Raw genomic sequence first — 144,179 nt, 5'->3', positions numbered from 1 at the left:
AAGTGCTGACAGACCAAGCAAGTAACATGCATAACAGTCTTGCAGGAGAAGGACATTACTGTTAAGTAAAAGAAGCATGTGGAAATAAACTTGATTTGAAAGTTTATTAAATATAGTATTCTTCAGTAAAATGTACCATTTACCTTTACAAATATTTCAGATTCTTGTTTCTTTTTAACCTTCCATAATGACTCTGCTGCACTAAAACTAATGCTACCTAAAACATTACTGTTTAATTTTATATAGTAGGTCCAGATCGAGTCATTCTTTGATAATGAAAATAGTTGTGTTCAAGTTTTCATGTAAATATGTTAAATGATGGAAATTTTCAGTTTTCTAGATCTTTGGTCAATTTTGAGCAAGGCAGAATCTCTTAACTGTCTTTGAAATGAATGTTACAGATTTTTATTACATCTTGCTGATAGAACGGGAGGTGTTATTGTGACTAATGATAACTTCAGAGAATTTGTGACAGAATCGCTTGCCTGGAGAGAAATTATTCAGAAAAGGTAACTGCTTGGGTTTCTAAGAAAGCTTAAAGGATGCCTGTCTGTATAGTTATAGGCACTATAATTGAGGGGGAGGCGGCAAAAACTACATAAAGGCAGTCTGTCATGGGACTCTGTTTATAGAGTCTAAAAGAAATGACTCTCTGAGTTCCATCACCTTAATTCATAGCCTTATAATTATGCCTTGAATGGGCTAATATCTCTAGGTACTGTGTCCACTTTGGCAGACCTTCTTGGTTTACCTACCACTTCTTCAAGAAGATTTGGGAGTTAAGAAACATCCAGGTCCACTGCTAAGGTTTCAGAATCATTCCTTTCTGTAGCACAACAAATAGACATATCTAAATAAAATAATGAACATGTATAACACCTATCCACAGCTGTTTCTTGCAATTTTAAGTATGTTTTGGGTGTAGATGAGTTGACTTAATATCCCAGAACTCACACCTGCATTCTCTGTTATTCAAAGTTTTCAGGACAGTTTCTCATGTGCAGACTGTTTCTTTATTTTCTTTCTGGTTAAACCAGATCTTCTCACTGTGAAAATTTCACCTACTGTTAATCTCCTTTGCCCAATTTTTCCATTAATCCCTCAGAGTGCTTACCTTCTAGATTTCATCTGAGGTATGTCCACATTGCAGTGATTACAGTCTTTATAGGTTTACTTGAAATAAATAGTTGAAAACTGAGTTGGGTTCTCATAATATAGTTGAGGAACATGGAACTTATGTTGGCCTGTTACATAGCTGTTTACCTTATTTTCTGAGTGAATTTTACCCAAGCTGGGTTCTGTTCTTCTATAGTACTTCAGCATATACACTAAGTGCGTCATTCAGAGTCTGTGGTTTTTCAAGACTTCATGTTAACATCTGTTATCAGTTTTACTTCTGGGGAAATTCCACTGTACCAAATCCTGTCCTCACAGAAAATTTTGGTTAAACGTTTTTTTTTCTTGAGTGCACATTTTCCACTGTCCCAGAATGATTCCAGGAAAAACACTCCTGTGTCTCTTATCAATAAACATCTAATTCCATGTCTACTAGTCATTTTGGTTTCTGGTATTGTATGCATTTTAGCTAGCTATTTGAACATCCTGGCAAGGAAGGAGAGCTTAAACTACCAGGAGATATTCTGTAATCATCTAGAAGATTCCACCCTGATCTCTTAAAAAAATAAAATAATAATAATAATGCCATCACCCTGCATTTTCTGTCAGAGAACTAGGCTTTCTGTGGTGCAATGGCAACAGTTCACATAATTGCCCATTACATTGTCTTGACAGCAAATGTTTGTTAACTAAAATAGGAGTTCACTAATTAGGCTTCAGTGACTGCTAGTATTGTATGAAGCTTCTGCTCTAAGGCAATTTATGCTAAAGCGGTGAAGGAGAATATTGGAGAAGGGAATACTGGAGAAAAAACAAGACAACTCTCTTACAGGTTGCTACAGTACACTTTTGCTGGGGACATATTTATGGTTCCTGATGATCCTTTGGGAAGAAATGGACCTGAATTAGACGACTTCCTTCGCAGTGAAGGCTCTTCTAGGTATAAGCACTGTTTTCACTTTTTCTTTGAAAGAACAATGATTTTAAATGTGAAATGAACTGTTTTCACGTTTTGCTTAAAAACACTTCCTTTAGAGCTACACAGTACAGGTATTAAGCAAGAACACGATTTATTAGGATGTCATAGCTTAACAAAAATATGTTTTTTCCTGTTACATCAGTCTGTCAAGAAACTGCTTGTGCCATTTGCATCTAATCAAGATCTCTATCAAATCTAAGAAAAGTAAGACAAATGCCTCAGTGGTGTTCTGTGAGTTTTGATTGTGGTGGCTTTCTCACAAAGGTGGTCTAAGTAGTGTGTTAATATTGCACAAAGTTACCAGTAGTTTGGACATGTGGTAGTCTGGGATCTTGCAAATCAGAATGATGCTAAGTAATCATTAAGGTTAATCATTTATTACCCAGAGTGGGACAATAGGCACTACAAAAGAAGGATTCTAATTTCATATCCTGGGTCACAGGAGAGGTGTTTCACTCTACAAGGTATCTTATGGGTACTGCACTGGGCTATTAGCAATACTTCTTAAAATTAGTTTTATTACTAAGTGCATTTTTATCTTTCTAATTTTTAAAATTAATAGATACATAGATTTTATTTCTAAGAACATTCTATTTTTAAATATATGTATTCAAAAGTAAGAACTTGCTGTGCATTACCTGCCAAGACTTGAGAATGGATTTACTCTTTTGCATGAAATAATAAGCTTCTTTCACTAGCTTAGGAGTTATAAATGCTAACGATAATGAAGAGTTCAGAGAGCTTTTCTAAACAAGTGTTGAAGTAATAAAAAACAGTTATACAAAAGACAAACCTATGCATTTAAAGATTAGTAAAAAGTATAAGCATTAAGCTAATCTATTGGAAACTATTGAAGAAAGATATGTGTATACCAGCTATCTTAGGTTGATTAAAAAGAGCCATATAATGTCTGCATGAAAAAAGAAAATGCAGTTCTAGAACTGCAACAGGAAAAGTTAAAGAACTATTCAACGTCTAATGTAAAGCTCTTATGAGATGTCTTTTGGAACATTATATTTTGGTCACCTATGTTCAAGAAAAATTTATTAAAAAGGAGCATGTCCTGAGAAATGGAGATGATAAGTATGGAAAAGGAGAGCACTTTCAAACAGTTAAAAACTTGTCACTTTGAACTGTCAGTACTACGAAATAGGACTGCTTCTACTTCTGATGCTACTAGATAGCAAAGAAATATGAACTAGAACTCATGTAGCAAACAAACAGTACATAAAATACCTTCTCTCTTCAAAACAAACAAACAACACACAGTTAGGAAGCCAAGCTCTTCTAGACTTCTCAAAGTGACAAGTTTTTAACTGTTTGAAATGAAATCATATTTAAGCAATCCTGACATTGCAGAACTGCAAGGATAAAGATATCAAATGAGACAGATTATGGCCTGGATTTATGACTGAGAGCTGTTAAATATGCCTGAGCAAAAGTAGATGAGGAGTGGTTCTGTGGAGCAGGCGAAACCTTTTCTAGTCTGTCTGTATTTTCACATGTTCTGAGTCACTGTCCATGTGTTCAGCATATTTTTTAATCTATTTATCTCTGTAGTTCTTAAGTTGATACTTTTGTAAAATAAGCGGTTGAATATTTTTACTGTATTCTGCCAAGTAAATGTCACAATATTCTAAAAGCACATTGGAACTTGTCCTAGATAATGTTAATTAGATGTTGTTGGTCACTTCAAATTCAAATCAAAAATTGTTATACCTATCATTTTTTTCACTTTGGAATTGAATGACTGAGTATTTAATCAATAATTAGATGAGCAGCAGTAAAGTGTGGGAGTTAGTCTTTTCTGTGGTTCTACAGAGACAGTAGCATCTTCATTTCCTTATTTAATCAAAGATTTTCATTTTGTTCCATAGAGATTTTCTGTCAGCACAGAAGACTTTACAGAGTGGTGGACAATATTCTTCTGAGAAATCTTTCATCATGCCTGTCCCCAAACAAACTAGTAGCAATCGACAGCCTAAAATCCAAATACGTGGAGATCATTCACCAACCTGGCTTCCTCTGGAACCAAACATACAGGCTTGTCTAGCGAATCCCCCACAGAGATCTGCCTCAGAAACAATACACCTAAGAGAAGCCCTTACAAAAATATTTCCTGATTATGAGCAAAGACAGAAGATAGATCAAATACTAGCTGAACATCCGTTTATGAGAGATCTTAATGCACTGTCTGCCATGGTGCTTGACTGAGTATTTTGAAAGGTTTTTATACCATGACTGATCTATCTAACTTTGAATGTCAATGTGAAGAAAAATGTTGCTCTCTTATGTTACTTTGTGAATATTCAGAACCTAATTTTATTTGTATAAACAAAGATATTTTTTGTGTATGTTTCTATTGCTAATAGATGCCATTTTTTGGTAAATTAAAAACTGCTGCTACTACAGATTTGTTTTAATATTTTCTATGAAAAAAAATCTTCTGGTTCACTTGAATCGAACTTACTAAAGAAGTTCTGAAGAACTGTTATTTCTTCAGAATAGTGTTAGCACTTCTTAACTCTTCTCCTCAAAGAGGAAAAATCATATCAGAAGATGGAAAAATTACTCTTACATCTTCATACATATTTTCCAGATCTGTGCACAATGTAGGGTTTTGCGTGTAGAGTATACACATTCTTAGAAAACCTATGTTCTAATAGTACCTCCTTCAATTTATGGTCTCCTAATCATATACCTCCATGGAAGTACAACAAATCCTTTTTTTATTTTCAGATATGAATACTACTGTGTTATATGACAACCTGCTTTCATTAGGCCTGCTCTGTGGATTTTGGAAACCATCTCTATATTCCAGAGTTCTGGGAACTGCAATTTGGAGATCACCATACGGGAGTAGTGAATGTTTGGTGTGTTCTTGAAGTACTGTCACAAGGTGGCATTGTGCATCTGCTAGTTTGTCATGATCAGGAAGGAGATTCTGACTCACATTCAGAAGCCTTAGAGGAAAATTAAGTTCAAGACCGATAACAGCACTTGTAAGAGTGTATGTATAACTTACTAGCTGCATACTGAAATACTAAACTATACTAAAATAACATAATTGCTTGACTGCATTTGAGAGTGAGCAACTTAAAAATGCATTAAGTATAGTAAAATTGCTATGATTGCTGTGCAGTCTACACCTCCCTCTTAAACGGTGGTATTGTTGCTGTGTGGTAACTAAAGTGCATCTGCTTGTGTTATTTAGATACCAAAAGCTCCCTGGATTAATCAGTTTGGGATCAGCACAAGTTAATATTACAGTGCTCTACTCTTGTTTTCATAATGCGCCAGAATCTTGGGCAACTCACATTTCAGATATATTTCAGATACATTATCTGGTTCTGTGCTGTCAAGAGAGGCATACAGTAAGTGAGGTAGTTTTGCAAAGAAGTGTTTTGTTGTTGTTTTTATTTTTAATGATCTGATAATGAGCCTGAAGTTATAGCGCCTGCTGGTCCTCCATGCAGTTGCTCCATAATGTGGATACAGTGTGCCCTATAACTTGCTATTTGAGCTTTTTTTTTGCTTAGGTTCTAGGCACCTTTCCTATCATCTTGGAAAACACATATATGTATATATTTCCTAATGCTAACTTACATGTGGGGGTAAAATACAAAAAAAAAGTTTTTAAAATACTATGATTTGTGGGGAAATTGTTGTTCAATTTAGAAACAAAAAATCAAAAAATGTAGGGAAAGTCTAATGGCAGTAGGTAAAAATCTCTAGGGAAAGACTATCTCAGGACAGAACAGAGCAACACCAAGCGTTTTCCATTTACTGTCACATGGGGGCACTGCCCAGATCCAGGAACAAGCTTTTTGGAGACAGAGAGGACAGTCTCATCTGGTGTACAACAAGCACCTTTTGTACTTTTGCCTGTTTAAAAAAAAGATGAAATGGTTGACGATAACAAAATCAGTGGAAAATATCTTGCTGCAGTGAGTGAACCTGCACAGGGACAATCTGTAGTGCAGATATTACCACATAATTACCTATGTTCCTGTCCTTTTTATAGGAAAACATGGAAAAAGCAGACTTGGATGTGAGAAATTACAGAATTACCAGGGAGAATATTAATCATTAAGTTTGTTTCTTATGTTTTTTTCACCTACCAAAACGTTCCACGCAGGTGACGAGCATTCCCATTTCTCAGAGACGCAGAGGCCTGAGAACTGACTTGCCTAAGACTCCCGGATGCAGCAGACAGGGAGGACGGCCGAGCCCTGGGCACCCATATCCTGTGGTGGGTAGGGGTCCCTGGCAGCTCCCTCCTCCATGCCCAGCAGCTCCTCTCCCCTGAAGCAGATGCCCAGGGCAAGGCAATGGCTGCTCTCCATGGGGCGCCGTGGTGGCCATCTTGTTTTACCTCAGGTGAGCTGCGATGCCAGAGGGAAATGGGCGCTGCGAGGCGGGAAGGCCACGATGGTGCTGGAAATGATGAAGGCTTTGGATTGCATGAAGACAGCTGAGGGCAGCCATGTGCATGTATTTTGGGTAAGCTCTAACCTCCCTGCTCTGTTGGTGCCATTAGGCCTAGCAGGATGCATTGCCCTCAACGTTAAAGCGAGCCGCAGACAGCGCTGGATAGTGCAGCGTGAGGTGGGGGAGGAGGGGTGCTTGTGCGCTCAAATACCTGCTTAAGGATAGAGTCACCTCTTTTTCTACTTTGGCTATATTTTCATAATAAAAATGTTGTGAAAGCTCTGTAGTTATCTACAGTAAAGGAGCTGGGATTCAATCTTTTTACCCCAGGCTATCCAATGAGATCCTCTGCTTGTATAAATGGTCTTGGTGCAACTGAAGTTAATGTTCTTGTTTAAAAATAAATGTTCAGACTTGGAATCAGGCATAGATGAATCCCTTCGAAATCACACAATTGCTTAATCCAGTGTGAACTACATTTCTTGAAGAATTGGTCACATGAAATACATGTATGTCTGCTTTCAATAACGTGGGTTCTGGCTTCCCTTTTGTTCTTCCTGGTTGCCCACTTCCTTGTCTATTGAAAGCAGGGCTTTGAATGAGAATAGCAGGGGCCATCTGCTAGGAGGAAGAGTGCTTGAAAAGTTACTCCTTTTAGGATTTTACTGAATGCCCAGCTCCATGACAAAGTCTTTTAACTCTGATTTTTGGTGTGAGGATGATTGGAAGATATTTGTGACAAATTCAGTAGATCAATGGATATTTTTATCTGATTTTTAGAATAACAGCTACTTAATGTAAGAAATTCAGTTTGTAAATAAACAAAGCTATAAATGATTACCTCTATTTGGCACTGGTACTGCTATTTTTCTTTTCAGTCTCCATGCCTTATTAGGCCAGTTTGTTTTCTGGAAAAGCTTTTCTAAACTACTTGTTGCAATAGCAGAAAAAGTGCCTGCGCAAGTTCCCTAAAAGTGCCTCCCCGTGCCAGACCGCGTTTCCTCCTGCTTCGCAAGCTGGCAGTCTGCGTTTGACATGGAAGCTTTTCTTGCTGCAGCACTTTTTGTAGCTGCATCCAGTGCTATTTTCAGGGCATGATTTATGTCCTTTATGGTTCATCTTATTGGGAAGCTTGTAGCCCTGGTACAGATCATGTATACAACATGTAATTTTTGTAAATGTTATTTAAAATAATAATTACTTTACAAATCCAAAAATGCCCTAATCTGCTAGGGGCTGGCTGATTTACTATAAAATATAGTGCAGGATTCTGAACAATGCTAGGTGTGCTTCTATCATATCCAGTTATCTCTTTTAGTGCAGAAGGCTTTACAGTAGTTCAACTAATCATGCTTAAAGTATTTTTAGTGTCTCAGAACGTTTTTCACCTGTCTATGTACCTACTGTTGAAACATTGTGGCTCTGTAGTGACTTTCCAGATGAACCCACAAATTCATGCTAGATAAATTCTGCAATATATCTTTTAAAGTAGTTAATTCAGAGGAAGTATTTCTGAAAAGGAAGCTGTTTCAGGGTATGTTGGTTCTGCTTCTGTTGGTTCCCTCTCCACTGGAGTACATTTGTTTTTAACAGTTGCAGGAATGTTACTTTCAATGTTTTGAGAAAACTATTTTTTTATCAGAAATGACAATCTATATTCTAATGACATCAGCTCACATATACCTGATACAAATCAGGTATATAAAGTGGTATACTAAATATACCACTTTAAGTTTTATGTTATTACCATTTGTCAATAAGTAAAGGAATCACTGTCATTCAAATCCAAAGCAAGCTATAATCTTTCTATCTAGCTTTTAACCATATTGAATATATTGAGTGTTATTATTATTTTTAAGTGAAAAAAATATTCAGAGGCTGTTACTAAAACCAATGGCTGGCTTGTAGATGTGTTGGTATAGCCCCCCCCCTCCACTTTTCTTTTTAATAAAAGAATATTAAATAGTAAAGATAAATTCAAAATGTGGGTACTTCAGTGCCTTAATTTTATGTAATGATTTTGAGAATAATTGTCCCTTTTTTAATAGTAATTTTAAAAAAGGATAGTCATAAAACTATTTAGAACATTTTCTGAAAAAAATAACCAGTGCTGATGACATTCTTGTAACTGTAGAGGGAGCCAGTTGTTATTTTTTCTGTTTAGAGTTACACAGTTGCATTCTTTGCCTCTAAAGAAAATGTAGAGCACTGTGGGAAGAATTCTGCTGTTTGGACAATTCCTATTGATTTCTTATATAATGATATCTTCATTTTTAGAAAAAAAGACTTTCAGAAAAGTATGGTAAATCAGAGAAGACATCACTGATTTGCATAACAGGAACAGAGCAGAACTGGCTGCCTAGTTTTACCTAGTGAGAAGTAAGTCAGAATACTAAAACTGGAGCAGAAAGAGGCTAGCCCTTCTACTGGGGTACATGCACACAAAACAAATTATACCGAAATCAGTGAGCCTAACTTCTTTGTGTAAGAAGCATTTCTATAATTTGAATCCAAGTAGCCCAATTCAGTTTTGACTATTTCAAAAACCAAAAAAAAAAAAGGAATATCTAAAAAGCGAGGCATGAAAGTCTTATTTCTTAGAGGAGGAGGAAATATGCTGTGATTAATAAATACTTTTTTGCAGGTCTTTGCAGTGCAGGGCTGTGAATTAAAAAGAGCACATCAGAGACCTTTGCCAGATCTCATAGTGGCAAAACGGCAAAACACTAAGAATATGCAAAATGGCATTCCTGAAATTCTAAAGTGAGGAAGGGGCCTTAAGTTAGTAATATTTGACTTTCTTTGGAAACAAATCAATGTTTTCTCCCAAGTATTCTTTATACTTAGGAAATAGTACTTGTTGAATTTTAACCTTTTAGTCTACTTTTATTCTTTTGACACAGATACAGGAAAATCTAGCAGCTACTGTCAGCTAACATAAAGAGAAATTCTTAGGACTGAATATAACCTAGTCTGAAACATTTAACATCAGCATGAACTCAATTTCACAGTGCTTTAACTCATTTTCCTTCCATAGTGCTGAGACAGAAACTGACTTTTGGATATATGAATAAGCAAGTAGCACTGAAAATTAAATGATTTAAAACAATACATGAAATAAGCTTTCAGAGTTTGTACCAATTCAGTGTGTGTACACAATTGTTTTGTTTAAAACTGTTCAGTCCACTAAAAAGAGACTAAAAATTATTTAGGGCTCCGATTCATGTGTGATATGTGTTTTAATGGTTTAAAATGTTACCAATGTTATTTGCTAGAGATTCACTTAAGCTATCCTTGCTACTGGATGAGTACTAGGTGCTGGTTTCTCAGTTGTCACAGCTGGCATATTGGTTTAAACTGCCAAAGGTCATGAGTCAGAGCCCTCAGTCCGTCCCTGTCAACAAAAAAGCTCAGAAGATAAAGATACAGAAGCTAGATGATTAGGCTTTGTTTTATAGCATCCATCGAAGTTCAGCTTTATATACAGAAATCAAATTAAGCTTTGTAGCAGTAGTAGAGGAGCTATGAGTCTTCCAAATTATGATGGATTGAAATAATTCATGCAGAAGCCCAGAATATCTCATCTATCCCATCTGGTTGGTTTAGTCTTGGAGCCTTTTAGGGACATTATTTAAACGTTTCTGGTAGGAGGTGAGTGTAATTGCTACTTCAGGAACAATTTTGTGGGACAGGTTATGATTCTTCTTAATATAGTATTTAATTATATACAAATAATAAAACAGCTTATATGAGTTTGTAATGTTCCTGTAAAGATGTCATGACCCTTTATTTCTCCCATCACTGATGGGCTCTGACTTTATTTTAGTTTGTATCATAACTCACTAATAGTAAGTGATACATAGTAAAAAGGATGGAATAGGAATATGTCTCTACTTGTATGTACCTGAGTTCATAAGCCTATTGGGTTTATGGGGAGGATGTGAAGGAGAGGCACAGAGTTAGCAGAGTGCTGTACCAATGGCACAATTGAATTGTCCCTCCGCTCTAAAGATGTTGAAAATATGTGCACATTTTCTGTTGTGCACACATTTCAGGAGAAAAACTGCTACAAATCAATTAGTAGAATAGGCAATTTTCAGATAGGGCACCTAAGTCAGATAAAATGTTAGGAAGTGTACAATTTTAAGGCAGTTAAACTTGTGTTCTTCAGTGGGATATGACTTTAATTAATATATTATTCAATAGAAAATGAAAATGCAAACTATCATATCCTAGTGTGGTGAGGGTGGGAAATTACAGATAGAGCAAAGCTAACAACATATGCTATAAAGATACGTGGATGCTATAGCCAGTAGCATTTTACTTTGCATAGATGGTGATCACAGTATGCACAGTAGTTACTCAAAATACTCTGAAAACCCATCACAGTTTTATGGAGATTGTATTCTTCCACTTTGTGATTACAGGGTATGAAAATGTGTAGTTGGAGAAACTGTTGTGATGAAGGACATTCATACTAAATAATACAGTTGTGTCCCAAAATGCAGACTTACTAAGAGAAAATTCATACTATAGATAGCAAATATTAAAGGAGTATCCTTTGTTCTTGGGGGGGCAGGTAGAGAACTATTTTTGTGTCAAAATATGAAGGTTAACACCTGTCCTGCCATCATGGATAATGGTAGAAAATGAATAGGAGAAATATGTATTTTTTTAATAAACCAAACAAATGTAATCCAGGATTTATGGATGTGAATTATATGACAAAACATCCTCCAGTACTGCAGAACAGAAGATCAAAATAGAAGGACAGTTGAAAATATATTAACTCAATTTAAACTCTCTTGAAGTACTGTATTCTTTTAAGTGGCTTGTGTCACCAAAATATATTGCATAGTTAGTATGTTATGTGGATATTGGCTTTAGAGTTTTCGAAGGCCTAATTCAGGGCTTGTCATTATGCATCTAATGCTGGGCAAGATTCATAGTCCCTTGCACTTGCAAAAAGACAAAGCTGCTTTCAAGAAAAAAAAAGGCAGGAAAGATTTCACTGTCTCCTCTTAACAGAGTTGTGGGGAAGGAGATGTGGTACATGCTGTGACAGGTTGCAGTCTTGCCTGTCTTCCCTCCTGAACTAGGTTGTTCCCTGAAGCTTTCTGCCCACATGATATTGAAAACTCCCCTGGTAAACCCAGAAAGGCTCCTGAAGCAAGGTAGTGCATTGAGCATGTAATTTAGCTCACAGGTGAACAGGATATGTACTGGAATGAGTGGTAATTGGTATTGTGGAAACACCTAACAGATCCAGCTGAATTAAGTTCTACTACTGTGCCAGGTGATCTGCAATTTCAGAGTAAAAGATGGGCCATGGCTCTGAGACCACACTGAATTGAAGATCTGAAGAACTGGAATGAGATGCAGATATATGAAGAGTTTGATGGCTGTTATTCACATAAGGTTTGTTTTGTTTTCCTTTCGTTTTAGTGATCTAATAGTTTGATTTGTTGTTTTGTTAATCTTCGTAACAGCCAATGTTTTGGAGTAAGCTTCCAATGTTTTGTACTTAATTCTGATATGTTGATAGCTAATTTAAAAAAAAAAAAAAGCTAGAAATTTGCGCTTGGAAAATTGTATTGTGATATTCTGCTACGCTTATGCTAGTCTCTCTTCAAGTTGGCTTTAATCATTTTTTTTGCCACAAGTTAAATAGCAAGATACAAATCTCTGGTAATATTGTAATGAAAGAAAACATATATGTAGCTGTCTGTCTCATTTGTAAATAAGCAACTAGGTGTTTGGATAGACCAGTTATTCAATTATGCTAATTTAATTCTCCATGAAGGAATTAGTGTATTTTAGACAAAAATAGTTTAGAAATAACTTGTGAAAACCTTGCTGTGGTGCTCTTCCATATCTCTGGGACTTAGATATCTTTAAAAATTTGGGCTGGTATATAGTAGTTTTCTCTACTGATTGATAAAGATGGATGCAGCGTCTGTGGCGATAGGCCCTGATATAGATAGACACACTTCAATGAACTTCTGTCTGTCTGTATTTGTCCCAAGGACTTAAGCAGACTGCCTTCAAGGAGCCTGGCAGTCGCTCCCCCATGAAAATCTTGGAGCTGTAACCTACAATGTTGACTTAGCTGTTAGGTGAAAATCTGAGGCAAAAATCTATATAAAAATCCTATGGATCAATATGTTAAGGGAATGATTGTTATTCTTGGATATAAAAAGAGGTCTTCTCCTGTGGTCTTTAATAGTAAGGCTTAAAACACTGTGTATCATTATTCTCATTGGCAGAGTGAAAAGTAAAGTTCAAGAAAGTGAAGGATTAGAGATCTGTGCAGGCAATTTTGAAAAACTTGTAGTTTGAATCAGTAATAAAATAATAGAAACAAATTTTGAGAAAATTCAGAAAGGAATGTTTGCATCATTATATGTATTTAGCTGTTGCCTGTAAATTTAAGACACTTTCTAAGTAATGGTAATGTTCTGTGTGTTTTCTTTTCCTGCTTTCATTTAGCTTTTAATATAATAAACTTATTTAATAATCATAAGAAGGAATATTATGGCTATTTGAAGAAACAAGTTGAAATTAATATTCTTATCCTTCTATGGTTTCCAGTATGCATGATATTTACCTAGCTGTCACTTCTTTTAATTAAAATTCTAGTTTGTTTAAATACTTCTCTGGACAACACAAACACAAATATCTTCTTCCCTTTAAGTCATTCTGTGGTAATGAATAGTGCTCCCAGAGCTGTGTCTTGCAGAAGTGTCTAGGTACCTGAATATCTCTCAAAGCCCATGGTGCCTAAGGGACTTTGGAAAGTGTGACCTTAACACCTAAGCACTTACATCTTTGAAAATCACTTATTTTTTTTTTTCGTTCACATAATGCCACCAAGAAGTGACTACTCTGGGATAGGAAGATCAGATGTGGATTTACAGTGGGAGGTAACTGTGTTTTAGGTCCCATTCTGATAGCACCATCTGGAGCACTACATGCTGTCACCCAGGAATGTACAAGTGCAGCCACATGGCTGTGCAACACATCTGTGTAAAGCAGGGCTGTCTTGCCTCTAAATGCTGCTGCAGGTCATCACATGATACCCTGTGCTCAGAGGACAAAAATAGGACTGATCTTATAGTAGAGAAACAGTGGACTTGCTGAGCTTATGGGAATGTAGTGCCAAAACTTGCTTTCATGAAAAGGAAAGGGATATAAGAAGAGAGACTCATAGCTGGAGGCATAAACCTGAAGCAAATAGTTCCTGTGCAGCTGCCACAGTACAACAGTCAAAATATGTGAGGAATGCTACACTGGCTCACTGCAGTTGGTGGTGGTGGGGAGGGGACTAGATTGCTTCTAGGGTTCCTCTTGTGTTTGGTCTTTTCCTTATGTGTTCATTCATTTGCAAGATATTCAGCAGTGCAGTCAGTTTTTATCTAAATCTGGCACAGGATGGTGCTTCCCCAAAGCAGAGAGAATTTCCAGTATGAGGTTTGCCATAAAGCCATTCCAAATGCCTTTAGCCCATTACATGTGTGATGCTTTGATTCTAAATTGATATGAAATCAGTACCTCTTGCCCTAAGTGTTGACAAACTCCCAATCTGTCTCATGGGCTTTCGTTTTGCTGATAATATTCCTGGCCCCTAGTTCATCCCCTGCCAGGAACCCTTGTGATTGCTGTTTAATACAGCAGTAAGCATAAAGTTTACTTGAAAACTTTATTCATAAGCTATCTTTTTAGAAAAATAAGTTGTTGTGATTTTAAAATACAGCAAGCAACAGAAGGCTGCCATAAAAGTGTACTGGTGGTCATGGTGATTTTGTATGACTGACATTGCCATTAATCTGCCTGTACTGACAGTTGTAAGGTAAGCTGCTTACAAGTGTTTGTCTCCTTAGGTATTCCCTTGCCTTAAACTAGTGAAAAGGAGATGACGGTCCATTTAACTGTAAAGGCTTTTACCAGCTGCCTCTATATTTATTAGCGGAGTTCTTATTGCACAAAAATAATTTATAGTTCAATGGCATTGAATCTGATGACAGAAGTGTTTCGTGATATTTTCTGTCTTATGAGTCGTTTAATATGAAGCAACCATGTAGAAACACTTGGATGTGTGAAGTTAGTGAGCCAGTTAATTAAGCTGCAAGAGCCAGTGCACTTGCAAATGGAATATTGAACACAGCAATTCACTCATGGGGGAAAAAAATGTTGTGGCTCAAAAAGGAAAAAAAAAAATGTGAGGGAATCCTTCTGTATTTTAGAGTTGGGAAAAATATGCAGATTCTTATCAGTTACATCTGGGTTTAAATTGGAAGTGCTCTTTGAGAAGTGGGGAGAGGTTAATGTTTTAACCTATTTAATAATGGGTTGACATACTAACAAGATTTGGTTTATTTTAGTGCAACTAGTAAAACCAAAAACGTAAAAATTCTCAATTGTACCTCTGTCTTCTCTGCCAGTTCTCTCAACTGTCTTCTCTGATGGAAAGTCTAGTATTTCAAAACTATGTTTTGTGTGCGTGTGTTTGTTTTTTGTGAGGCACGTTCATTTTCATCTGTTTTTGAGAGGCGCTGTGGTATTCCCATGGTCTGCAAAGGTGCCTTGAGTGGGTCTTGAGTTCACACAAACTGGGTTAATCTGTGACTTTCACAAAGGGCATATGGTCTTTGAAAGAGCATATGGTCTGGGAAAAGGCATTTATCAGAGCACTGCAGAACCTTCCCAGATGGTTTATCTATAGGGTAAATTTGGGAGTTCACTTGGGAAGGCTGCATGTGTGCCTGGGGGATCAGTATAAGGTTTCATTATGTGAGCCTGGATGCTCAGCTCACATTGTCATCTATTCACTGGAGTTGTTTTCTTTTAAAAATATGTCAAAAATTAAGAGGAGGAGAGAGAAGGGGAAAAAAAAGCAAAACCCTAGACCACAAAGGCAATTTTTGAAAATGCTCCACATAACAGTGAAATTACTATTTTGGAAGCTCATAGCTTTCTGAGTTTCATTAACAATGTCTAATGAATATTCTAAAAATTGACTTTAATGACATAGATCAGCAGCTAAATTCTGCATTTTTTTATTTGTTTAACCTTAATGAGACTATGCACTTGTTTAAAAGTTTGTAAAAGCTAGTCCTGGTGACTGATTTTTTTTTTTCCCCCCTCTCAAGTAATCACAGTACTGAACTGCTTGATGTTTGTAAGGATTCTGTATGGTGGTTTTCCTTAGCACCAATTTCAGTCAGCATTAAGTAACCATTAAATTCTTAAGATGGGGCACAATTGTGAAAAAGAAATATATATTTTAAACAGTAGAAGAGGGAAGAAGATTGGAAGATATTTTAAATCAGATAATGTAAGTGGAAAAACTCTTTTTTATTGTGTAGTCATATTTTTCATTTCATCTAAAATTTATCTTGGAAACTATGATAAAGAGGTATTACACTTTCTATTTATTTCTTTTGAGGAAGAATGATTTCCAACACTTTGTTTCACTTACCCTCCTTAGTGAGATAAAGAGAAAGGGAATGAATGACAGGTCATCAAGGAAGCTAAGAAGGTCATGACTACTCTGTGGCAAAATGATATTAAAATAGAAATGAAAAATGGTAGGGGAAACAGAAAAGTACATGTTTGGTTCCAGCACTGAATTCTGATATTTTGAAGCAATTATCCTATGATCTGTTCTTGAAAAAATGACAATCTTTCTTTACCCTTAAAAGTGGGAGTAAAATTTCAATGCCTTTGAATTAGGTTTTGGAGTGAGAGGGGTTGTTTTGTGTTGTTGAGGTGCAGTTGTATTACTAAAACAATAATCCTCACATACTTCTTCAATAATAGTTACTTGAATGAAAATATAATCTGTACTTTTTTTTTATAATTGTACTTTTAATAATCTGTACTTTAAGGTCATTATTTATAGCTAATAGTTTTACAATTTTATTACATTTTGGGATATACTGGCTGCACAGAGCCTGGTGCAAACAAAACTGCTTGTATAATTAATAGTAATGCCAGTTATTAGGTTTGTCTGACATCTCTTTAAAATCTTGTTATAAGTTTTAATTTAGCTAAATCTTATTTGTTTGTGCTGATATTTTATGTTTTGGCTGTCTGAATCAGGCATAATTTTATTTTTGAAAATTTCAGGCAAAATGTTTGAAGATTTGTTAAGAATGAGGCTTTTCTAAGAAAGAAAAGTCAAAATATGAATTAAATGGAGTGGTTAATAGGAGATTTTTGTATTGAGAACATGTGTTTTACTATCTCAGGGGAAATGCACTCTATTTTGGACAAGTCACAAGGCTGTGGGCAGTGACAGGCCTGACTGAGCTGTGGGATGGAGCCCAGCATAAATTTCTGTGCCTGTGCAGAAGCAATGCGAGGTGAGAGCCTAAGCAGCCCTCTGAAGTTTCAGGATAGCATCAGGTCTTAAAGCTAACTGGAGCTTAAAGCTAACTGTTCGGTCCATACTTATCAAACCAGCTCTCCAATCTTTCTCATAGAAAAAAATCCCATCAAAACCTTATCTAGAGATCTTTTCATATATTCCTATTCCCAGAGTCCTGGCAGTTTCTTGTTTTGAGGTAACCTTAATTTTGTGTGCCCAGTTTTCAGAGTACTGTAGTTTTTCTGTTTCAAGCACAGTTTGAGTTACATCTGTAAACAGTCACATATTCTATAAATAGTTTTCTACCCCTTTCCCACCAGCTTGATCTTTTGTTCCTCCCCTAAAATGTTCTCTGTTCTAATTCTTTCTATCCTGCCTTTGACTCGGCCACTATTTCTTAGTATAGTTATAATCAGTTCATCAGGTTACTGATTTTAGTCCCAGTCTTCTTGCCCAGCACTTACACAAATTATTTGTGTATTTGGAAAAAGAATGTATCTTTTCAATTTATATTCCCTGTTTGTCTACTCGGTGGCAAACAAGGTCTTGAATTAAAAAACAAAACAAAACTTGAAGGTCAATAGGATTTCATAAGTAGAATCAAGGAATCCTGCAAGAGATGCATGTTTTTTTTGTTTTTTTTTTTTTTCTCCACCACTTAAAATTAAGAGTAAAAAAATGACATTTTTCAGCTTATGAAACTTAGTACTTCAAATGCTTATGCTGAGAGCTTGGATATAGGTATATTTGAGTAAACAGAACATGATGTTCTCTTTGGGTTGCCTCAGTACTGGTGAATTTTACAATCCTCTCTGTGCAAATCAGGATTTAAGATTCCCTGTAAGCCTGGTGACTAAAAAGTCTTACTGAGGCAAAAATAAGCCTCCAAGGTTGTGTACCACACACCAAGATTGCATTAAAAAACCTGCAGTAAATGTGAGGGCTGGCAGAAACAAGCTTTTTTTTCATGTATACATAGGAAAATTTTGAGATGGAAGCTGTTGTTTCCCTGAAATCTCTCAATGTCATGTCCAAATAGCTGCTCTTTTCAGAGGAGCAAAGCCAGCATCTAGCTCATACTTTTTACTCTCTTTTAATGAAAGGGTAATTCTGCTTTAATTTACTTGGGATTTATCAGTACTCATCTTTACCTTTTCTGTAGTGATTGTATTTTGTGGTGTGTAAGTATATTTGGGAAAAGATCGTAACTGCTCTGTGCAAGTGCTGTCATCTGCCAATTTCTTGAGGGTGCTAGTTGTAATTTTTGAAGCTTACAAAAAAGCTGAAAATATTGAATAGCCTCATCATTGAGTGTCTTCTCTGGTAGGGTCAGGGTATTGACAGGGTCATCTTTGCATGTTGGTTTTAGGTAAATATGTTAATTATGTACACAGGTTGATTAGGATGCAAACAACAATTACCTGTTACATGTTTTATGGAAGGGAAATCATTTTCATCTACAACATTTCAGTTTGATTTGGCATTTTCAGGACAGTCATGGCACATAAATCAGAGAGATTAGACACTCAGAAAATCTGAGCGTCAATGTAAAAGCTTCAACATTCTGGTCCTTCAGAAACAGTAAATCCTGCCAATGAAAACTAGCTAGATACCTAAGTAGAACAAATCAACAGGAAATAGCCCATGAAAAAGTTTCCACCAGAAAACCCTTTTAATTATTTCTTTGTTTTAGTAGAGCGAGTATAAATTTCTCAGAATATATGCTCATTTAAGGTAAATCTGAGGAAGATGAGATCTTCTTAATGGTAACACAATTACAAGCAAATGGTTTTGGCCTGATGAATATTCCATGTATTACGATTTCACTTTTAACTCTGACTTTTTCAGATATTCTTTGCCTGCCTGGTATGCTCCATTTGCTAATTAACTCCATCTGCTAAATGACTGCTCTGGTAGTTTAACAATACAAACAGTTGTATTGTTGGTTGGTTGCACCAAGTGAAGTTGAGGCAAATTTACCTAGCAAAGTATCCACATTCTGCTGGTAATGTTTTTACTGATTGTTTTTATTGTTTTTCACAAGTGAGCATTACAGAAAACAATATGCTATGCATTTCACTGTGCAAAATATTAGTTTTAGCAAAGTAATACTTTAGCTGTGCTAAACTTGGCAACATTTTTCTTGGTGATTTGTGTTCAAACATGAAATAGAGAGATGCTGTTCTATTTATTAGAATAGGGTTATTCAGTATAGGAGATTTGCCAGGCAGGCTCATGGAGCATATTGTGACGTTCTTAAATATGGGGAAGAAAGGAATACGTGAATAGGTACATTTACCTGAGTAGGGGAGAGCAAAAAAAGGTTTTAATTTGCTGAGCTCGGTTCAATCAAATGTGCGTTACTCATTTTCTTAGTGTTTACAATGACTTTTAGGATGCTACAGAAACAAGTATGGCCTGGACATTCTTTCAGGGGGATTTTGACACCTCAAAGCAAAGCTGCTGGGTGGTTAAGTAATCGGCAAGAAACGTGAGTAAAGCAATCATGTTAAAGCAGCAAAGCGACTCTCCTGTATGTCCACTGTAACATCAGGCTCTTAGTGAAATAGATTTTGAAGGGGAAAGGTTATCTGCCCAGAGCTAGCTTGCCTGTAGTGTCCATTAATGATATTTGATATTCCTTGTCTAGCTCATGCCTTGGATATCCTATGGACCAATGTGCTGGTTAATATACCTCGGAATTTCTGTCTCTGCAGTTGCCTGTCTAATCCTTTATAATAAAATAAAGGATATGTTGAGCATGGCCAGGCTAACTGAATGTGTTTTAAAGGTAGCTGGGATGTCATGTGATTGTGTGTGTGTTGTGAACTGGAGGAGGGGCAGAGAGGAGGTGTGGACTGGAATTTCATCCCTTTATTCTTGTGAATCATATTTAAGGAATCTTATAATATTTAAGGAATCTGGGAGCTTAAAGGCCTTTCTTCAAGTGTTTCCTGTTAGTGCACGTATCTTCAGTTGTTGGGTTCTGTAATACAAACTGCAAAGTTCGTTTGCTTTCTACAGCTGTTTGCTTTTCTAGTCTCTAAAAATGCTGGGTTTAGATTCATTAGCATTATAGCATAGAGGCAGATGTGCCACTAGTGTAAGAACGGTGAGTGCATTTTCCTGTTGGGTGACTATATGTTTAGCTGCTTTCTTCAGTCCTTGGTGGTGGTGGTGGTGGTGTTGTGTTTTTTTTTTTTTTTTTTTTTTTTTTAATGAAGAAAATATAGCACAATCAGATATTGGTCATCATCAATAAAAGTACTGCAAAATTTTTCAGATCTTTAAATTTTGCTTAAGTGTTCTGCAGAAAAAAAAAATACAGGCATCTATTTCATGATAGATACAAAAACCTTCCAGGAGACAATGCTTGAAAACTGCTGCTATAGGTACAGTATCTGTGTGAATTTGCATATTGCTATACAAAAATTCTTTGTTTTAACAAGTAACTGTATCTAAATAGCCAGTTGCAGTATGTCCCAGTATTTTCCATGCTTAATTCCAGACTAGTTCCTCAGTAAAATCTCCATCATCCTTTTCAATTTGAGAGAGACTGAAGGGAAGAGAGAAGAGGAGGGAGCAGGGAGTGTGTTCATAAATAACAACAGACTTACCAGCCCTTCGTACCAGCCCTACCAGACCACTTTTGATTATCTAAACTCAGGTGGACTTTGGATCTTTTCCTTTTGTTTGTCCTTTGTATTTTATTTTTTTTTCTCCCACCTGATGAAAGTGAAATAAGTGAAATAATGCAGTGTTCTGTGTGTTTAAGCTCATCACAGAAGCCAGTAAAGATAAGAGCCTAAGTATGCAGAAGGTGTTTTTAATACAAGCTAACAGTACTCGGGCAGAGGAAGAATATTAATAGCGATCTGGGTTGTTCAGTGGCTGTATACTTGGGAAATGAAAGTTGTGCTGTTATTCCCAGCTGTAAAACTTTGTAAGCTCTTACAAGTACCAAGTTGTCAAAAGCGTTTGGGAAGTCCTGTAACAGTAGCGTAAGCTGCAATATTGAGTTGAGGATCTTAAAAGAAAAATATAGCAAAAACACTATGCTGAGTGATTATTGTGTTTCTTGATCCATGGTGAAGCATGAGTTTTTCTTTAACGTATATACAAATTGGCTGGTTTCTTGTTTGTATGTTTGTTTTCTTTTGTATTGTTTCAGTTGTTAGGAGGAGATCTGTAGGTCTTGTTCTGCACTTGAGGAATTCAAATAGTTTAAAATGTTTGGTTTTCTTTAGCGCATTCCATTGTGGAGCATCTTGTTTTGCTTTTGCCTCTCCTGCTTACTTCCAGCATTGTACCAGCAGCCCACAGGCTTGTCCAGTATTTCAAAGGGACAATATGTTTCCTGAACCAGAATGGTGTCAACAGGAGACAGTCTGCCTAGTGTCATTTTTTGTAAGTTGTTTCTTTGTTTATTCTGTGAAACAAGAAGGAGGAAAAATCAAATTGCTCACAATTGGCTCCAGTAAATAGCAAGTGACAGTAAAGACCTTGTTTCTTGCATGGGGCAGGCTGGTAGCTTGCTGAATTTCCATCCATGCTTCTGCTGAAAGAAGCCAGGGCCCAGCTCTCCCTTGTAGCTTGTTATGCAATGCCGGGGCAGGGCTTTGGCGTCTGGACCAGCAGGCTTACATAACATGGCTCCTAATCCAGTGCTCCCTTCCCAGCTTGAAAGGATCTTTTTCATAAGGCATTTTCTGTAATAAAACTGCTTCCAGATTTCTACACAATTGTTTGCTAAAATAATGGAGCCTTAAAGGAGTCATACAAGCGTTCTTCTGGTTTCTCATCCGATCTTTCTGTATATAGGTCACTTCCTTTTCCTTTGAATAATTAATTACCTATAAGCTAAAATAGGATTTTTTTTTTTTTTCTTTCATACCATGGAGACACCTTTGCTTTTACTAGCAGACTTCTTTCAGTTGAATTAACATAGACGAACTTGAGGCCTTGTGCAAATAAACTAATTGGGGAGAGTTTCATTTTTCTTATGTAGCATATATTTGAAAACACAGGTGACTAAACCCACAGCTAGCATGTGTGTGCTTGGAAGAGGAAAGAACTGAATAATAGCACAATATTAATGCGACAAAGCTGTTCTCTGCTGAGATGGCTGCAGTGGTTACTTAAGGACAGTGGGAATTGGGATGTCTTGTTCTTTATTGCAGCCTAGGGGCATGCATTCTTCTTGCTTTAACAAGGAACTTCCATCTATTATTCTTCAACTCCCTTCATAACATACGCTACCCATCTCCAGATGCTCAGCTATTCTCTGTGTGTTTCTATCCTTACAGAAATGTGCGTGTCTCCCTGTTTAAGTTAGCAGAAACTTCTAGAGCAGGTAAAAGCTGGTATTTCTGTGCTGCAGGCCAGATAGCATTTGTCTGTTTTGTGGCAAATTTCTGTCTAAGATCAATATGAGGAATGAATCATCCCACATAAGGTGGCATAAATATATTAGTACTTGATCTTCCAATTGACAAAGGACAGAAATAAAGCAAAAATAGTGTAGATGAAGTCTACTGGGGAACAAAGTGGACAATCTAATCTTCCCTCCCCGTCCCTCAACTGGCCAGCTCAGTTGTCATGTGCAGTAAGAAAAATACCTACAACTTGTTCCAAATTTGGTGCGTCTCTGCATACTCAGCAGTTAGGATCTGGTGACTTAGAAAGAGCTGAAGTTACTTATGCATCTCTCAGTGTTGTCAGCTGTAATTGCAGATGATCGGCCCTTCTAAAAATAACCTTGGGAGTGAGACAGTAACACCTTCTACTATTTCAGAAGGCAACAATTCAATATGGCTTATTTATGAGATTGCATAAAATCTGCTATTATGAATGAAGTCTATAGCAGTCATTATCCACTTTAATGAAAGCATGTATGAAAGCTGAAATAGAAATGTGTTTCTTTAAAATATTCTTAAAATTATTAGTGTTCTCCATCAATTTAAAAAGTGGTCATCAAAATCCCCTTCTCATTCACAAAAAAGCAGCAAAATGGACAGTAGTACTAAAAGTTCAAAAGTGACGGACAACCAAGATGTCATACACTTACGCAGTGTTAACTCGTTGCTTTCAGGAGCCGGACAGACCTGCGATGTTAGCATGGAGAGTTTTATACAGGAAAATTCTTTCCTAAGTCATCTTTCCTCTTTTAATCTCTTCTCTGCTGCCACTGCCTTTATTGCCATTACCTGTTCCACTACACAAACTATGGATCTTAACTCCTTTCTTCTCGAAGTCTGGATTGTGCTCGAACCCTGAGATAGTAATCAGAGGAATTGTTGTTTTTTATCTAGTGGATTCTCTGACAGCCAGAGAGACAATTACTGTCTTAAATACTGTTTCTTAATTATTTAATCTGATGTGTTTCTCAGATTGGCCCTTTTGTTTTCTGAGGTGGCATTTAGTGGTGACACTTGATTTGGATTTAAATGACCAGAAAATGACTTGTCTCCCTAAATCAAATCCTTCTAGTTCCCTAAGGGACAAAAATAACATTAAACTTTGACAGGAATTTTTCAGATTGATATTTTGAAAAGTTGTAATTAAACTACCAGCAAATGAAATCTGAGGTGTGGGATCAGCCAGTCCAATTCATCGATTATTTTGGATTTTATTAAGTTAGATTTGAAGTAAAAGTAACATGTTGAGATCGCTGAAATGAATACCTATTCTTAATATAAGTTGTATATAAACCAGAAAGTATATTTAGAGCTTATTAGCAACAATTAAATATCTCTTATGAGAAACTGCACATCCTTAATTCGTGCCTACTTCAGAGACAAAATATATATTATTGCACAAGATTTTGCTTACCTTCGCTAGGCAGTCCTAGCATTTCATCTTTGAGAAACTGCAAGCCAATTAAAAGTTATGTTTAAACAGTCTATGTTATTAAATAAACTATAGAATTTAGAGGGTTTATTTGTTCTTTAATATCTGGGGTGAGAAGGCGAGGTTTGATTCTCACCATTAAAACCCCCATTAATCTCACAGTTTTTTAACTGTAAAAGCTGTGGAGGATCAAGTCATTTGTATAGCAACATAGCCACTAAATTGTGTATGATTTCCAATTCAGCTTTTACAGGAGAGGGGGGGAAAAAAAACAGACAGTTATAAGTCAGGTTATATGAATTCAGTTTTAACTTGAGCCTTGATAGGGCAGAATGGGCATCAGTCTAGCGTTATCCTAAAGTTGGGACTTAAGCTAGGAGTGTATGCTCTGCTAGCAGACAGTTTTATTATGCACAAAGTTATACTGAAAACATTTACCAATATCCCTGGGATGCAGGAAATATTCCTCTCAGACCAGGCAAATACACCAATAAAAGTACTGTTGATCTAGAACAAGTCTGTCTGCACAGGGAACTTCCATCAATGTGGCCTTGAGGACTTAGCTGCCTAACTACCACTTTGCCATGTCTGTGCTGTAGATTTGTGCTAGCACATCCCCCTGAGCATGTAGACCTCTGATTCTGATACATGAGATATATTACTGTCATATAAATCAGCCAAAAGTATAAGGTGTGTTTATTAAAAAATCATTAGATAGTCACTTTGCATCCATCATAGCATGTAGAGATGCTTTGAAGGAAAGATATTTGGCACAAACAAAATTTGTTTTACTGGATTATCTAGTTATGTGGCAATCTGGGATAATTCATTGCAAGCAGAAAAGCTACATAATGGGCGAAGGTTTCTGTTTATTGGAAAAAATTAAGTTAGCAGATTCAGAAATAGCCCTGAGTCAGACTGCTGGCTCTATTATTATGTTACTTAGAAGCCAATGTATTATGAACAAGTGCCAAATATTTCTGTGTAATGCAGAAGAGATTAAATGGAAGCTTCTATTTTTGAGATCTGCTTTGTAGCATACATATACAACAAAACACTCTAGATAACAACTAGTGCCCAGATAGCCCTGCTAATTCTGAATAGTTATGTAAATGGCTATAATCTGACCATTACACTTATTGGAAGGATTAAAAATACATACAGGTAAACAGGCAAGTTTTGAAAAGGAACTTAAAATAAGGCAGAAGTTTATTTGTGAGTGTTAGTATGGGAACATTACTTGAGGATGTTGTTAAAGCCACTTTCTTAGTATCATACAGGAGGTGAAAAGCCCATGGTAGGGCTGCACAAAAACTGCATGAGTGTTTGTGGTTTTGAGTCTGGTCACAGGACTTGGTTGCTAGAGATAACAACAGAAATTGGGAGCTTTCTGAGTATGTCTGTGTGCAATTCTTGACTAATACAGTATAGCTTTGTACTTTTTGTATTAGTTCTTGCCTGGAAAGGCTGGTTTGTAAGATTGCAGAGCTAAGCATGGTCAAAAAAAATGCAATGAGAGATCTAAATTTATGCCAAAGATCTTTGTATTCTAGTAAAGTGCATTGAAAGGTATATTCATATTTTCTTCACTTGAGACCTAATTATTTACTGTTCACTATTTATTGTCTTTGTAATGTGACCACTTGGGTTTTACATACTGTTTACCATTTAAGACTAGGTTCTTCAAGGAAAATACTTACTAAACGTACCATTTTTTTTCCACTCCTTTCAATCGGAAAGGAGTGAATACTTGCTAATTAATACTTAGAACATTTGCTATTTTGTTTCTGCAGACATTCAGAAAGTGGAACGAGAAATCAATTGTTTTCTATTCTGTTTTTTTCGCTCAATTTTTAAGGACACTTTTTTAAAAAAATAAAAAATAAAATAAAACTTCTAGCCCAATAACAAACTGTCTTTACAGCAGACACTTGTTGCTAATTATTAAAAGGTAAAACTTTCCCATTGGCTTTACAATGTCTATATCCTATTGAAAATTGATTTTTGAACCTACACAAGTCCAGTAATGGAACCTTTTGAAAGAATTTTCCCAACATGTGTTTAATTTATTGAGAATATTTTTTCCTTCTATTTCCAAATAATTATGCTTCACAAAGAAGCAGTTTTCATTCATAAACATAGTTGTCTATGGACTAAGTCTTTAAACTTTCACTTGGGCAAATTGAGTTTTGATTTGAGTAACAAAATAGCTTTAATTTAGCTTTTTAAGTTTTGAAATTCAAAGCACAACATATTAAATGATGAGGTAATGGCAAGTTCAAGAAGATCACTCTTCTGTTTTTGCGCATTTTAATTTTGAAAGATGAAATTCTGGAATTTTTCCTTCTCATATCACTTAATATTACCTCTTACTGGCTCCCATTCAATAAAGAAAGCAACATAAGTGTATAAGCAGTATTCACTGGAGTAATCAATAGCTCATTTCTGTTATTAATGATATCTAAGCATTATGTCCATAATTGACTCCTTATGACATCTTTTAATAGCCAATCTTCATTTAATTTGGCTCAAAAATTCTTACCAGATGGCTGAATAAAGCTAATATTTATTAAAGTTGGTATTTATTACCAGTCCCTCCATGACTAGGCTTTATGCACGTGATCACTGTGTAGGGAGATACTGATGCGATTCTGAAGCATGCCAGAACTTATCCATAGCATCCTGCCGGGAGCTAAATCCCGTGTGGCATGAACAGAAATCCACCAAAGATGCCTTGGAGCTTATGAGCTAACACTAAATTAATGCAATGGTTACAGGCAGAAGAGGAGAACCTGAAAGAAGTCAGGGGTCACTATCAGGCAGGAAAGCAGGAAATCTAGCATTCATTCCTTGAGCTCTCCTGATTGGGCATGGGTCTTAGTTTCTGGTGACAAGGCTCTATTTATAATGGGCCATTATTCCAATACTTCATATTCCAAAATTGAGGCTATATTTATAGCCAACTCCTACTCACTTGTCTGGGGTTCCTGAAGAGCCAGAGTCCTATTCCTGCTCTCTCCCAGAAAGTGTCCCCATTGCTGTCTCGGCACATCATAAGCGGGATGCTGCTCTTCTTTAGACAGTGATAGTATCTGACACTTAGCTGGCTCACTGAAATTCTCCAGGGAGTTTCCAAATGGTGATGTGCTCTCTTAGCTGCCTAGTTATCTTAACACAATGACTGAGTTTTATCACTCTTGTCACTGAGGCAGCTACTGTGGTGTCAAGCCAAGAAGGACCATCTGGGATAACTTTGCAAATAAATTCCAGTGATTTGCTTAGAGACTTGTATCTACTATAAAGCAACACTCTTTGTATAGGTTGTAAGACATTCTACAAAAGTATTTGTATCTGAACCTGTTATTTTCTCCTCTGCTTAACATACTTCCTAAGTTCAAACTGTGACATCGATTCCTCCTTTGTGACAGCTATGCTATTATAAACAGGAAGTTTGCCTCTTGTGTGGTTCCTCTTAACCAGTATCATTTCGTTCTCAGGAGAACTATACATACTAGGCATTTTCTGTAGATGTGTCTCCTGTCATCAGTCCTGTGCTTGAGTTGTTCATTATCATGTCTCTAACTCTCTTATATAATGTATGTGGCTGTTCAGATTGTTTCTAAATAAAGTTCAGGATGTCTGTTGTCAGTCACACTTAGTGAAATATGGAGTATGGATTTCTCCAGTGGTAATGTTTGGCTACAAATGCTGCTGTTACAGATTTAAATTTACATAATATATTTCCTTCCAAGTTTCCTTCATTAATTTGTTTGCAAGATGCAGTAGTTAATAATCAAACCACAGCTACAGTGAAGATGGAATTTCAGTGTCTGCAATGCTAAGACAACAGCTGTAGTCCCCTGGGACATTGTAGATCACAAAGCCTTGGATAAAGTATTTTCATTTAAGCGGTTCTGGCTTTGAAGTGTGCTTCCAGAGCAGATTAAACCCAGACATGGAACATCTCTGTGAACTTTTGCAAGTATTCCTCATGGAAGGGTCTTTTTGCTGTTAGAACTTCATTTATAATATGGAAACCAGCTTCAGACTCAGAAATCCCAAATCATTCTGCTGAAAAATCGGATAAACCTTTTTCAAACAATTGATTTCAGAAGCTGGTGCTTGCCAGAGATTTTGTTAAATACACCTTAGACTTTCCTGACTTATATATAGAAAGTATGCAGATAGTCTAATGTGTATGAAAGCATTGGCAGACATATTGATAGGTCCTGAACAAGTCGCAGTTGTCTGGCTGTTGCTTCAGGATTTGGCCTAACAGAGCTTGCAGACTGTATTGTGGAAATAAGAATTCCTCAGAGCTTTATAGCCAAATCAGTTTGATATCAGTTACTTTCATCCAAAGTTATGAATATCTGTGGTTTTCTGGTAGTATCAGCACATTTTATTTCATTTCTGTGAAGCTGTATGTACAAATCTGCCATTTGATTTTTGATGACTTCTTTGCTATCCTTTATTCGGTTTCTATGTAGTAATGAAAACATTATTAGATGGTCAAATCTCCAGATAGGGCTTAGTGACAGCCGGAAAATATGTTTGCCAAGAAGTACCAAGCAAAGCTATAATCTCATAAGAGCTTCAGGTAAACAGGAATGCAGAATGTTGCAGCTACAAGTGATTTTCAAAAGTAACCTAAGCATTCAGGCTACAACTGTTAGGTTTTTGAGTGCTGCTGTGACTCTTCCCAGATATTTCACAGAAGTGCCCCTTTCAGACAATTCCATCTCAAGAGGATGATGTCTGGTCTGAATAAAATTTCCCTAGTACGTGGAAAGGAAAAGAGAGAGAGGATATAGGGGGGAAGAAATGGACCCGTTTTCCAGTCTGTACTAACAATCTAGGAGCATCAAGACTGTTTCCAGAATAAAATGTAGACTCAAATGTTGTATTCTAAATTGCGTAAATTTGGACTATTTCCAGTAAATCCATCCAATTAATCCAATGTAAATGAGGGAAAAATACACTCTGTGATATGTCTACTATATGTCAGTATAACATTGGATTATGTTTTTTGTTTTCCTCCATTGGTATGATTGGTATCTCATTTCAGTAACTAATATGAAACTCAAAGTAGAAGAGAAGGTAGTAAAAAACATATATCTTCAAGGAAACAAGTCCCACTTGGTAGCCCATTAACCTGATAGAGTTCTAAAATAAACCAGATAAGGTCCAAATAAAGCTTCCCTATTTTATTTATGTTAGCTTCCTCTTAGTGCATCTAGCTGGTTAAGTCCCATAAGTGCTTTTTTCTGAATAGTCTCAGCTGATGCTTTTTTTTTTTTTTTTGCATGTTCCATTGTCTTGCTACATGACAAATTCACTGAAAGCTTTTAGCATGTCCCAGATATTTCCATCTCCTGGTCTAGAGAGATGTTAAATAAGACAAGTAGACTCTCCAGGGTATCTGACACTGTTGATCATTCTTTGAACTTAAACAAATGCTGTGAGGAATTGTTGTTATAAAGGTGTTCTTAGAAATATTAATACTTTTTGTAGACTTGTAGTTTTCATATCCATATACAGCATTTTAACAGACTTGTAAGTTTTTCTGGTCACAAAATACTTTCTCCAAGTTTCTCACCCAGACTTTTATGCATGATACAGTCACTTTTTTTTTTTTTAAAACTTCTGGTATATACTTCTGGTAGATTGGAGAACAAAGGAATCCTTGCATGTAAAACATTTGCTGGAGTTGGGATGAGAAAGAGGATATCGTTAGGATATCGTTTTGAGACAGAAAAATATATGTCTTAGTAGCTCACGACTTTTTCTAACTAAAGCCTTAGTGGCAGGTCAGAAAAGAGTCTGTATACGAGAGGTGTGGGCATGAATCATTCTATGAGCCCTAAGGGTAGGAAGTTGCCTTATATTTGGACTGGGGGGAATGCAGGTGGGTGAGTGCACTTAAAGTGAAAGAAAAATAAATTAATAGAAAACATAGTATGCTTTTTTTAATCTTCAATACTTTTAGTAATAAAATGTGCTATAACTTCCCTTCTTAAGTAATGCAAGTTCCTATTAAATCAAAAAGAACAAAGTAGTAAGTTGAAATGCAAATGAGACTCACAAGCTACCTCACTGTATGTTTGAACATATTGTAAAAGCTTTTTTAAATTTATTTTTCTTGACCTGCTGTTCAGTCCTTACAGTTAGCTTCAGACTGACTTCTATTAAATCTGGAATTTAGATCTGTAAGCTTACAAGCTGTAAATACAAACAAGCTATGTTTGTTTTGGGGAAAACTACCTGACTCTCTAAAGTGTATGGATGAAATATGTTTCCAGGAAAATCCTATTAAATAATAGCCTCTCTATGAATTTAATCTTCAAGAAGTGAAAAACTGTTAAATAATACTGTGTTGTTACAAGGACAAAATGTTGTGCTATTGAAGCCAAGCTTTAAAACATAAATATAGATTTTTCGTTTATGTCTAGATCTCTCCCTCTCCCGATTTGTGATATTAAAAAAAAAAAAAAAAAAAAAAAACTACAAGTAACTTATGTTTACAGGGGAAAAAAAGAGAAATTGGAAGCATGTGCTTAGAACTAAGTTACTGCTGCTTTCACAAATGTCTTGTTGTATAGCTTTTTCAGAATTATCCCAGGTAAGTATTTTGATGATGACAAGCTGAAATTAAATTAGGTTAATACACCCTGAATTATTAAAAACATAAAATAAACCAAGGTATCTTTCCAGCTAATGGCTAGTTGTCACCTTAAAGAATTTTTGATTTAGGTTATTAAAGCACTCAATAATGACTGGCTGCCCTTGGGAGACATTTGTTAATGTTTTATTCCATGTAAACATCTGGATTCAATTTAGTGAAAGAACATTGTGAGCGAGAACTGGCCTCTCTCCATTGCCCTGCAATAGGTGTCTGGATGTTTAAATACTTCATTTGCATTACTATTCTGAGATAAAGTTACCATCATTTTAACTAGCTAAGATTCAACAGAGGCCTTTTAATACTAATTATCCTAAGAAAAAATAGGAAAACTCTATTCAAATTCCCATGCAGAATGCTGCTTTCATGTAATAATAATTGGATTTATAATCCAGATGTACAAAAACATTCAGGAAACACACTGAATAATTATAAAAGTGCCTTAAAAAAATCCAAGACAGTGGAAGTTTTCACACTGAATTAATTTTTGTTGTTTGTCATTTGATGTAAGACAAGTATGACAAGCAGCATTTTTTTTACCTAATGTAAACTTTCAATTTAGTTCTTTCAAGAGGAAATTTGGTACTTTATGGACAAATAAACAGGAAGCTGTTCCTTTAGGTAATAAAAAACTTTCTTGGGAGTAAGGAAGAGAGGAGAAGTCTACTTGTACATATGCACTTCAGCTTGTATTCAACTGACTTTGAGCCTAAACTGCCATAACCTACTTTCTATCATGATTCCTTGCACTTCTATAATCCTTTTTGTGCAGGAAATCAAGTAATTGTTTTTTAAATTTGTAAAATTACGAAATGCAAATATCTCACAGGTTAAAAGACTAATTTTGTAAAACTTTATAACTGTGGAAATTGTTATTTAAGGTTTAAATAACCCACTGCTATGTCCTTATAAGGTACAAAGTATTCTGCACTTGCTTAAACTTAGACACAGAGCAGGTTTGGCACAAAGCTTGCGTGCTCATTCTTGTTTCCTCTGCTATTGGGACTTGATTATGGGGTATATGTTTCTGTTGGCACTGAACTTTTAAGTTTAGGCATCTGAGATGCTCTAAGGTATTTAACTCTTACTCCAAATGCCCCTATGTAAAGCAATAGATCTCAGTTATGTTCATGTTTTGTTTAAATCTTAAAAATTGTATGATACAGCAGCAGGGATGTTCAGGCTTTGGGCTCAGCATCTATTCATCGCACATGACCTATGTGAATGTCGCTTTTTATTGACCTTATTTAGAGGTTTTCTTTGAGATTTTGCTTGCACAAATAATTGGTCCAGACTTCTGGAGCATAAAAATACATGTACTTTTTGAGTATCCCTCTGTAATATTCCTTGGCTTGATAGAAAACAGCTATCAAAGGCCAGTGGAAATGTTGTTCTTGGCCTTCTTCCCAGGTTGTTGTAGGTAAAAGTCCATGTGGGATTAGTATCCAAATCCCATGAGGGGGAAGTTGGTGCATACTTGGACTCTATATAAGCTATAATAAATCACGTGTTTCAAACACAGTTGATCCTTTTTCTTGGCTTCTAAATGATTGAAATTATGTTGTGTTTACTTTGTCTCTTCCTAAACAACCAGACTCTTCCATTCCCTTCTGTGATTCCTTTTCATTTACTTCATTTTTTTTTTTTTTAGGTTATCCAGGGGTGCAATGGACTTCCAAGCCAGATTTAAGAAAAATAAAAATAATAATAAAAAATCTTGGGTAGGACAGTTGAAAATAGTACATTCTTTCCCTACTATTAGGGTTTGTTTGGTGGTTTGGTTTTTCCCTTCTTACCCTCCTGTGTTATTTTGATTGTTTTTATTAGTTGGGTTATTATGGAGTTTCAAGTATTGTATTATACTTCAGAAAACTACTCATAGCATTGGGGGTGCTGTTGGCAAAATTTCAGAGAAATCAATTTCCTCTTCAAGCTTCCTGCATAGATATTTTTTTTTCCCCTAAGGCACCCTAAAATGCCTGAGATGAAGCATTGTATAAGAGCTTCATCTGTTTATATTGATTAATATTCATGGCAAAAGTTCAAAACACTGGGATTATCACTAACACCTTTTTTATTGTCCCCAAAATTAAAGGTAGAAAATGAACTGCAAATAATAGCAGAAGGAAACAACACTAACTCCAGCCTGTTCCAATGAGTAATATTTAAATATGATAGGCTAAAATTGGCAGTAGGATGGTCCAAAAAAAAAGCCTCTTTTGGTGAGGAGGGGGAAAAGAGGTTGTGTGAGATTCTTGAATCACTGCACATAATATTCAGAAAACTTACCATTTTCACAATATCGTCGAATACCAATGAAAGCAGAAAGAATAGACACAGCTTCTTCATGAGCTAGGCCATTTCTAGCTATGGTCTTGTTTCTCTGTATTTTATGCAAGGGCTTCAATTCACCTGTTTGGTGGATTTGCACTAGTTGTGCAAGTCCTTGTTGTGGAAAGACAGTGCTCCTGTTCACACCAGTTTGGCTTTTAGCAAAGATCAGATGCTTCCACGCAACTGTAGCTTTTTATGCAAGGATCTGCAGCAGGTCTGCTCGGTTTTTGTCACCATCGATCAGGAGCCTTAGCTAGCTGCTAATGGCTGGACGTGTTCACAATTTCAGTTTGTAAAATCATATGTAAAGAATATAAGAAATTTTGCTGCTTGTAGGCAGACTGAGGAGATAGCCAGATTAGTTCTCACTTCCTTTTTGCTACTCAAACCACTGTTGTTTTCAGCTTTTATGGAGCTTCCTGATTCCAGCCCTCCTCTTCTGACAGTGAATAAAACAGTATTTAACACATGCTGTCTGAATACCTCATTTTCTAATTTTAGCTATGTTTTTCGCTGCCATTTTTGTGTGTCTGTTTTTGCAGTAGCTTAAATGAGGTCAAAGATTTTGTGCCTACAGCGCAGGCTAATGTATCTGCAATGTAAATATCTCTGGACTCTAGTCAGCAATTCAATATGACATTTAGGGGTGTTGAATCCCCATTTTGCTGCCAGGTGTCCATTGGTAAAAAGCTGTTTGAAATCTACGTTAATAGGCTGAGGGCACATTTTAGTAGGCTCCTGATTTATTTATTGCCCGTGACCTGGCTCTCTCTTGGGGCTATGGTGATCCGCTGAGTGCTTCAGAAACCATCCAGAGAAAATGTGAGACATTCTGTTAGTATTAGACAGATGCAGGTGCAGTATTATGCAGAGATATTTGCAGTGTTTTCTTAGAAAGAAGCAGTATTTGCTCCAGCACAGTAGCTGGCATGAGGCCATTGCCTCGCTTCTCTGCGTTTGCGCATGCCCCATTGAAACCACGTTTTCCAAGGTAAAGCATGAGCAAGGGAGGGTTGTTTTGTTTGGCTCTTGTCGATATCAACCAAAGCAAGACTGCACCTTTCTGGTTTTATTTTTAAAGCGCAAAAACTGTGAACTTTTATGTATTTTTGAAATTACATAATCCTTCTGCTGTTGCTTTTCTATGTATGAATAGCACTTAAAAATACTTGTTTCTAAAAGTAGGCTATGGTATCATTTAAAATCTTTGTGAGATCTTTTCATTTGGAGGTTTAAATTTAGAATCCTGTGCTGTCATTTAAAAAACGTTGCTTTTCATCTGCTTTCCTTCAGGCTCCCAGGAGTCAGTCTCAACCTAGCAGACACGGCATTGCTATTTCCTTTTTAAATCTAGGACAGCAAAGCTATGACACTTTTCAAAGTCCTCATGTCCTTGTTAATATTTCTTATTACTGTGAGCAAAGGTAAGGCTTACACAGCAAGTGTCCTAGTTTTGAGTTCCCAATTCTATCAGAAAAGCTTTAGAAACAGGAGTTTGACAGCTTCTTGTATTGATACATATTAAATCATGTATATTGTAGCTTGTAAGAGCTTTGTCTGAGATGGAGAAGATAAAATGCAAAAGTATGACAGTTTAGGACCCTCTTATAAAGTTGTGACTGCATTAAAATGTCCTACTCTAGCCTAAATGCCATAGTTTAAAAAGTTAATTTAAGGAGAATTCTGAGTGGCTTGTAAGAGAAAGTTTGTTTATACATGGCACAGATACATTTGTTATGGGGCAAATGCTGTATTTCTATATATTCACTGGTCTCCATGGGTCTGCACGAATGCTCCTGAATTTTTTAGGACATAATTTTACTGTTACCTATTTTACATTACCTATAATATGCAAATCATACATATTTGGCTATATGTAAATGTATGTTTCTAGTGTTCATACTCTGATAATACTCTCTTCTTATCTATGTAACTTGAGGAAGTCAGTATATGGCAGTGGAAATGCAGAATGAAAGTGTCATTATTTCAGAATATAGCAGTTATTTGGAAGACCTGCTGAAGAACATGGCTATTACAAATGAGTGCAAAAAGCGCTGAACAGAATGCTGGTCTCTGAGGGAATAATATCATCATGTCATGCTGAAGTTTTTCAATTTTTAAAACTAACATCTGTCAAAGTAGCAGCAGTCGGAAAAACAGAAATTGAGATAATCAGGCAGTCTGATTTTTGCCTTTCTCTGTTACACTTTCAAAACAGAGATGAAAACATTGCTGAGTTCCATAAATCAAAATACACCCCTATGCAATCCTACTAAATCAGCAGAATTGCATCATGCTATATTCATCCCTGCTATCCGGACTACATAACATTCAGTTCAAGGTGCTCATATGTCATAGGAATAAATATGTCACTTTGGGAAGATCCTGGCATGTCAGCTAGCTTTCTTCAGGGTCATAAGTTGACATGGGGCGCTATTTGTAAGCCTTTCCTTTGGGAAACCCCCTCCTGAGGATAGGAGTTCAAAAGGAAATATTTAGAAACACTAGAGAGACAGGGAATATTTCACTATTCTGCAAAAATGAGAAATAAAGGCAGCTCTATCAATTTCTGAGCAGGGCATGTTTGGGAGAGACTTCATGTTTTACAGTTTTGTTTCTGTGTGTACTAGGATATCAAAAATAATTCCAGATCCCTTGTAAAAGGTACATACATGTCCCTCAAAAATGTATAGCACGGAGGCTAATCATAATGGATTGCTCTATACAAAGCTATATACCACTTACTGGGCATCATATTAAATAACCCATCTGTTAAACAAACTTTACTGATGTTCTTTGAAGCACAAGCCAAGGAGGAGTGTGGCTGAAGTAAAAATTACGAGATTCTGAAGGTAAAATACATATACAGGAATCTGCTTGGACCAGAGGGAAGTGCCATAGCTTTAGGCTGGGACTCAGGCTAGGCCTATCCTGGGGTAGATGGACTCAAAGTGGGGTGCAGTGTGTGGCCTGGGGACTGAGCTTGCAGAAGGGCAATCCTGCCATCCACAGCACCTCCATGTTACTGCTTAGTGCTCAGCCCGCTCTTGGAAGTAGCGTAGAAGAAGAAAGTAGAAAGCGTTTCACCAACTTCTAATCAGCTCCTTCTCCAGGTTTAGCTGAACCAGTCGCAGGGACTTCTGCTGTGTGTCATCTTCCTCGGATACATAAACCAGCATAGAAATTTCCTGTGTGAGCTTCCATCCTTGTGCACCTAAGTCACGTTGCCATCTGTGTCAATGGGCTTTGACCCACTCCTCTGTGTAGTGACCTTTCTCACAAGCTGACTATAAAGAAATTAAAATAGAGTATGTATTCACTTCTCCTGACCCCAGGCATGGGTCAAGAGAAGTTTAATGCCTGCAGCATGCTGAGCTCCAGACCTAGGAGTGGAGCACAATGCCAGCAGAGAAGGGTAGCAGGCATCCAGCAGTTGAAGGAGAGCTGGCCTACACATTTCAAGTTAAATTAAAGGAGTTCTGACAACATCTGGAGAACTTTTTAGGACCTCCTGCAATCTCTGAAAAATAAATCTAAGTAAATTTTAGGGGTTAAAATTTCTCTGCAGTGGACTGTAGGAGTAAAGCATGCTAAAGGTAGAGTAGGCATTTTAATAGATCTCCTATTTTTATTCTGTGTGAATCACATTTTACACAGGTGTCTGCAGTTGGTTTTATGACCAGAATATATTGAAGGTATTTGAGAAGCATTTTGTGTGTCAATAAAATACAGCAGGTATTTCAGAATACTGAAAAAGTTAATGTATTCTATCAACATGTTGATATTTCTAACAATATTGTGCTCATACTTGTTAAATTACTATTAAATATTTTTAGCATGCATTTTTACAAATACGGTTGCTCTTTTTAAATCCTGACTCCCATATTTTGATGGTGCAATAGTGTAGATGAGGATTTGCTGTGTTTTCTAGAGAAATCAGATGTGACAGATTGTACCCTCATTTGGTTCATTTACAAGTTATACCTCTAAACTTTCATACCAATGTCCACTTTCTAACAGAGTGGTGGAGGCTTTGATGGTATTTTTTTTTTCTTTACTGTATCTATGAGAGTAAGTGATTGGATGCTCAAATTCCAGTCAGGAAGCCAGACTTGATTGGTTTCACTGCTCTTAGAGTGAGTGCCTGTTAATTACACTTTCTTTTAATGCTGACAAAATATGTAATATAAACACAGCTGTAGTAGTATGGAAGTACTCTGGGTGATGTAGCTAAGACCACTTGTGAAATTACTACATGGTACAACAGCTCAGTCTTTCTTTCCTATAGACTAAATCTTTCCAGGACTAAATCTTTCACTAATGGCATTAAATGTGGCTTCAAATATATCAAGCCAAATAATGCAGGATCTTACACTGCAAGGCTTTATTAACTGATGAATAGGCCACAGTAGCTAGCAGGTCATTATGGTGTGGGGGAAGCTTGGCAGAGAACTACAAATGGGTAGCAAAAAGGCAGACTGTTCCCAGAAAATGTGAAGTGATGGTATTGCTTTCTATTGTGGATTTTGCTCGAAAGATTGGAACTTGACTTCTGGCCTTTGTAGCCAACACTTGTCGGCAGTGTATCACTGTGTAAATAAAAGTATTTAGTTCTTTTGGTTGGTTTCCCAGATCGTCTCAAGATTAAAATACGCATTAAAAGGAAAATATCTTTTTTTAAAAAAAAAAAAAAAAAAGTTGCTTTAAATATTTCTCAGTTCAACATATCTCAAGTGAAGAAATATGCATTTGATACCGTTACTTTTCGTTTAAACCATCACTCATACTTTTTGTTAGTAACAGCAGGGGAAAACTTATCTGTTTTTTAGCATAGGCAGATATGTCTGCTTTGCTTGATGCTGATAGATTAGGTGCTTTTAACTGGTATGATTAAATCTATACTGGTTTACATTTTTGAACCCTTAGCATCCCCTCCCTTCAAAATATTAGGGAAAAATATTGAAATAAAGCAAGGAGTATTTTAGAGGAAAATCAGAATTATGAGATGTGATTCAGAGATTTGGGTGACAGTTGGGCTGATAATGTTCACTTGTAGACATTTTCCTCTAGTATAAATCATTGTTCTAAATTTGGCAATCTCATAAATTTCCACAATATAGCATTAATTACAGAATGAATTTCCACTGTATAACCTGACTGATGACAAAGTTAGAGAGTGATGATTATAGCAAATCAATACAGGATGTTAAAATAGGACAATAGTGAGTAGTAATATAATGTTCAAGAAGTGGTTTGTCCTTTTTGATACTGCATCCAGGTTCCCTAGTGGGTTTATCTTTTCGTTCTTTTGCATTCAAAATTGACTTACCCAATGGCCATACATCTTCAAATGTGTAGGAAGAATTTATTAGTGTGACGAACAAGTTCATTCTATCATCGCTAAGCTGTTACTGAAGAAGTTAGTAATTGGTATTGCGAGCTGTTCATTTGCAGGGGCTAGAAGTGCTGTAGCCAGAAAAACCCCAGCTCTGTTAAGCTGGAGAGCCCTATTCATTACAGTGGTAATGACTGTATTTATCATAAGCCCGTTCTTCCTGTGTGAGCTGCATGAAACCCTTCCCTCCTTCCATCCCGCGCGTCCTCAAGATTGATCTACAGATGTGCAGTATATTTTATATCTCCAGTAATGCAATTATTTCTGATCTTATCGTGGGTGAAATTAGACTGTGGTGCCTGGAAAGAAGGCCATGTTCAGGTTATATGAAATCCAAAACTTTGTTATTTAATTGTGTATAGGTTCTTCAGTTGTGTTTTGAGTTAAAAAAAATCATCTTTCTGTTCTAAATTATGCTCTGAGCAAGTGCAAGAAATGCAGATGCTAGCGCTGTTTTCCATTTCTCCATTTAAGAATCTAATATGGATTTGCAGCCTCTTGGATTAGAATATGGAGGAGAATATATGTGATCTTTTCTGTACCATGTCTCTTTTGAACATAGAAGGTCCCTTCTCGTTGTGTCGACTCTTACATTCTATTCAATAAAGTGGCTCTTTCCTGCAAAATCTCCATATAAAGGTCAGCAAAATAAAGTGGGAACCTGGAGGACAGTGGTGATTTTAACTTCCTACTATGCGTACCCAGATATATGCAATGGATATATGGATCCGTGGTCCTAGCTCTTCTCACAAGTTCTCTTGGCTTGCCTTTTATCTAGGTAGGCTTCTTGGTAGTATGTAGGGGATCAGAGAAACAAAATATGATGGATTATGCAGTAACCGTGGGTGCTAATTCCTAGCTGCTTAAATTCCTTTGCTTAATTCCTACAGACAACTAAAGTTGTGTGCACAGCTGATGCATTAAATTACAGGTTGTGATCTCTTTCCAACTGAGCATTTCAAAAACTCGAGCAATTAGTCTGTCCATTAGGCTGAAATCACTAAAGATCTGGAGTTTCTAATACTGGCCTTCCTAGAAACTTCTCCTGAAAATGCAGAAGATTGAAGGCAATTCTCCTGCATGTGTTTCAGTAGAGGAATATAATAAAACAGAAATTTTTATTAGGACTATCAATTAGTGCCTGGGGAGCTTCCTGAAGATCTGATCAAATTACATTGGTATTGATGGAGATCAAACAGAATTGATGCACCAAACTAGTGATGAAAACTGTCAAACACCTTAACAGTTTAGACTGCCTCCACAAACTACTGAAATCCAGGGGAGTTTTGTCTGAATTACAGCTCAGAACATTGGCACGTATGTACAGAAGAATTATGACAGTGATTTCTGTTCTCTCCATTTAACTTGATGCAGAGTATCCACAGAGTTTCTCCTTCGCTCCTGCAGCGTTTTCAGGTGGACAGAAATGCCTACCGTTCTTAAATGTAACAAGTGAATTAGCCTGAGGGGTCATTTGCCTATAGATCATGCTTGACCCCCAAATCTATCTGCAAATTTGCTGCAGATACTGTAGAGGGCTGTGTTCCTCCAACGTTGATGGGGTATAAATGTTGCTTCATGAGGGTGGATATCTAGCAAAATAAATTACCTAACTTTTTACTCGAACCAGAGAGATGTTCTACCTGGAATGGGTCTCTTCTAGTGAAAGTCCCACGCACCGAGCATGAAAATTACTCCTTACAGCCAGCAGAGGAATATAAGGAAAGGCAGCAGCTGCTCTGCTGTGCCTTGGGACTTGCAGAGGAAACGGTATACCCCCGGGGAAACCGAAGCCTTGTCTCGCTAAAAGCCAGCGCAGAAAAAAATCAGCAAAGCTCCTCTGGTAAGTAATGTTATATGGCTGATGTGGGCACCTCATGAAAAATGGAGTGTGTATAAGTGGATCTGTGTGTAAGTCAGCGATGATGCCAGGAGATTCTTCCGTTTAAACATGTAGCTAGTGAATGTGAAATGCTTTCCAAACCGCACTGTGAGGGTTAGTTCTCAGTACTGTAACTCACCATAGAATGGTAAGCCATAACGTCAGCCATAAAAAATGCTGTATTTTTAAGATCATGTATCCATGTTTCATAGCAAATGAGCAAATTCTGGTACTTACTTCTCGTGGCTTTCCTGTTCAGAAGGTTTTTGTTTGTTTGTTTGTGGTTTTTTTTTTTTTTTTTTTCTTGGAGTATATGAGTAACCTGTCTTAGAACCATTAGAGAGGTTACTCTGATTTGTGCACTGTACTGTCTCAAACCAACCATCTTCCTCTCTAATTCCACTCATAGTCTCAGAAGAGGTTTTGCACATTTAAACAAATGCAAAATTCCCCATAATTTTCATTTGTATCTCAGTAAACTTTTTTTTTCCATGCCTACAAAATAGAGGATAAATATCAGGATGTCACTGCATGATAACTACTTCCTACATGGCTAACTTTTATTGTCTTGCCACTTTCTTTTATCCGTGTTCTCCTTTCTCTCTCCTATCTTATATAATAAGCTCTGTAGGGCAGGGACTGTCCTTTCAGGTTTATATGCATGCAGCAGCTGGCATACAACAGTCCTGGCACATGACTACAATCTCTAGGCATGAGTGTGAAGAATAAAAGAACTACCTGGGTAACTTAGCCTACTGTAAAAACGGACAAATGATCAAATATAAATACAGACCAAATCTTTGAATGTCCAGTTCATGTAGATGTTTTTAACCCATATACTTCCATGTCATATAGTTTGAAGAGATCGTCATCTGCAAATTGTATGGGGGAAAGAATTAGATTCGGTCTCCCATCACAGAAACTGAGCCATCTGCACCTGGACTGTGTAAGTATGGCTTAGCCACAGAGCTTGCTTGTGGCTAATGTCACGGCTCTTCCCTGTATGTTGTCTGAAATGTGGTGTCAGAAAGATGAGAAATGGTTTATCATCATACAAAGAGAAGGAAAAACTGCAGTGCAGCAACTATTCCATTTTCCCCAAGACATACAGAACCTGCTGAGAACAGAAACCCAGGAGTCAGGTCCTGTTCTGCTTTTCTTGTAAGTTCAGTGAGCTCAGAGCATTCTAGAATATTGCGGTTTCGTACGCAATATTCTAGAATATTGCGGTGTCTGTTAGATAAGTTCAAAAGGAGACTTATTAGAAAGGATACTCTAAAATTATGCCTGTTTGAATAACCTTTAGCAGTGTAATACATGCATTACTCATCATTTCTGCTGTAGATAAGGTATCCTTTTGATGTAGGAAATGACAAAGGTCATATCTCCAAAATTTAAATGACACTTTCACGTTTGCCTTGTAATTTGCAGGAGATTTTGCCTGTATGTTGCATTTTCAATATTGTTACAGGCTTGATGCATGCAAACTAATATAGGTTGTTGAGAGGATGTATACTGAGGTATCCTGTATAAAATGTAACTAAAAAAGCTTTGCATGTTATAAGAATTTTTGTAGTGGTTAAGTTCCATGTTATGATGAAGTTGTGAAACTAGAAAGCTGCAAAGATATATGGAATCTAAAATAATTCGTGAGGATTTAGGTATACATTTTAAAAGGCCTGTGGCACTAATAACCCCAGTGTCCATCCTGTAGCTAGACTAAATTAATTTCCCTTAGAATTCAGCAGATGCAGCAGCCATGGGTTGTTTTTCATTCCCAGGGGGTACTTTCGCCTTGGTAGCAACCCCAGATACCCTTTTGCTTTTCAGTGTCTAATTGTTATTCAGTAATTAGAAAGCAATAAAATCAGAAGAGAGCTTATAGTAAACATCATTTAAGGTGGCAGAAAAAGTTAGAAGTGACCATCTATTAAAATAGTTTCTTTAATGGACTTACCAGCAAAGGAGGAGAAAGACCTGAAAAATAAAATACACAGTTTTAGAAGTTGAACCTGAATAGTGGAATAAAGCTTTCAAGAGAGAAATACACTTCCAAGGGAAGCTCACTGATGAAAAGTATTAATTGTGAATAATATTGTCTATAATGTGTCTAAAATAATGTGTCTATAATCAGTGCTCCCTTCATAAATTGTAAGGGAAGCATGATTAAATATAATAGGAAAGAGCAATACTGAAACTATTCAATGGATTTTTCCTGTATGTCGTCAGCTGCGTCTATTGAGAAGGACATCGTGGTGGTTCTGTAGGTGCCCCTGACGTGGCCCGTGGTGCCGGGCTCGCAGCGTGTTGCTGTGCCGGGAGCGCCGGGCCGGGCCTGCTGCAGCCCGGGGCAGCTGCACCGTCCAGCGCTGCTGCTCTTCCCCACTGGGCCACACAGAGCAGCAATTGCTCCATGATTGTTAGCAGGACACGTATTTCCCTGGGCAGATGTTGGAACGACATGCTTGCTTTCTTTCATTTAGGGAGAAATTAACTTTTCAGCAAAATAACAGTGAACACAGGCAGAGCTTCCAAAGGATTTCTGTTTAATGTCTTACTGAATGTTGTTACCATGTCACCCAAAAATACATTGGAAGATGATATCTTTAGGCAGCTGACAAGCTATAAATTTTCTCTCAGGCAGTTCTGCAAATGCATGATCTTCTTAGGAGTATTTAATTTAAAGCAAATGGGCAAAATAAAACAAACAAATACAGATTTATTTATAACTGCCTAAGAGATTTAATATTTAATTTTAGGATTACTTTGGTGTATGCACTTAATCTTTTATGAATTAAGTCTAATCATTAAAGAAGGAGTCTTCTGCTTTAGTCAAGGAGCTGTTCACTCCACACAGCTGAGACAAAACAAAAAACAGCAGGGAAAAAAAAAAAAAAAAAAAAAAGGAATAAAGAGAAGAATTCTGAATAGGGAAAATTATAGTGACATTATTGATGCTCAGTGTCACCATACCAAATGGGATGGCTAACCTATTCTTGTCATATTACATTATTAGAATTATCTTGTTGCAAACCAGACTGTGTTTTCAAAAATATTTCTCTTGAGACCAGGGATAACACTGTTATAATGACCTTGCTGAATAAAAGGAAGCCTATGACTTAAAAGCTTTCCTGTGCGGCACTGACAGCCTAGGGGAGGGCTGGAAACAAGAGGTGCTGCAGTGGTAAATGATGTTACAGTAGCATGAAAAAAGACTTTTGCAATATAGAATAGGCATATGTATCAAAGAATATTATAATGCCTCAGGCTTTCTCTGTATTCAGGTGTGAAAAACAGAATGTTGTCTTTTGTGATTTTCCCTCTTCTCTGGTAAATCAGAAGTGTCAGGGATAATGCACATAATCAGATTTCTTTGTGGTCAAGTGCTGCTTCAGTGAGGCACCCCCTTCGATTTTATAATCCTCATTACACTCTCTATGGTGTCTGCTCGGGCAGAACTTGTAGCAAAATTAAAAGGAATGTTGCATGGCAAAGGATACCTGATAAGTACCCTTATTTTGCTGGGTTTTCAGTAAGGTGTTATATTTATCCAATGTATGATTTGCAGATGTTTCTAGTGACAACGCATCTGTGGGAATGTGGGAATCGTTAAAAAACAATTTTTAAATACATCTTAAATGGATACATGAGAAAAGAGGTCTTTTTCTGCACTATATGACCTTGCTGCATTCATGTCTTGCTGATCACCAGTACTCTGTTGAAAAAAAATTACTAGCAAGAGAAAAAAAATAAACATCCCACTAATCTCTTTTCATTTAAAGCTGCACACAAACCTTCCTTGTTCATCCAAGCTTCCCGCAGTAGGATACACATTCTTATTGACTCATTCAGAAAATGAAAACGAAGACATGTTTTGTCCATTTTATATGTCTAGAGAAAGAACAAAGGGGAAACAAAATTAGTGAAAGCATAATAATTTTCTTTGGAGGTGTTCTCAAAATGCTGTTATGCTCGCAAATATTAGCCAGCTTGGTCTTGGGCCTGGGTAGAGTGGAGAAGTGAAGGCTAAAGAGAAGATAGAGCGAAACAGTCATGGGTATTGGAGAGCTGGAACAGAAGGAACCAGCTGCCGTGGCAGGATATGAGTGAGCGGTCAATCATGTGCCTCATGGAGGCCTCATGGTGGATTGGTTGCAAGTGTAGAAAATGGGGAATAATGGGCGTTTTCTCATCATAAAACTTGACAAGCAGCCTGTGTCAGGTATTTAACAAAAAGAGTAGAGGGAATTGAAAGCAAGGAAACTGATGTCTCTCTTTTTCTGTTGTTTTTTTTCTTTTTTTTTCTTTTCTTCCAATATGCTCAAGGTTATTATTTCATAATACCTCTAGAAAAATTTATTGAAAAGGTGAGTGTCTTGCTGCTGGTGTAGTTGCGCCAGCTAAAGCTGTTTGCATATGATATTTGTTGTTTCTTTCTGGATTAAAGGCATTGAGCTCAATTCAGAAATCTTTATAGAAAATTGAGGCTCTGGTTATTGTATCATTAGCTGTGTGTAGAGATTATCTGTCATACTAATTGAGATGTGATAATAGTCCCTCATTTAAAAAAATAATAAAATGCATTATTTAATTGATTTATTACTTGGTACTTTCTCTTATTGCCTTACAGTGCCCAGTAGTGCATTTCTTCAGAGCATGGTGTTTGCTCTAGCTAGGCATAACCTCCCCAAAACCTTTCCAAACCCTCAAAGCCCTTTTGGTTGCTAGTTCAACCATACAGCCATTCAAGTTTCAAAATGGACAGAAGTTGTTATATATATTTCTCATAATTTTCAAATCAGTTTATAATGTTGTAATTTGTTTACTGAATAGCCAAATAGTTAAAACTTTATTCTGATATTGTATTGTGTTACATATCCACAGAAATTATCCAATATTATAGTATTTTAAATGTTATATAATTACACATTTCATTTTTGACTCAGGTGGAGTCAAAGAAGACTGGATATTTATGTATGTAAGACCTGGGTGATTCAGGAGATCTGAATTGGTTTTAACGGCTTTAAAATTTATATAGGCAATTGAAATCCAAATCAGGTCAGTGCTGACTGGAATTATATTTCATGTAATGACTAGTTATGGACTCTTGTGAAATAACTTGATGGTCTTAAGCCTTTGCCAGGATCTGTACTGATCCTCAGGAAGGCACGGTTTGTGTGACTCTTCGTGTTGCTAATAGTTTTGTCTTGAAAACCAGACTTTTTTGTTGTACCACACCAGAATTTAGATGGATTATTTTATCTACTTTGTCAGACTCTTTCCTTCTTCCTAAAACCGCAAGGTAAGAATTGTCTAGAGATGTGATGACCATCAGTATTTCTGTGGAGCTCCATGAACTCATGGAATTGCTAGATAGATAGCCTGTAATCAATTGATTATATACCTTTTTTTTTCCTCATGTCAGTGGTATATAAACAATATGTACAACCAAATCTTCTGATTCCTGTATTCTAGGATATCCAGGATATCTCAAGATGGTGGCCTAGATATCAGAAGGGATGAAACTGAGGAAGAAGGTAAGTCTAACACAAGCTATACAGTGCTTCTGAAAAGTTAATCGATCTGGTATCGCATGAAATCTCCATTTGTGAAAATGGTTCTGTAAAATACATTAGTGTGTGTGTGTATGTGCATGTGAATTAAAAGTAACAAGGCACCTCTCTGCCCAAAGTAACTTTTTCTTCACTTTAAAAAGATTAATTTTTTGTTCCCTAACACTCCCTCCATTGATAAACTGAAAACCTTCCATCTTCCCTTAATCTTTCTATAAAAACTGTCTTCTGCCTCTTCTTTCAAATTCAGCCTTTTGGAAATTCTGAAAAAGTTATAAATAAGTCAAATGCATGAAATTTGGACAAAAACAGTAAAGAAAAATATTTCTCTGTAAAATAACCGAGATCGGTTATATTAGTTGATTATTAAAGATTCAGTCTTTTTTTTTTTCTTTTTTTCTCAAGTGGATTCTTGTAAATGTTTGAAGACTTAGCACATAGTCTATTATTATTTATAGTGCAGCTATAACATACGTTTTCTATGAGTACATCCAGTGAAGTCAGCTGGGTCATCAGGACCGTCAAATCCAACCAGTCTAGTGTAACATCAGCTTTAGAATGAAATATTCATTATTTTAAATGCCAAGTTTTAGATTCTATTTATTGCCTTTTGAAACTTTAGCTTTTGCATTTTGAGGGTTGTTTGTTGCCTTTTGTTGTGGAAAATGAACTTGAGGGAATTGCCCCAAGTGCCACAAATAGAGGTAGGCCCTCGGGGGGGAAAAGGATGCTTTCTGTCATGCAAAGTATTTATCAATGAAATTATGGAGTCTGAAATACTGTATAAGATTTTTACCACTCAAAAGTAGAATATCATGTATATTTCAGAGAATCTCTGTATACCCTTACAAAGAAGGCTGAATTCAACAGTCTATATATGTAGGTCTTAAGGGTAGCCCAAAATGGTGTTTAATCTTTTGATTATTATCTTAGATTATTTCTTTGTAATTATTGCAAATAATAATTTGTAATTGGCATACTATGTTATCTTCATGTTCTTTTAAGCAAGTCTCAAAATAAGTGTATGTTTTGGGACATTATGTTCTCAATTTTCTTAACAGCTGAATGTTCTTCTTTCAATCCAATAAAGTAGTTAGAACAGGCTTCTCCAAAATGCATAAAAATTCATTATTGCTTTTATAAACTCTTAAAAAATCTGGAAGTAGAAAATTCACTTAATGTGCTTTTTTTTTTTTTAGCTTCAGTGACACTACTTGAAAGCTTAAAACTTATTTCATGTTGTGATGCTTTTCTTAGGACTAAAGCATGTAGCTATCAGGATCAAGTGTTACTATGAATGCTCAGAGTCAGCACTTCTCCCCAAGAAACTAGATGCACTCACAGAATGTCAATATCCAGTTTAGCAACTATTGGTAATTGTCTTCATAAATCTTAAGCGGTAAAAACACCATAAGAGAAAGCTGCTGCATCTTGCTAATACACTGTTGTCTGGAAAACTTTGTTCTTTCAACAAAAATTTCTCAGTGTTTTTCAAAAATATATAAAGTATCACTATTAACTTTATAGGTATCATATTACAATAATATTATGAGCCTTGTAGAATACTGTAGTAACTAACAAATAGTGTGAGCAAGTTTATCCCTCTTAATAAATACAAAATCTAAGTACTTTTAAGAAACAGCATAGTGTCTAAAACATCATATAATATAGTCTCAGCATACTTTGAATGAGCTCTCTCTGCACTAATTTACTGATTTGTAAGATAAAAATGGTGAACGTCCTAGGTGCAATGTTTTGTAAGCTGATCAGTGCTTACAAAAGGGGTTTTAATTTGATTGGATATATTCTATGAGAAGAGCTATCAACAACAAAATATCAAAAATATCAACAACAAAAAAGTCCTGGGAGAATGAGCTTCACAATTTTTTATATCATCTCCTCTATTCAGATATTTTCCTTTTAATTTTTTTCTTCTTACTGTTGTAAACTGACTGTTGAACCTGTTTGCAATTGCATGAGCTGCTACTGCTAATTTAACAATATCCCTGTAGAGTCCTGTGAGTTACTGAGCACTGAGAAAGGTCTCAGCTGGAGTTTGTGTCCAGTTCCAGAATTAATAGCTGACAAAGAAGTGAGGACAGAGGAACGATAGAATAGGCTTAAGAGGAAAGTTGCAGACTTTCTACCAGAGCAGGCTTTTATGAGCTGTTTAGACAAACACCTATGAGGAGGAAGGCAGAGCTGGTTCTGCCCTGGAGCACGGGATGGATCCAAAGGTGATCTCCTAAGGTATCTGTGACGTTTTTGTTCTGATTTCCCAAGGCAATAAGGCCTATGTGACCTTGTTATGGTAGTGATTGCTATGATTGCTGTCAGTCCTCTCTAACAGCTTTTGAACCTGAGGTCTTAAAATTGTCTTGGAAGGTGTTGTAATGAACAGAGGAGAGAGACTAAAAGTAACATGTGGTGAGGAGTAACCTCTGTGCGGGGTAATCTCGAGTGAGGAGAGGGGTAGGAAAAAAATCCATCAGAAACAAAGCTGAATTCGTTTCTCTAATAGAGATGACTGGGAGGCCCTGCAGTTCTCATTTTTTAAGCTAAAACTTAGCGTGTGTTTTCAAGACGAAAGTCTTAACCACAGAGATGCTTTGTAATAAACCACACAGATTGTGGAATTGATAAGGGTTCTGGTTCTCCTATTGACTACCTTCTTTGAAGTTTTGACTATTGAACAGGCTTCTGTATGTTCAAAAAGTACATCAGGTGGCTTGGCCCTATTTTGTACTAAGGCAAGGTAGGGAAAAAAGCTCATATTAATAGCATGATGCTTCAGGAATATGCCCCTTTCTATCCAGAACAAAAAATAATACTTTGCTTAACCATCACCTTTTTACTTAAGAACTCAAGTAAGTCAAGAACTATGATGGGAGCTGTTTGCAGCCTAACCTATGGTTTTGTCATCATTTCTGAGGGGATTGCTACCCACAGGAAAAGGCTCATTAACCAGTGCATAGCTACAAGATTTGCAGGGGAAAAATAGCTGAAAAGAGGTGTTGTGCTCCTATAGTTGTCTTCCTTTGGCAACTACGTTGTTTACAGTAAGGAGAATTCCTTAATAGTGGGATTTAAAAGTGCTGCCTTGCATTACTACAGTAGGATACTCACAGGGAAGCGCCTCTCGGAGGAGTGAGGCTTGGTGGGTTGGAGGCAGGAAGGTTGCACAGAACGAAGCACTTGCTGGTCAGGAAAGGGACGGAGAGCCCCTCCTTAGCCACCTGCATAATCAGCTAAACTAGCCAAGAAAGTGCTGCAGCTATTCGGGTAGTAGAAAACTGGCATGAATCCATCTTTTGCCGTATTTTACTGGAAAGCAAATAAACAGGAGCTGATCTCTGGCAAAAGAGCGGGTGTGGGGTGCCCGGCTGCCGCGCGCCGGCCGCGCGCGTGTGGGAGCGCACACGCGTGTGCGTGAGCAGGCCCGGCCCGGCGCGTGCAAAGTTTGGCGGAGCAGGAGGAGGGGTTTGTCGCAGCCGTCCCGCAGGAGCGAGGCGCGCTCGCCGCCCGGGCCCGCCTGCGCTCGCGAGGAGCAGGCGCCGCCGAGGCCGCTTCGTCCTCTCGCCCCTCCTCGAGGCCCGCAGCCGCGGGACGCGCCGGGTAAGCGGCGGGGCGGCCCTTTGTGCGCGGCGCGGGCGGCTCCGCGGGCTCGGGGCGGCGGGGCCTGAGCGGCGGCGCGTGCGCGTGCGCGGCGGCCGCCCGCGCGCCCCCGCCCGCGTCGGGAGCGCGCCTCGCAGGCAGGATCGCTCCGCCGCAGCTGGCGCGCCCCCGCGGCGGAGTCTGCTGGGCCGGCAGGCGGGAGCCAGGCACGGAGCGCGCTCTCGCTTCGGGCGGTTGGGCCGGCACCGAGCGCCTGGGCCAGCGCCGCGCAGCCCGTTGCCCCGCAGCGCCGCCGATCGCCGAGCCCCGCCGCCCGCAGCGCGGCCCCCGCCCGGCCCGGCGCCCACAGGTGAGTGTGCGAGCGAGCGGCGCGGCCGGGCCCGCGGGGGCGCCGCGGCACCGGGCCCCGGCGCGGCCTAAGCGCAGCCGGGGCGGCCGCTCTCCTGGCGGGCAGCGCGGCGCCCCTTCCCGCGGTGCGGCCGGGGCGGCGGCGGCGGCCGGGTCATTGTGAGGAGGCGGCGGCGGCGCCGCGGCCCGGCCCGGCGCAGGCCGCGCGCAGGCCCGCGCGGGGAGGCCGCGCGCCGCCCCCGCCCGCCCGCGGCGCTGCCCCTTTGTGGGCTCCGCCTCGGCCTCGCCGGCCCGGCCGCTTTGTGCTCGCCGGGCCCCGGCGCGCAGCGCGGCCCCTCGCGGCGGCCTCCCCGCGGCGCGGCCCTTGGCCTCCTCCGTGCCGCGGCAGCGAGCGCTGCTCGGCCCGCCGGTCTGGAGGCCTGGGGACAGCCAGGTCCTCGGGCTCGCCCCAGGCCCTGCACCTCCCAATCATCACCATTTTAAGGAGCTTTTGGGCTTGAGTAGTGTTTGCAGTTAAAGGGGGAGCACCCCAAGTATTTCATGAGGAGAACCGACTTTCTCTGTCAGCGAGGAGCTGATGGAGCTCTTGGGTGTTCTAATCCCACCTTTTGTCTCAGTTCGTAAACATAGTGCACTTCTCCCATGTTCCCTCATCTTCCTTTCTTTCCACCCACCTTAGCGAAGGCTTTTCCTTTGCCCTGTGCCGCTTCCTCGTGCAGCAGATAAATAACATGACCACGTTTGTCAAAGGTGGTGGGAGGCTTGGAGCTCTCTGTGTAGGTCATGGAGGACGTGGGACATTCCACACACAGGACATAGTTTCAGTTGTCTGTTTATCTCCTTCCTGAGCTCCGAAGCTAGCACCACACATTCCAGGGTGGGAGGAAGAGGGAAAGGACTTCTTCAGCCCTGAGCTCTCTGAGCTGGCCTTTAGGAAGACTGGAGGAGCCGGAACGTGGCTGGATTATTACTGAGGCTTTGAGCATAAAATCTGCATTTCTGGACTTGTTACTGGTTCCAGAAAGTAACCTAAAAAATAATTCAGATTAGTCATAGGTTTAATGCTTGTTTTATGCTGCAACACTGGTGTTGAAATCAAGTGCTAGAAATAGTATTGCGTTAATGGAAACATGTTCGAAAATCATACAACGCTTTTCACAGCAGCGAAAAACTAAGCAAAAAGAACAGAGGCTACCAACTGTAGACTTTTTAGAGTTTGTTGTTTCCCAAGAATGCTGACACTGGTGAGATGATGAGCAGTTTGCTCTTGAAAACCTGTCATGACAAAGTATCTTGTCCATTAATCTATCATTTGTCTTGGAAAGGTTTTAATGCTATAGTGTAATTAGACCATACTAGAGGAGTTAGCTCAGAAATCTGGTGGCTCCAGCTAAGTAGGTGTGAACTAAGGAAAGCAAATATTTTAAATAGCAGGAGTACTTATTGCTGCTTGAGACCTTATCTGTACTTAGATTTGAGCGTTGCTGCTGTGGTTAGCCTGAGTTGAGAAGGAAGTACTGCTCAAAGACACCTGCGCCCAGTGAAGAAAAGAGAGGGAAGGATGAATGTGTTCATGTCAGGAGCAACTGTTACTGGTCTCAAAGCCTAGAGAAATTAAGTAGGACAGTTCATGAACTCCATTCTTCAGCTAAGATATAGTGGAAGACTGCAATTTCTGCAAGAAACACTGTGTTCTTAAGTTTAAGCTAAAATAGCTTTGTTTTATTTTTCCCTTCATAACATTGTTTCCAATCTTGTAACTCTTGGCTTTACAAGTTGGACTGCAAGTCCTGCCAAATAGATTATCAGTGTGTTTAGCTTTAATGGTTGTCTGATTTTCCGGGAGTTAAGCTGAACCAGAACAATCAAGGTAAATCAATGGTATCTGAAACTCCAGGCACAATATAGAAAACGCAGAATTTTGCAGCTGTGGTGCATGTTTCCAGTCTGCAGAAAGCCAAGGTGAAAACTGCAAGGTGAAATTGCGTTAGCAGCTGCCGACTGTGGAGTCACCTGGGTGCCTGGTGTGCGCGTTGCTGGCTACGGGGCTGCAGCAGACGGGCTGCAGGGAAGTGCTCTGGGAGGGCACCACAAGCTCTAGGGCATCTGGACTGTCACTCAGTTAAGACCCAAACATTAGTGTTTCCCCCCCAAATATGTACTATGTTAAACATCATGGTTGTAGATGGAAAGTATCCTTTTTTCTGGAGGGGCTGCTTTTTTGGTTGGAGGAAAATTTTGAAGGAAAATTGGTATTAAGAAAAGTGAAAAACAGTAGTAGGGGAAAAAAATATATAGTTGATATCCCTTTTGGCTCTAACAAAAAATATTTATGTAGTAGTGCATTTTTATCTTAAACATTAAGTATATAAGTAATAAAAGTACTGGGTGGTTACCAGAAGACTTTCTTGCATGTGTACCTGACTTTTTTTTTCTTTTGTTCTCTCCCTGCAAGCACTTAATTATATGTAACAAAAGTCTTCCCAAATCAGTGACTTGGGGTTGATTTGTGCTTCTAGCATGTTTAGCTGTTGACTATGCTTAGTGTAGAAAGGAGACAAAACCTAGTATTAATGCCACATTAATACTTCTAGGTTTTATCAGTACTTTGTTTTAATCCAAACTATGTTTCTGTAATGTCCTGGACAATTAATTTAAATATATACCTATTTGTCATCATCTGTAAAATGGTGATTCTGTCTGTTATCGCAGGAATAATGAGAGATTTGGTTACTAATTCCACAGTGCTTTAATCAGATAAAGTGCTAGATAATTACAGTTAGCCAAATGGTGCACGCCTGATTGTGACTGGTTTCCCTGTGAGGAAACCTGGTGCTGAGAACTGGCAACTGAAGCTGAGGTTGACCATGTTTTCAGTGGGAAAAGAGAGAATTATTTGAATGGTGAAGACAGTATTTGTCCTTTTGCATCTGGAAATGTATTAAAAGGAATTACTGCACATATATTCAGGCAGGGAAAATGGTTTAAAAAGTGCAGCAAAAACATCTTTAGACAGTTGTTGACCATTTCCTTTTCTGTTTGCATTATCTAAAAACAATCTTGCATCTTTTCTGGTAACAATTGATGACCTTGCTGAGATGTGTAAAAAAGCAAGGATAGTGTAATAATAACTATTGCCTAAAGATTAGTCATCAGCTCCTTTTAAAGTTCTTTGAACTTTGGTTTGTATGGCATAAGGTATTCAAGTTCACATTTTAAATTTTTTTCCTGTATTTCTCATGTATAACACTAAACAGGACTACAATAACTTAGTTTTGATAAAAGACCAAGGTGTTTTTTCAGAGTCTGTGTTTGTATTTCAGACTCTCAAGGAAGAGCTTGTAGAATGCCATATTTTTTAGGATCTATTTTTACAAACACATGTGTTCAGATGAAACATGTGAAAGGAAAAATATACATATATATAATGTATATATGTATGAAAAATATACATTAAATTTGACTAATCTACATGCTGTCAAGAAATTGAAAAGGTTTTAACTGGAAGAGGAATATTTTTAAAACAAGTTAGTGTCAAAGTGGTGGAGGGCATACCTGAAAATAAGTTCTTCAGTGTAAAAGTCATAAAGCTGGTGTCTAGCTTAGAAATGTAGGTGTTTTTAAAGGCTTATTTTCATTACATTTCTTTATTATGTATCACGTCTTTCATGGAGAATGTTCTGTGTCATCTGTATTTTACAAGGACATAATACTCAAATACTAAATTTATAAGCTGTTTTGCAGATCTTACTGCAGGCTGAAATGTGTGATGCAGGTACTGCTTTGAAGAATTTATAAATTAGTTTTTCTCTGATTTTAGGATATCTGCCTTTTGATATCATACCATTTGGGAAGAAGAAATAAAAGAAGCTGTAACCCTGAGCAAGGTGTAGCACATGGAGAGTGCAGTTCTGCAGCAGCCAAAGACAGTTTTTGTCCAGAGTGTCACAATCCTGTTCCTGACAGGGCTGCCACTCTCCTTGTCGATGATGCTGGCACTGACGTGCCCAGGATCAGTCCCAAGTTTAGTCGAAAACTAATCGCTTGTGAGGGATGGGGAGCCATGCCCTGGTTCGCCCCCCAGAATAGCTGGCTGCCCTGTCACGGAAGAGCCAGCGCCGCTGCGAGCGGAGCCACCCTCTGATGTCACTGCAGGGGCCCGGTGGTCCCGCTGAGCACAGAGCCCTGGCTCGGACGAGGCCCCCGTGCTCTCGGCGGCATCGCTGGTGCCAGCATGAGTGCCCAGGCACTGCTGAAAACGTTACTTCAAAGGGAAGAAGAAAATCAGTGGCAGGCAGCACAACCATCCCCTGTGGTGGGAATTCGCTTCTGCTCCTTACAGAAAGAGTTGCCTTGTGCCCCGGCACGCTGTGCGTGGCTGCCCGCAGTTGAGAGGCCTGCACCACATGGATTTTCTTTCCATTGTGGATAAACCACTTTTTCAAATGTTTGTAATGGCATTTGAAAGCTGTTAAGAAATACATAACTCAGCAGATTTGAAAGTGCTACTGAAGTATTCAGATGCTCTTGGACCATCTACCACTTCTATTTTCTCTTTGAAAAATAGTATTATTTTTCTAGACTGCTTATAACTTGATATATTGACTTAACATCAAGACCTTAATGTTGTCCTCGGCTCTGTGAAAATGAACACTATGACTTTATTTATTTGATACCTCATTAACTTCTGACAGTTTTTTGACGAAACATAGGACACAATGTTTTGAGCTTTATGATGGAGTATCTTAATTTTCTTAATATTGTTTTGAAAGTGATATTTGAAATGAAATTCTATGTACATTTGTGTGCGTAATAGATGCAGATTTGTTTAATTTTTGAGCCTTAAATTTTGTTCTTCCCTCTTGTTGCATGTACATGCAGTTGTCTTTTAAAAAGGCTCTGTTTAACAAATCTTTTTATTTTTGAGTGACTTTTGAGGGGAAAAATATACATATATCCCTATAATAATTACGATTGAAAATCATAAAAAATTATTCTTATTTACAGGATTCCTCCCCCCCCCCTTTTTTTTCGAGCGTGAAGGTGTCAACACAGTTAAGAGAGTTATGTATGGCTCATTGCTACACGGCTGATATCGGTGCTTATGCAAGGATGTAATTTGAAGACTGGTTGCACTGGTGTGACTAGGGGATAATTTGGTTGGCGGAATAGTTATTGTTGATGGTGCATTGTAATATTTTACCTTGGCATTCTGCTAGGTCAAGTAAAATCATTGGAAAATGCATTTTACAAAAAAAAAATGCATTCCATAATGGAAGTTGAGACAGGTACCTTCTTTAACAGCTCATGTGAAGGGTGATTCTAAGGAAACTCTTAAGCATATTAAAGAAACAACTGCTGACCTGGATGGCTTTAGATCAGGTGTTTACCAGTTGAAGTTATGGTTCAAGCATAGTTCTTCCCTTAGTGCACAGGGGCTTCTCTCCTGAATAGAGCAGGGATTCAGCGGAGATAATGCCACAGAGCTGCCCCTGGGCATGTGTAGGAGGAGGCTTAGGGCTGCCTCGGAAACTTCAAATTTATTATTTCCTAGTTGAGAGTGCTTGATCATAATATACTTTGTAACACTTCTGTAAAAGGAAAAGGTTGAAAAATAACATAGTTTACAATTGAGCTCCAGATAGGAATTGATGCTGTAGGTTCAGCACTGATTTAACTACCTAACAGAAGAAGGGATGATAGTGTAGAGAAAATGACATGTTGAATTTAGTTCTAAGAAAGAGAGCATGAGGTAGGGGAAAGATGCATTTGCTCCTGTGATTTCTAAAGCATTTTTATTATCTTTTTTTTTTTTGATTTTTTTTTGATGGTGAACCAGGCCTGAGTTCAGAGTAATTACAGTTGGATTTTAACTTTGAATTCCATGTAACATTTATTAGGTGATACAAGTAAATGAAATAATGTTACTGTTTGCATTTTATGTATGCCCGGATAGAATATAATGGAAGTAAAAGAAAATATAACTCCCTAGCCTGAGAGCTCCCTCCCTGCTGTGTTGGGATCCCCTGCTTCTATTGCCAGGCCACTGGATGCTCACAGAGGCAGTGATGAGCACTTTTTGGTCATACAAGGGTTTCTCTAAAGAGAGGTTACTCTTGCAGGCTTTCTGTAGAAAATCAATATCAAGCTCATGCATCAGAAGGAGGAAGCTTTCAAACTAGATAAAATACAGTTAGTGAGAAGATATTACAAGTTTCTTTTGTCTCCCCAGTTTGCCTCCTTTAGATAAAGAATAGAAGCCAGTTATCCCTCTGTTTTCAGGACTTGGATCCTTTCTCTGGAAAGTAAATAGCAATTTGAATTGAATAATTGAATATTATTGATTTTAGTATGAAGATTGAGATGTTAGTGTAATTTAACATAGTGTCCTTTAAAGTATAGTGAATCGTAGTTACTACAAAAGAGAAATAAATTTAAATAGGGTCTATAAAATTAATTTAGTATCCTTACCAACTAATTAATTTTCTGTTGCATTAACATTTGAGATTTGCAGCTGGTTAAGGTATTTTAAAGCCTCTGTAGGGCAGGGAAGTACTTGCCTGTGATGACTCAGAAAGCTTGTGACAGAGCAGGAACTGCAGGCAGCTCTCCCATGCATCTGCTGTGCCACAGGCTGCTGCTGTAGCACAACTAATCCTTTTTTGTTAGGTTTCAAGGAATGCTGAATCCTGTCGTGCCATGCAGGAGTCTGTGGAACAGGCAGTCCACCCTATTTCTGTTTGCCTTGTCTCAGGATGATAGTCCTGGCTAAAGAGTGCTCTGACTTCTTCTGAGATAAAAACACATTTTCTAAAATAATGCTGGTGTAGAAAGCATGTTCTGTGGAGACGAACTTGCTAAAACTGTTGGTTGAGCACAGAAATATGGCCATGGTAAACATAGCAGTGGCTAAGTTTGAATATTCAAGTAACATTATAGGAGTGGTTTTTTTTCTCTCTCTCAAACTCTCCCTCAACATAACTGAGGTAACTAGAGTTTTGCCATTGATTACTGCTGGAAGGCCTGATCAGTAACCAGTAACTTCAGGTGATGTGAAAGTTGCAATCATTGCAGGAATGCCTAGAAGAGGGACCATGAAGATGCTGGAGTCCTGCTCTCTGGAGGGGTGTTTGTTTTATGTGAGGGAATGGAGCTGTGGGTTGCAGTGCTGGGTGTCTAGGGCCGCTGCTCTGGTGTAGACGTCATGTCTGACGTACCTGGTGGCACAGTAATTGGGGTGTCTGTTCTCTGCAGTTGCTACCTCGGTTCCCCACAATCACCCATGCACTCGGCTGCTCTCATCAGGACTGCACGCAGCAATGGCAGGCAAAGTAAGGATGACAGGAGCAAGACAGCGTGTAAGATTGAAGTATGTGTGTATTTAAGCAATACACAAAATACAGATATCTTTATAAAAATAGTCAGTGTCATAATCCTGCCCTTCTGGCTCTTCCTTTTACAGAGCAGCTCTCTGTGTTGTGATCAGAGTCTGTTATGGGCCAGGTCTCAGTGATGAGATCTGGCTATTTTGATCGAGTCTGCTCCCTGGTACTGCTTAGATATACCAAAAAGTTACCCAGCATAAAACAGGGCTTGCATTTGGATTGGAATAGTTACTGCTGCGTCTTCACACACAAAGGTTTTCCGCACGGTTGGGGCTTTCTTGTCCAGCTGCTCTTTCCTTGCGGAGGTAGGTGCTGTCCCAGCACAGCCTGCGGCGGCGGTGATGCAATCCCGGCGCGGGTTACAGCACGCGGAGCCGAGCGCTGCGCGCAGCCGCCCTGCCCCGCGCGCCTCAGCGTCGCTTACCGGCACGCACAGAGCTCCCCTTGGATTTTTAACCAGGAGAGTGTGATTGCAGCAGGTTGCAATCATGAAGCAGAATTGAGTACTTCCTGAACGGTAGTATGTTACAGTGTGAAAAACAGCATTTTTTTGCTGGCACTAGTCATTTATTTTTCAGTTGTTCTTCCTATATGTATCCATCAGTTTTATGGCAACATGCAATAAAACTGGAACTTCTAAAGAGGATCTGCTTGGGCTTATAAAAATTACTGGGATGAGTTTCTGTTGGAAGATGATCCTGATGAATCTTGTTGTTGTGCCCTGTGTACAGGGAAAGGAAGTGAGGCATTACTTAAAAAAAAAAAAAAAAAAAAAAAAGCCTAAAACTTTTCCCCCTGTTACATTTTGTTTTAATAGTTATCTATATTTCCATATGCAGTCTGTCTTTATTTTCTTAAACTCTGTGGTTTCTGCCCTGCTATTTATTCTGAAATCTGTACTTCTGCTTTATCTTGGGCCTATTGTGCTCAAACTAAAGCAAACTTCACAAAGGCACTTTCAGTTTACAGCAGAAGTGTCTAGAGGAAGCTCATGTGGGACAGCTGCGGTTTTAAATTCAGCGTGTATTATTCTGTGTTTGCCACGTGCATGCACGTGGTTCAGGTCTGCTCCGTGGGGAGGGCTCTGACGGAGCTGGACACGTTGTCACTGGGGCACAGAGGTGGCTGGCTGAGAAGGGAGTTGGTTACAGCAACCAACTAAAGTGCCAGAATATGCAGGACTCGTCATCCAGCAGGATTTCCCTATCACCATCCTCACATCTCAGCAGGAAGGAGTTCTGCCATAGTAGCAAGATGAAATTATTTGCTTATTTCTGAAAAGGAATATGCTAAAGTCCCATTTGGAGGTTATCCACAATGCTCTGTACCACTAGAGTAGCACTAATTTTGATTTGTGTTTAAAGAATTATTCTTTTTTTCTCCGTATTTTTGTTCTAAGTAAGTATATTTCAAAAGATTGTTTTGCTATTTCCTTCACATCTTTTTTTTTTTAAATAATTATTGCAATAGATTACCAAGTGTCAATAATCTTTATTATTCTTACTTGTATTGGTTAACTTGATGTATTACTGTTTTTAGGATAGCATGAATCTTCAGGACTTTCCCTTACAGTTTGCCCAGCTCTTTCCTTCTATCCTACTTCTCCTTCCAAGCTTAAAAAAAGGGAAAGACAAACTTGCTAGTTTGTTTTTTAATAATCTGTTGATGGTCTGAATTTAAAAAGAAGGCTGCTTTCTTATTTAACACCAGGTATAATTGCAAGATGTATGAAGGTTGGGATGTTTTCTTCTTTGTGCAGTACAGGGGGTCTGAACTGGGTTCTCTGCTGTTGGTAGGATGTTTCTATAGTTTTCATTCTAGAATGACTTTTTTCCGTTAGCGAGAACATTTTTTTTTTCACTGAACGTTGTTCCGGAGCAAATCTTTCCTTGCAAGACTAGAGTATCCTGGCTATGTAGTCTCTGAAAGGTCTTGAGAACCTGGATTTTGATTATCTGGAATCCAGCGCTGAGAAGAGTATGGATTACTCACATTTCTCAATTTGCCAAGTTCTTCGTTCTGTTTTGAAATGACTGCTAGACTCCAGCTGGTAGTTACTGTGCCTAAACATTTGGTAGCGAGAATGAAGTGGGTGAATGTTTAAAATGCCAGCATAGATATACTGGAGAAATAGTTAATGATGGTGGTTAAAGTCACATAGCACTAGTCAAGGCTCAACATTTTGTTTAGGATTAGAAACACATCATTATAATTCGGTGGGCATAATAATAAGTTGTTTATGTTTGCGTAGCGCTGCTTGTGTCTACATCTGCCACACAGCCTGTGCTGAATTTGGAGATCTGGATCTAGCAATGACTCAACTGGTGACAGTCTTACGCAGGAGAGAACACACGTGATAGCATGAGACACCTGCTGAGCGGTGGGCTCTGGTGATTCGCTGCAGAGGATGCCGCAAAGATCGTGATGGGTCGCGCAGTTATGTGAACGTGCTGGGGTTTCCTTTGCTTGTGGTTGACAGAAGGAGCTGGTGCAGGGGGGGACTTCCCTCCTAGAGGTGCAAGAAGAAAACTGCTCAGGCAGGCTGGGTCACTGCAAAGTAAGGGGTGGCCAAAAGAGTTTATACCTTTGGTTTTCATTATAATGAAATTTGCAGTTTGTAGGACCTTATGACTGTGTCTGCGGCTGAGCTGTGGTAGTTTGAATGTATCTGACTTCTGATGAAAAAAATGACAGTGCCCTTGAAAGGGTTGTAGTTTGGTATGAAAAGGAGATGAACGGGACAGATGGTATTTTGGGAAAGGAAATAATCTCAACCTATCTCTATTCTTTATTTTTACCCTGGGATAAAATATTCTGTTACATTAGATGCCTCTGGCTTTTGGTTATCATGCAGGAAAAGAAAAGCCCTGAGGTGTCTGAAATAACCAATATTAAGGGCACTAAAGAAAATGGTGTTTGGAAGGCTTGGAAAAAATTATAATTCATAAATAAAACACAAAATATATGGGGCTGAAATTGTGATGTAGTTGGTTAATAATTTATGTCATGAACTGTAGGTATTTCTGAAAGACTTGAGTGGGGCCAGTGCCGATACTGTTGGTCAGCGATGTAAAACCCTGCGCCAAATGTAGTGAGGTTTGCAGAAGTACCCATACATTTTATCTTAAACTCGTCAGGCCTTTTGTAATCTAAGATCTTTCAAAGTTGCGGGGGAGAAATTTGATAGACTTCAAGATGGTAAAAGCTGATGTGCAAAAACGAGGGTTTTCTTATAGAATTGAAATTCACCAGCTTGTTATTGCTTGAAAAATATTTACAAGCTCCTCCAGATATATTCACATTTAATAAGCTTCATGTTACATGTGTTTGATGACTGAAGTGTGGATTTGGTGGTAGCTGCAGTACCGCCTGCCAGAACCTCTTCCCCTTCCATTTTGCTGTACACCGACTTTCGGGAGTGCAAGAGGGGAGAGTGGGAAAAGAGATTCCTTGGAAAATTGTTCTTGGTAGAGCTGGCACAGAGCTAAAGAGCTGGCTGCTCTGTGCAGGCGTGTTGTCCTCAGCAGCTTAAGACTGTACCATGAGCAGATGTGGTACCAAAATACAGTGTGCAACAGGATTTTTAAAACAAAATTAACTTAATGGTACTTCAAAGATACTGAGAAAGTTTCCCATTGAAAATTCACTGCTACTTCTTTTTAATGGGAATAGAGTTTTTTTTTTTTTTTTTTTTTTTTTTAAGTACCTTCGTTCTCAGTAACATACTCACTTGGGGCTTCGGCATCAGTAACACTTGTTACACTAGTCTGTATTTTCAGCAGTTCACTTAGATTTTATATTTTGACATTTTATAGCTTATAGAGCATCCTGAAGAAATGAACCAGATTTTCACAGTTTTGCATGCTGGCTCATGGAAAGTTCCGATTTCCAGTTCTTCGTGAGTCCTTTTTTTTTTTTTTTTTTTCCCCCGTTTCCAAATGTGATTAGGTGGTTGAAAAAAAGTTAATTTTTTTATTACTTTTTTCATGGCTCCAAGTCATCAAGAGTTTATAAATTTTGAATGGAAAGTCTCTGAATTAAATTAGTTCTGAAATGTGAACTGAAAAAAGATTTTATTGCATCACATATAGAAATTTATAATAAGGCACCTTTTTTCTGACCTTGAATAATTCTTTAGTATTGTGCAATGAGATCTTTTCCCTCGAGCTATTAAGATGATTGTGCCAAATTTGGGGAAGTTCTGTGGACTTATTATTATTTTTCTTTTTCTAATGCTAACATTCATTTGCCCTCTCAAAAGCAAATTAAGATATTAAATGCAAGTTTAACCAGTTTGATACGAGTGAAGATAATGGTGGCTGCTGTTAGCTCACATCTGCCGAGGGTGCCATGGGCAGGGCTGGTTCCTGGAAGGGCACCAGCGTTGGGTCACGGCGCTGGGGCTCGCTCCCTGGCACCTGGGATGCGTGACCTTCCCAAACCCTCCTGAAACAACCTTCCTTATGTCTGTATTTCTGCCGCTTCCTCCAAGTATTTTGCCGGGGTAGGGTTTCCCCTCATCGGGCACGGTGTGCGTCGCAGCCCAGCGTAGCAAAGGGCTGCAGAGCCTTCCCCTCACCGGGAGCAGAGCTGTGGCCGCTCCGGGGCGGGAGCTGCTTTGCTGTGGGGAGGAAGTCCGGGTTTTTCAGGCACGGCAGCGGGTGCTTTCAGGAACCTCCATTTCTAGAAAGCCATTTCCGTGCTTGTTAGTTTAGGCTTTTTTTGTGGTCGGGAGCAGTCTTGACGCTTAACTGGTGGGATGTTTGCGTTCTGCACATATGGTGCATCTTGAGCACATGCTGTATTGAGTCAATGGTTGTTACTGTGGTGGTAAGTGCAGTTTCTTGTACCTGGCTCTATTTGCACATGCTGTAAGGCTGCTCTGAGCTTCCTTGGACTTTCAGGAAGAGCAGTGTGGGCAGGACTGGAACTTCAAATGGTCAGAAAGCACTTTCCAAGACAATTTTCTTGACTCCGATACTGTATCTTGGTGCTGGGGCCCTGATTTCATGAGGGGCATAGTTTTTCCTTAATAGAGAATTAAAGATTCTTAAAACATACTTTTTCCTTTAATTAAACTGCTTTTCAAATTTGTACAATACTGTGAACAGTTTGTGCTGCAAAAACTAATATTTTTGACTAAGACATCTATAGGATCTTATTTCGGTATTGCTCAGGAACTTGTTCTTGCTGGGAGGGAATGAAGTAGAAAGTGTCCTAATAGAAAGTGTCATAATTTGGATTTATTTGATCGATACAAGTCCAGAACATCGTATTGTTTTTGTAGTAAGGCTTTTATAACAAAAAATATCTTATAAAATTTTATTTCCTGTTGTGTACTAGTTCTTTCTTGTTCTGTAATTGTATCTTCATGATAGTATTTGTCAACGCCAAACTATATTATGTTGTTAACACTTGTGATCAACTTGTTGTCTATAATACAGCTTTAAAAAATTAACTTCCCTGATTTTTCCATCACGAAGTGCCTTTTTTTTTTTTTTTTTTTTTTTTTTTTTTTTTTTCAGGTTAGCCAGAGTGGTGAAATGCAGGCTTTGGGCAGGTTTAGGCTTGGTCCATTCCAGTTTCTAATATCCAGTTTCTTCCTTGCCTGTGGAACTTGGCAGTCTAGCTCGCAGGTTCCTGGCGCACATGTTGGGCTGGGTCTGGCCTTGGAAGCATGTGGGAAGACTGGCCACATACAGAAATGGCAATAAAACAGGCCTGGATGGTGCTTTGCCTCTTCAGTACTTCTGTAGCTTTGAAAGCTCAAGTGGAAAGGACACCTGAGTACAAGCAGGTCTTTTGCAAAGTCTGTAGGCTGCCTAATTTAACTGCTGTGTGGCTCTGTGAGCTGTAGCTGGAGAAGCCGAGTGTCGCCCAGCTCGTCAGGCTGCCCGGGGAACTGGTCCGAGCCCGGGATTTCCAGCCGTTCTCTCTGCAGCTCGCTGGGGATCCATGCATTGTGGTGGATAGTTACAAGCAAGGTGAAGCACACGCAGACTTGCTTTTCCTACCAAAATGTGTATTTGCAGGCTTTGAGGGGAAGTGTTTGTAGACTTTTACCTATGAATGTGTGTGTGCAATTTCCAAGCTCTTTCCAAGCAAGTGGCGAGATCAGCAGGGCTGGTACTCGGCTCTCCATAGCTGTTCTCTTAGCCCGTGGTACAGTAGTGTGTCGTCATGATGTTGTATGGTTTGGTTTGCAAAGAAGAAAAATGGTATTTCTAGTCAAGAAAGCTCAAGATGGAAGTGACAGGTGAAGCTGGACCTAAGACCCCCGTAAAACCAGTGACTGAATACAGTCCTACACATGGGGACTCAGAGCTGGGGAGAGAGGCTTTTGCAGAAGAATTTGGAATTGCCTATGATTAGGTTGAGTATCAAAGGAAAAGTTTATCAAGCTTTTAAGATGAGTTGTTTTACGTGTTTGATTCTCTTCGTTCCTTCCCTTGGTGCCCTGCCAGTGCATGTCTTGCTGAAGCATGTGCAGTGCGCTGCCTGAGGTATCCAATCCAAGTATGAGTAAGTTGTGGGTGAAGTGATGATAAATATGGGAAGCTCGCCTATTGCCTAATATTCCCATGTCGAATATAAAAGAAGATTAAGGATGAGATTTATTCTGAGAGCTGTTACATCATCAAAAGATACAGAAGTAGGGTACTTGCAAAGAAGCACATCAGGTGGTTGAGAAGTCTATTGTGCAATGGAATCCACTTCTGGGTAGCATTTTACCTTCTGGTAGCATTCCTTCGTCTAACAAGGTAGCGTTTACTTTTTCAAGATTGAGTTTTTTTTAGTTGTGTTTTTGGTGTATTGTTACTCGTCTTCCCTGCACGTTCCAATAAGCAACTTCTGCTTCAGGGTAACTATCAGGATTTCTTCACTTGTTAAACTCCATGCTGTGTGTCTGGCATTCTGTGCAGCAGAATTGGTACTCTGAGTGTCAGGTACCTACAGTTTGCAATGCTACCATTTGCATCTAATTTCTTTTGAAGTTTCTTTGTAAATGAAGAAATACTGCATGCAAAAGAAAACAAATGTGGTTGCATGTGGTATCTGCTGTGTACTCATTTTTTTTCTCTCCTTTATTACAGAAATGAGCCGTCAGACTGCTACAGCACTACCGACAGGTACTTCCAAGTGTACGCCATCCCAGAGGGTGCCTGCGCTGACTGGCACGACTGCCTCCAATAATGACTTGGCTAGTCTTTTTGAGTGTCCTGTGTGTTTTGACTATGTGCTGCCACCCATTCTTCAGTGTCAGAGTGGCCACCTCGTTTGCAGCAACTGTCGCCCCAAACTTACGTGCTGTCCAACTTGCCGAGGTCCCCTGGGCTCCATTCGCAACTTGGCTATGGAAAAAGTGGCCAATTCTGTACTATTCCCATGTAAATATGCCTCTTCTGGATGTGAAATAACTCTGCCACACACAGAAAAAGCAGACCACGAGGAGCTGTGTGAGTTTAGGCCTTATTCATGTCCATGTCCTGGTGCTTCATGTAAGTGGCAAGGTTCTCTGGATGCCGTGATGCCCCACCTGATGCATCAGCACAAGTCAATTACCACACTTCAGGGAGAAGATATAGTGTTCCTTGCTACAGACATTAATCTTCCTGGTGCTGTTGACTGGGTTATGATGCAGTCTTGTTTTGGCTTTCATTTCATGTTAGTGTTGGAGAAACAGGAAAAATATGATGGTCACCAGCAGTTCTTTGCAATTGTACAGCTGATAGGAACACGCAAGCAAGCAGAAAACTTTGCTTATCGACTTGAGTTAAATGGCCATAGGCGGCGATTGACTTGGGAAGCAACTCCGCGCTCTATCCATGAGGGAATTGCAACAGCCATTATGAATAGTGACTGTCTAGTCTTTGACACCAGCATTGCACAGCTCTTTGCAGAAAATGGCAATTTAGGCATCAATGTAACTATATCAATGTGTTGAAATGGCAATCAAACCTCTTCAGGCCAGTGTTTAAAACCATTGCATTTAATTTAGCAGAAACTTGGGTAACCATCTTTGACTGTCAGACAAATTATTTGGTAGACGGAGGATAGACGTATATGAAGGTAAATAAAAGGAAAGGCTGTTAAATCGCAGGAAGCAGTTGCATGTAGTAACACTAATATATTTAAAATAAGTCAACAGTAAACCACTGAAATATATATACACCCAAAATGGGCATCTTTTGTATTAAGAATTGATTCTACGGGAAATGTTGTAAAATAATTCTAAAAACTTGTTTGTAGATTGATTGTACTGTTGAAAAGGATACTGTTTCGTGTTTTTGTTTGTGTTTTTTTCCTCCCCCTTTGACTGACAAGCCATGTTGAGCGGTCTGATCTCTGGCCGCTGCTTTTTCCCCCACCTTTGTAAGTCACTACATAGTATTGCTGCTGTTTGTGTATATTTTTGTGTATTTGCTAATTTTTATTAACTTCTAGTTTTTCATTAAATAAATATGACTTTCTTTTCTGTAATTCAGGTTTTCTCTTTTTTGTATCTTTTTAAAATTAATTACAGGTGTCATCTTTTGATATGCATTATTGCTATGGTAAAACTTATATTTCTGTATGTTTGGTAAATTTTGTCTCTTTCCAGTAGTCAATTCATTGGTGATACTGTTCTTAATTGAGCTATTTTGTGAATGTATTGAACTTGAAAGGAGCAATTATGTTCAAAGCTGTGTTGGGAAAGAAGGCTCCTTTAAAAACAGTTTAGATGTTGTTGTACTTTGAGTTATATCTTCTAAAAAAATGAAGAATTGTTGAGATCTTTTCCAAATTAAAAAACAAATTCACATTTCAAATTTAGAGATGCTTAGAAATTCGGTTGCATCCTTGTATTTGTTGTTTTTTCAGTACAAAGAAGGTATTGTATTACACAGTATTTGTAACTATAAAAACAGAGCATTTGTTTAAAAAGAAAAAAAGAAAAAGAAAAGGCAGTCACAATGAAATGTTTTCAGTCTTTTTATATTTGTCATTAAAAGAATACCTGGCAAATTTAAAAAAGAATTTTGTTTTTCGCTTTAGCTCAAAGTTTGACACATTAATACTATTGCTCAGTTTCTTGTCCTCATGTCTTTTGGTTGTTACTAACAAAAGTAATTTTCTTGAACTGATCTTGTATATCATTGTAGTGATATGATATACAGTAAAATGCAAATAATTTCTTACAGGTATAAGTCACCAGCCATACAGGCTTTTTGTAGGATATTGGGCTTTATGCAGGTTGCCTATATGTGAAAAGTTTACCATGAATGTATATGGTATGTGTGTTATAAAACATGGAGGCAGAAAAAGGAGTAAGTTGGAAAAAATGTTAAATCTCACGCTATTTGAAAGAAATCTTTGTCGAACCTAGTAATTATGGACATCTGTTTGGAGAGGTAGTCTGGCTATTAACTACTTTTGTAACACATTAAAATACAGTTTATTTACTGTGCACTGTCTTTAAATTTCTTATCAGAAATCAATCTATTAAGACAACTCTTGTTTGAATTATTTTGATGCAGGATGAGGTAAGTAGTTTTCCAGGTAAGGAAAATGAAAAAGGGCAGCGCGGATGCATAAAATAGCATAGAACCAGGTGGCTTTGTTTAGTAGAATTGGGAAGTTTTGGGATTTAGAAGTTGATACAGATTTCATCTACAAAACGTACTGGTGTCTTGTGAAAGCAGGTGGTAGATGCTTCACAGGAGTCTGCAATCCAGCATTATTTTCCTCATTAACATACAATAATTGTTTGCCAATCTTCTGAATCCCACAGTTACTCTCACTTGAATATGCTTGCGTACCTTCCTTCAGTTTTGTCTTTTGCCTGTTGACAGAAACTTGGCCAAACGTTACATTATTTTTATATACAGATATGCACCCTCTCACGTGCTCTTTTGTGAGTGGCTGGCTGGCACTGATGTTGGCTCCTATCTGCCAATGTGATCTGATTTTAACACTCAAGTTTTGTTAAGAAATCCTAGCTAAGTACCTGCTAGGACGGCCCTGAGCGGGCTCGTACTTACACCCAAGTGTAACAGGGCCGTGGAGGCACAGGGTTCACTTAGGAGTGTTCAGTGGTACTGCTTATACTTTAAATGGCTCCGTGTCTGTCACCGGCCCCAAAAGAAACCATGGCTTTTAAATTCTTAAACCACTAACTTGCAGTGATTTAATTTAGGCCAGAAGGAGCTAGTTCTCAAAAGTGTATTATTGAAGCAGACCTTAAAAATTGTGGTGGTAGTAATTTTTAGAAGCTACTGGCATAGTCAGGTTGTTTTTCATTGTGTTTTATAGGTGAGAAATACTATAGCATAACTAATGTGTGCTGAACTATTACATTGTAAACTAGTATTACTCTATTTGATATAAAAATCTGTATAAAACATTTGATGTCCACTTGTAGATGGAACAATTAAACACATAAGTGTTTATTAGGCCCTAATCCTCAAAAGTATTAGAAGTAAAATTCACTAGACCTCCTCTAAGTAGTTTGAGGATCTGGTAAGTAAACAGCATTCTGTTATATTAGTGAGAAGGAAATCACATCCTTAAAAAAAAAAAAAAAAAAAAAAGTAATAAACTGTACTTTTTTTTCCTTTATCTAAAAATAAATAGTGTATTGAAGCCTGGCACTGTCTTAGCATTAGCTATTTATTTTATAAAGTATTATCTCTGTGTAAATGGGAATTGGAACTGTAAAGACTCAGATTTGTCTTTAAATGAAATGCAGCAGAGCTTCCCTTTGTCCCAATAAATTTTAGTGCTGTTGCCATTGCTTTCTCCTTGCCTTTAAAGAAAAAAACTTTGATAAAGTTGGATGTGAATTTGGGGTTTTGTCTTGACATATCTTGCTAGTTCTTGTTTACAGTATTGCTTCAAAATTAAAGTAGGTTAACATTTTTCGTATTGTTGCCTATGCCATTGTATTACTTATTGCTGTTTCTTTTCAAATCTACTATGATTAAGAGTATGAATATCACTGGCCAGCTAGTTCTGTTTGTAACTCTTTACCGTTTGTGTAGAGGAAAGGCAATAACATTGGATTCTTGAGCTTTGTTATTGTAGGTAAATGTTATGAGAGGCACAGGAGACACACTTGTGTTTAATGGCAGCTTCACTTACGGACCCTGCCAGTGAACTGGAATTACTTCAGAAGCTCTCAGCTGTTCTAGCTTGCTCAGGCACTTGATTTTTACTTTTGTCTGCGTTCAGTAAAAGGATAAGGTATAATAACAGGACTAATTCAGCTCTGTAAGAACACAAAAACCTGTAAATCTGTGTAAGGCTACTTGAGTGGCACAAAGTAGTTTACATTTCAGTCCACAGAGGCAAGACATACAGCTAGGAATGGTGTGGCAGGGGAACAGCTGTTCTTTGACTCTTAGATTAGAAGCAGCTCCCTGGTTCATCTGAAGTAAAATTGCTGTAGATTTATTTATTTATTTTCTCCAGTACTTGGCATCTTTAAAAAGAGAGGGCTTTGCTACATGTCTGAGCAGACTGCGCTGGGATCCCCTGCGTGTCTGTCTGGGCTCTGTCACAGCGCACAAAATTGGTACTGGAGCTCCAGTAAGTTGGGTAAGAACTGAATGTTTTTTCCTGCTGGTTTAGATTAAAGGCAATCAGCATATTGGCTATCGTATCTTTCTGGTGGCTTACAGATTGTCAAGTTTCTTTGTTTGTTTTGTATTTGAGTAAGAAAATATTCTGGGACTCCCTGCATTGCATCCTGATTATTCACTAGCTAAGGTCTGGACTACGTTATTGGTAAGAATAGAATTGTTAAAATAATTAAACCAAAATATTTATATTTTTCACTTTATTAGATTTCATCTAATAGTCTTCTGTGAATGCTTTAAAAGCTTTTATAAATTGGGTACAGAAATAACCATTCTTGTATCATTCATAACAGTATTACTATATTCCAAGAAAATTCTTTTTCTTTGTATACATAAATTAAAACAAACAATTTTAATTTACAGGCTGCTTATACATAGTTCTTTTTCACTGATGTAATTTGTGTTTTATAAACTCACCTCCATTTGTTTCGAATTAATGAGCAATAGACTAGCAAGCTGGTTCTTTTTTTTTGCAGTTGACTCTAGTACAAAGCAAAGAAAAACTTAAGCACCTTAGATTACAGAAATTTAAATTTCTATCTTCACTAACATCTAGGGAAAATGAGGATAGCTTTGTCTCTAAGATAGCCATCTTGAGATGGGATACTGACAGACTTTCTTAAACCTTAAATAATTCACAGCCCCTAATTCAGTATTAATGATCCACTTTTCTTAGCACTGTTAATTAAATAAACCAATTTAATTTTTAGAGGCAAAACTTGAAGCATAAACATCCCAGAATCACCAGTGTTCCCAGTTTAGGGTCAGGTAATATTTAAGAAGGACAATATACTCTGTACCTCCAAAACATTATCAGGCTCAATCTTTTTCATTAAGTTTTCAGCTAGGCTCAACCTACTTCAGTACTGTAAGTACAACTTTGCGTATATAAACTTTAATGCACTCCTTTCTTAACCAAGAACTAGTACATTTAAATTCCTCCTTAGTTGTTTCCTATATGTAAGTGTGAAAAATGACATCTACATTGGCATTACAAAAATAGAGTTACTGTGAGGTGCCAAAAGGGCTTGATGATTCAGACAAAATTGCTTCTGTTTAAAACCTTTAAGCAATTTTTACATCTCCAAAATTTGCATTTTTTCTATGATGCTATTTACTATATTACTTGTCTGTATTTAGGAAATTAACATTCAGTATTTTACTCTTTTTGCACTAAGTTAGTTGGCTTTTGGAATAACCTCCTCACTAGCTTCACTTGCTGCAGGGGTGCTTTTGTCTGAACACCCCATAGAATTTTGTTACCTCCTATTTGTGGGTTTGTTCTCTTTAAAGATGTTACCACCAATTGACATTTATATAAAATTATACCAAATAAACTAAGGAATACGATTTTTCTCGTAGCTTCAGCTCTCATGTTTGAACCTCTCAGTATGAAGCTCTCAATATCAATAAATTAGTTTTTTTTTCCATGTTTTTTTGCCAACAGTAGTAAAAAGCAGGAAACCTCCATAAAATATTGTTACAGAATGTTAACTGCTGAAGTAATAGTTTTAATTGCATTCACATCTGCATTTAAATAAATCATCTAAATTTGATAGTTACAGTTGCTATATGGTTGCTAATTATTGATCAGTATTAAATTTGATGCAAAAATAATCTTAGCCTGTCTACTTAAAGTTTACTATTCAAATGCTCAACAATGGGCTTAACTGAAAATCCTCCATCAAAGGCTGCATTAAGAACTTCATCCAGACAGCTTGCCATAACAAAAGTCAAGTCTTGCCGCACATTCACTGCAATTTCTTCAAGATCTTTTTCATTTCTTTGAGGAATAATAATTCTCTTCAGTCCAGCTCTGTGTGCAGCCAGGACTTTGTCTTTAATTCCCCCAACCTAATAAAAAGGAAAAAAAAAACATAACAAAATAATACTAATCTAATAAAGTAATTATTGCAGTAAATTTAGAAATCACACCAGGAGTTTTTAATGTTAATAAAAAGTTTTCCCTCAATCATTTAGATTATTTAAACTGCATCAATAGTTCTACCTCATAATATACTTAAGAGAAATAGAGTGGTAAGGTGCTACAGTAGCCTTTCAGTAACAGTTAATGGAAAAAAAAACAGCCTTCTGGATTAAAAATTAATCTGGGAATGCAAATGCAAGAGTATCAACCATGGAAAAAATTACTTGCAGGAAAAAAACAAATTCTAAAGAAAGACTGCTTTAACACTTACTTCTTTTTACTATGGCACACTGACATCTTGCAACTGCATTCTAAGAGGCCTTCAAGATAAAGGCATTGCTAGGTGCTGCTGTCAGTCCAACCTGATAAAAACTTTAACTGTACAAGGGAAAACACACAGAAAAACAAGTGTGTACCCCAAAACTGCCACACTGGCTTTGGTCTAGGAAAACAGGCTTCCTTTCAGAAAGGCACCTGCTTGAGTTTGTAAGTCCTTCAGAGAGGACTTGAAAATAGTTTTTGTTCTAGTCACAGCTTCTGCCCTTCATCTTTTTTTCTAAACCTATTTAAAGACTATGTTAGAGAAAAACTTGCAATTTTAAAATGTTTTAGCGTCAGACCTAAGTTTTAATAGTCAAAAATGAAAACTTTACACTTCTGTAAAACATAGTGAATCACAAATGCTCATGGTTCTGAGTCTACTCTGGACACTGCTGCATCCTGTTACCTTGCTTGTCTTCAGGTATCTGCTAGTCTCCTTATATGCAGCAAAACTAAGTTACTAATAACAGTAAGATTTTAGACAACAATCAGAAATAAGGGCTAGATCATTTATAAAATCTGATTCAGGATTTACAGATCCCTAATTTCTGCACCTATCTTAAAACATATGCAAAATTTAGTCATTCTTGGAATAAAGGCACTTGATTTGGGAAGCTAAGCACTTAGACCATGTCACAGTGAACACTGGGTTCACGTTTCACTCCAGTTTTTAACAGTGGGGAGCCTTGTCACACCAACCGCCACCTGACTGTTCTTTTGGAGAGCCTTCTAGTCCACACTAGTTAACTCCCACATCTGCTTAATCAGCAATGTCAGGCTCCATTTGCTGCTAATGTTTTTCAAGCAGAGTTTGGGTCTTTTCTTTTGCCATCATTGTAAGGAAAAGCTTTATAGGAACTTTAATTAATCTGAACTGCATATATTGAACAGTATCTAGAAACCCCTATATAAAAATGTCAAACATGACAATTTCAGGAGTAATTTATATAAAATTACTATAAAAGTTCTTAGTAAAATAGGATCTCTAGTTTCACTGTAAAGTTTTCTAGTAGTTTGAGAAAATAAATTTGAAGTTGCAATACATATGTGGAACTGTTTTGAATATTCAGATCTCTAGGTCTGCTTTTCCCATTAGGCATTTTAATATGCTTGCCCTGAAGGCAGCATGGCGAGCCCCTGGGCATGACCAGCAAGGCTCTGCTTTTGTAAGGAGGTGTGAACAGTTTTTAAACCTAGAAGAATTAATACAACTTAGCTCTTTTCTCAAATGCTACTTACTGGAAGAACAAGGCCTCTTAGTGTAATTTCTCCTGTCATGGCTACATCGGAACACACCAGCCGCCCACTGAAGAGTGAAGCAAGGCAGGTTACTATGGTAACACCAGCAGATGGTCCATCTTTTGTGACAGCTCCAGCTGGGAAGTGCAGATGGATGTCAGTGTTGTCAAGGAGATCAAAACTTCCAGAAGCTTAAAGAAAAAAGAATGGTTTGGATGTGAAAAATCTGAACCTGTTTTGTTTTCCTGGCCTTTATTCTAAAAGGGCACCAGAGAACTACAAGTCTTAGCGCCGTTTTTTAATGCCATGCTGAAAAAGCATCATTGTACTCTTAAAAAAAAAAAACAACCTCCCTACCCCAAAACCAACAACCTTGCTTAAATTCATTCCCAGACAAAACCCTAACACATTAACCCATCTGCTGGTGTTGGGAAATTCAATAGAGGGATTAAATATAGGAATTCCTTGATCTCTATATTAATTTTTGTTTTTATTATGTCCCAAACATTAAATGTCAGCTTTAAGATGTCAACAGCAGGAAAGCAGTGCTATATTTATTTAAAAGGTAGTATCTTCCTGTTATCTGTGTGACATTGCTATATATATATACACACATGCATACACACACACACACTTACCTTTCTGGTTTAAAATACTGCTGACATCAGTATTTCTTATGCATTCATTCAGTCTTTTAGTTTATTAAAGGAATCTAAACTACCCTAGGTAATTTAGGAGTACCAAGTAATAACAAATGCTCAACAAATTAGGCTATCAGTTTGGCTATTAACCAAATTACAAAGCAGCCTCTGGGACTCTGGAGTGGTTTAGCCAAGTAATCACTGATGGCTGAAGAAGCCTTACTGTGTTGATATTTCTACCATGAAAAAGCCTAACCGCTCATGTTATTCTGCAATGCCACAATCTGTGATGGAAGAATATGAGGCATTAGGACACGTTAACCCCAAGCAATATTAACGCTTCCTTCACATGCATCTTTGCCATGATGCAAGCAGGGGTGCCGGGGAGCAGCACAGAGCACGCAGTGCGGGTCGCACCGTTGGTCAGCTGGTATCTCTTGGCGTTGCTGCGCAGCCAGCTGATGGCCAGATGCGCCGACTCCTTCATGACGTCCCCGAGCTGGCCCGTGAGCGTGAGCTGCCCCTCCCCGTCCATGCGACTGGCTTCCACGAACATGATCTCCCCACCCAGCGGGGTCCAGGCCAAGCCTATGGCCACCCCGGGCTGACTCAGCCGTTCCGACACCTGAAGGAAGAGAAAACATGTTGGGCAACAATCATAGCTTAAACCACTGCAAAACACTTTGATAGTCGCCTTCTAAACAACCGTATTGATTAAAACCTCAAAGATTAATACATTACTGCTGGGTTAAATGCAATCATATACTATATATATTTAATCCAATAATTTAATCATTTTTCTCTGCTGTCCACTTGCCACGATGTTTGCTTTTTGGGCTCCAAATCCTGTCAGTGATTCTCTCATCTAGGAGAGATGAATCTTCAAAGAAAATTCCTTAAAGGTGTGAATTTCATCCTCTTAGTAGTTTTCCCTTCCCTTCTGTTTTCTATGCAACTTCATGGTTTAGTTATCTTTTTTTTTTTTTTTTCCAGAACAAAGACAGCACAACCTGGCATTCCAGCAGAGCTTTACAGGGTGCACTGCTTTACAGATACACACTGCTTATACTCTGTCAGTTCAGCTGGACCTAAAGCAAAGCACTGCAAAGGGTAAAAAGAGAATCCCAAAGTAATAACTGCATTCACGGATGGCATTTTCATTAAATGCAACAAAATACAAAAGCGAGAAAGAAACTCAAGGTTCTAGAAATAAGCCTACCAAGGAGCAGAGCTGCCTGATCACCACACCTTTTTTTTTTTTTTTTTTCAGAGTTGCATTAATTTAATTTTTTGCATTAATTTAATTTTTTCAGAGTTGCATTCAGAGTTGCACTCAGTCCAGAGTTGCATTAATTTAAAGACAATCTGAGAACTTCTGGTGTAAAGTGAAGTGGTATTAATACCTAAAAATGCTGACTGGCTTTAGTGGGTATGTGGGAGAGTCCTTAACACAGCTACCTCCAAGGCAGGATTCCTGGGTTCCGCTCTTGGCTTCCTTCCCAACACCACAAACCATTCCCCAGACAAAAGCAAAGTTGTTATAAACTGGAAAAAAACACCAGTACATCTTAAGCACTGCTGCAGGCATCTTTGCTTACACAAAGTCTGTCATTACATTACTTATCCTCTGAAATAAGTAAATAAACAAAAATTTCTTTAGGTGAAAAGATGTCTACTGGAATAAAAAGAACTTTTTTTTTCAGATAATATTGCGTGAACTCATCAACAGCAGAACAAAACAGAGACAGCGGCAGCAGTCAAGCAGAAACAAATAAGGCTGTTACCTCCATTTCATACATAGGTGGCCCCAGGATATCTTTTAAAGCATGGAAATCAATTAAAATCGGCATTTCAGGTGGCAGAGCCAGGTCAGCAGTGTCACTGATGGAGTCTGTTTTTGCATCTTCTGTGATATGCTCTTTGCAATCTAAGAAAAGAAAAGATACTTAGTCAAATTAAAGATAATGCCATCAAATTTCATGATTATTAAGCCCAAACATGTTCTAAATTGTCCAGCAAGGATAATATTAAATCTGGAGCACTGATGGAGAAACAACTCACTTAAAGTAGGTCATGCAGCAAAACACATGAAATTCATTTAAGATTTTGCTCTTTTCACTAGATATGTACAAAAAAAATTTGCTAATGATTATGTTTTACACAGTATAATATTAAATATGAAGTTGAATGTGGAAATATTACAAAAGCACTATAATTAACTGTCATCTTTTTTTTTTTTTTAATGTACTGTGGTCTCCTGCAAGGGTTTCAATGCTTAACTTCTGAAATTCAGAATCGAGCTCTGTCAAATCCAGAAGTGGCACTTTGGCCATGTTTACCCATGTTGTTTTGCCACAGGACTGTGGTAATTACTGCTACTCTGCATCACATTCAGTAACATCGTGCTTCCAAAACAAGCAGCCTTTTAGGCCAGGAGGCCATGACCTGGCCTTTTTGGAAATGACCACCAGTGCGATCCAAAAGGGCTATAAAACCCCAAAAGCCTAACGCATTCAAACACAAACTACTCAAGTCATGAAGAAGGAAGGGCTCACACAAAGCAGTAGTTACGTATTCAAAATGTGTTTCTTTCTTACTCCATTTTAAGTATCACTGTATTTCTTAGCAGTACAGCTGTTTCCTTAGTGATAACATTTCAGTTTTCTATACAAATGTTAAAATGAAAAATGTTAACGGAGACCTTGTAAATATTAAAGCTTCAAAATTATTTTAACCCGAGTGCATAGCTGGTCGTTTGCACAAAGAAGCTGGAGAATTAACACCACTTGTAGCAGCCCTACACTGTGGACATGCCCAAGAGCACCGATACAGAGCGGAAAACTGACACTCACTTGCCCACTGCATTTGATCCATGTGCAAAAGGCTCATTTACTGTTTTCTTGAAAGTATAAAGCAGTATTTTAGTGAAACGTTTATTGGAAACATAAAAAATACCTGAATTATTCCAATATGTCTAAGACTCTGGCAGTCTCACAGCTGTGCCTCCCTGCCCTGAGGCTGCCATTAAGGAAAGCACCGCGCGCGCGCACACACACACACACGCGCACACACACACACGCGCACACACACAAGATGCTTCATTCCAGCTCGCTAACACCCGTCGGGGAACCCACTGAAGGCGGCAGGCCGCACTGCAGGGCCGTGTGCTGAGCCTCAAGCCTCCCGCACCAGCGTGCGGAAATCGCCTACGTTGTCCCAGGCAAACGCTGAGAACGGCTTCCTCTGCACTCTGATATAGGCACAACAACTGAAGGTTCTGAAATTTAAATGTTATGGAAAGACACAAATCACTGATCTAATCTACTTAGTGTAATACTGAAAGCGCGTGTACAGTGCTGCAAAAGTAATTTTCAGAATGGATGAAGCGGGAACGTCTCATTTCACAAGATACAAACTACCCTTTTATTAATCCCGATGTATAAAAGCCTGTTTTACAGTTAATACTGTAACAGTACAATTCTCACTAATGCTTTCATACAGTACCAGGGAAAATACTCGACATCGCTATTATAATAATAGCATCAATTCCGCTTTCATGCGGCACTCAAATCAGGTAGTTATTATCTAACTGCCACTAATCTTTCCGGCCTACAACTCATTGCTCAACACACAATTCAATTCCCTTCCCAGGAACACTGCTTTTTTCGGACAGCCCTCCTCTTGTTTCAGCCCATCTCCGTGTTTTTGTTGAACTACCATTTCTTGTACACAATATATTCAAATACATAAATAACAGCAAGTATAGGAAATAGATAACTCTTCATGCTATTCCTGCAAATCAGGTTGCAATTCTGACAGTAGGGACTTTAAAATTTGAGCAAGCTGATGTGACAATTCCTATTTTAAAACAAAATCGAGTTTAATTACAGCTGCTCTTGTGTGATACTAAGGTACTTCACCACCTCGTGCACACAATGATTCGCTATTTCTGCTTATTTTTATTTATTTCACTCAATTCTCTGTCAACAGCTGAAGCAGACAGAGACTTCTCGTAAACAACTGGCTAGTTAATCTTTGAGACCACCTGCCCTATAAAAAGAATAAGCAGCCCTTTGTGCATACATAATCTAATTACTAGACCCTGTTTTATAATCTTTAGTGGTAATGAACTCCAGACTTCCCTGTTTTCAAAAATGTTAACCTAAACTCTGACCTTTTCTAAGCTGTTTTAAGAGCATACAGCCATGTTCCCAAATGTAATAACAAAAACTAACTTTGCGAGAAAAATTCTTATCACCTTATTAGATGTGCTGACTATAAGGAATTTATTCATTTTTCCATTAATGTCACATACTTGTTCCCTTCCCATCCTAGAAGAATAGCCATAATTTTTTTATATATATATATATACACACACACACACACACATATATATATATATATATATATATATATAAAACCCTGAAATGACACCTCCACCCAAAAAGACAGTTTCCAGGAAATCAGGATTTATTCCAAAAAGTAAATTCATGGCACAAAGATAAACACTAAGAATTTAAGACTCCTGCTTTCTTCTAGAGATTCAATTTAAGTGAGTAAATGGAAGAGCTGAAATCTTTCTCATCGGGTAGCAATTTCTCACTGCTTCATAAAACATATTTAAATTAAGCATTAGTAATACAATGCTTTTAAAAGCAAAGCTTTCTTGCTATGCTGACTAACACAGAATAATAAACTGGAAACTTGAAAATATGAAATAGCTTTCGAATTGAACTTTTCATGCAAGAATATTTAGATATATGTTACAAATAGCCTACATATAGAACAAACTTCTGATATAATTTATGCCTCTGGCCTAAATAGAAAAATAACTCCAAGCAATTTGGAGAAAGAACCATGAATTACACTTCTGCAGATTTGCTAAGTATATTTAAGTAGTAAGTACTAAATTTATTTACTGTTGCTAAGTAGTAACTGTGCTAATGTCAGCACAGTTAAACTCGAACTTGAGCATCTAAAGAGGCCCCACCCTGGGAATCCCGCTGCTCAGATTTTGCGAACCGGTTCTGCAGTGCTAAGGAAGACCCTGTGTTCTAAGTGCCAAATTTTCAAAAGATTACAGAAAATGACACTTTCTGGAAGAGCAGGAATGCTACCCGAGGCATACTAGTACCAAAAAGAAAGTAGTTCATAATCTCATATTTTGTAAGTAAAATGCATTATATTCAAGTTGGGATAGGGGGAATAAAGTTTACATGTTTTTGTTCAAGTTGATCACTTTGATCAAATTTTAAACTCAAAAAAGGGTGCAGATTAATTCCCAAGCATTAGAACAAACTGTATTGCTGGGTTACAGAAATATTTACATATTTTTGAAGCCTCGGTTTCAATGTAGATAGGATTCGTTTGCTCAGTTTTAGTAGATAAATATTACCTTTCCTAAACTTCCTTTCGTGTCTGAATCCCATAAATCACTTTTTGCTTCTGTGTTCCAACTGTTGTATCATGCTATGCTGCCCGGGTACACAGCTGCTGCACCACACACTTGAGGCAGATGCACTAAAATAGGTAGGAGAGTCTCACATATTTCTGTAACTACTAGAATCTCCTCCAGTGTCGAAGACTAGATGAGTGTCTCATAAATCTCAGATAGAATTTCAGTAAAATATCAGATAGTGTTACTGTACACAAGAATGACTCCCTGGAGATGTGTGAAAAATGACCCCATTTGCTTTTGCTGAAGTTCACTGTATAAACTCAATGACTGATGCAAACTAACACTCCTCCACTTGTCATCCTTGTCATAAAGCTCAGGAGCCAGAAGAGGGAGGAAGGCAATACAAAGCTGCCCATTTACTCCAACCATACATTTTGGAAAGTGCTGAGCAGCTTGACAGCACATTCCCCCCATGAGTTCTGCTATGGCAGGTGTCCTCCATCCTCACATGAAACAGTGTCAAAACCTCAAAAAACCTCAAAAACCATTGCTCAGCTTGGGGTTACTAATCTGATTCATCAATATAGTGACAGAAACTTAGTGGTTTATCACCTCATTTCCTTCAACTTTTATTACAAAAGTTTAAAGGAGAGGGCACTCAGCCGAACACATGCAAGAGGCACTGTGCCACTCTTCTGATATGCCAAAAAGGATGTGCAAAAAGCCTGTACTTTCCCAAATTCAGAACTCCTGACAACGGAAAGTGTTAATGAAGACTCTAGAGTCCACATGAGTAACTGACAAGTATTTAAAGCAAAAATGAACTACAGGTCTTTAAAAAACGATAGAGAAAGAAAAAGCCACACAGTACTTTAAAATTAACCTATTAAGAAGGGACTTGACTACCTATTATTCAAGAGCCACTAATGATATAAAATGAAAAATTACCAGCACTATGCACATTGGCATGCACATTCATACACCAAGAAGATTAAAAAACCTACTACAGTCAAAGAAATAAATTTAGGCTATTGGAAACATTATTTCCATAAATTTGTAAATTTGGGGATATATATTTCTGGATTTTGTTTTATATATTTGGTGCTTCAGATCGAATGAAAGCGAAACAAAACCTAAAATAAACAAAAGCAACATAAAATCCCACTTCCAACAAGTGACATATTCTGCTAAAAATACAGCTGTACATAAACACATTGTTAACACAAAATAAACCATCCCTTTTGCAGACTGCACCATTTTGCACATGTCTTAGTAATACCAAAGATTAACCAGAGATCCACATGTCCCCTGGAATCCCTTGTGTTAGTGCAGTGCTTTCCTAGAGACAGTTTTGAGGCCAGAAGCTCAAAGAAAACTGTTCCCAGCTCGGTGCTTTTGGGCCTGCTCCAAACAGTGTGCCAACCAAAAGTGCTAACATTTTGCCCTCTTTTGAAGAGCTTTGCTTGCAATTACTGTTTTTGCTAGGTAAGCTGCAAGCCCAGTGATAACTTTAACATTGTTAAAAGCACTCTCACTGGACTGAGTTGCATCTGCTTTAAAAGTAAAAAGATTCTTTCCAATCTACTTTTCTCCTGTTTCATCAAGAGTCTTGAAGAGGAGAATGACACTTTTTTTAATCCATTAATCATATTAGGCCCTTGAAAACATTTTTGATATATTTATCCTTTCACAGAACAAAATTACACTTTAAAAGTATGAGTTATCTGAAAATTACCAGCACAAAAGGGACAGAAGCACAGGGTAAGGATACCTAACCTTGCCAGACTGTACCTCAAAGCCCAGAGGCTCAGTGTTCTGGTTCAAAAGACAGCTCAGGGGTAATTCAGAAAAATCCAGCACTAAGCAGCAAAGGTGTACCAAATGCAGCATGCAACATAAACAGAAAGCATTAATAAAGACATCTTAAAAGCTCTTCCTTCCAATGTATGTGGGATAATTTAAAATTTTACAGTCTCTTCTCCACATAAAGTCACAGCTACTGTGAGAGTTCATTTTGTTAAGCTAAACATTCAGAGAGAACTGAGCTGAATGCACTTATGCAAACTAACTTGCAGGCCAAACTCAATCTTCTGAGATTACAGGTATCTTGCAAAGGCTATTATGATGATTGTAAATAAATAAAGTCTGAATTTGCACAGAAGAAATACTGAGTGAATGATAAAGCTGAATGTCAATAAATGGGTTTCCAGAGACAAGCTAGAAAATCTTTTACTGTGGGTAGAAAACCTCTTGGTATATTTTTCTACTTAATAGCTCTGCATTTCTACAAACAATAAACATATTACCACTCCCAGATTTTATTCCCTGAAATGACAGACAGTCACTATTCAGACTTACAAGCTGGTTTAACTTAAAGAAGTGGAAAAAAAAGTCTCTCTATTTGTCCTCTTGTAAATCAGTCAGGATTCCGAGGTGACTGCATTACACTCCTTTGCAACCAAAACTGTAAACTTCCTATGCAATGTCCTACTAAAATCCTACTAAAAGTGAAGTGCTCATGTAAAGTTACTCATGGAAAACAAAGTGCTCATGGAAAACTACATTCTGGTAAATTGTAAAATATGTTTCCGAATACCGGGGAAAGGTTGGACCAAGACGGAACAAAAGATGCAAGAAGTAGATCTATATTATTTTAACAGAATAACAAATTCTACTTGCAGTAGAAAGAGGTTAACTACCATGAACCTATAAACATCTAATTCCATAATTTTTCACAAAAGTGTAGTACCGCAGCATTACATGCTGGTGAAAGGCTTATAGATGTCTGGATCACTGGGAATGCTAAATAGTTATCTTCTAAAAACATGGGAGAGAAGAAAAGACTTACTACAGATGATGAAAGTTACCAGAGCTCCAAGAGACTTTGAACGAGTGCTATTTCATTCCAGGATCAAAATAAATTGTGGTACTTGCAAAGCGCAAAAAAACCACATTTTTATCCTGCAGACTCCAGAGAAAAACCTAAGCTTCTCTGTCTTCAAAGAAGTTAATGAAGTACAAGACTATCACTAAAGACCACTGAAGCATCACTTCTTAGGTTACTATGTGAGCTAATGAGTTTCATGAACGGCCATAAATCCTTAAGTGACATATGCTGCCTTCTTAAAGGACCATAAAGAGAGCCCCCAAACGTTCCCAATCACATTAGGAGCTTCCTTTTTAACAAAGCGTGCAAAAGATACAAACCTTCTTCTTCAGCCATTTCAGCACGATCTGGCTTTGCTTCTTTGTGCTGTCCTTCTGCCACTTTCACTGCCACTGCTCTGCAAATCGCTCCCAGTTTCCGATCCAGAGAGCGGACTCCTGCCTCCCTAGTGTACCTAGCACAAACACAATCATTTTACCGAGAAACAGACAGTGGTGTTATTTTTAATAAAGAGATGTCTTTTGAATCTAATATCCTTTCTTTCTAAAAAAATACATCCAAATAAAATGAAATGTCAGAACAGTAAGGCCTTGGACTGCTCTAATAAATGGGGACAAAATCATGTTCTAATATCAAACTAATTGTTGCTTGTTGATTAAACTGTGAAGGAAAATCAAACCACTGAGTCAGGAAATGACAGTACTGACATCTGGATCCAAAACTTAGGGAAAAAAAAAAAAAAAGGGAAAAAAAAACTAAACAATGCTCCAATGACACTGAGCATATGCATATGGAAAAAAAAAAAAAGGGATTTTTTTAAGTTCAAAATTCAATTCATTGAAAATAGAGGAACTGACTGGAAAAATACATTACCCTTCAATCTATGAGTTAAAAATAAATACTAGCTTATTGAAACTTAATTTCAATTTTTAGACAAATTAGGCCCACCAAGTCCAAATATTCAAAATTATGTTCTCCATTTTTTCTAAGAAGAAAACATAAATAAAGCTTGATTAAGATCAATATTGTGTTATGCCAAAACCATGCATTTACACACTGAAGGCAGTAAAGAAATACTAGCTTGAAATGTTTCTGCCCATTCATACTGCTTTGTCAACTGTGCCCACACAATCGCTTATGACCCATTCTAAAAACTAGATCAAGGAAATCTCAAGAGAAGGAAGAAAGTTTCTGTTTAGTGTGAAGAGCTAAGAAGAACTTGGAAAAACCATTCCATAAATCAAAAGGTGATGAATATCTGAATACAGAAAGACTAAATCTGATCTTAAAGAAATGTTTCAGGCTTAAAATAATTTAATTACCAGCAAAAAAGTCATTTAAAAGCAACGAACAACCGATTTACCTGGTAATTATGTCTAAAGTGGTTACTTGTGGAATCTGAATCTGCTGTGGAGTCAGGCCATGCAGTTCAAGTTGTTTAGGAATCAAGTGTCTATGTGCAATTTCAATTTTTTCTTCCTGTGTATATCCTTCAAAAGAACAAATGTATGTTTACTAATCATTTTGCCCATGCACGACTATATCAAATCTATAACTCACTCAGAATTGTACCCAATTGAATTTAATAATCTTCCCTCCACCAAGATATTTCCACATGCACAAAAATGATATGGACACCTAAAGTAGGATTTCGGAACAATCTAAATCATTCCTAGATATTAACATTTACAGTAGCAACATTCTAGGTACCTAACATATTTGTCTTAGTGACAATCCAGCGTGAAGAGTTAAGGAAGTCTGTTGTTAGGAATGTATGATCAACCCCTAAACTCATTCTCTCTCTAAAGGGAACTTTCATTCATAATGAAAGACTGGTAGTTTTTATGCCTTGTAAAGTACCACCCTCCCTGGAAAGTTATCTTAACAGTTAGGGCACTCATTGTAGAGGAAAGGGATTCTGCACTATATTACCAAATTACTATTTAATATTCAAAACATACAAATAATCTTCAGTGCAAAGAAGGCTGCTTTTCCTGCAGCCTGGTGAGAACTACAATCACAAGACTGACTTCCGTACATGGAACTCAGGCTCTCAGCTCAGCTTTAGGAACTGCAGTCTGAAAGCAACACCTAAAGGTACAAGCACGCCCTGTCTTTACCTCTACGCAGGTACAGTCCTTTGGTTACTGCATTATTCACACAGGCTAGCTCCAGGAAACAGTGCAATTCAATAAGCTATTTTCTCGTATTATTTGTTTTCAGGATTTTCTATAATTGTCAAATTTTTCTAAAAATGGCTTTACACATCCTAGAAAATTTATTCCATTACACCAAATATACAGTGAAATTAAAAGAGAAAGTGTAACTGAAAGGGTACTGCAAAAGTGTAACTGAAAGGGTAACTGCAGGGTATACTTTTCACTAGTTTTCCTCCATATACTTGTAAGCATTACGGCATAATACACAGGATTTTATTTTGATGATCTTTCAGAACATGATTTTGGGAATAAATCATTGTGTGCTACACTTCTATAATATATTTATGGAATACATCACAACGAAAACAGTATTAGTCACCTTCACATTTTTAGGGTACAAACAGCAGTCCTACTGTTTGAAACCTTACCAACTATGTTCTAACACCTTGGGAGTTGTTCTTTTTATTGTTCTTGTTGTTACACTTGGGAGTTGTTCTTTTTATCAGATCTAGTCAGTTACTGCAACTGGTCTGTGACCAGTCAGAATTTCAAAAGCTGTTGGCATGATACTTCACGGTTATTCAGAACGTTGTATGAACAGCAAGAGAAGCTTTAGTCTTTGAAAGCAGTCTTTCAAAAGTTTCTTCACTGAGCTCTTAAAAAGATCTACTAGCCATTAGCAGGCTTAAAAATAACAGAACTGCTTTTTATTTAACAACAACAACAACAAAAAAAAACAACATTAAAGACTTACAAGAGGCATTTTAATGACAACACTTCATTGTTACCTGGAACTTGAATGACTTCCATTCTGTCCAAAAGAGCAGGTGGGATAGTAGCTGTAGTATTGGCTGTAGCTATAAAAAGGACTTGGGACAGATCAAAGGCTACATTTAAATAGTGATCGGTGAAACTGTGATTTTGTTCTGGATCCAAGACCTTAAAACAAGAGTGAAAGTGAATTGACATCCACATTTTATATACATTTTTATAAACATAAATTATACATAAATCTGTCAAAATAGACTAATTGCTCTAATTTTCTAACCTACTACTAACTTTGAAATTAATATTGCACCCCACAGTCAACATTTTGGCACAGCACTTACAAGCACAGACTTAAAGATGCACAAGTGCATGGGAGTCCAGAAGCTTTCAGCCACATGCTGTCTAGACTGTGCTGGTCTCCAAATAACTGGGGGATTCCAGTTCTGCATCAAAAAGCCTTTATATCTTGAAGCCAAAACTAACTAGCGTTTTGTCAGAAGTTACTAATAGCGTTTAATGAATTTTCTAACCATCTTTCCTTGTGAACAGTAGCAATAGGTACCTTGCTAGAACCCCAGTACCTAATAACTGAAATAAGCTTGCAGTGTATTCATCTAAGCAACATGCAGATGCTTGATGACATGTGGCTCTAGGATAAAGGGCGTATCTTCTCTTAGCATGTATTTTGCCTACTATCACTTAATCAAGAACAGTCCCACATTTTCTTTGCTCGGCCTTTTACTAGCAATACAGCCATAGAAGCTCTTCTCATTGTCCTTGATGTCTCTCCTTGAAGTCTCAACTCTGAGTGAGCTTTGGTTTTCCCAAAACCATCTTTGCACTGTTTCTCCTCCCCCAAGATTTGTGATTTAAAAAAACAAACTAACAAACCCTAACTATGAACACTGAAGAATATCAACATGTACTCTGGCAAACCTCAATAATCTACTACTACTGCAGCGAAAGTAAATCCATGCCTTAAAAACAGTGTTGTCTTTCTATTGCTCTTATTACTACTTCTAATGGGTTAATCCTCTTCTTGCATATATTTGAGCTATTATCTGAACGAGCTCTTTTTCACTATTAGGTGATAAAAACAGTATTTACAAGGATCATGATTGCATTAAGATGCCTCTCTCTAGTTTCAAAATAGAGCCAAAAAATGGAGGTTCATTGTATACAGTATTCTACACTTGGCTCCTATACCAGCACCTGCGTACCCACCTTAATTCCATCTCTTCCCTTAAATTACTGTCATGCTTTTTCTTCCCACATGATGAATTATCTATGCTATGCTGACATGAATAATTCTCATGTTACAAATAATGGGACCTAAGCATCTCCTGAGAAACAGCACACTACTGTCAAAATAATTTATATGCCTATACCCCATGAATGCACCCCTTGTCCTAGTGGCTTGAATTATAGGCGAGAACAGTGTTGATAATTTTTTAAAAAACCTTTGAATCTGAACAGTTGTTAGCTGACTAGAAAAGAAACATTTTTTTATTTTTGTACTCTAAATCCTACCCGATCTTTGAAAAGTTAAAAAAAAACTTCAGAATAGAAATGTTTATCATTACACAAGTCTATCAAAATACCTTTTAATTGCACACAAGAAACACAGCAGATTTTTAGTAAAAGCTCTGGTTTTGAAACATTGCAGTTTTAAGAAATATTTTTTGGAATTTTACCGTCACTGCTATTAAGTTCTACTTTCCCCCATGGTGAAATCTTTAAGCATATTGGAGCATGCAGCTAACTTCTGAACATAAGGCTGTAATTCAGTGAACATTATTGTTCACTGGCTGCAAGTTATTCAAAAGCTGCTTTTCTTACCCTCTCTAGCAGGCAGCTCCTATCGTTTACTCTCTTCTTTATTGTTGAAGGCAAAGGCCTTCAAGTATCATGACTAGCCAAGTACAGTGATGAATAATTCAATCAATAGAGATACCTCTTACCTCAACTAGTCCCAGAGTATAGCTTCCTACACTACAATCACACGCAGTGTGTCCAAACGCCAAGAAAGGTAAGCTATATCAAACATTAGTCTCACATTTGAAGTCTATTTTTGTAGATTTTTCCAACAAGACTTAAACCACAAATCCTAATTCACCTTTTTTTTTTTTTTTTTTTTTTTTTTTTTTTTTTAACACCAATAGGCACCATTTGTACAAATGCCAGTCTATGAGCTCAGTCACCTGCAACCTCTTCTAAAGAGGCTGAGAATTCTGTATTATGCCAGACTTGGACTGCTCTGGACTAGTAATTCTTTTTCATGGTAAAAAGTTCTTAAAATAATATATAAAACAATATAATGCCTATTCATTTAAAACAGATTTTCCAAAGCACACAGAACTGTTCTTCAGCTAGATATCTGCTCTAAAATTCACATTCAAAAATTTTCCAAAGACATTCAACTAACAGAAAAATACTATATTCAATGAACAAAACATCTTGCTTAATTTGTGGCCAGCAGCTCACATGCTTACAAAGGCATCTCTGTACCAGCATTTTATTACCACAAAATCCAGAATAAGTTCCATGAACATTTAATTGCCTGGCTATGCTCCTGGTCTAATTTCCCTGCATACAAATACTTGCTATCAGACACTTGGATCCATTTTTATTTTCTTCTCTTTTAAGCAGAGGTCATCTAAATTTAGAATAAAACATTCCTTTGCTGATGAACAGTAACTGGAAATAGGAAGACATTCTGTTTTGCTTAAGTAACAACTCCACAGAAACATCACAACTAAACACATACCCAGTAAACACAAAAATCAACCTCTGCTTTGTGGCTTATAGGGTATGCCAGTTTTCTTCCCGAATATACCTCACTGTGCACAGTTAGTGGGGATTTAACATACCTATGCATTAGGATGTGCCACTTAAACTTAATGATGGCACCGGCCAAAGCTGCAGAAGCGATCCGGAAAGAAACTCACCAGTTGAGTGACTATTTACTACTGCTTGTTCTTCTACTAGTTGACAATTAAGCATTTCATGTGCAGACACGAGTTCTCCATTAGAGGAGGTAAAGCACCTGCTTCAGAATGTTCATAAACAGCAGTAGAGGGATACAAAGATCTCACATGGGAGCAGCACCCAGACATGGTTACTAAAGCAATTACTTCTCCAGATACAACTAATGGACAATTAGCAATAATTTGCACAGAGACCATGATCTCAGAGACAGCTGGGAGCTGACCTGAAGAGACGCAACTGGAATAATCCATGGCAGGAACATAGTTCAATGCCACTGAGAAGATTTTAAAATACAGAAAATAGAAACATTTCAAAGCAGCAGCAAAATATCAATAACTCGAACACAAAGTAATTCAATAATAAATTCATTTTGTTCACCTTCCATGCCTGGCATGATAGGAAAAGGATGAAATGCTAATCCCTGCTTCAGGATAAGCAATGAAAAATAACCAAACATAAACAGCAAAGGTTGAATATAATTAACAACATTAATGAATGGTTTCATGATCAAAACATTCCCCCTCCCCACCCAGTGATTTTCCTTCCAAGAAATGCCAAATCATTGCTTCATCACTGACTTTGCTTGTCTCACAAACAACAGTTATCTCACTAACAAAACACAATGTTTTGAGTAGTTATTACCATGCATTGACTAGATTAAGGCCAGTTTAGTCCGATATCCAAGGGAGAAATGACTGAAGAAATACCAGCAAACTCAGAAACAGATCTAGTTACCATTAGCAGCAAAGAATAAAAGCCTGAAAGAAGTAGGAAGTATATATAGAAAAAAAATGCATTTGAATATCTGTCACACAACTCTGCTTGTTTTCTTTTTCCTTGCAGGCTTTTCATGCATTCTAGGAATGCATACCATACACTTGAGAAATACAGAGCTATAGCACCATAATTATCATTTTTAAAAGTTAAAAAGAGAATCCATGGCATCTTTCAGTACATTTACACTATTATTAGTATTTTAGAGTATCTAACAGAATCTACAATGACATTTGTAGAAAGTCGTAAGACAGATGAGTTCACGACATTAAAAAAAAAAGGAATCACTTTGAAGGAATCACTTTGAGTAGGAATTTTCATATTCAAAGCACTGTATTAAGCAATACAGACAATACCAGTTCAAAAGATTCATTAAAATGACTGTATACAAATGTTACCAGAATCATTTACTTTCATTCCCACCCACAACCTCCAGCTACATCAGTTACAAAAGCTTAGTTTGCCAGCTGAGATGATTCTAGGATTATTCCCTCCATCATTTCAGTGAAAGAGGGAGTGTGGCATGACCACAAAAGCAGGCCAGCTATAACACTGATAGCGTAGTAGTCTCTCACAGACTGACGTAAACATAACAGAACATAAAACAGCAGTAAAAAGCGTAATGCCACAGCAGTATAATGAAATTCTAGACACACACAAAACCAAAATCATTAATGGCACTAGTCCTACATTTGCCCTGTACAGCTCCAAGTGTTTCAGTCTACTCCAGCCTAACTGTGCCCTCAGTTTCCTAATCCTCACCTCTGCCTGTCAGCAACTCCAGGAGGGCAAGGTGTGCCCAGCCTTCGGCACTGACGGTGGCCATGCTCTTTGTTTCATTCCTATAGCCACAGAGATGCTCCCTTCTCTCTCCAGCAAACTGCTAGAAAGAAACCGCTGCAAATGTAAATCAGTGTGTCCCAGCTGTGAAGAAAGGAACTGTACTGGCTCAGCCTCCTAACTTATACTCCATGGAAAAAGACGGGAAGAAGAAGGTTCTGGCAGCTCACTGCTCATCTTCACCATAATCAGACAGTTGTAGCATCTTAATCTCAACATCTCATTAATAACTTTTCTACAGGTGATGGATCTAAAAAATAATCCAAAATATCCCCTTCACAAAAGTCCTATTCACACCTCCTATATTTTGTGTCTTTAAGCAAGTCAGCTTTCACACCTCTACACTCCCTCTACACTTCACACCTCTACACTCTACACTATGATAAAGTAACTGTACAATGTACTTCAAAATTAGATTCATTTTTATCTTGATTCAAGTCCCAGAACTGAAGAAAAAGGAACACACACACATTTAATAGCTCTCATAGAAAACAAATGTATAATTATGCACATCATAATTAGTCAAAAACTGAGGATTCATGACTTAAATGATAATTTAAAGTGCAGAAGGTTAATTACAACACTAATTAAAAAATTCTGATAAAGGATACACAAATAGCCCATATTTATATACTTACTTGTAGCATAAGCCTGTGCTATTAAGAGTTTTCAAAACATATTAATGTATTAAAACAAACAAACAAAAACAAAAAACAAACCAACAAACAAAAAAAACTTGAAAAAGTCCACATACCTTCTGGATTGCTTACACCAGCAGTTGTTTTAATTAAAAAAGCTGTCTTTCCTAAGTGATATCCTCCTTTCTGAGTGCAATATTTAAAGTTTTTAGTTGAAAAAAATGAAACACAGCTTGGAATTTAACACCTCTTACCTCAAGCAAGGCAGCTGCTGGATCGCCCTGCAAGCTCTTCCCCAGTTTATCAACCTCATCGAGCAGGAACACCGGATTGTTAACCCCAACAGTCTTCAGTCCGTTGATAATTCTACCTGGCATGCTGCCGACGTAGGTGCGTCTGGGGGAATGGAACATGTGGAGAAAGCAGGGCCAGATGCATGAAATGGGAGTACAAACAGCAAAAATAAAACCCAACAGAAAATATAAGAATTGGTAGTCTTGTAACAAATACTGTTTTTTGCAAAAACTTCTGCAACTAGTAGATTAAAAAGTACTGAATATGCATTTGAACTAATACAACCAATTATATTAGCAGGTGGAAATTCCAGTTCCCTAGTGCATAGGTTGGTTCTGGAAGATAAACTGCATAGGTATGACAGTGCGTACAACCATTACATCTTACAGGTATTTCACATGGTTTAGTATAAGCATCTTTGAACTGTACAAACCAGCAGAAGCACATTTGGGAACCTCATTAATACCAACACTTAAGAACAGTGATATTGTTTTTCATCATTTCAACAGCGTTCATCCAGTGTTTTACAAATCTGGGCAAAATTTCAAATATACTGAACTGTTGATGCCTATTGTATGTGCCACATGCTTTAACTGGCAACCATAAACAGAAAATCTGATTTATTATGTCATTTCAACAATCAAATAAAACCTGGAACAGTGAATGGAACAAGAAATTATCAGTTCAAATTTATGCAGCAAACCTGGTAAAACTTCCCCCCACCAGCATTCCCAACACACATAGAAAACCAGGATATAAATGCATATATACCCATTTGATGAATTTATCATGGTCTTTTCTGCTGGTGCAATAAGTAAACAAAATACTGTAAGTATTTAAAAGTATGAAATACTGGTCACTCAGGAGATACATGAAGTGCTACTCAGTTACAGCGTGTATCTCATGACCCTCACAAAGCAGAAATGCAGAACAGGCATGCTCTGCTGTATGATCTGTTTCAATGCACTCCAAAATAAACAGGATGGCATTTAGAAAGATGAAACCAAAAATATCGTGGGAGTAATTTCAAAAGATTCTAGAGAAGATTTAAAACATAACAATAACTCATAATATGTAGCAATGTTGGTTTCACGTAATATTTAACTACTGAGGGAACAAATGCAGTTACTGCATTTAACTCCAGATCCAAGTAAAATTAAGTTTTTGATATCTTTCAATAGCTAGATAGAAATAGTTAGAAATGCAATACAATTTCAATTTTCCTACTACCACCTCCATGAGGCAACTGTTAAAAACTGGAGCAAGCAGCACACACTAGTTTATCACCTCTGTGCTTTTGTGCAGTCTCTTCTCCTACAGTGAGAGAGCAGGTCCCTCTCCACTGAGTGTACACCACGTTACATCTACTGCAGGTCAGGAATCTGCATGGGGGAACTATTTTAACTAGCACGTCACTTTGTTCTCCATCTGCACAGAGTCAACCTTGCCAAAAGGGTTAAAGTATCCTAGAAAGCACTGATAGAAAATCAAGAAAATGAAGAACTGGAGCTCAATACAGAGACTCGTTTGCCAGTGGAACCAAGTTAACCATTTTAGCTATTATTTTGTTTCACAGAAGGTGCTTGGAGATATAGCTTATATACTTTACAGACTGCAACAGGAACATTTTTTGTTTTAACACTGTATTTATCCCAGAAATGGGACAACATATTTAGAAACCTTGACACTTTTTTCAAACACATGCTTAAATTTGTGAGATATGAAAGGATGCCTTATTTTTATAAAAAAAAATTACACATTTATTAGTGTTTTGTGTACATGCATTAAATCTTAGCTGAGCACTTTAAATTCCATAAAATTTTCAGATACCTAGGTACCATTCAGTTACAAAACGAGCAAACAAAAAAATATTTGCAAAAATGCAATTTTAAGAATATCAAAATCAAGCAGCTTTTAAAGCAAGAATGAAAAACATTCCAACATTACAGAAAATCATTAAATGAAAATGCTAAAAAAAAACAAAAAAAAACTTTATTCAAAATATGCCTTGTGTTATGAGCTACCATATAAAAAAAAATGGTAGACTGAAATTAGACTGAAATGAGTCTGACTGAAATGAGTCCAGCATTATCAGAAGGTTACCTGTGCAACCCCTGAATTCTTCAAGAGAATGGAGAAAAAAAGAAATATTGCTGGCAACACACGGCAGTTCTGCAAATGAGTCAGTCTCCACAGAAATGGGTTTAAAAAAAATGCATAGTCGGATTTTCATTTCACCACAACTGACTGTTCTCACTCTTCCTTTGCTTGCACTTTCTTCTTCTCAGTTGCATTTTAAAAAGTCTCCAGACATGTTAGATTTAAACAATTATCTCCAATATGTTTAATTAATGCATCAAATTTCTAATTAAAGTCTAAATTTATTTATATAATTTGATCAGTAATCATGAAATACAAATGACTAAATTTTATAATAAATACCTAGATATTAATATAGTCTTCTGATTTATAATAATATAAATCTGTGATACATCTTCATTTAGAGATGGATCAGGATCACTTTAAATACAATATTAATTAAAGATCCAAAATTTTCAAGGCATGTCACAAATACTAGTACAAATGTTACTTGCAGAATTATGAACAAAAATAGCATAGTGTTTTACTTCAAACATATACAGATAGCTCATTTCTACTCTAAGTGGTTATTAAGGAGCACATCTCAACCTAAGTCATCCATAAGACAGACCCTGCACATATGTGCATTAAAAAATATTAAAATTACATGCAGATATGAGCATTATCTTTCTGGACATTAATCTCTGCCTTCTAACTTTCAAAATTGAACAGTGCTATTTGTGAACAGTAGCCACTGACTGCCAGGATATTATTTTCCTCAATTAGACAGTTAAAATGAGGAAAAGCTAATTCCTTCAATTGCAATGGTTTTCAAACTGTATTTGGCAAACTTGCCAGGAACTAGGAAGACTTAACAAAATCAATGCCATCAAAAAAACACACTGACTCGAGTGCTTTAAAAGCCTATCTTTGCTTTGTACTCGTATAACAAAACCATCCCTTGCAAGTGAAACTGTTTTGAGGCTTGTTTCTTCTAGCATTGTGCTACAGTAGCACCAAGCCTGCCCTATGAATTCCTGCTAGTGCAGCACTACTGGTTGGGAATCACACCTTTTCATATTTGGATGCACCCGAAAATACCTTCAGCATAGACCAAAACTGGAGAAGACTAATCAGACTTCTAAAGGTTGAACAGTGATGTAATACAAGAGTATTCCACACAGAAGGCAGTATGAGTAAAAACCAAAAATCGACAAGCCTCATGGTGATCTCACTAGCACCACTATAAATAAAGAGAGCAACTACATTCTCCTTTTTAAAAATAGAAAATGACATACATGCAAGAGAAAAGATCACACAGTTCCTGTATAAGACAATATATTGGCACTGAGGAGATCTTAAAAACGGGGAGCTTCTCAGAAAAAAAGATCAATAAGCCCTTCAGGGTGCTTTGTTTTTCTTTATAACCATCAAATGCAAAGCAGCAAAGTTTTACAGATGGTACAGATGAGTGGTAAACATTAACAACAGCTGGAGGATGTCTGATAAAACACTTCTGTTTTTGTACTGAGGTGACAACTTTATTTTGGGAATAGAACAGTGGTTGCTAGTCTTCACCCAGTGAAGAAAGGAAACACGTGAACTCCAGCTGCAGACACATGATCCACAAAACCTGGGCACTTCCAGACTGCCCTGGTTACACATCACAGCACACGGGGCAGCACACTTGCTGAAACACCATCCCGCTTGGCGCCGACTTGCTGAAACACCACTCCACTCGGTGCTGCAAGCCACTGTATTGCTTTCTGTACCTACCTTTCACCTACAGGAGTAGTAAGTGACCAAACACAGTAAACACTATTATAGTGTTAGTCCTTGCTTTCAACTGAAACTCAGTCAGTTTCTTCTTAAATGTTTCAATACATTAGGGCTCTACCAACATGCCATTGTTATTTCTGCAACATTAATGGAACTTACTTTCACTTCAGCCTAATGGAGAGCTTCTTACTTACTTTCTCTTAAGAGAAAAAGAATGGCTCCTAAACACATAATGTCAGAAAATAACCCTATTTACAGTGTAACTCAGAGAACAGCAACCTATGTATCCAAAACCTTCCCACCACTTCTACAATTTCTTTCCGTGACTGCCAGAGGAAGCACAATATGGATTCACTTGAGATTAACTTGGAAAATCTACTCATTCAAAACGACATTACAGAGAGGTCTACAGAAAAACTGTACTTCCAAACTTCATTAGATCCTGTTTTGAAGACAGAGCAAAAAAGAAAAAAAAATAGAGCAGATTTTAAAAATTGTTAAACTCTTGGTTCTAATTTTACATACACAAAACCTGCAAAAGCAATCAGCTACAAAGGGATGAATAACTTCTCCTCCTCTTAACTGCTATAAAGTTTGGTTCAGGTATTAGGCTGTACAGTTCCTTGTCTCCTGAAGAGTTATCACATGAAACTCTTAATTATATTAATATCACGTGAAACATCTTAAATATAGTAATAGATGGTATATTTCGTGATGAAAAACATATTCCAAGAACATCTACAGTCAGTTAATTGTAAGCTTTTTGTTTCACTTTCACACAACTCTAGCTGTCTGGATTAAAACTAAGATAGACAAAAAATAAAATACGGAAAACAGTAAGGAATTGGTGGCAACTCCATGGAAGCTGCTGACAGCCTTCCTTCCATTTATAACATCTCTTTCACAGACATGGTGTCCCTATCAGGAAGGCTGAAGTCCAATTCCTCCCTGGAAAACTCACTTGATATCTTAAGTGCTGTAATGCTTAGTATTCAACAGCCTCTTGTGGTTTCAGTTTGAATAGCAACATGTTGAATCTCCTTTTAAGTAGTGTTAAGGATCCAAACCACAAGTAATTTGAAACATCAGAATTCTTATATATTAAGCAGTTAACAGTGGTTAATGGCTAACAGTGGCTAGCAATACAGTTTAGTTTCTGAATAGTTTCTGAATTACAAGCATAACACATACTGAACAAAGAGGACAGAATTTTCCTTAGTGTTCCAATAGTGCTTAAGAAAGAGGGGCAAAAAGAGCAGACATTAAAAGTTTATAAAACACAGTGATCACAGCATTAAACAGGGGCATTAAAAAAAAAAAAAAAAAACTACAAATTTCTATTATTCCCCCATTTAAGCCTGGGTAGCTGCTGGGTATATTGACATAACCTACCCTAAGAAAATACCTTCAGAAGTTCCTTTCAAGCTACAAATTAAAGTATCAAGCTGTCTCTGGAAAACAAGTTCCTGGAAATCCGCCACAGAAAAATCCACATGCCAATCAATACATATTGCTCATTCTTTCAAGCATGCCTAAGAAAAAGTTTACCACTCAACTCTGAATTTTCAAGTAGCCGTTAAGTACATAATCACCGTTTCCTTGCTTTTTCCTATCTCAGATGTTCTAGTAAGTGATCAATAGCATGTTTATGTCTACATATCCCTAGATCGCCTGAAGTTTACACATAGCTTGAGCACCACACAATATAGCAAGTCTCCTGCATTTCTTCTGGTCACAGTTGTCAGCGTTTGCCCCTCTAATATGTTGAGCATGCAATTAGCTTACACATTTGGAAGTCCTTGAAAAAGAGTTAAATTGCATAATCTGGAATTGAAGCAAGAAACTACGCTGCACACTGATGAAAACAGCCATAGACGCTGCACAGATAACTAGACATCAAAGGAAAAAAAACAATAGCTTTAATTTCAAGAATTTACTAGCTTCTGCAAGGGGAAATTTAGCTCAATAACATGACTTCAAATAACAAGATGCTCTTACCGATTCTTAGAGTACTACCAAGTTAATTATCCCAAACCTCCCACACTAACTGTAGGAAATATAAAAGGTGATTACTAGAACTGAAAATTACAAGTAGGAGAGAAGGAAATAGTTACCTGTGGCCTCGAATATCAGACTGATCACAGACCCCTCCTAAAGCAATTCTGTGGAATTCTCGACCCAAAGTCTTGGCAATAGATCTTCCAACACTAGTTTTACCAACTCCCGGGGGACCCACAAAACAAAGAATAGGTCCCTTGAGGTTGTTTTTAAGCTGCCTGACAGCTAAGTACTCCAAAACTCTCTTCTTCAGCTTCTCCATGGCATAATGATCATTATCCAAAAGAATTCGAGCTGCACGAATTTCAAGGCGATCTATCAAACATTGACAACAGAAGAAATAAAAGAACATTTATCTTTAAGACATAAACAATTTGCTCTGCAGTATAAAGGATACCAACATATTCTCAAGCATATTGAACAATAAGAAATTCATTTTTTAAATGAATCACTGAATAAAAATATCATCTATGTTCCCAACTTTCTGGCCTCTAGTCTGTATTTTTACTTACTGTACCTAAGAAGTCCAAAGCACCGCATCTACACATGCAAACAGAAACTTTCCAATTTTGCTTAAAGTAATAATCCTCCAACCATCTGTGACATGGTAAAACTCTGCAAGCTGAAAGACCAACTTCATGAATGAAGCATTCCACAAATACGCTACAGTTTTAGCCATAAAAGTCAACAAACTCTTTACTCGTTTTGTGGTTCTTTGAATATACTAGCCCCTGTAGGCTGATCCTTTTACAACTTAATGCTTAACAAAAATATCTTCAAGAATATTTGTAAACATCCATGTCCCTATTTCAAAAAGGCCAAAATTCATCACCACGTGTACTAAAAGAAGGCAAAAATTATTTTTTCCAGGTATGCTATAGTAAATTACTTTTAAAAATCAGTTTGTTACAAATGCTATTCAAAACTCTCACTGTTCAATTCAAAACCCTCACTCTTCAACAATTGTTAACAGTAATTACAAATCCTTTTCCCCCAGCAGAACACCTTGTATAAAGACATTTGGCTTAATTGATCTTTTCCTGTTGGTCAGTTTGAAAAAGTTTGATTTTCTGTCGCTTTCTTACTTTCCATTTTTATGTTCTGTTGTCGTATTAATAGTATCAGTCTAAAAACATTTTTCTATTGTATCTGAAGTCATTACTACTAAAAATAACTACAATGACTTTTTCCTACTACTGTTCCTTAGCAAACCTGATTAATGTCCAATGTACCAGGATCTTCATCACGAAGACAAATGATGCAGAAGCGTACCGCTTTTTTTAACATAGAGATAACACTTAGCTTGATGCCTTTTTTCATTATTTTTAAGAGAAACACTGCCTAAATTTATAGCACCCCTCCCCAACAGCTTGCACTAATTATTCTACATTCTGTATTTCCAAATGCATGTCATAAATGTAATTTCTGAATACTGTGATCCAAACAGACCGTAAAATAAAGTGTCATCTCAGTGAGTACCATGAACTTTGAACTTGCTTGCAGTTGAGACATGAAAAACAAAAGCAAGTCCAAACAGATACCAGAGTACTGCCAGTGTGGAGACTAACAAAAGCAAAATGCAAATATTATTCCTGTTTTCTAGCTCTTCTTCAGTGAGAAAAATCTACAGAAAGAAATCTATCATTTTAAAAAGGTAATTTGTTTAATACTGCTTTGCTATATAGCCGAAAACATGTATATATGCACACAATACTAGCACAGATTGTAGTGATTACACAGAAAAATGAAAGTGTTGATACTCTTACAGATTTTTTCAATTCACATTTTTACATGTACAACTGACTCAACTATCCAGTACAGATCTTATTTTAAACCTGGCAGACCCTACGACCTTGGTAATGTATTGATGACAATTTTATTGTCAGACTAGGAAACAAAAATTTGAGAGAGGTGTAAGTAAGTGTTTTTATGGTAGCTTCTTCTATTAAAATGTCTGTGCAAGAGACAGCCAACAACTTAAATCACCTTTGGTACTCTTGTTCCATGGCAATTCCACCATCAGTTCCAAGTAATTTCTGGTCAAAGCATATTCTGGCATTGACTGAGGCATTTTCTTTAACCTAGAAACACAAGCACAAAATATTTTCTGCATAACCTAACATAACTGCAACACAAGATCCCATCTCTACTACAAGACGGATATTTAAAGTAAATCAAGCTGACACAAAGGATTATCTCCCTAGACGCACAGTTATCTATGCACTTTCACTGAATAAGAAACATTACATCGTGAGTACACTCATCTCCCTTATCAGGAAAAAAAATGGAGAAAAAAAAGGAAGACTCAAGAGATCTCTGTAACAGAAATATCTGCATTGGTTTATATATTTATCGCTAACAACTAAGCTGTTTGCCCTTTTTTTGAAGACCTTCCTTCATAATATAGAGACACAGAGCCCATAGTCTAATGTTATATTAACTTCTAAATCTTGGAAGCCTCTTTGAAGCTTTCAACACGTCACAGATGTCAAGTGATGAAATTTGTACAGAAAAAGTATCACTCTACTCAAATTTATACATTATTTTCCAGGCAAAAATCAAGCAAAATGCAGTAACAAGGAAAAAATGTAACGCATTTTTCTCAAAATATAGAAGAAACCACCACTGGAAAATTTCCTACCTCTTTATTTCCTTAAGACAAACTTTAAGAGCTTGTTCTGACATACTGGATGATCTAATCTTTTTTTCCAGCATGACAACATCGTCATGATCTCCTTCTTCATCCTCATCTTCTGTAGCATTTGGAATGTGATTGATTCTTCTAGTAGGGCGAATAGCTACGACCTGTAACACAGAAAACCAAGCCACAGAATAGCGCCAGTTTCTTTTTTGTTTGTTTTTTAAAATAAGATGTACACTTGACTTTGGACAGAAACCATGAGAAAAACATGCAAGGTGCTCCTTTGCAGAAAAAGTCAGATAAAAAGATTATAATCTAAAACTTTATAAACAAAATTAAGAATTATTCACAGTACTTTAAAAGGCTTGAAACTGGAGTCTATCATATTAAACAGGGTAAACAAAATATTTTAAAGAGTAACTTTTCTTTTTTTAATTCTTGATTATTTCTTTAGTAAACATGCAACATGAGGCTAGGCTGCTAGAGTTTAACAGACTACACATTTCACAATACACATTTTTTTAGGTGTTATTTCAAAAGCTGTCATATGCTTGCAGCACCATTAGTAAAAGGTACATCTTTCACTTCTGTATTCTGCACAGGCCAAAATCCAGTCTGCACACAGAGTGCAGCTAAAGTAGGAAATGATTCATTAAAAGCATATGAGCTTTTATCCCCCCCCCCCCCCAAAAAAAAAGATTAATAAGTGTAATGCCTATACAGTTTAGATATGTGAATCATCAAAGTTGTTGACTAGGTGTTCTCTCCAGCTCCAGATAGACTATGAAACCTTAAGACTGCAGATTAGACCTTTACACAGACTAAAATCACGCACATTTATTGGTCTGTTTAAAAACACGCCTTTATACTGGTTTAGAATATTTAAGAATCCCACATTTAAAGGACCGTACCCTTTTATCATCATCCTGTTTGGGCTTTCTTGTTTTCTGAAGCAGCTTCAGGCCTTCAATTTGTCTAACAAGCAACGGTATAGTCATCTTGAACCGTTCTTCCAGCCTAACAGCATCTAAAATCTAAGAGTAAGTTGTTATGAGTAGCCAGCATTTTCAGGCTAATAGCTCATCAGTTTTGGAAAGGCAGAGAGTTCTGTTACTACATTTTGACAAGAGCTATAGAATAGATGGTTTGCAAAAAAAGTGGCACACAGAAAAAAACCTCAAGTTACGATACTACTTCAGAATTTGTACACCTGTTGCCAAATCAAACCAAAAATTGCACAACTGCAATCTACCAAGTAAACAGGGAAAATAATTGATAAACAAGAAAACAAAAACTTTTGAAGTGATATGAGAGCACAGGTTCTCATCAATTGTATGTTGACAGTCTCCTATCAGCAAACAAAAACACAGTATGTTACATTTACTCCAGAAAAATCATTTAATGAATCGCAAGATTTTTCCCTCGTCCAGGGAGATTATGCAAAACTTAAAGATTAGATACTCTTGATTTGTAAGCCTGAATATACTTTGAAAAGTAGCAGGAAATTTGGATTTCAACACTACAAACTACCCCAAAAGTATGGGGCATCAGTCACTATTTTATTCCCCTATTTAATTCCCCTCATAATAACTATTATGAGTTATTAAACCTCAGAGAAGAGAGAGAAGAGGTAGTTGTACTTTATTCCACTTTCATGGTTAACGATACTGAAACATGGAAATGGGTAGAATCCGTCTGCCTGTATTTCCACAGTTTCCATTGGCTGCTCTCTTCTTCATCACTTCACACTGGACATGCTAAGTTTGCTTTTTAGATGATTTTTAGGTGAATGATGTACCTTTTTCCAGAATGAGATTCACCTCCAAAACACACCTTCACTTAGAATTACCGCATTCATTTCTATTTGGTGTATTTTGAAAGAACTTAAGTTATATTTTCAAATTGAGTGTGGAGCATGGGCAGCAGCAACAACAAAAAAAACCCACTAAAACTTCCAAGCACAGTAAATGAATATAGAAATCAGACAAGTAAGCAGCAAACCACAAACATAATCTTACCATATAACCTTATTCTGACATAAGATGTATATAAAACTACAGTGCCGTTATGTTAAAAAAGAAAAAATAAAACAAACTATTTTTAAAAAGGTTTTTTTAAGATGAAAATATAAGTGATTTGGGAGCTGATTCACGAGCTTATCCAAGTATTCTTGAATAAGCAAGAGATCATTATAACTTGAAGGAAGATTTATCAATTTCTTCACCACAGAAAAAGGAAATCAGTATGATATTTTTATTACGTTATAAAATAAAGAGATTCTAACACTAACTAGACTCATTTTACTAAAATGTGAACTCTTCTACTTACAGATAAATATCTATGATTTTCAAACAATAGGATGAAAGCTTTTTAAAAGAACCCATACTTACATGTAACACAAGCAAAGCATTAGCGCTGTACGATCTCAAATATAAAAAAACTCTAAATTATCGAAGAACTGATTTAACTGTAAATAGCAAACATTTTATTCCTCTTACAAAGTTCAAGAACATAATACCTGAAGCTTCTCTTGGTTAGATGTACGAATGATAGAAGTCAGTATATCTGGCAAAGCTTCTCTAGGCAGATTGTCCAAAAGACGTCTCAGTTTTGCAACGGCAGGAACAGACATGTCTAGCATCTCAACCAGCTGTGGGGAACACAGACTGAAAGATAGTCACTGTTGTTGATGTTTCCTTTAAAATTATTTAAACAAGCATTCGAAAGAGAAAGAATTGCACCTTTCAATATAAAACTGTCTAGGTAATTTACTAAAGAGTTACTGAAATGGAAAATCTGAAATGGAAAAAAATCCACACAAATCTGCCCAAAGCAAACATATGGACACAAAGGAAACAAAACACATGCGTAAGAATTAAATAATTCACCTGCACTGCATACTTGTAGAACTGTTCTGACAACTCTTCGAGTTCTTCCTCTGATTTATTATGCTGATTAGTGAACTGCTCCAGTCGATCCAACTGCTCGACCTCGGCCACGGGATAGGGCTTCTCCTTGAGCAGCTGCAGTATCTGGAAGCGGCACAGGCCGGTGACCAGCAGTGTGTAGTGTGGTTTGGGCCAGTTGCTGCCCACCACCTGAACGGCCAAGGCAGCGGTGCCGATCCTAGAAACAAGTCAAATCCGTGTGTGCGACCTTTAATGGCGGATCTTGTGTTCCCCTTAACAAGGAGCAACAGAGCTACAGATTGCAATGACTTCCTTCAACATTTAAATCCCTACGAATAAAAGCAGTCACATTCTGCAATACATCTTGACAAATATCGACCATAAAACGTCAAAAATAACGAGCAGACTGTTGAAAAAAGCAAAATAACATCACCAGACACCTATTTGGCAAGCGCAATTTGGATTAGTAACCGACTTCGCTGCGGATTAGCCGTTTAACCGAACGGGCTGCCCGCGGGGCGGGGGCGGCCGGGCGCACCTGTGCAGCGAGGGCAGCTCCTCGGAATCCGACGTCGGGTCGCTCGTGTTGGGGATGACGCCGATGATGGTGCTGCGCAGCGAGGTGCCCTTGAGCAGGCGGCTGCGCACCAGCTGCATGTTGCGCGGCGAGTCCACGCTGGTGCGCATGGTGGAGCCCGGCAGCAGGACGCCCTCGTGGGTGAGCAGCAGCGGCAGCCGGCTCGGGATCTGGATGGCGCTGCCCGACGCCATGACCGCCCGCGCCGCGCCGCGACTCGACGTGCAGCTCCGTGCCGCGCCGTCGCCCTGCGCGCCCGCGCTCCGCCCCGTACGGGCCGCCAGCGGGGACACGCCGCGCCGCGCCGCTCCGCGCGGAGCCTGCGCCGCCCGCGGGCGCCAGGGGGCAGGCAGCGCCTGGGCTTCCCCAGGGAAGGGGAGAAAGGAAGGCCCTTCTTAGGGGTTGTTTATGTGTCTAGTTATTTAGTAATTGCCTTTTTTTAACGAGTAAATGAAGGTACTGTGAATACAAACTCTGACACATGAGAGTTTGTAACAAAATTGTTTAAATAATTTAAACCCTGTTCCTTTTTAAATTTATTTATACATTTTTTATGCATTTTCCTTAGATCCTTAAGCAAAAGACACCTCTGTGCCTGTGCTCACAGCTTTTCAAGACCCTTTTTTTTATGTATGTATTTTTCCCAAGCATATAGTATCTTCAGCTCTGCAAAGTGCCCTGGGCGGCCCCAGTCCCTGGGCTGAGCAGGGTCCAAGTCCACCACCATCCCGGGCACTGGGGAAGATGGAGGCACCACCGCTGCCCTTCCCCACTTGGCAGCAGAGGGGAAAAGGTGCAAGATCAGCGTTGCAACACACAGCAAATGTTGCAAAAGGGCAGCTGGTGGCCCAGCCGCGTGGAGCGCAGAGCAAAGGTGATCCTGCACAGAGGTGAGGGCTCACGTGCAACAAGGAGCTGAAGAGCAAGCTTGCCACGCATGGCGCAGCCACCACAAACTTGCTTGCTCATGCAGTTTATTAATGCCTTCACAGTCCTTTGGCCTACTTTGAAATGCCATGGTAACAGGGTATGTGGAAATACTAAAAATACATTTAAATGCAAGAAAATTATTACCACTGAGAAATGTATCTTCTTTCCAAAGCAGCCACCTCAGATACCTCCAGAAGAATCTGGAATTTACTGTACCATTCAACATGACATTTATAAAATATTAACACAAAAGGCCATGTTACACAAGACTACAGGAAATATTTTTTGAACTTTCTGGAGCTAAATGTAATTATCTGCTAAAAACACGAACAACACTCTAAATGTTTAAGCTTCTATAATTATATTAGTTTGGCATATAAACACAAGCCAAACTGAAAGGTTAAACATTTGCTAATCATACTTATTAATTTTTGCAGGTTTTTCACCACAAAGTCTCATCATGCTTATTCTCCAGGCTACAATTTTCCCTCTCCATTGGAGACAACTATCCCTGTGGTCATTAGAGGCGGTTTCTTATCTCATTCTGGAGCTGTACCAAAAAATCTCAGCAAGTGCCCTTCAAATGCCTTTCAGTTTCTCCTGAATGACTCCAGCAATATCTTTTATTATGCATATGCTACTGCCTTTCTGAACCTCTTTCTTGGCTAGCTGACCATCCCTCGATTCGTGGAGAAACCACTGAGTCAGGAAGGTGTTAGGAGAAGTCTGCCCCTTGATTTGAAGGATTTCTGCTAAGAAGGGACAACCACCTCCTGATCTGAGCTCCCCTGAATCTCACCAGCAACTTCTGTTGTGAGTCCACACTACCTGAGCTGCAATGTATTTCCCACAGAGACATTCAGCCTTAGTTTAAGGATTTACCATAACAGAGAAGCTACCACCTCTACAGCAAAGCTTTTCAATAGTTGTTAAAATTTGTACTCTACTTGTAATATCAGAGTCTGGCTTTTGTGGGATCTTTATCCAAAAAAGACATGAGAAAATACCTTCCATGATCGAGTCACCACTTAACTGCCATGGATTGAGCTTCTCTGTCCTCTCCCTACTAGACATGATTACATCATCCTTAAACATATGGATAGACTGTAACTAGCATTTTTTATTTCCCTTACATGATATATCTAGCTCATTCCATGCAGTGTTCCAAATGATAGGGCTTACAGTGATTTTTGCGCTGAAGAGCAAGACATAATAAATAAAAATTTTACTCTCACATTTCTTGCTGTAAATTTTCACAAGCACCAGACTGACTTTTAAATAAATGAAGACATTTTTGCTTATATTAATACTGTCGCTTGAAACTGCACAGAGGAACTGTCTAAATTAACCTAAGTTGACCTAACCTTTAAACTAATTGCACAAAGAAATTACTGTAGCATTACTCTATATAAAAGCATTTGCCTCAAGAATTATGCCCAATGGAAAAAAAAAAAAACTTTTAATAGAGTAAGTGCTTGAAGTACTTTTACATCATATTTTCATTATTTTTACTATAAATATTTTTCAGTATTTTGAAATAAATATAAGATACTCTACGTGCAAATTCCAAAATGAAAAGTCAGAACTGAAATAGTAGTATCAAAATTCAGCTTTTTTTCTCCAGGATCCTTCAAGTTGTTAAAGAGATAAAGATTCCAGAGATAATCTGAAAAATGAATGCAGCATAATTTCTGATGATATGTGCCCTTATGCCACAAGATGCAAGACTATTGCACGTGTTCTACCTGTTCATCCCTGTTCCTCCTAATGCCCCGGCATTCCCCATGGTGCAGCGCTCCTAGCTTATTCCCATAGCTCCTGTGCCCTCTTGGCAAGTGCTCCTGGCTGGTGCCAGGGAGCCTAGCAAGCAGCAGTCAGAGAGAGCTGCAGGCAACGGGAGCTGTGAGCACAGTAAGCTGCCAGAAGGCAAGGTCCATTGCCTGCACACAAGCTGACCTGCATAAAATGCATCTCATTCGATTATTTCCCTCAATCCCTTCGCACGAGTGATTCCTACCATCCTGGCATGCAACATCAGCCCCTCATGACTGGGAAGTTTATGTAAAGCAATTTCGAAGGATATTGGGATATAACTGAACTGCATTTAAAAGTTCCTTTGTTTTAATATCATGTAGTTCTACTCACAGTAAGGTTGCAGTGGAAATTAAGAAGTTTTTAAATGTAAACTTTACATTAAATATCTTCAGTTATTCTTTCTTCATAGAAAAGTCTCTGGTTTTGCACATCAGCTCAATTAAAAGCTGCCAGTTGGTTATACAGGCACACAGAACTCATGCCAGGAATTGTTGGCAGCACACTCCTGAGCATAGTAACAAGTGTGAGACCTTGCAGAAATTTCTGAAGCTGTGTGTGGCATTCTTTTATGGTAATGGTAAATTGTATTTTAGGAGAAACTGCTAACACACTTCACAAGAACAACTGGGCTTAAATTTCATCTTGTATTCAGAAGTGAGAGAGCTCCATAAAATGGGGGAAAAGGAAATAGAAAGAAATTCTAGCAACTTGGAGCTAAAAGAAGGTGGAACTTCTTGCCTATCATGCCTACCCACAAATGGTTTTCAAAGCAGATGCATACCACAAAAGTTACAGTGATTCAGAGTTGCTTCTGAAAGACAAGTAATATCCATGGGAAATTAAAGAAATGGAATCAGTAGAGCTGATCAGCACAATTAACACACTGATGACAATTCAGTTGTAGAGAACTGAAAAAGAATTTCTCATTTGAACTTAACTTAGTTTTGTTGAACGTAACGTCCTACTGCTTGGAGTATGATTTTTTTGTGTGTGTCGGTTAATCTGCATGCTGCTAGATCAGCCTTTTAAAGTGAACTGCTAGTGACAGAGAAAAATGTGTTTCTTTAGTATAATTTAATTGAATGAAAAAGTTGAAGAAGCACATGGAAAATAACAGTTATTAGCCTGGCTTAATGGAAGTAAATCATTTTCAACTCAACCATATGCTTGGTCCATGTTTTAACAAAGCAACACTTATAAGGAGCTGCAAATTACCTTTTAATATCCCTTCCATCAGACAAAAATTTTCCCTCTCTGTAGTTCAAATCAGTTTTTATCTTTGCAGCATAAAAATTAAGCTTTCTCTGCCTCTGGCTCCCTGCAGCTGGGCTGGTATCTCTTTAACAGGAGGGAAAAGAACCCTAATGCCAGAAGGTTCCTTCCAAGTTGAAAGCGGCAGTTGAGGCTGTTAAAGAGCAGAACAGCGCAAACCACAGCACAAAGGCAGGAAGAAGGGAGAGAGGCAGGTGATAGGGAAGTAAGCACAGGGAGAAACGGGCTAGGATGTGCAAACTGAGTAAATATTAAGACAATGACAAAGTGACAATATTAAAGGAGAAAGAACACGAAGGAAACAGGTAAATGCCTTGATTTGAATCTCTAACAGACTATCAAACTCTGCTGCCATTTTCTGAGCATCTGCTGTCACTGTCTCGCACTGGAATTCTGAAACTCAGGGATTGTATATACCTGTATAAAAACTTACATATTATGTTCTAAAAAATCTCATTTAACTGATTAACATTAATCTAGAAAAAAAAACTGACTTTTTTATATTAAAAAAATATGTACAACTGCTAATTTTGATGATACCAAAAAGTGAGGAAAGGACTGTGATTAAAGCTGGAAGCAAGAGTAGGAAGAAACTACTAAAACTCCATTTCTCTTATCCAGTGATACAAGATTCCCACTGGTTGTGGGATAGGCTCCTAGAGATCCTGTAAACCTTGTAAGGTCATGTTCCTTTTAAAGAATATAAGACAAAAATGAGATGATAATTATATTATTTATAACATTATTCTCATCTAGCTAATTATAAGCACAAAGTACTGCTTTAAAAAATTGGGCTTATCTACATGATAGAGGATATTTTCTTTTCCTTCATAGGAAGCTGGGAAGTAATGCACAACTCTACGCTAGACAGACATCCTGCTTTGGCTCGTCATGGCAGCAGCACAGCCTAATTTGGCCTCATAAGCTTATCCTTCCATGTTGAAAACCTTCCAGTTTACGATCTAAGCATGCTTTCAAATTCACATTATACACAACACACGCAATGTTTTTGTTGCTATTCTTTGCATACATTCAATGTTATTAAGTTAACTGAGCACAATATCATTAGTGTTGCATCCACACTTACGCAATGTTTGGTCTTTAAAATAGAATTGCTCTGTGACGGACAACTAGTATAGTAGTTCTTTAATTGGAAACCTTATTTCAGTGTAAAATCTCATGCAACTTTGATTCTTATTGCTCCCTAAGCTTCACCTGACATATTTTTGTTCAGATAATACTAGTCCATTTATTGCTCAGACTTCTTTTCCCTGAATCACTTGTTTGCAGCGTGCTGCAGGTCGACCACCACCCCTGCCAGGCCGTTTCACTATGCTTGCAGGCAGTTAGTTATGTTCAGTGCTTCTGGTGTTTTACCTTGGACATGCGATTCCCTTTTCTCTGACTTTGTACCGTTGCTCTTTCTTTTCCTGTATTTGCTTGCCCTGATTTTACACTATAAGGTACTTTCTATCTATCCGTTCACACAGGAACTCTGAATAGCCTACCTGGTCCACATGTGGTCACTCTTCTATGTTGTCCACCTGTCTCTGCAGGTCCAGCAATTCCAGAACGTTTCCTTTTGAACCTGCAGGATGATTCCCTACATGATACATGACCTACTCTTGCTTTCAGTTATTCAGCCAACTTATATCTACATTATTCATTTTTTTCCAGAGGCAAAAACCTTCAAAAAGAAAGCTGGATAGAAGCAGTTATGCTGTTTCTGAATTAGTCAAATAATCCCTTTCACACTAGTCATTCTTTATCATTGCCATCCACACACAGCCAACTAACAGAATGTGTGGCCATATAAACATGCAGCTCTGCTACTGGTTTTGATTATGATACAAATGGAATGGAATCATTAACCAAAATGTTATTCATAATTCCATGCTTTAAAAAATATGCTGCAGAATATTACAAATATTGTTCCAGCTGCATTGATTTAAAGCCACTAAGTAATCACGAATGGGTGTTCCCTGAGGATGTTTCAGGAAATTATATACTAGAACCAATTTCCTCTCTAATAACGTTTTTCTAAATTCAGGTCAGGTAGCCACTGACCTCATTGTGTGAAACCCTGAAATCTCTAGAGCAGAAAAATACTCTGTGCATATGGCAACCACATTACTATTTTATGCAGATTTATCTAATATATATAAATTAAGTTTTATAACATTGTTCTTCATATAAATGATGTTACAAGTTACAGAGAATCTGTGTTTTTATATTTTTATCCAGTTGGCCCTTTTGTTAGAATATTACGACAGTGAACATACAGAACCTGGCAGATGTAGCTACATTATCCTTAGTAATTATCTCTTTAAGCTAATTTCAGTATGTACAAACTTTTCTTCACTATCGTAAAAATGTTCATCAGTGTTAAAAAATTCCTAGGAGTCATGTCAAAAGCTTCTGTAGAAGAAAAAAAAATGTACCCTGAGATTATAATGTATACATTACTGTTTTTGTGTGTGCATGTGTGCGCTTTACACACATGTAACTGACCTTGTCACTGTGATATAAATGAATTTCATGATCTGTGCTAGAGCTTCAGGATGAAACATAAAGGATACAGCATGCTCACCAAAACCGTGTTGACCAAAAGGATCTTCCACGTAGTTAGCCGCTTCTCTCAGAACATTCTAGACGGCAAGTCACCCAAACAGGAACCGTTCAACCACTCATTTGGGGATTATTTCATTGGGATGTGAAGAAAAATACAATCCTGAAACAGTGGCAAAGGGAGTTATATGCTGATAGAAGCAAAAGCAAACATAATTTATTGAAATTTGAATCCACTTTTTTCTCCCTCCATTTCTCTCCTTTTATGCCCTCTTTACCAGAGATACAAACACAATCTTCTGTACCGATGTACCTAGCTGTTTTCGGAAAACAGTAACGTCAGTTCTTTTTAACGTAAGATATTTTCTCCTAAATTATGAAAGTACGGTATGGGAGAAGAAAGAAGCTGGTTCTTTCAATGTTTATTTATATGCTATTTAGGAAGGAGGAGACCAATTTTTGCATTAACAGAGAATGCAGATTTTGTATTAGAGAAAGCCCATTAGTTTCAGTTCTGGCATGCAAGCATAAATGAAAGCAGCTTTTTTGTCCTTATCCATTAATTAAATCTAGAGAATATTAAATTGCTCTGCACTTGCACATTTTGTAGTAATCTGCAAGCGGAGCTCATAGAAGCAGCCCAGTGAGCAGAGCAGCCTCCTGGAGTGCTCTGCTTCCTCTGCAGCTCTATTCAAGCTAATCGGCTGGCTACACTGACGACCAGAGGCTGCGGCTAAAGGACACGTTTAATAATGGACTTCGACTTTTCTTCCTTTTAATGGAGACACTCATTAAGATCTCTTTTCACCATTTTTTCCTTACAAAATGTATGCAAATGGTATCCTTGATTTTTAAAATCCATCAGTAGGTTTGAAATTACAGCACTGTCATATAGAAGCTGATGGACAGGCCAATATCCTCCCTCACTCCCCCTCTGCCTCAGTAGCAGTATTTACAAAATGGTTACTTATGATGTGCCTGTAGCCAGGGAATACTGGAATGTGTCTCTACACATATACACACATACACAAACAAACTCTCACGGAAATACAGCCTTATGTTCCAAAGGCTCACAAAAGTTAAGAAAAATATATTATTTACAAAGGCAAGCTCCACAAAAAATGATTCTACTGCTATTTAATTTTTTTAATCTTTCGCCCACTTCAAAACAAAGCAGAAAAAAGATTATTTTTGTTCCCTAGCAGAAGCATAATGTGCATAAAATTAACCTTTGTATTTACTCACAGTATCTATACTACATTAATAAGTGTTTAGCCTACACAGTCCAGCTTTATCTAGTTTTAGTATCAATCCAAATGCTCAACACCAGGTGGCGCATGGATTATTTACGAGATGATCCTTCATTCTGATTTAGTGCTATACTAGTTTTTAAATCATTTACAGTACAATTGTTGAAAAGTATCTTGACATGTTTAAAAAGAATAATTATTTTACTCCACAATGGCTACATAAAGAAAGAAGAAGAGAAGAAATAGCAAACTCCTTTTTCAGGGAAGATGGGGATATAAGAAATTAAGCAACATAAAATATAACTGGCATAAAAAAGCAGCTACATCACAAAAGCACCATTTTAAAATGAATGCAAACTTATTAGCCTGGATTCTTTCAGCCTTTATTTTGTTAAGTCAGCTGAACATTTTAAAAAAGTAGTTGTAGTCCCCACAATTTCAAGTTAATTATAAAATTTCAGGTAATAACATCTTCATATGGGAACAAAAATGTAGCCAGAAATAAAGGCTAATAAAACCACATTCCCTGATGAACACTGACATAGAAAGAAATCAGGTTTCCTCCCTTCATTTTAAGGTATGCTTTATTCAGCATATTCAGCTTTATTGTAAAACATTGTATTCATCCTTTTGAAAGTCTCAGGCCTGGCGCACCAGAAAAGAGCTCACATTTATTTGCTCCACATTCAATACTGAGCCTACTGTGTCAAGTGCTTTGTTCGGATTTGCTTGTGGTGTCTAACCTGTTTCATGAAAAATGTAAGTGGCTTCACATACACTGGGCTCCTAGGTTTCAGGTACATTTTATCACTTTAGAGGGAGAGAAAAATATAGCAGGTAGACTTTAATGTCACAGATTATGGACAACCTATTCCAGTGTTTGATCACTCACAGTAAAATGATCAATTATTTTTACTATTGATGTTTTATTTTAAATTCATGTTAAGACATGCTACAAGTTCAGCTTTAGGGAAGAGTTAGTAGGATAATAGAGTGTCAAAATGCTGGCAAATGCACTGACCGTTCAAGATGAGCTGACAAGCCTTCAGGAGTTTTCAGCAGAAAGCAGAGGAAGCAGGTAGCTCCTTCAAACAACACTGACTAGAGCTGTAGGATCAGACTGAGTAAAAACCTAAGACCCAACAGGCAGAGCAAATGCCAGATGGTCACCAAACCTGGCTTCTCCACTGCAAGAATTCCAACAGTAGAAAGCATTAAAGCAGGAAAAACAGTATAGAAAGGACATAATACTTTTCTTCAGTGATGTTTAAGCATAATATTTAGCATCCCTTTCTTACATTTTAAATTACTGAAAGACCATGTACAAGGCTAGCAACTCTGGAACTCAGCAGCATAAATGTCTTAACTTGATTCAGTGCACATTTCTGGTTTTGTACTATCATCACCTGAAAATCTACTGCTAGAATTTGACCAGTGGTTTCAATATAGTTCTGCAAATCCATTTGAAAGAGTAAGAATGATGTGATTTGAACGTGAACATGGCAGTCTGAAAGACCTAACTGGCTGCTGGACCATTAGCATAACAATTATAAATGGTACAGCATTAAATACGAGACAATTTCTCAGTATCTGGCCTCACAGCCACCAATACTAGATCTCTTTTAATTAATATTTAATCTTTTAATTATAATTTAATATTTGAATTAATATTTAATTTAACACTATTAATATTTATGAAGACTGGAAGAGCTGTATTGTGTCTTGATCAAATATGTAGGCGACAAAATTCCATAAGAGGAAAAAGACAGAGCACTCAATACAGCGAAATTACAATGGCAGAAAAACACAGGGAACTCAGTAGAAAACAGAGGCATTTCTAGGGTATTTGCCAACACAGGTACGTAAATATAAAAATGCACACACATACATCATATGTATACATTCACATACATATATTCACATACACTTCATCTGTTAAAAGACAACACTGGGACAAGCTAATTCACTTTGAAAACTTTGGAGTAGAAAGTCTTGCAAAGAAATCTAGAAAAATAAATGAGATAGCCTAACACTAAAAAAAAAAAAAAAAAAGGGGATTGGGGGCTTATTTTTAAAGTCCTAGTAGTATTTTTAAAGTCCTGGTAGGTTATTTTTAAAGTCCTAGTAGTCTTAGTATGGTTGGTTTGTCTGACCCAATTAAAGTTTACAAAATCAGACCTTGAGAATTTTGGGTATCATCTGGATAGAATAACATCCAAATAGATCATAGAGACTGGAAAGAAGACTATTCTAACTGAATGGTTAGCCAAAAATGGTAGAACATTTTTTTAAGCCCTGAAAATGCAGAATAACAAAGCATAAGAATTAACAAAACACAGAAAAAACAAAAGACAGAACTAAAGGTCCTAAATTTAAGCAACTATATCCTCGGATACAGGAAGTACATGGCAAGCTCTCAGAAAACAAAAAACTATGATGCAAATGAGTACTATACTATAGTTCAGTAGCACTCCTCAGAGTACTGAAGATCAAAAGGCAAAATGAAAGCACACACTTTGTATTCCTTTCCATGCTCTTATAATTTTGATCACTTTGACACTGTGGTAATGGCACTATTTAAGTAGGGAAATTACATAAAACAGATGCTGATTGTAAGCCTTTTGCAGCCATAGTACAGACCTGTTGCACCCACAAGAATATAGCAGAACAAGCAAGATATAATCAATATTTGCCTATCTTAGATATAGCCATAAGAACACTGAAATAGCCTGAAATCAGCAAGGGTATATAAGCATTTTGCAAAACTGTAACATTAATAATAGGAGAAACCAAGCGGTATTTTGTAACACCGATAAGTGTATATACATATACATACAAGGATATATTCAAAGGGGTGAACAGACTTGTGGTACACCTGTGCAAATGAGGTAGAAGAAATCATCTGCGGGCAGAAAATTTGGATGAAGGATGTAGAGCATGCAGGAAAGATGTCTTGATGTCAGGAAAGAAAAAACAAAACATATGTTTCTGTAGAACAAAAGTAATCCTGCAATCCTGCATGTAAGAAGGATGACTGGGAAAACCCAGAAGTTGAGGCTGCCCCAAAAAGATGAACTATGCCAGAAGCAGATGGGCGTTCCCCCTTTTCCTTTGAGGATAGTATTAAGAGCGTAAAACACTAAGGAGAGAGGAAAGATGGCTACTTCAGTTCCAGCCTTCCTTGCTGAAGAGCCCTCCAAGTCTCATCACCTTTATTTCTGTGACTCTGACCATCAAGTACCACACCATCAGTGCTAACTATATGGTATGGGCTCCGGGCGGCACACTCACAGCTAGTTCACAAGATGGTTAAGGATCATGTCTTTGACTGTGCATTGGTATTGACTGACAGGGATTAAGAACAAACCACTGCCAATGTTCAGTGTTGCTAAGCACCAATCCTGTAAAGTGTTTTTTTAAAGTTTGAAACAGGCCTGATTTTATCAGTCCTCAGAATACTCCCTTCACTGCAATTTCTAATTCCCCAGTACATACATAAATACACAGCTTTATAAATACACATACATCTGTTCAGTTGGAGCATTTTCCATCCTACATTGCCATGACTTGGAAACTACTTGGGATATTGCCACCAGGTTTAAATAGTTCCTTAAAATTGTTAAAGCTAATTATGTTCTTTTAACTTTTTCCCCAAAGGAAAATCTGAATAAGCAACTCTTTCTGGAAACTGAACGTTGGTACAATGACTACTCCGGCACCACACCAGGCAGACGGGCAAGTAAACAGAAGATCCGCTCTTCAGAAATATGAACCCAGTTTAAAAACAATGATTCCTATACGCATCAAAGCAAAGTAAGTCACATCTGTTTGTAACTGAAAAATAAAAGGCAAAAAAACCCATGCAAATAGTTAAAATTTCATTAATATGTTATTATGAAATATTGTGTCTTACTCACTTTATTTTGTTTGTTAACTGGGTCAATATGTGGCCAGGATAATTTTTAGCCCTGGTCTGAGCTGAGTTTAAGTGACAGACTATGACATTTCAGCATTGTCAAAAGGTAACATGAACATATGCCCTGCATGCCTTGGAGCAGTATGTGAGAAGGATACCGCTTATGTGCAGCAAAGTTGTCCTCAAGAAAGAAAACATTTCCTGGCTCAGAAGCAGAGCGTGCCGCACGCTCTGGAAAGAAATGGCTGAGGTCTTAGCCCAGGACTGAGACTTTACCATATTACTGATTAGTAAGTGATGTTATTCAGAGCTAGCATTCTCCTAAAAAATGCAGGGCAATCCCTCCCTGTAAGCATCAAAAGATCTTTAAATGCTTCAGAATAATTTTTTACAGTTAGTATTTGGAATGTCAGTCTGACAGCCATAAAACAGACTTTGTGAGTACCACAATAATACCTTTATTTTCCCCTAGGTCATCTGTTAATCCAATGGATGATGCAGGGCTGTTCTCATCAGTTACGTATTCCTGGCTTACACCCTTAATGATGAAAGGATATAGACACAGCATCACTGCGGATAGCTTACCACCATTATCTTATTATGACAGCGCAGACCCAAATGCTAAAAGGTAGCACTATTTCTATTCTACTGACTTACTACTCTAAGATTTCTATTTATGTGTCCTTACAGAGTTAGTCATGATCAGAAACACATAGAAAGAACACGAAATATAATATATTAGCTGCTCTTAGCTGCAAAATAATCTGTGCTACTTCCACGGTTTTACTTTGTTCATAATACTCATGGAAAGAAATCCATAGTATAAGCAGCAGAAATTAAAATAAAAGAACAGGTAGGAATTGCATATAAGATGCAAAACAAAAACAATCAATCAAAAAAAAAAAAAAACAGGGGAACAAACCTAAAAAAGCTTTGCTGCATCCCTTTCTATTATGCAATGCAGGCTGTAGTTCCTAGGCATAAAATGAAAAAGGCAGCAAAGAATCACTTTCAAAAATCAACCATTTGCCCCTTCAGCCAAATTACTGTGGGAACCTAATCAAAAACCAACCAAAGCTGCAAAAGGCTTTTATGTAAGTTCAGTCAGGCCCCAATGCTCTGACCCTGACTGGCTAAAACTAAAGAATACAGTTAACTATCTTAATAACCACCATATTACATGTAATCATACTACTTATATAATTATATATTTGTATGTTCATAGACCATGGGATGTAGTCAGACTGCTCAGAATTTTACAACTTAGAGCCCACAGCACTGCCGAGTTTTCTAAAAGGACCAGTGAGTTTTACATGTGATATTAACAACTCCATGAAACTGCAGTTCCCAGTGCTGAAAATTGATATTCATTCCAGCTTAATATTAGCATTCTGTGAATTCACCCCAGGGGTTAAAAAAGACAACGATTTCATCTTGTTCCACTGTGGTCTACATTTAGCTGAATAATTAAGACTGTCTGTCCTCATGAAACAAATTCTCAATTAATCTTTCATTTTAATAATTTCCTAGAGGAGTCATTTGGCATAATGAATTCTTTTCATGAGATGCTGCTCTCTAGAAATGTTCCCTGTATATTACTTCTAAAGATGTCTTTAAATGAACAGATTGACAGACTAAGAAAATGAATTCTATTACCTAAGCAGTTTCCTACACAAGTGCCTTATGCATTTTTGGGAATGGAAGAAATGCCATTAAGCTTCTCAGTTTTACACTGGCAAATTTTATTTATTTATTTATTTATTTATTTATTTATTTATTTATTTATTTATTTATTTACAGATTTCGACGCCTTTGGGAAGCAGAGCTTGCAAGAGTTGGGCCTGAAAAAGCTTCCTTGGGCAAAGTAGCATGGAAATTTCAAAGAACAAGACTTTTGCTGGATATCATAGTAAATTTAATTAGCATTATATTTGCTGCTTTAGGACCTGTAAGTTGTATTTCATATTTATGACCAATATTACAAATAGGTTTCTTTTTTACATATTTATGGCAGTTAAATATTTTTAGAATATACTTATAAGTAATATATTTGACATATTTTAAATGTCACCATGTTTTCTAAAGGTAAACTGTATTGTCTGGAATGCATATTAAAAGGAAATGTATTATTCGGTCTTTTTTGTGTCGAAAAATATTACCCCGAACTACAACTCAAAGTTTGCTTATGCAACAGTTAAAGGAACAAACACAGGAGACAAAGCTGTGATGAACGTTTGCAAAGTCGGCAAATGTTGTCCTAAAATGTCGCAGTGTCTGTAAATTTTTCTTTAATGTTTTGCCTTATTTTTTTCCTCAGATGCATCTTACCATTAGTATGTTTTCTAATTTAAAGATTTGAACTTCAAAATGTACCAAAGCATGGCTGCTATTCCTGTACTGTCCCTGCGCTCTTTTTTTGCCTATAATTCGCTTAATTGAAAGTTGGCAACAGAGCAGGTCTTGTTGCTGCAATGGAGTAATCATATTACAGTCAAATTAATTATACTTTGGAATAAAATAATAAAAAATATGGATGATTTTTGTTCTGCTAAAGAAATTTTCAAAAAATTTAAAAAAATCCAAAAATTTTTCAAAAAAATTAAAAAGACTATCTGTCTCACCTTTAGTGCATCTAAAGAGAGAATCCAGCAATTACCTTGAGCAAAGTGAATCTATTTCTTTGCATTTTTCATGAAGCAATGTCTACTGAGATCATCATTCTTATGTCGTAATATGGAAGCCATGAGTGAAAAGTAGTGTCTTACAGCAAATCTAAGAAGATTTCTAACACCACAGAACTTGAGTTTCTAAATGCTCAGATTCAAGAATTTCATACTATTACTCCAGGAGTTGGGATCAGGGGTGAAGACTTCTAGTAAAGTCACTCTGCACTGATTTATTTTTTCCAGTTCCAAAATCTTTTAGGTTTTATCCTGCAGTTAACTTTCTCTGGTAACTTTCACTCAAGAGCGACTGGACTTGGCACCAGTGTACGACCAGCTATTAACCAGTCAGAATATATGCAATACTACATTCTACAAGGAAAGCAGAACACATGCATGGAGCACAGCTTAGCTGCCTGGTATCATCAGTCAGTGCCTTTGATTAACAAGCAAGGAAACACAACGCCAAGGCACACCTTTTCTGCGACACAAATAACTTGAGTGATTCCATTTCCCAGAGTTTAGTAACTGCAATTCTTCCTGGTTTTTATATGGACCTATTCCTCCCCACAATGTCTGGGAGAATCTAAATAAAAATGCCTTTCCAAGAAGTAAATGTCCTTCTCATGCTGAAGTGAATGGTGTTCAATTCTTGACTAAAACAGCTAAGGAAGAATTCGCCTAGGAGCAACCCAAAAGATTGCCACTTCTGAGGTCTAGCTGAAGGCAATGCTCAGACACAGCATCAGGCCTACATCTGCAGTAACCTGGCCTTAACATACCATTCTTAGTATCACACTCCATTACACAAAAGACTCTAGGAAATATTCATGTTTTTCAATTACATTTAACATCACAGACTATTGAATTCTAGAGAATAGTTGAAGACAGAGTAGAGTCCTCATATAGTGATTACTCATTGTAACAGTTCATGTATCTACCCATACATACGCTCAGTGTGGAATGGAAAGTTCTTCCCCAAACTGAGGATAAAAGGAAAATACTCAGAAGAAACATTTCAAAGACAGCAGTCTGGGACGTGTAAATGCATTTTACTGAATTCAATGAGTATGACTCACAATCAGCTGCTGGCCGGCACTACAGCTCCCTAGCCTTGTGATGCGAGAGCCATTAATTTTATGCTGCAAAGTACAGAACAGAGACTAGGTGATCCTTAAAACAGCAGTGAGCCAAGACAACATATAAGCACTCCCAGAAATTATATCTCAAGGCTGTTCCTAAAGTGAACTTCTACAGGTACATTAAGACAAAACACACACTGGCAATAATCCATTTTCAGGATTTTTTTCTCCATAAAAACATAAGTTGCAGCCATCTAGTGAGGTTAGGACCAAGTCCACTGAAGCTGGTAAGAATAACTTCTCTCAGTTATACAGATAAGAGATGACTTTGATCAATGAGATCTTAATTACAGCATTTCTGAACTGCTGAAAAATTGACTTTCTAAATAGAACTATACACTATAAATGTTTTGACATTCTTCCTCTCTAATTTCAATAGTATGTTTAGTGTCATGATAAAGCAGTACGCCTCCTGATTTCATAGTGGTAAACTTTGCAAAGACTACAAAATAGGAAAATATCATTTACATGAATACAACATACAATTTAAAATATTCTGACATTACTTTGCAGACTGTGATCATTCATAAAATTCTACAGCACAGTGCAAGCACCTCAAAAAACTTTGCTAAGGGAGTTGGACTCTGCATGGCACTCTTTCTTGCTGAATTTTTAAAAATAATATTTTGGGCACTGGCATGGGCCATAAACTACCGAACAGCCATACGACTAAAAAATGCTATTTCTACTGTAATATTTGAACATCTACTGGAATTTAAGTCTTTGACACAGGCTTCCGTTGGTGAGGTAAGTCCTCATAAACAAACGCTATTGTTCACCTTTCCAGTTATTTTTAAACTTCTGTGAAATGCTGAGAAGATATGCCATATTCACTTTAATCTTTTCCTAACAAAAAGTAAACATGTAAGTTGATCCTGAAAATCATGGGGCTACAAAACTACTATCAATTTTAAAAATCTAAATATTTTTTCCATAAATGAAGCATGTTGCATATATCTCTCTAATGTATCTCTTAATGTATCTCTCTATTTCTTGCAGGTCATCAATGTGCTTTCTCATGATGGGTATCATATGTTTGAAGCAGCCATTTTTTGTCCCTTGCCAATGAATGTGCCTATACTAATTATCATTTGCACAGTATATGCCTGTGCTATTCTTGGTCCCACAGCTCTCATAGGCACATTTGTGTACATCCTATTTATACCTCTACAGGTAAGGTGCAACATCTACTAACTGCCTTATTTCCGCATTGATTTATAGTAATACCAACACTGGGATTTTCACAGGAAGCTAAGAATAACATAAGTTAATGTTTTATGTGCAGTGTGTGCCTGTCTGCTGATCTTCCAAAAATTCTATTATCTGTGTCTTTTGTGGTAAAGACTTCCAAATTCATTGTCATAGAAATATACATCTATTATGGTACTTTTGGTTTCTATATTCATGTTGCCAAACAAAGCAGTTTTATGGTGAACTGGAAGGAGTATGATTGGAAGAAAAGATGAGGACCGAATTTCAGGTACAGTGGTCAGGAAAGAAGATATTGTTTTAAAAACAGTATGTTGCATATAAAACAGTTCAAAAAAGCTCCTCATTATGAAGTAGAACTTATTTGTTACTTAATGGGAATATATATCTTCCTTATTTTCATTAAGGAAGGCAACACTAATATGATTATTTAGTCAAATATCCTTTAGCTTGCCTGAGCATTTACATGCACTTTGCAGCATTTCTAAAGTTTCCACTTGAATCCACAATGACTGTGTCAGCAAAATTCTGTGAATAACAGTCTATGAATCAAGCTTTTCACAGTAAAAAAGAGATTTGTAAGATAAGCAGTATCGTATGATTGGAATACAAAAATCTGCCACAGCGGTTTTTAACTGCCTACGTTTATGTCAAACCACTTAATCCCAAATCAGCTGTTTGCACAAGCAAGATGTCAACAAGGTTGGGAGCACCTAGGGCACCTGGGCCATCAAAGGCACCATGGCCCTTTATATCAGTTGGCCAATTAGCCCTTCGGGCCTATCTGTCCATCTGGTTAGCAGGAAGCAGGGTAAATTCCTAAGAAATTTTTGGAAGGTAGAGAAGAACTTCATGCAGAAAGTTTTTCTTCATATTTCAGAAGGTCTCAAAGCAAACTGATGTTTTATATTTAATCCGGTAGTTACTAACAAGGTTTTGTGTTATTTGTTTGTTTGTTTGTTTTTAATAAGATTTTTACAACTTGATTGCAGATAAAGATGGCTAAATTCACAACTGTATTCCGACAAGCAGCAATATCAGTTACCGATAAGCGCGTGCAAATAATGAATGAGATTTTAACATGCATTAAATTGATTAAAATGTATGCTTGGGAAAAATCTTTTGCAACAACAATCAAAGGTACAGAAAATTACCATTTTAAAGTAGCATGCACAATTATAACTGTGGTATTCTCTCCAGTAGCAGGAGTTCACAGAGACAGCACGCATTATCTATATTTCTAAAATACTATATATGAAAGGATCTTTATACATACCCCTTTTGAGCTCTTGCTACAAAGAGGATACAAAGAGAACAAAGTATCAAAAATTACCTCAACAGAGTAGTAGGAAGGGAGAAAGCAGCAATGTAAACAGATTGCTACTACTGCTTTGCCTGTCTCCTCCGGAACTCCTTCGCCTGTGCATCCTCGTTACCTTTACTGTAAAGAGAGGCGTTAACTAGAAAAAGGAAAAGAGCCACCTGAGGGAACAGGGAATCGCCCAAATATTTCTAGGGACTAATACAGCGTGGAATCTTAGAAAAGTTTGTGCAACTCAAACAGTATTAATCTCCTTATAAATTATTTGAGTTCTCTCAAGTGACAGGGAGGTATGTGCTATTATGTGAACAGCCAACAGTTATAGATGTGGCTATTCTAGTACCACAGACTCCCCTTTGGTGCCCCCTCTTCTAGATGTAATTTTCTAAATCGCTAGAGATTTTTTACAGTTTTACACCTAGTAGAAGGAAGAAAAAAAAAAAAAAAAAAAAAAAGCTTTGCCAATACATGTTTATTCCTAATCTGTCTTGTCCAGTACCTGATTCACTGCCAACTCAGATGGTTCAAGCACGTGTAATGTGTGTATACATGCATATATATATACATATATATACACACACACACACAGAGTATTTATTTTTTTATTTTACAGGTATAAGAAATACTGAAAAGAAGCTATTGGAAAAGGCAGCATACGTACAGAGTGTAAATTCTGCTCTGACACCTATCGTATCAGCACTGGCTACTGTCCTGACATTTACTTTACACACGATTTTAAAGCAAGAACTAACTGCAGCAGTTGTATGATTTCTTATTTATTTTGTTATTATACATTTTATTTTTAGCTCTTTTTTTTAACCTTAGAATCTTAAGTTTTTTTTTTCTACAGCCTCTTAAACTCATGTCTTAAGTTTTTTTTTTCTACAGCCTCTTAAACTCATGCATTATCTTGGAAATTTTTACTAAAGGATAACTCTGCAATAAAATTGGCTTCATTACTTTCCTGTGCAGCCACTCAGCATGAGTGACTATTGTTAAATCCTGGAAGATAAATGTGTAGCTGATAAATGAAGGTGATTGCTAATTGGAGCACTTTTCAAATGAAGATAAACAGTTTTCTTGAAGAATTTAAAACGTTTTTTGTTTAAACAGAAAAATACCTAGGCATTTGGGATTATACATCATCCAGTGGTTCTTCGTAGGCTTCAGTTCTCAACAGTACAATATTCTGTTCTGCAAGTGGCAAATATTCATTGCCTTTAGAAATCAGAAAACAGATAGAACATTAATGCAATAAAGGACATTTTAATAAGAAAAAAATGCATATAGAGTTTAACTTAGAAAAAAAACAGTAACTCCAATATAAGATTTATATGAGGACTTATATGAAAAAAAAAAGTGCAGGAACAAAAAAGAACTAGAAAGATATTATTTCATTCAGAGAGAGAGCATAAAATCTGATATGTTATGGGAAAAATGACATGAGTTTCAGCTAAACCGAAGAAAAAGATTTATTATTTGTGTAGGACTGCAACTTTTAACTGCTTCCTGAAATTTTGTCATATCTGAGGTAAACTTACTCATAATCCAGATCAATTTTTTGTAACACAGTAATTTCAACAGATCCACTTTCAAATGTAACTAGTGCTCTGGGGATGCCCAATCTGGCTTTAGAAGAGGTTCACTTTCAAAAGGTATTGAACACAAAACCTTTCAAAAATCAATTTCTTGAATGTATTTCCAATTTGGCACCTCAGAAGTACTGCTGAAAATGTTGGCTTTGTATTTTTCCTCCCAAATTGATCAATCATTGGAAAAGAATATGTATCAATCATCTGCTCTTAAAAAGATTACATTCAGCCAAGATTACCTAGGGAATTAACTCAGGACCATGCAAAAATGGTAACACATTTGCGTTCTATATAAATTACACACAAATGTATGAAGAAAGCTCTTTGGGTAGAGGCCATCAACAACAAATCTGTAAATTTAATTCCAGTCCTAAGAAAATACTAAATTCATTTAATAGGGATGAAATGAGGTCTCACTTAGATGTCAGTAGCAGCTAGGTGCTAGCCAATACCAGAAATAAACCCGATTGATTTAAAGGAATGACAGAGAATACAAAGGAAAGCAGGACATTGTGCGTGATTTACTTGTATTTCACTGAAACCTTTTGGTAGGACATCACAGAGGCAGCAGAGTAAAAACTACAGCTTTACTAAAAATATAGTAAAACGGACAGAGAAATGGCTGGCAGGAAGATTTCCTGTTAATGGACCAATTGCTTCCTTCATCTAAGCTAACCAAATTCAGTGATGTTAAACTAAGGAAAAAATTGCCTCAGGAAATACAAATCAGCATATAGTATCATTCCAAAAATCTCAGTGAGGGGACTAACGTTACTTAGTTATTCATAAGGGCTTTGAGAAAAATAAATGGTTGGGCTAGATTTAACTGCTCAGTGTGCATTTCTTTAAATAAAAGGCACAAATGAACAGTAGATACTTATTTTTCATCACTATATTGTAAAATGCAGATATGACTTTCTTTTTCAATGTTTATTGGAAGCAATAAGCCATTTTCGCTTTTTCCTTTCCAGGTTTTCAGTGTGATTGCTATGCTTAATGTAATGAAGTTCTCAATTGCAATCTTACCATTCTCAGTGAAAGCAGCAACAGAAGCTAAGGTTTCTCTAGCAAGACTGAAGGTACATTCTGCTTTTAATATATTTGACAGGTTTTTTTTTACATTATAGTCTATTGATTACTTCAGGATAAGAGTTTTAGGAGGCCTAGTTCCTAACTCAATCAGTGTTGTTTATTTTTTATTTTTTTTAAAGAAGCATCGTAAAAATGTTTTGGTATTAAAAAGCTAAAGGAAAACCCTGTATCTTCTCAATAGAGTACTGATGATTAATTATTATCCTCTGTATTGCTGTAGTATCTCAGTACAGATGATTAAGCACAGGGCTATGGTGTGAATGGGCAAGGTACACTGGAACACAGTTTACTCAAAATCTTCACCACATTTGACCGTGATGGAAACAAGTCATATCTCCGATGAGTTAGCAAAAAAAAAAAAAAAAAAAAAAAAAAGGGAGAAAGTTTTCTTTCTCGTGTTTTAATAAATAGTATTCCTATCTGCATCTCTCTTATTTTAGAGAATTCTTGTAACTGAAGTACCTCCGATTTACATAACTAACCTGAAAAATTCAGAAAATGCCATAATAGTGGAAGATGCGACATTGTCTTGGGAACAGCTGAATAACTACGGTGAAAAGAGAAATAGTGATAACATTATGAACACACAGAGCGTCCATAAAAATCAAGCAAAACAAACAGCTCTACCTTCTTGCTTGGAGCCACCATCTGAGATATTACCTAGCAGGACATCAAGAGAGAATGGCACAATCACCATTTTGCAGCACTTAAGTTTTACGGTGAAAAAAGTAGGCACATATTAAAGAAATTATATCAACATAATACGCCACAAGGTCGTCTGTCTCACCACCCAGCACTACTGCCTTTCATTGCTCTAAGAAATGTCATAAAATTTGACTGGCCTTTCCCATTCCTGCCTTTTCTACAGCTCTTTTCACTAAGGGTTTCTTTGTGATGCACTTCAAGGACTAAATATATGTATGTATTATTATTATTTGCTAATATTAGAAAATTGGAGACTCTATCTAGATCAATGTCCTATTCTTCCAGATGCTGTGCATGGACAGAATATGATTCAAGTCATATTCTCAAGTTAAAGCAACAGGTTTGCGTAAAAAGAAATTTTAAACAGTTATCTAAATGAAATAACATGTTCTCAAACTACGTGCTCCACATAACAAAAACAGATTTCCAAAAGGCTCACATCATTGCATTAGTTAAAATGTCTCAGTTTATTTTTTTAAAAAGTTTTCAGTGAACCATTTGAAGTATTTTAAACTTCGTCTTTGCAGATATAAATACGGTATAGGAATTATCTTATAAATGCAGCTTAGCCATTTTAAGAATATGTCTCTTTTTAGGGAAAAATAGTGGGTATTTGTGGAAATGTTGGAAGTGGAAAGAGCGCAATAATATCTGCTATTTTAGGACAGGTATGTATGTCGGTAGAGTAACATTTTCCTTTCGCTCTCCTTATGAGAAAGACACATATGTAATTGAAATAGGTGCACATGAGCACATAAGGTACACGGTTACTCATTTCTTTTTCCTAAAGAGTGATTAAATACTACCAGTTAAACAGAAAAAGGCAAATTGTTTACTATTAACTGCATCACTCAACACTGTTTCTGAAGGTTCTTCTCTGTTATGTAATAGTTTTATTTACTGCAAAACAGCTTTATTTACTAATTCTCTAGTGTTTTAAGTCAGGATTATTCATAAAACATTTTCTTCAGTACAAAACTGCTGTTTCAGATGAACCTCCATGATGGTACAGTAGCTGTTGATGGAACATTAGCTTACGTATCACAGCAAGCCTTTATATTTCACGGAAGCATGAGAGAAAACATATTATTTGGAGAAGAATACAATGAACAAAGGTAAATGCCAGACTATCAATATCTTTACAACTGAAACATCTGAAAATTAATGGCTTAAAAAGCCATTATATATGCATGAATCTGTGGTTATATCTTTCTCATGTTTTAAAATACATAATCAGAAAAAATACGAGCATATGTTGGTCAGCCTTGCAGGCTGAGGAAAGATGAAGCTGATAACTGACTCAGACTATTCTATTTATGGAATAAGGAGAAGCTATGTACTTCAGTTTTTTTCATACGCTAGACCTTTGGCTTCATGCTGTAGCCATTAACACCAAATGTTAACCAATGTTAACCAAAATATTAACCAAATGTTAACCATGGTGGCCAGACAGGACAAGTGGTAATGGGTGCAAGCTGAAACACAGAAGTTCCATCTCCATGTGAGGAAAAACTTCTTTACTGTGAGGGTGACAGAGCCCTGGAACAGGCTGCCCAGAGAGGTTGTGGAATCTCCTTCTCTGGAGATCTTCAAACTGGATGCCACCCTGTGCCATGTGCTCTAGGTGTCCCTGCTTGAGCAGGGGCTTTGGACTAGATGATCTCCAGAGGTTCCTCCCAACCTGAACCAATCTGCAATTCTGTGAAATAAAATTTCCCCAGATGCTAACTCCCCAGCTGTGGCTAGAAAGAGATGCATGTTACACTCTTAAAGAGGTCATATTTTCAGATCCAGTGATCCTTGCCCAAAATGTAGAAAGTAGAAAATGCATATGTGTTTATCTTCTCAAAGATCTTTGTAATAAGAATTAAAGAGACAACACCACAGGTCTGACAGCATGATAGAGCTAGAGCTTTACATAGCGAAAACCAGAGAGCTAGCTGAAGGACTCTGCCATATACCTGTATAGTCCAAAACACTTGGAACATAGATGTATTAATTAATAAAAATTGTTTTATTCATATAATTAAAAATTAAAAAAATGCTGAACTTTTACTTTCAGATACAATTACGCAGTCAATGTATGCAGCTTAGATTCAGATATGGAAATTCTTCCTCATGGAGATATGACAGAAGTAAGTATTACTATACATACTAAAATAAAAACAATTATACTGCCATGTAAGAAAGAGGAAGAAGGAATAAAAGAGAAACAAGGGTAGCTTTTAAAATTTTCCTTATACTTTTTGTGAATAAAGTTACATTACATCCTTACAAAGCAACAAAAAGAGCAGAACTGAGTAACAATATAAAGAGGCGCTCACTGCTGTCTTTACAGCAAGAAGCTCTTGTTAGCACACTCGGGAGGATCATCATTTTCTCTTCTGCTGTTGTTTCTCTGGATTTGCTTGGTTACTGCCTATCAGGCATTTACAGTCAAGTAACAAGTGCCAGTATCTCAGCTGGGGTAAACTGCAGTGCATGAAGCTATACTGTACGGCAACTGCTAAGCAGCTGTTACTAAATGTTGAGATTCTTTCCAAATGGTGAATTAACTAATAAATTTTACCCTTTTGCTTTTCTGTTCATGTATGCAACAATCTCAAATGTTTTCAAGTTAATCGTAACTTTAAGTGACTAATGCCTGGTCTGCATTTAGGGATTCAAAATGCAGATGAAAAATTTTACAGTAGAAAATTATACTATGGGCTGATTAAGCTAATTTAACTCCTCAAGCAGCATGAATTTCAAATTATATGATTGCTTCTAATAATGACAGCAAATGCTAACCTAATCAGTCACAAGATCAGGGTGCATTGCATCAAGACATTGCACCCTCTTACATAATCACTTTGTTTCCCTTGAGATTTCGTCTTTTTCTTTTAGAAACTGAAAGAAATTTCAGCACTAGAGACATCTATCTGTCAGCTTTTAATAAGTCTGTTATTCCCTGACCTACCTCACAAGAGAAGCAGCTGTCAGCAGAAAAGATATCTAAACAAAAGCTATATAATTTTCCACTCCTTTTAAGTCCCCTTTGAGGGAGTCTAATACTCTTAGGTATGTCTTGTAGGCACGCTGCAACTCTTTTCCAGTTCAAGAAAAATAGAGGTTTAAATCCTCCTGAAACATCAATGCTGTATTAACTTCAAAAAAACTGTTAGATTTGGGGGGACTGACATCACAAAGAATCTTTCTACCCAATTTCTTTCTTTTTATTACTCATGACCATCTATGACAACCACTGATCCTCTGAAACCTTTTGAAAACTACAAGAAAACTCATGTTCCCCCTAAAACAGATTGCTAAAAGTATATGCAAAGTTTATGCAAACATTCAGCAGTTTGCCTGAGCAATAACCAGTTTGAAGAATGAATTGAACTAATTTTATATGTAAGGTACTACTATCCACTAAAGATCCCACACTACTTTTTCACTGTTAAAATAGTCCATTAGCAGCTTTAGACAAGTTCTCTCTTTCTTTTTCAGATTTCACTACACTAAAAAAGACTCTACTACAAATCTCCATGTTAGTGACTCCTGGTCTCTAAAGATGTGATAATTATAAAGTCATGAAATTAAGGTTTAAATTTGCTACAAATTCCCATAAGGTTCAGGAACATGTCAGTCAGGTTATGCCTGCCTCTCTCTCTCTCTCTGTGTGTGTGTGAGGGAATCCCTTCTTATAACCATAATATTATGAAAATGATCAAAGATGAGGAGACGAGTGACAGACCTCTGGTGTGAATGTCTGAAAGCCAACACCTCCATGACAGTAACACACACATATGCACAAGTCACAGTCAGGTCTGCCAGAGTTTGAGAGATGTGATGTATCTGCTTAAAGGAAAGCTAAAACTATTCTGGATAAGAATACAGCCTTATAATGAATGAAAATTATGGAACAATTGCAATTAGAAATGCAGAGCTATCCTAATAATACTAGTTACTTCTTTCTATTTAAAGATAGGAGAAAGAGGTCTCAACCTTTCTGGTGGCCAGAAGCAAAGGATCAGCTTAGCACGTGCTGTTTATGCAAACAGAGATATTTATTTGTTGGATGATCCCTTATCAGCAGTCGATGCACATGTCGGGAAGCACATTTTTGAACGATGCATAAAAGAGGCCCTTAAGGGAAAAACAATACTCTTAGTAACTCATCAATTACAGGTAAATTAAAAAATGAGTTTAACTGTCCTTCATTTATGAATACTATGGTATTAAAAATACATAAGTATTTGTATAAAATAGGAATAATTCTTAAAACAATATACTCAAGTGCTTTATGTTTGTTTCAGTTTTCTCAGTCATAAGTACTGGAAGACATCTAATGAGCAAGAATATTTTGGTTAGACAGACATGTTTTGGTGGAATTCATCTATTCCATTTTTACTACTTAAGGCTGAATCTTTATAATAAAAAAATGGTTATATCAGAAAGCTGGTTAAGGCCGGTTTTTTTTTAATGTATATAATTGTGAAGAAAATATAAGAACATAGACATTTATATGATGGCTCGAAATGATCACCGAGCTGCAGAAATTTTCTGATCTGTGAAATGAAAACTGCTAATTTTCATCATTCCATTTGCAAGTACTAGATATTTGCATTTATTCCCATGCAGTTGTAATACTTACAGAATTAATTTTCCATTTACAAAAACACAGTATTTAGAATTCTGTGATGAAGTAATTTTATTAGAAGATGGAAAAATATGTGAAAGTGGAACTCACAAAATCTTAATACAGAAAAATGGATGCTATGCTCAGCTGATTGAAAATCTTCACATGGAGCAAACAAAGGTATGCTACCTTTTCATATAAAATATACACCACTATTCCTATGCTTCAGGATATGGCGTTTCAAGTTTCATATGCACATTCATCCTATCTTTCAGAAGCCAAAACACATTTTTATTGACTCACTCACAGAAGCACAAGACAAAAGTGACATCTCAGGCAGCTTTCATGAAGGAGATAAAAACTATGGTAAAATAATTTCTCTCTAAAATCTGAATTGCTGATATGCCATCTAAAAAGTCTATTTAATTATTTTGTCATATTTGTAGTCTCTGATATGTCTGAGGAGGGAAATAAGATACCAAGGGAAGGACCCCAAGAGAGAAGCAATGCAGGTATGCTAACCAGAAACACTTGACTTTTTTTTTTTTTTCCCCTCAGATGATGGTTTTTAAACAAACTTAGCTTGAAGCTGAAAGTATTGAGACCTTCAAAACATGCTCTTGACCCAGCACAGCTTGTGTCTCCTTCCTTAGTCTACTCAGGCTGCATTAATTGTAAACGTCTCAGAACAGATACTCATGCTATTCTCTCTTCCTCCATTCACGTGTTCCAAGTGGAATAGGACCTGTTAAACATTCTCCACATGTTCTCCAGTTCAAGCCCCGCAGTTTATATAAGCGGTGGCAAAGATAATTTGTGAATCTTGTTGGAAATTAGGAATTAATCTGAGTTGCTCAGATGACTGAGAAACTTAAATTGCAAAATTCTGATGCCAAAAAAAAAAAGTTTGAAAGAATTAAATTTTGGAACTAGGTAACCTGCAGCACTTAAATGTATTTAAACTCTACTAATCTAGGTAGCATATATAGTATTTCTCTTGATATATCCCGACTTTCAGCTATTTTAAATCAGAGCCTTCCTAAACCAATTGTAATTTCTAAATATTTAGTAATCCTCAGTGGACTTCTTTCTTGTGAATTTGTCTAGTCTATATATAACCCCTTATAAAGCATTTATTTCTACAGATCTACTGTGTATGACATGAAGAACCATCCTCTTTTGCTTGGTGTTCTTCATATCAAACATCCCACCTATTGTTCTGAAAAATACTGAACACTGAATTCCTACCCACTGTCTTCATTTCACTCATGCTTTTGAAGATATCTATCACACTATCCCACAGTTATCTCTTTTTAGCTTGAAGGGTCATTTCACAGACAACAAATCATTTCTTAGCTGTGAAATTTCTGTCCTCCTACCTCCATTCAGAAACACTAAAGGACAAAATGGATTTAAAAGTGTTCTTATTTGGAAGAAAATTTGGGTTTTGCATTCCCTTCTACTGATACTTTGTTTTGTGAGGAATCAGGAGGGAGAAATGAAATAGAGTTTTGTATGCAGACCTAAAAGCTGCTCACCAGTCTTAGTAAATACACGTAATTTATCGCAATCTTCCAGTCATTCAACAACCATTAAAAATCCAGAAGGGCTATTTACCATATACTACCAGTATTTAGCAAAAGTACAGATCCTATGAATAAATAGGTATATTTTGCAAATGCTCTTATGAAACAGCCACAACAAAGACTCTTTTTTCTAGTTAGTGTGTGACATTGGTTCAAAAATAGCCACATCTACTCCTACAAAAACTTTCTATTTGCATTGCAGCTCCTATAAACCAACTTGTTCAAGAAGAGGAAAAACAGGAAGGTTCGGTGACATGGAAAACTTACCATGCTTACATTAAAGCTTCTGGAGGTACCTTTAGCAAATCTATTTCTATTTTATGGTGCACACTAGCGATCTGAGTTTTCCTTTTCTGCGCAAAGATACCTGCTTTAATTTTATGAGAATGTGAAAACCATACTATATTAAAGAATATATTAAAAAGTTTACAAACTTTTGAAAGATGCATAAGCTAGAAAGGCATACTGCTCCTTCTCCTCTTTAAAGAAACTTTTAATAGAAAAATTGAAAATATTGAAATATAGAAAAATTAGGCACTGCATTGACAAAGTGAAAATTAAGCAGCTACATTTGGTTCTCACTAAGAGCTTATTAAAATCTGCAACTTTCCAGTATTGGTCAAGTGCATTATAGTAAGAAGTCATCAGTAAAATTCAGATATGATTAGATATATTTCCAAGGTATTTAGATATGAGATTACATTTAACACAATTGCAAACTAGAATCCTTTAGAAGTATTTTAACTATCATTTATTTGCACATGTGCTCTTTATCCTCATATTATCACTCAGCTGATCTTCAACTCTCTCCAAAAAAGGACTGAGACCCATTTAACACATTTTCTAAGTGCACTATCAGCTTTTAGAATCTCTGGGCCCCATGGGTCCACATGCCCAGTTGGATATTCCCCTGTATATGAACTAAGTTTTGATGTCCTTTTTTTGAACAGAATTTAAGTTAACATAACTAAGAAAAAAATAAGAAAAATGCATTATTCTCCCCATTCCCATTTTTGTAAATGGAAGTTCTGCACATATAAGGAAAGAAAACAGGCAAGAGTTAAGTAATATCTCTGCTGAAAAGCTGTTCAGCAGATCATAGGAGACATATCTCTTAAACTAATTCTGCTCCATCAACTTTGTGCTACCTTCCATTTCTAGGTTTCACATTGTCTTCTTTCATAGTGCTCCTCTTTATGCTGATGATCGGCTCTTCAGCCTTCAGTAACTGGTGGCTGAGTTTCTGGGTAGAGCAAGACTCAGAGGTACGTGCACTAGTGTAATAGTTTTCTGTTAACTTTTGATTGTTGGAGGGACAGTTAAAAACATATTTGAGCAACAGGAGCAATAACGTTCAAACCTATTTTATTTATATTTGTAGCATAATTTCTCTGTTTAGTGGAAGAAGTAGCATGAATAACCAGGGTATCCAGAACCCTGAAGAAAAGTCTATAGGCTTTTAATGTGGATGGAAATGGAAGATCAATCAAACGGAAAATCAATTAAAGGAAGATAACTTAAAATAATCTTAAATGGTGGAAGGGAACAGTGGAAAGCTTTATAGAGTACTGAGCTATTATATTTGCAAAATTATTACAAAAATTTCATGAACTTTAAAACTGACCAAATCTTAAAAATACTATATAATAAAATATAACATCTACTTGATAAGAGAGCTGTATCATGGAGTTTACTGTACATGAGAATCCCATATCATTTTTCCTAAGACACAGAAGAATTTTTAGGAAAAAGTAGAGACGAAAAGGTACCTTCTATTTTAGCTCCCTTGCCATCCTCCACTTGCATGAGTGGTGTATCACTGTATATCATCATATCAGCAAAGATCTAAGGTTTAAATCACGGGTTTATTTCTTTTTGTTTTAAAGGAAAGGTATAAATTTTTGGATAACGAAGCAAAGGGCATTTCTGCGGTGGCAAATACCTCAAATAATCCTAGAACACACTTTTATCGCTTGATCTATGGAATTAGCATGGTGATCATGATCATACTAAGCATTGTTAAAGGCTTTATTTTTACAAAGACCACATTAAAGGCTTCTTCTACATTACATGATAGCTTATTTTGTAAGGTAAAGCAGCTACTTTGTTATTTCTATTTAGTAAAGAATACTTATTTAATATTAACTTATTTTATCTAGACTTCTTTCAGAGTCTATGGGGAGAAACTTCTAAAATGTGATTCATCCTGCTCTGAGGTAAAATGCCTGAAACAGGGCAGATGAACAATTCCCTCAAAGTCCATACGTCTCTCCAGTGATCGCGAAGGGAGTTTATATAACTGGCTCAGATGCAGAAATCTGCGATATAGCTATGTGGGGCACGAGACAAATCCCAGCCTTTACATCAAATTTTCTAATACTATAAAAATACTACCTATAAAGTGTCTTAATCGATGAATGTTCATAAAATGTCTAAACCTCCTACAATGAAAAGCTCTCTGTAAATGAAAACAGTACAACATGGATCTATACAGGGACTACAGCACTTCTAATTGGCTAAAATATAAAGGCACTATTTATCTGATAGTCAAAGAACAGCTGAGTGGAGGTAGTATGATTATGCTCTGAAATAATGAAGTCCTTGATACTCTGATTCTTGTGATTTATTTTGTTTTTGCTTACAAAGGCAAATGAAAAAGGTTTTAAGTTGTACTTATTTTACTCTCAGAAGCTTTACTTATCTTTCTAAGGCTGCTTTCTAAACACTGATGTTATAAAAGCTATAATAAAATTCTGTTTGCAACTCCTTCGATTTTAATCTTAGCCAACATTAAAGTTGACTACATAAACTCTAAATACAGTAAAAGACAGACTACCATCTGATTTTGCTCTTTCCCTTTATCCACAGATCTTGCAGAGTCCAATGAGTTTCTTTGACACAACTCCCACTGGCAAGCTAATGAACCTTTTTTCTAATAATATGGATGAATTGGATGTGAGCCTTCCATTTCACGCTGAGAATTTTTTGCAGCAGTTTTTTATGGTCTTCTTTATTCTAGTCATAATAGCCCTTGTTTTTCCTTTTCTTCTAATTGCAATTACTATCATAGCTATTATTTTTGTCCTTCTTTTTAAGTAAGTTGATGTACAATTCTTTCAAAGTATTTTAAGTGATTTGAAATTTTTTTTTTGACCTGTAGAAATTCACAGTGCGTGCTTTTGTATTTTAATATTGAGCTTCAATTCCATGGATTCTTTTGTAAAGGCTTATCAGAAGCTGAGAGCTATAGAACTAAGCATCTTAAACAGCAAGCCCATCAGGCAGAACATGGAAGCTGACAATTATTTTCTGCTTTTCCTATAAAGGACTACATTCAGTCTTTGGTTAAACTATCTTCTGCCAATAGAGACAAGATTCTATCTGTCTAGTGTGACATTACAGAGGTAGATGTCATCCACAACTGTCTCTTCACCCAGAGCCCCATACCTATCAACAAAGATCCAGAAATAGGACAGGTCAGCAGCAGTGGCATAGTGAAATAGCTGGAAATTCAGCACTTAGTACATGATAGGTAGCATCCTGCAATGCCAGAATTATGATCATTCAAAGACACCTTCTCACATTCAACCACTACCCCAGGATATTCAATTCTTGTGAAAGGCCGATGTTTGATTAGGTTGCTGCTATTCCTCAAGCTTCTCTCCTGTTCCGATAACATACAATTACACTATTATTCCTTGTTCTTCTCATATGCACACAAAATACGCAAGACATTACAGTCTCTAAATTTTTTAAATATGTTTTCATATTTCATTGTTCATATGCAGCAGCAGCGAAATTAGACAAAGTAATTTCTGGCCCAAGTATCTTGTGTTCTTTCATTACTAATGCATTTTGAGGAATGCAATATGAGAGGAGATTATGAGTATTGAAACTACATTAACAGCATTTAATTATACTACAACATTCATGAAAGACTCAAGAAGAAACAATATATTTAGTGGGAAGAGCAGCCAGAGATTGCAACAGACTAGTGGCTTGAGATAATTTGAAGGGAGCTGATTCAAATACAGGTAGCTACTGTGCAAATACCTTTAGCTTTTACAGTTGTTACAAGCCAATATAAATATCTATAGATAAACAGATATCTAAAGCATCTATTTATTGAAGGTGCAAGCCAGTAGGTTGTCCTCTACACAGGAAATACAGGGACTATTTTCTTACTGACTTTTGAGGTGCAAAATTTTTTGAAACTTTGAGATGCATTTATAGCCTCCACTTGGTCTAAAGGTAGAACTCAGTTGATAATAAAAATCAAGGCAGATACTGTAGAACTATACAGAGTTATGCCTTCTTGGGAGATGCAGATACAATTATAGAGCACAAATCTGACAGCTGTCATTGTACAGGCTTTGAAAAGTTTCAGTTCAAATCACTTGCATGCAGCAGTGTCATTATCAAATTACTAGCTGTAATTTACATCTACAGGCTTTGCTGGCACATAAAACATGCACAATGTGTTTCTGTTATGTTACAGAGTTTTTCAAAGAACTATTCAAGGACTAAAAAGAATGGAAAATGTCAGCAGATCACCCCTGTTGTCTCATATAACTTCTTCTGTGCAAGGTCTCAGTGTAATTCATGCTTATGACAAAAAAGACAACTATATCAACCAGTAAGATAAATAGAATACAATTAAATACTCTTTGTTTTACTTTCGCCCTGATTTAAACAGATAACACTGGGAATACTATAGGCTGGTATCCCCTGTGACTTTGGTGAAACCAAGATAGGATGATAAAAGGATGGTCTTATCAAAGGTATCCTGCTACACAAGCGGCAAAGATTCTGTAGATTTTTATATTTAGAAAATGAGCAGCCACAGGGATGCTATTGGTCTCCACTCTCTAGCGGAGAGCCTCAAAAGAGCCTCATAAAAAAATAAAACATCCAATCTTGCCGTGACAATTTTCAAAAGCAAGATATGCTTTTACTTTTGAGTTTTAAGCTATCGTTAAGATCCTTTAAAAGAGACACAGTTAAATGACTTTCACGAACAGGTTCATAAAGCAATAGACACTTACACAGAAAAAGAACAAAATCTGCAGGCTTGATTTCCATTGCCAGAAACTGGACAATAGCTCCACTGCCTAGAGGTGACACAGAATCCTGGAAGCTCCATTGTTCATTTTTATTTCACTGTGCACAGAATTGCAAAAAAAATAAAAATAAAAATAAAAAAAAGAGGAGTATTACTTGTAGATCACTCTTACATTAGACATGTACTGGGTGATCAGCAGTCTCACCCACCACAACTTCTTGCTTTCTTTAAGTCCGCAAGGGTTTCTTAGGGGACACACTTTTAAAAACTTTTCAGGGCTACCAGTTACTACAGATCCACATCTAACAGCTGTAGCCCCCACCCTCTCCTTTCACTTCCTCTGGCAACTCAGACATTCACAGCTGCTCCCCACAACTGCCATTTCCCTCTTTCTCCTTCAAAGCCTGGGGACTCTGATGTCCCTTGCTGCACAGCCAGCAGGATGTGGCGTGATGACTTACCTACTCCCTAGCCGTGGGGCAGGAGCTGTGCTCCTCATGCTGTGTCCACAGCATATGCCTGGTCACATAGCCCCTGTGACAGTGCAATGTGACACTGACAGCAAGAATGGAGTTCAGCCTGCCCCCTTTGTCTTACTTGCAAATACACAAGTGCTTTATCACTGTTTTTCTTCTCAGCAGAGGGAGAACATGGGGCCAGGACCCACCTGTCTAGCATAGATTACAGAATAGATTATAAAGTTTTGTTTTGTAAAGAAACAGCACGTGGCACAGGACTGCATTCAAAACCCGCTTGGATGCAGTCCTGTGCCACGTGCTCTAGGTGACCCTGCGTATATGCAGGGGGGTTGGACTAGATGATCTCTAGAGGTCCCTTCCAACCCTGAGCATTCTATGATTCTATGATTCTGAGTATTACAATTAAATGAAAATTTAATCGTAACCGCAAATACCTCAGATGGTTCCCGGAGTCATAAGGCTTATGTAGTGATTTGGTGTCCATGACAGTGGCTCTGGTGGTCTTAGAATACATAATTCATTGCAGTTTTGCGCTTTTAAGAGTGTGTGATTTCTTGATGTGTATCGTGTGTGTTCCTGATTGAAACTGAAAGCCAAGTGCACCTAAGAAGAATGATTCTCTGTTAAACTAATATGAGAAAGCTTGGGAGATCAAAACACAGAGCATCCGTTATGAAAAATATTCCTGAAGTGACAAGGACTGATCCAAGCATCTTCATCATACTGTCGCATAGTGGAGAGAATGCCTGCCCTACAAGATTCAGTACTTGCCTTACAAAATGTTGAAATTACAGTACTTGCCTTAGAATTACAGTTCTTGCCTTTACAAATGCTGCAGTGGAAACTGGGGCATGCCAACTTTGGGCAGTTCTGCTTGCATGTTATTATGAGTGAAAGAATTAATGAAGCTAATGGTAAAAATAAAATCAGTATTTCATTTCTTAGAATGAAACTTTAATTTTTGTTAAAACCTATCTATAGAAAGATGAATGTTCATTTTGCCTTGATTACAGGTTTAAAAAGTTATATAATGAAAATGCTGAACATTTTCTGCTATTCAATTGTGCATTACGCTGGTTTGCAGTGAGAACAGATATCCTCATGAGTTTTGTGACTTTGATTGTGGCACTATTTGTTGTTCTGAGCCCTCCTTCTATAAGTGCTGCATCAAAAGGATTGACATTATCCTACATCATCCAGGTGAAATTAATTATTTGTAGGTTAATCATGTTAAATTATGATATTTCATGCAATTTTCTTATTTTAGTCACTGTCCATACAGTAAGTTCAATAATTGTATTCTCTTGAGCCACATTCTATCATTTATATAGCAGGTCAAACTATAGCAATGAAAAAAAGAAGCAAGAGATAAAAGTCCACACTTTAGAAAGTGCTTTTCTACAATTCACACTTGTAGCTAATATGTATTGCATTGTTACTGAATACGTATTACATTTCAAACAAATTGCCTATTACAGCTTGCTAAACTCAATTGTAATCTTTTTTTGAAAACGAGATTGAAACTAATTCATCATGGGGAAAGCCAAGACTGTACTTTTGTCAAATTTAGCAAAGTACATCCCATCTGCAATTACAGTCTCTGTGCGCTATTAAACACAAAACCTCTTTGCACAGGTGTTTAGAATACGGAAATACAACTTTGTTATGTTTAGAATGCATAGAAGAAAGTGAATCACAGTTTGCTTCATGGGTAACAGAAGGAATTAGAACATCTTCTTCATAAAGAAATAAAACATTATTTTTGTCCTTAAGCATATCCACTTTACAGTATTAGACTATGTTTTTAAAGAATATTTCTTCTGCTTGCAGTGCAAATACTGAAGTACATCTAATCATAATAAAGCCCTGAGATGCAAAAAGCTTTTTTTTTTTTTAAAAAAAAAAAAAAACCTCAGTCCATTACTTTTATTTATATTTAAAGCTTGAATATCTACTTTAAATGAATGCACGAAGAATAAATACACTACAGGAACATTACTGCTGGATTATTAGTGTTGTTAAAAATACATATTTAGTTAAAATTTCACAGCAAATATACTATCTAATGCACTTCACTAACTATGGACTATCTCCTAACAGTAAGAACTGAGGCTAGGAAAAACACAGGATTTCTCATCAAACTGTGAAAGATATTTTTCTAGCTATTGCGGCTCAGCAGTCTCCACAGGCAGTTGTAATAGCTTGGAATTTGCCTCAGGGTCTATTACTGAACTCTGCTGTTGACAAGCTTTTGTACTGCTTCCCTCTCTTAAGCATCCTTTTACTTGGATTGTTCAATTTTCTCTCCTCAACAGAGCTGTTATAGATAAAAATGAACAAAAGGTGATTTTACAACAGCTATACCAGATTTTTTTTTTTAAATTATAGCTGAGTGGACTTCTCCAAGTATGTGTAAGGACAGGAACAGAGACTGATGCTAAATTTACTTCAGTGGAGCAGATTACACAGTATACTCTGGTAAGAGCTACCACAACTTACATAAATATTGTAAACTCTGTTAAAACAGAAAAAACACAGTATTACTGAAGTTGATATATTATTATACTTTTTTATCCCTCCTCATTTCCAAGACTTGTGTTCCTGAGGCTCCAAAACATTCAGAGTCTTTGAAATCTCCTGAAGGTTGGCCAAGTCATGGAGAAATTATATTCAAAGATTATCAAATGAAATACAGAAAAAACAGTCCTTTGGTTCTCACAGGCCTAAATATTAAATTTAATGGTCAAGAAACTGTTGGTATTGTTGGAAGAACAGGCTCTGGTAAGATACAGTATTTTCTTTTTTCTTGTGACACCTAGTGACATATTTCTCAAAGACTACTGCTTCTAAATAGATTTATCTAGAACTGTGCTTTTACACAGCTCTACTATTTAGTCATACTCTTTAATAACCCATATAAGGAAAATATCTACACTACGTACCCTAGTAAGACTAACACAGTTCTGAAGTCAACCTGAATCAAACAGCAACTCCATTGTATTGATAGTGAGAAACATGGATTATTATTGCATGTGAAACAGTTGAGACTGTGCTAGTCTTCCTTCTAATATCTCACACAATCAGCTCAAACATTCTGCAACATTTCATTATGCTGAGTAAACATATCCTGTAAAGAGGGAAAGCAGTCTCGAGGCTTCCACTTTAATGATGCACAAACTGCTAAGAATGTTGTCAATTCAGAAAATAATAACAAGTATTATCCCAGCTCATTGGTAGCTGCTTATCCATTCACAGTTCAATAACTATCATAGGTTAAATCAGATTTTATTAGCTTTAGTTAATAAAAAAAAAAGTTCAGTTCATCAATTTGTGAGTTTTCATGGATATTTCTGAATTCTGTATTGTGCATGCCAAACTGCCTGTTCCAACAAATTGCTCACACAACCTACTGTACATTAGTTTAATCATGTAAACAGTCCTTATAGGAGAATTAACTGCATAGGCTCAATTCTCACATTGTTCATCTAATATACTAATGCTCTTAAGATTAAAATTCTAAGCGGCTCCCAGTAAATTTTCAAAGAATGCTCTTATTGAATAGCAATTTTAATAGTGGTACACTTTTTAACATATTTAGAGGGCCCAGAATGAACAAGGAAAATGAACAAATTTTGCAAATGTTAGAGTTTGCACACTCTAAATAATGGCATACTGATCAGATAGGAGAGATGCACAGCTTTTAAAGTAAGCATAAACGGTATAACTGGAAAATATTATCTGTGGGATGGGGAAAGCTATTCCCTCAGAAGTCAGTGAACAGCCTTCCAGATTGAGATAGTATCCACTTTAGATAACCATTAAAGAATAATAATAATAATTTCATGCTTTTTTTCCTACAGGCAAATCTTCACTAGGAGTGGCTCTATTTCGACTAGTAGAACCCACTGCTGGCACTATCCTAATAGATGATGTGGATATCAGTACGATTAGTTTGCAGGATCTAAGAACAAAACTTTCAGTTATTCCTCAAGATCCCATTCTGTTCATAGGTACAGTAAGGTAGCTGTTGTTGTAAGTCTGCAATTTTTCCATAGTAAAATAAAAAATGATAGAGTATTTTAAAACTCGCACTATTTTAGGGACTTAAAGGCCTGAGATCTTAGCACTGTTATGTTCCTACTACTTGCACCAACAATGAGATTCAAACTCCATTCGGATGTTTCAAAGATGAAGACTGTACACTGCAAACAATCATAACAAGCATTGAGTAGAAGAAAGAAAATACTAATTACTCAATGAAATGGGAACAGAGACAGATCTTGAAACAAAACTGGAAACTAAACCCAAACTTCATGTTCAGTTACCCAGACATCCTCACTGAACTAGATTTTGAGAACTCTATAAAGTACAAACTATTTCAAAGTATTTGAAATAACCCATTTTTACAGTAAAATATCTTTTTAACAACAGGTAAGTGAAAGTTCCTTTTTTCCCCATGATCCCAAGTAGAAAAATAACAATGAAAATACTCCATAATAAAAATTGAAATAAACTGCATACAGTAAGCTATTTGACCATTCAAATATTTAAAAATAAATGTTTGATAGTTATTTGGCTCTAATATCTTGTGTTTTGCTTTTTTTAAAAACTGTATCTTCCTCTTTCAGATATAATTTAGATCCTCTTGGTAACTGCACAGATGATCAGATCTGGCAAGCACTTGAAAGAACATTTATGAAAGATACTGTATGTATTTGGGTTTTTCAATCATAGTTTATTTTCTAATAAAAATACTGAAGTGAATTGAAATTATTATTGTATATAATAATTCATGAAGGCTATAACAACAATAACGAACGTGTATTTCCGCTAGTACAAGTGCACTATAATGAGTATGTGCTTACTTCATTGTTTCCCCCTCAATTTTATATTGTGAAATACTGCCAGAAATTCATGACAAACAGCTAATTATAAAAGCAGACAAAGGGGCAATGGAGCACAGCTAGGACAAAGCATGTAACAAGTCTTGTCATTTTTCTACTGCATTCTAGATACTAAAACTCCCAGGAAACTTAGAGGCAGTTGTTGTTGAAAACGGAGGCAACTTCTCTGTGGGGGAACGGCAGCTGCTTTGCATGGCAAGAGCGCTGCTTCGAAATTCAAAAGTAAGTGATTGTTATATTAGAAGTATATAAAGAAAAATAGTCATGTCCTACTCCCAATATGTTTTACCCAAAACTTCCTAAAAAAGGGAAAAAAGTGACCTTTGTCTGTTATTTACATGACTGACTTATATGCAAGATAAATTTGACTGAAACTTACTTTTTGTTCTTCTGCATTTTGTTTTTAATCCAAATGCTAAATGTTCATGTTAAGTACCTTTGGTATTTAAAGGATGAAAATACCCTGCAAGGTATTATATGCATACTAAATGTCTGGAACTACTAATATAGCAACTGATAAATTCTCTGAAACTTGAAAATATCTTAAGCCCAGGCAACGTGAATTATTTTCTTGTTCTAGATTAACTATAAATAACAAGCAACTGAAGACGGCTACCTACTTTTCAATAGACATTCTTATCTACTTTTGTATGAAAACATCCTAAGTTTAGTATTTGGCACTAAATTGCTTCTACACTGAATGCCTGAAAGGTGCTTTCTTTTAACAGATCATACTTCTTGATGAGGCCACAGCTTCTATCGATTCCAGAACAGATGCGCTAATTCAGTGCACAATCAGAGAGGCATTTAAGGACTGTACAGTCTTAACCATCGCACATCGCATAGACACAGTTATGGAATGTGACAACATTCTTGTGATGAGCAATGGGAAGGTATGGAATTCAACTATTTACAAAGGAAATGAGCCTATTACATCATCATCAAATCTGTACATTGCCACTGTCCACTTACTTATGGTATGTTTACTGGGATTATAGGCAGTCAAATATAAAAGCTCTGAAGAACCACCATTGTTTTGTCTGGTGAACTTTTCACCTGCAGCATTACTGTACCATGTACATTCTCACTGTTCTTTCCCCCTCATTTAAGCCTACCTCAAACTACTTTTTCATTGTTTTTCAATCAGGATATAACTTTTTTTTTTCCCTTAGATGTCCTCTCAGAAATACACCCACTAACAGTGGTGATGGGAGCAGTGGATCAGTCACTTAATCAGCCCAAATTCTGCAGTCCTCTGCCCAAGTCACTTCCTTTCTGTGCTAATTTACAAAATGTCACAAAAAATGCGAATCTTAAATTTTGAGATCTGTTAATCATCTGTTAATCAGCAGAATTCTAGTTATGAATCACCATTAGAATGGGAATTTTTATTCAGAAAATCACATTTTTTCCTCAATCTAGTTTAGAATCAGAAACCTACAGGAAATTCCTACTTTATCTGCATTGTATTTTATGTTCTCTGCCCTCACCCAAATTAGCATTATAGGGAGCAGACCAGAGAAAAAATGGTATTTACATTTAATAATTTTCTTCTAACTTTCAGGTAGCTGAGTTTGGCAAGCCAAAAGATCTTGTAAAAAACCCTAATTCTGCTTTTGCATCACTCTTGGCAGCAGCAAATAAACTAGCCTCCTAGAAGCCTTTGGCATTTGACGGCATGATCATGGAAAATGCATGAGTGATACTGAATATAAATGACACTTTATATCCTCTCATTACATCCCAGAGAAACATCCATTAACATTGTGATATAGCTGACAGTCATGTAACAGAATAAGCACACCAGCTAAAAGGCCCACGCTATTATGAATGCTAGTTGAATGGCTTATGTCATCAAAGTTGTGATATTTGGGGCTGCACAGTACTGTGGCTTACAGTAGCCCACAGAGGTGACACTGGAGTTCCTTGAAACCCGGATGTTCTATCATCTCAGAGTTCAGTATTCCACCTGCCTCTGAAAAAAAAACACAAGATCAAAAGCCTGGAGTGTTCAGGATAATTTCAGAGGGTTTCAAATAAAATTGTAAATGAAAATGTTGGAAGCTTTGCGTATTTCTTTAGCACGTAAAGATTTAAACTTTCAAGTTCATTCCAAAATACAGTTGTCTTATTAATCAAAAAACAACACAGTTTTATGTCAAGCTATGTAAAGATAGTCAAATTATTTGTCAGACATGATTTACTAATCACTACTAGCTGGAAAAAAAATAAGATGTTTATCCACTCTACAGTACACTTACCAATTTATTCTCACTTACTGTTTATGAATGGGGTATGCTTTAAATAAAGCATCTTCCTACATAGATTCACCAAATTTGTCTCTGCACGGCGCACACTTCTCTGGTATTTCTTTCAAGTCCTCAAGTATCAGGACTGATTCTCTTACAAGGACATTTCAATTCTCCTTATACAAAATCAGAAAATATGTAATAATTTTATATGCGTAGACATTTAGACCTGCATATTTATTACTATATTTTCCTCTCTCTGGATATAAGAAAAACATCTTCCAATTCTTATGACTTACTTTATATATATATATATATATATATATATATATATGTATATATATATATATAAGACATTTTTTAGAGTTGCGGTATTATTTTTTTCAAGATATGTTTTGAAGATATGTTAAAGCCTGAGGAAAGAAAAAGAACATAAACGAATACTGAGCTTTCAAAAATCTTCTCAAAAAATAAGGGGCTGTAATCTGAAAACTGACTTTTGGGTAGTTTTATGGCAATAATTGAATTCTGATTTATATTAATTTCTGAAGTGGAATGAAACTATAATATGGTTATTTGATACAATTAAAATAACATTCATATACTTTAAAAGATAACTGCAGTGATAACAGTGAAGGTCTATTTCCCTTGGTATTGCATACTGCTAAATATTCTTCAATTTCATTCTATTCCTATAATGGATGAAGACATCTCTTTGCACTTTGCATTTGGGATCTCTAATGATAAAAAGTAGCAAGTAACATAGTTTGTTAGTTCACAACACAATGCATATTGCAAATAATTGTACTGCAGATAAAGAAAAGCATAGTTTTAGTTCTAAAGGGCATTCACATTTGTTTGAATAAGTTAAGGTTGATATGACCTGGTCCTTCCCCTACCCACCGGTGTACTGCAGGACCCTCCCTTCCACCCATGCCAGCTCCAGGAGTTATTTGCTCTCCTGGGGAACTATATCAGCTTACCGAGTTGGTAGAAAACTAATAATTTTTCATGCAGTTAACTTTTTGCTAGCGCAGATTCTTAATCTCTTTCACATTCTGCCTACACAAATGCCACAAACAGGGGACAGGATGGGACCAACCTAACCAAATTGGATCAGTTTTATGTTGCTGTAGGATCACAACCTCAAAGAAGATTTTATTGTTCCCCAAACTCCTACTGCCATACTGGCAGACTGAAGAATTTCCAAAGCCTACACAACTGATCCTCTATCTCAGTTGCTCTCACATATACATAAGAAAATTTGAAGTAGAAGATATTCCATCCCATATTTTGAAAAGGGCCTGAACACTGGCATCAATTTCACATCTTATTTTTCTGGCTACAGATAACCACAGAACACTTTGCAGTACTTTATTGTCCAACTACCCCATCTGTAGAAGCTGTAAGGTGGCCAAGTACTCAGATGTTGTAAATTAACCCCAAAATAATGCAGCCTGCAAAATTATGTCTCCAATTATGTGCTGCTATAAAAGCTTAGGCATAATTAAAAGGAAAACACAGATGTTTTCTAAAGAGCAGTGTTTCATCATTCAAATGTTCCCACTGAAGAAAATATATTAAAAATATTTTAAATTCTATAAGACATGTACTGACATATAAAATGTTTTACATTAGTCACAGGAAAAAGGATGTGGCACTGTGATAACATGGGCAGCCTTTTGCTTCTGCTAACTGAAGCAGAAATTGTCAGCAAACACATCAGAGCATCCAATTCACTTACAAAGTCCATGCTGTATTTCTATATGCTCTGTATTTGAAACACATCTTGTTAGACAAACCTTTCCACACATTTCTGACCTGTAATTTTTAAAAATTGGTAATCACAGCAATTTCAGATAAAAAGTAAAAGTACTAGCAAATGTAAAGTAGAAAGCTTTAAATAAAACTATAAAAGTCTTTGTTATTTCAATCAGCTAATCAACAGATGCAATTTCTAAAATCTCTCAAAGTTAATAATTACCCTAAATTTACAAACCACTTTGGTAGAAAACTATAAGATGTTTTTCACCACAGTTGAGTTGCAAGGAAGGACTGATCAGACCTACACTAAATACATTCAGCTGTTTCCAGTATCCTAAAACACTAACATGAAAATCAAGCCATGCTGTAAAAACCAGCACATATTAGCAATGAAAAGGAAAACATGGTCTGGTAGAAAAATCTGGGACCCAGAATTATAGATTCTGCTTTTAACAACACTCCTATTTTGAACAAGTCACTTGCCTCTCTTATCTCTGTATTTTGTAGAAGGAAAAATTATTGATTAGACCAGAAAGCGCCTTCTCC

The 144,179-nt window shown here is 37.1% G+C and overlaps 4 protein-coding genes across 5 annotated transcripts in view; 3 read left to right on the top strand and 1 right to left on the bottom strand.

Annotated features, from left to right (window-relative positions):
• The window catches only part of N4BP1 (NEDD4 binding protein 1), a 13,929-nt gene extending 9,423 nt beyond the window's left edge, over positions 1–4,506 (top strand). The window contains exons 5-8 of one of the 2 annotated variants that reach the window (XM_088530852.1): positions 402–509; positions 1,949–2,056; positions 2,238–2,299; positions 3,973–4,380. In XM_088530852.1, coding sequence (XP_088386978.1) covers positions 402–509; positions 1,949–2,056; positions 2,238–2,299; positions 3,973–4,148 — 454 coding nt within the window. In that variant the 3' untranslated portion in view covers positions 4,149–4,380. Of the gene's footprint in view, positions 1–401; positions 510–1,948; positions 2,057–2,237; positions 2,300–3,972 lie in introns of both variants that reach the window. The other variant, XM_010226219.2, reaches the window with a different exon arrangement.
• A 44,860-nt stretch (positions 4,507–49,366) lies between these two features.
• On the top strand, positions 49,367–66,406 carry SIAH1 (siah E3 ubiquitin protein ligase 1). The gene is made up of 2 exons (XM_088530851.1): positions 49,367–49,574; positions 64,053–66,406. Exon 2 carries the CDS (start codon positions 64,055–64,057, stop codon positions 64,901–64,903), a length of 849 nt encoding a protein of 282 aa, XP_088386977.1. The 5' UTR covers positions 49,367–49,574; positions 64,053–64,054; the 3' UTR covers positions 64,904–66,406.
• Positions 66,407–69,072: 2,666 nt separating this feature from the next.
• Positions 69,073–101,691, bottom strand: LONP2 (lon peptidase 2, peroxisomal). Its single transcript, XM_010226220.2, has 15 exons — positions 101,455–101,691; positions 100,896–101,133; positions 100,526–100,657; positions 98,919–99,041; positions 98,008–98,171; positions 97,353–97,447; positions 95,423–95,681; positions 89,411–89,552; positions 83,937–84,087; positions 82,353–82,479; positions 81,310–81,443; positions 74,489–74,631; positions 73,122–73,329; positions 72,064–72,254; positions 69,073–70,430 (listed from the first exon to the last, which is right to left on the bottom strand). The coding sequence occupies exons 1-15, from the start codon at positions 101,685–101,687 to the stop codon at positions 70,209–70,211; spliced, it is 2,562 nt and encodes an 853-aa protein (XP_010224522.2). The 5' UTR covers positions 101,688–101,691; the 3' UTR covers positions 69,073–70,208.
• Positions 101,692–112,971: 11,280 nt separating this feature from the next.
• LOC104578665 (ATP-binding cassette sub-family C member 12-like) lies at positions 112,972–141,277 on the top strand. The gene is made up of 28 exons (XM_088530822.1): positions 112,972–113,141; positions 113,717–113,872; positions 115,045–115,192; positions 117,563–117,796; positions 118,049–118,222; positions 119,251–119,398; positions 120,193–120,341; positions 122,143–122,250; positions 122,704–122,991; positions 123,565–123,636; positions 123,959–124,083; positions 125,031–125,103; positions 126,935–127,138; positions 127,635–127,769; positions 127,865–127,955; positions 129,378–129,467; positions 130,337–130,444; positions 131,090–131,265; positions 132,044–132,270; positions 133,674–133,811; positions 135,730–135,916; positions 137,105–137,194; positions 137,308–137,497; positions 138,577–138,736; positions 139,345–139,423; positions 139,729–139,842; positions 140,349–140,513; positions 141,185–141,277. Exons 1-28 carry the CDS (start codon positions 113,032–113,034, stop codon positions 141,275–141,277), a joined length of 4,032 nt encoding a protein of 1,343 aa, XP_088386948.1. The 5' UTR covers positions 112,972–113,031.
• The last annotated feature ends 2,902 nt before the right edge of the window (positions 141,278–144,179 follow it).

This window comes from Tinamus guttatus, unplaced genomic scaffold (assembly GCF_059628265.1).
Source record: "Tinamus guttatus ecotype Peru unplaced genomic scaffold, ASM5962826v1 Tinamus_guttatus_pri_ptg000389l, whole genome shotgun sequence".
Lineage (NCBI taxonomy): Eukaryota > Metazoa > Chordata > Aves > Tinamiformes > Tinamidae > Tinamus > Tinamus guttatus.
This window is presented reverse-complemented; position numbering and strand designations above follow the sequence as displayed.

What these genes read in the sequence shown, in the direction of transcription:
- SIAH1 (XM_088530851.1), top strand. Translation starts at nt 64,055, where the DNA reads ATGAGCCGTCAGACTGCTACAGCACTACCGACAGGTACTTCCAAGTGT.
- LONP2 (XM_010226220.2), bottom strand. Translation starts at nt 101,687, where the DNA reads ATGGCGTCGGGCAGCGCCATCCAGATCCCGAGCCGGCTGCCGCTGCTG. An exon ending in TCTACAAGTATGCAGTGCAG is followed by an intron (nt 100,658 to 100,895) that starts GTGAATTATTTA and finishes TGTTCCCCACAG; the next exon opens with CTGGTTGAGATGCTAGACAT. An exon ending in ACTTTAGACATAATTACCAG is followed by an intron (nt 81,444 to 82,352) that starts GTAAATCGGTTG and finishes TGTTTGTGCTAG; the next exon opens with GTACACTAGGGAGGCAGGAG.
- LOC104578665 (XM_088530822.1), top strand. Translation starts at nt 113,032, where the DNA reads ATGACTACTCCGGCACCACACCAGGCAGACGGGCAAGTAAACAGAAGA. An exon ending in CACAGGCTTCCGTTGGTGAG is followed by an intron (nt 117,797 to 118,048) that starts GTAAGTCCTCAT and finishes TATTTCTTGCAG; the next exon opens with GTCATCAATGTGCTTTCTCA. An exon ending in AGAGCAAGACTCAGAGGTAC is followed by an intron (nt 130,445 to 131,089) that starts GTGCACTAGTGT and finishes TGGATAACGAAG; the next exon opens with CAAAGGGCATTTCTGCGGTG.